Source organism: Leucoraja erinacea, chromosome 11 (assembly GCF_028641065.1).
Source record: "Leucoraja erinacea ecotype New England chromosome 11, Leri_hhj_1, whole genome shotgun sequence".
Classification (NCBI taxonomy): domain Eukaryota; kingdom Metazoa; phylum Chordata; class Chondrichthyes; order Rajiformes; family Rajidae; genus Leucoraja; species Leucoraja erinaceus.
This window is the reverse complement of record NC_073387.1, coordinates 29,666,667-29,810,845: the sequence shown is the minus strand read 5'-3', so window position 1 is coordinate 29,810,845 and position 144,179 is coordinate 29,666,667. Positions and strand designations below refer to the sequence as shown.

At 40.8% G+C, this 144,179-nt stretch overlaps 1 protein-coding gene across 2 annotated transcripts; it reads left to right on the top strand.

Moving 5' to 3' along the window:
- The first annotated feature begins 39,841 nt into the window (after nt 1–39,841).
- cpeb4b (cytoplasmic polyadenylation element binding protein 4b) lies at nt 39,842–119,729 on the top strand. 2 transcript variants are annotated; one of them, XM_055642957.1, is made up of 10 exons: nt 39,842–40,927; nt 70,365–70,455; nt 83,875–83,925; nt 98,098–98,121; nt 106,384–106,557; nt 106,939–107,028; nt 109,143–109,261; nt 110,313–110,427; nt 113,648–113,829; nt 115,720–119,729. In XM_055642957.1, the coding sequence occupies exons 1-10, from the start codon at nt 39,842–39,844 to the stop codon at nt 115,945–115,947; spliced, it is 2,160 nt and encodes a 719-aa protein (XP_055498932.1). In that variant the 3' UTR covers nt 115,948–119,729. The 2 variants fall into 2 exon arrangements, with proteins under 2 accessions (XP_055498932.1, XP_055498933.1); XM_055642958.1 differs by lacking the exon at nt 98,098–98,121.
- The last annotated feature ends 24,450 nt before the right edge of the window (nt 119,730–144,179 follow it).

Sequence of the window (144,179 nt, the reverse complement as noted above, 5' to 3'; positions counted from 1 at the left end):
ATAGCATAATTAAGATTATTTAAAGTATTTAGACAATAGACAATAGGTGCAGGAATAGGCCATTCGGCCCTTTGAGCCAGCACCGCCATTCACTGTGATCATGGCTGATCATCCACAATCAGTACCCCGCTCTTGCCTTCTCCCCATATCCTTGACTCCGCTATCTTTAAGAGCTCTATCTAACTCGCTCTTGAAAGCATCCAGAGAATTGACCTCCACTGCCTTCAGAGGCAGATGATTCCAGATTCACAGCTCTCTGCGTGAAAAAGTTTTTCTCATCTCTGTTCTAAATGGCCTACCCCTTATTCTTAAACTGTGGCCCCTGGTTTTGGACTCCCGCAACATCGGGAACATGTTTCCTGCCTCTAGCGTGTCCAATCCCTTAATAATCTTATGTTTCAATAAGATCCCCTCTCATACTTCTAAATTTCAGTGTAGACAAGCCCAGTCACTCCATTCCATCAACATATGAGAGTCCCGCCATCCCAGGAATTAACCTCGTGAATCTACTCTGCACTCCCTCAATAACAAGAATGTCCTTCCTCAAATTTGGAGACCAAAACTCCCCACGATACTCCAGGTGTGGTCTCACTAGGGCCCTGTTCAACTGCAGAATGATCTCTTTGCTCTTATACTCAACTCCTCTTGTTATGAAGGCCAAGCTTTCTTCACTGCCTGCTGTACTTGCGTGCTTACTTTCAGTAACTGATGAACAAGGCCCCCCAGATCTCGTTGTACTTCCCCTTTTCCCAACTTCACACCATTCAGAAAATAATCTGCCTTCCTGTTTTTGCCACCAAAATAGATAATTCACATTTATCCACATTAAACTGCATCGGCCCACTCACCCAACCTGTCCAAGTTACCCTACATTCTCATAACATCCTCCTCACAGTTCACACTGCCACCCAGCTTTGTGTCATCAGCAAATTTAATAATCTTATCCTCCCACCCCAAAGAACAACATGCAATCGTTGCATTACCAGTCTATGGAAAAATAGTACCTTATAGAAATCTCTCTACCCTAGCACAGACATAGTAAATACATGTTTTTTTCCAGACAAAGGTTTATTGGTTTCAACAAATACATCATAAGGTTCATTATATTCGTACAGCAATTGAAAAGCCTTGATAGACATAAAAAGCTGGAGTATCTCAGCCGGACAGGCAGCATCTCTGGAAAGAAGCTGGCAACGACATTTCATTCAGACCGAAAGGTCTGAATGACAAATAAAGGATTCAATTCAATTCAATTCAAGAAGGAATGGGTAACGTTTTGGGTCGAGACCCTTCTTCAGATACTTGACAATTGAAAAGACTTGGCGTGAAGTTTTTTTTTCATGAAATATAGTCATTGATGATACATTACATCGCCAGTTTAACACAGCCAGAGCACAACTTAGAACTCACTGGAATTGTCCTACAGTCCATAGTAATTTATGAAAATCATTGATACAGCAAACTTTAGGTCACTGCAAATCTCAAAGCCCTGCACCATTTTCCTTCCCTTTCCCATCTACTGGCATTGAAATGAGTATAAAGTATGTTGTCTAAGTAGTACCAGAGTCTGCTAACTGCAGATGTTTTCAGATTTCTAAACTGCAAGAACATAATCGTGTTCCTTGGACTTCTAGATGGATTTGAATCAACATGCTTTTCAATCGGGGTAGATCATTGATCAATGATCAGCAATGCATTGAATAGCAACCTAAATAACTTGCTCAAGTCTATGTACATGAACTCTTGAGGTTTGAAGAATGGACACAATTCATTTTCCATCAAAAATACACTCAAACTTCACGTATTTGCCCATCTATATTTCTGGGTCTGACAAATCTTCTGGAGCTTCCATTTAAAGACATCATCGATTTTCAGAATAGCAACATTTTGGACAATAATTTTACCTACTGCTGAATCGAAGAAAACATTCTTAATCGTGATACAATCTTGCATTGTTACAGTGGGAGGTGTGAGACAGGCTACAATATTAGAACCATTATCTTAACAGCATCGGAAGAAAACTAACAAGTTCAAAAAATTACATAAATATCGATATGTGAGAGAATAAGGAACTAATTGGGGTAATGGGTTTGGTGAAATTTGTCCATGAGCTGGCATAGATTCAACGTGACAAAATACCTCCCTATCTCATAATGTTAAATATAATATGAAATATGTACTTCCTTATTTATGAGTTCAGACTAGACTTAGAAATGTAATTTTTTTTTAATCATCTCTTTTTTTTATCATCTTCATCAGTACTGTAAAGCTAAGATCTTAACAACAGCATAGCACCACAACAAAATGGTGGATAATCTCAAAATTAATGAACGCGGCAATTTGGTACATATTAATTTCTGGGAATATTGAATTTGCATTAAAATTGGTCAATCATGTAGTACGTTTTGAGGATCCTCTCCATTGTGAAATGCCACTATGTTCAAATAAAGCACAAGATAGTTTTTTACAAAATCAGTTATTGTGGGCAATGGCCTCAGACATTCTTGCTTTTGAGGGAGTTCAGCGTAGGTTTACAAGGTTAATTCCCGAGTTGGCGGGACTGTCATATGCTGAGAGAATTGAGCGGCTGGGTTTATATACTCTGGAATTTAGGATGAAAGGGGATCTTATTGAAACATAAAAGATTATTAAGGGTTTGGACACGCTAGAGGCAGGAAACATGTTCCCGCCGTTGGGGGAGACCAGAACCAAGGGCCACAGTTTAAGAATAAGGAGTAAGCCATTGAGAATGGAGATGAGGAAACACTTTTTCACACAGAGAGTTGTGGGTCTGTGGAATTCTCTGCCTCAGAGGGCGGTGGAGGCCGTTTCTCTGGATACTTTCAAGAGAGACCTAGATAGGGCTCTTAAAGATAGTGGAGTCAGGGGATATGGGGAGAAGGCAGGAACAAGGTACTGATTGGGGATAATCAGCCATGATCACATTGAATGGCGGTGCTGGCTCGAAGGGCCGAATAGCCTACTCCTGCACCTATTGTCTATTGACACATATTACAGCTGACCAAGGCCAACTTTAGTCCCTTTGCTTAAATTAGGCAAATGTCAGGCCAGAAAATGTCAGGGTTTTTTTTAGTGTACATGTAGCCGCCACCAAAAAAGCTGAAGAAATTATTTTTAAAATGCTACTATGATGAAAGGAAGAGGTGTGCCTAGAGTAATGATTGACCCCATCCTCAGACTTGGGTTAACATCAGTGTGGTACCAATGTAGCACCAAATACAATCCTTTGAGGGACAAGCTGCATGTCAGATATTGGCGACTTACATAGGTGAAAGATCAGGCTGTACTAAATAATCTGTCTTCAGTTCACATAGAATGCTAAATTCAGGTGAATTTCTTCCAGATCCAACCATCATTTAGAAGGAGGAACCATATTTGAACTGTTTAGTTTCAAATTAGAAATACCAATTGTATGTCGTATGTCTTTAACACAGTAGTGTGAATCTGGACATGCAAAGCCCCTTATCAGTTTCCTTTCACTCTTATTGCTTTCCAAACCTCTGTAAATTTTAACACATTTAAGGCAGCTTGAAGAAGGCACTGTGCATTTGTCTATATATCAAATGCTTTAATAATCCAATGTTTAAATTAACTAGCACAATCTCCATGGGATACAATTAAAAGGGTTAGGCATTAATCCCTCAAATTATAGCTGGCAATCGGCGGTCAGCGTGTTATCTTCAAAAACAGACCAAAGTTAATCATCATACTTTGTGGGGGGTTTTCTGATGCTGTTATGGGGATAAAATATTTTCTGCCTAAATTCTACCAGCATGTGAACATCGCAACCAGGGGAAAGAACACACTAGACCTGGTGTACACAAACATTAAAGATGCATATAAAGCAGCCCCCCTCCCCCATATCGGCAACTCTGACCACCTGGCGGTTATGCTCACACCTGCATACAGACCCAGGGTGAAACGGGACAGGTCCATGGCCAAAGAAGTCAGAATATGGCCACAGGGAGCTACCGCAGCACTGCAAGACTGTTTTGAAACCACACAGCGGGCCATTTTCAGAGAGGCAGCAACAGGTGACAGTGGCATTGACCTCTAAGAATATACAGAATCCGTCATCGGATACATCAATAAATGCATTGATGATGTGATGGTGGTTAAAACCGTCAAGAGGCGTGCCAATCAGAAACCTTGGCTAACTGGGGAAGTTTGTTCTCTACTGAGAGTCAGGAATGCTGCATTTAAATCTGGGGACAACGCAGCAAACAAACTGGCACGGAGTAACCTATCCCGGGAGATCAGGGAAGCGAAGAGGCGGTATGTACAAAAACTTAATAGCCACTTCACAAATGACAAAGACACACGTCGCTTGTGGCAGGGATTTCATACCATCACTGACTACAAGACCCCCCCCCCCGCTGCGGATATGCCAAAACGACCCCTCTCTACCAGATGAACTGAACAAGTTTTACGCACGGAGGTTAAAAATACCACCCAGATACAAGTACTTCTGCCATCACCCAGCAACCACTCACTCAGGCTTTCCACAGCCGGAGTTAAAAAGGCCTTTGCCAGCATCAATCCACGCAAAGCTGCAGGGCCAGATAACATCCTTGGATGCGTTTTAAGGGACTGTGCTGAGCAACTAAAAGATGTCTTTACAGACATTTTTAACATCTCATTCAGCCAGGCAGTAGTGCCCAACTGTCTTAAAAGTGCCACCATCGTTCCTGTCCCGAAGAAACCCAACCCAGCCTGTCTCAATGACTTTCGTCCAGTGGCTCTCACACCCATATTAATGAAGTGTTTTGAGCGGCTGGTTATGCAGCATATTAAAAATTGTCTCCCTGCCGACCTAGACCCACTGCAGTTTGCTTATAGAGCCAACCGGTCCACAGAGGATGCAGTCTCCACAACACTCAACCTCGCACTGTCACATCTCGACCGGAAAAATACCTATGCCAGGATCCTCTTTATAGACTTCAGCTCCGCTTTTAATATAATCATCCCACAGCAGCTGGTGGGGAAGCTGAAGCTGTTAAAGGTGGATACTGGCACTTGCAACTGGGTCCTTAACTTTTTATCACAACGGCAGCAATCAGTCAGGGTGGGCAGTCGGACATCAAGAACCATCGCCGTGAGCACTGGCTCACCCCAAGGCTGTGTCCTAAGCCCCCTGATGTTTAGTCTACTTACACATGACTGTACTGCTAGACTCAGTAACAACTATATTAACAAGTTCGCTGATGACACAACCGTGGTGGGTCTCATCAGCGACAATAATGAGTCGGCGTACAGGATGGAGGTGGAGCTGCTCACAGAATGATGCAGATCCCACAACCTCATTCTTAATGTGGAAAAAACTAAAGAGATGGTGATCGACTTCAGGAGGGTGGGAAAACAACATCACACTCCGCTGTATATTGATGGAGCTGCTGTGGAGAGGGTCAGCAGTGTGAAGTTATAACCATATAACAATTACAGCACGGAAACAGGCGATCTCGGCCCTACAAGTCCGTGCCGAACAATTATTTTCACCTAGTCCCATCTACCTACACTCAGACCATAACCCTCCATTCCTTTCCCATCCATATACCTATCCAATTTATTTTTAAATGATAAAATCGAACCTGCCTCCACCACTTCCACTGGAAGCTCATTCCACACAGCTACCACTCTGAGTAAAGAAGTCCCCCCTCATGTTTCCCTTAAACTTCTGTCCCTTAATTCTGAAGTCATGTCCTCTTGTGTGAATCTTCCCTACTCTCAATGGGAAAAGCCTGTCCACGTCAACTCTGTCTATCGCTCTCATCATTTTAAAGACTATCAAGTCCCCCCTTAACCTTCTGCGCTCCAGAGAATAAAGACTTAACTTATTCAACCTTTCTCTGTAACTTAGTTGCTGAAACCCAGGCAACATTATTGTAAATCTCCTCTGTACTCTCTCTATTTTGTTGACATCCTTCCTATAATTGGGCAACCAAAATTGTACACCATACTCCAGAATTGGTCTCACCAATGCCTTGTACAATTTTAACATTACATCCCAACTTCTATACTCAACGCTTTCACATCCCTACTCTCAACGCCAAAAGCTTTCTTTACCACCCTATCTACATGAGATTCCACCCTCAGGGAACTATGCACAGTTATTCCTAGATCCCTCTGTTCAACTGCATTCCTCAATTTGCTACCATTTACCATGTACGTCCTATTTTGATTTGTCCTGCCAAGATGTAGCACCTCACACTTATCAGCATTAAACTCCATCTGCCATCTTTCAGCCCATTCTTCCAAATGGCTTAAATCTCTCTAGACTTTGGAAATCTACTTCATTATCCACACCACCACCTATTTTAGTATCATCTGCATACTTACTAATCCAATTTACCACACCTTCATCCAGATCATTGATGTACATGACAAACAACAGTGGACCCAACACGGATCCCTGAGGCACCCCACTAGTCACCTGCCTCCAACCTGACAAACAGCCATCCACCATTATTCTCTGGCGTCTCCCATTCAGCCACTGTTGAATCCATCTTGCTACTCCTGCATTTATACCCAACAATTGAACCTTCTTAACCGACCTTCCATGAGGAACCTTGTCAAAGGCCTTACTAAAGTCCATATAGACAACATCCACTGCTTTACCCTCATCAATTTTCCTAGTAACCTCTTCAAAAAAGTTCAAGAAGATTAGTCAAACATGACCTTCCAGGCACAAATCCATGTTGACTGTTCCTAATCAGACCCTGTTTATCCAGATGCTTATATATATTATCTCTAAGTATCTTTTCCATTAATTTGCCCACCACTGAAGTTAAACTAACAGGTCTATAATTGCTAGGTTTACTCTTAGAACCCTTTTTAAACAATGGAACAACATGCGCAGTACGCCAATCCTCGGGCACTATTCCCGTTTATAATGACATTTGAAATAATACTGTCATAGCCCCTGCTATTTCTACACTAACTTCCCTCAATGTCCTAGGGAATATCCTGTCAGGACCTGGAGACTTATCCACTTTTATATTTTTCAAAAAGTGTCAGTACTTCTTTTTCTTTGAATCTCATAGTATCCATAGCTAATCTACTTGTTTCCCTTATCTCACATAATTCAATATCCTTCTCCATGGTGAATACCGAAGAAAAGAAATTGTTCAATATCTCCCCCATCTCTTTTGGCTCTGCAGATAGCTGTCCACTCTGTCTCTCTAATGGACCAATTTTATCCCTCGTTATCCTTTTGCTATTAATATAGCTGTAGAAACCCTTTGGATTTACTTTAATCTTACTTGCCAAAGCAACCTCATATCTTCTTTTAGCTTTTCTAATTTCTTTCTTAAGATTTTTTTTACATTCTTTATAAGTTCCTAGGACTCCACCTGGTGGATGACCTGACCTCTACGACCAACACCACAGCAGTGGTCAAAAGAGCCCAGCAGCGGCTCCACTCTCTCCGGAGACTAAGGAAAGCAGGTTGCCCTACTGCTCATCTAAGAACCTTCTACAGGGGCACAATCGAAAGCATAATGACCTACAGCATCACTTCCTGGTTCGGGAGCTGCAAGTGAAGACCGCCAGCAGGATCATTGGTGCCTCACTCCCTATCCTGTTGGAGATATACAAGAAGCGGAGCATCAGTAGAGCCATCTCCATCATCCAAGACCCCTACCACCCATCACACCACATCTTCTCTATTCTGCCATCTGGGAAGAGGTACAGGAGCATCAGCTGCAAAACCAGCAGGATGCTCCACAGCTTCTTTCCACAGGCAATAAGACTGATAAACGGACTTTGTCCCCTCCCCAAATATCGATCTCCAACCCATTCAACCTCGTCCATACTTTGACAGTTAGGCACCTGTCAAAGTAAAGCCACTGTAAAGCCACTGTCGGTCGGAATGTGTTTTTATTCTATTGTAAATTTTAGACCTACTTTCTGTTTTTAGGCATGGTAATTTTAATTTGTTTTTAAAGCTCTATGTATTTATCCTTTTTATTAACTACACTGAATGGAAACTGATCGAGCAATGGTTTTTCGTGTCCTCTGAGTATGCGAGTACTCAGTGAAAATGATATTAAAGAAATACTGACTGAATACTATTTTTGTGTTCACCGTTGTTAATGCACTGTGTAACATTATATGCCAGTGATATTGTGAAATACAATTACTCATGAATTAATAGACTTTGGTATAGATTTTCTGCATTGGACATAATCAGCAGTTAAAATTGTGCAACTCTTCAAAATGAATCTATGCAAGATTTCACAAACTCATTTAAATATTACTGAACTTAAAATCTTCCAGAAATCTCACAACCTATGTTTTATAGCACCAATTTATTTTCCCATTTAAAATAAGTTCTTAATATTCTTAAGAGACCAAATGTAATATTACTCATTTGGATTAATCACAAAAATATCCGTCTTTCTTAATCAAGACTCATTGACCCGGATTGCCTAAACTACTCATTATGATTACAAGATCTATGTTCCATCTGCAATCTGAGTAAACTTTCTTCAGATCTTCTTTTTGGGTTCATAGTGAATAAAATAAATGTATGCTTTGTTATACTTCAGACCTTTGTTAAGGGACCCTTTGTCTTCGTTTAAAATGAGAATATCTTTACCAAAACAAATTCTGACAACAAATGCTTCTTGTTGGGAATTTTCATGGTAATAATTCAAAATTTCTATAGGATAAATGTTTAAATTGTCTAGGTATTATTCAAACAAATTAATGAGCCACCCTCTGGGGGTCCAAGCCAAAGAGGAAGATATTTGTTCTTCTGTTCAACATTCCTACCTCAGCCATTACCATATATTCAGATTAGTTGGGGTTCAGCCAATCTGTAGTTTTTATAGTGGCAGTTGCAATTGTTACAGGGTCATACAGTGTGGAAACAGACCCTTCAAGTTGCCCACATTGACCAACATGCCCCATCTACACTAATCTCACCTGCCTGCATCTGATCCATATCCTTCTAAACCTATTCTATCCATGAACTTGTCCAAATGTATTTTTATAAATGCTGCGATAGTACCTATCTCAATTACCTCCTCCGGCAGTACATTCCATAAATCCACGACCATGTATGTGAAAAGGTTGCCCCTCAGGTTCCTATTAAATCTTTCCCCTCTCACCTTAAACATATGTCCTTTGGTTCTTGATTGCCCCTCCTCTGGGTTAGAGACTCTGTTAATTTAGGCTACATATTCCCCTCATGATCTTATACACCTCTATAATATCATCCCTCAACCTCCTGCACTTCAAGAAATAAAGCTCTAGCCTGCTCACCCTTTCCCCATAGCTCAGGCCCTCGAATTTTGGCAACATCCTCATAAATCTTCTCTGCCCCTTTCCACCTTAACAACATCTTTCCTGTAACAGGGTGATGTAAACTGAACACAATACACCAAATGTGGCCTCAACAATGTCTTGTGCAACTATAACAACCTCAAATGTTCTATACTCAATAGTCTGATTGATGTAGGCCAATGTGTCGAAAGCCTTCTTGACCACCGTATCTACCTGTGACACCATTTTCAAGGCACAATGTACCTGCACTCCAAGATCCGTCTGCTCTACAACATTCCCCAGAGCCCTGCTATTCAGTGTAGATCCTACCCTGGTTAGACTTTCCAGAATGCTACACCTCTCATTTATCTATATTAAATATTTCTCAGCCCCCCTGCCCAACCGATCAAGATTCTGCTGCAATTTCTGATAAGTCTTCGCCATTGCCCCTCGAAGAGTGGTGTTGTGCGGGGATCGCTGGTCGGTGTGGACTCAGTGGGCAGATGGGCCCTGTTTTCCACACTGTATCTCTAAATTAAACTAAATACCACCCACTTTAGCATCCAAATAACAGAACATTCAATTCAGCATAATTTAATACGTGTGAAGCTTATCGAGACATTACTGAAAATAAGGCAATATGTAAATGTAATTTTTTTAAGCGCACAACATATGACACTGATATCCTGCGGCAAATTCACAATCTTAAAAGTATCTCCGTCTTTCTGTCCTGTCACCTGTCTTCCACTCTTAATTGCAGAAGAAGTCTTCTTCTCCCTGCTTTATATTTCATGCACTACTTATTCTGCTTTTCTTATATCCTTTAGAACTATATCCAAATTCACCAAAAAGGTGCAAGATAATAATTAAATGGTTTTCTATTTGAGATCTATTACTGCTATCCAGGTAATGAGAACTACCAATGCAGTTGCCATTTTGGTGCGACTGTTCAATGCCTGAGCTTTGGTTTAAATGATCAGTCTGCAATCATGCAAATACTGCATCATCTGCACCTAGAGACAACTTAGTAATATTCTTCTGGCAGAACTGTAAAATAGTTCTTCCTCGCATAAAACAGTCAATATCTTTATTAAGTGCTCTCTTTTTGGCATAAACATTTCAATAATTTAAAAGATAAATGTTAGTGCAGCTTGTTATGAACAACTAGGCTGCATTTTCTTGCATGAATAAAAGGGTCTTCACTATAATATTGCTTGTTAGTAGGCATTTTATTACAATAGCTCAAATAGAAACAAATGCCATGCATTACACCTAATATATTTAAATTAAAAAATACATATCATATTTGCAAGTCTCTCTATAATGTTTCGCAGCAATAATACAAGTTAGAAAGCATTGTATTGGTAATGACCTAGTGAAAATTATCAAGCTCTAAAGCTCTATTACCAGACAAAAATAGAACCAGCTTACTTTAATGAGATTTCTGGCTGAAGCCCCAGCTGTTCAGCACAAGCTGCTCTTCTTGCTCTATGACCCACCAATTTGCGGCCTCACTGGTAATGAAATTGTTTCCATTTTCTAAAGTGTAAAAGAAAGACAAACAAGATGCTCATTCCAAAATTGCAACTACATCCATCACTGCAGTAGAACATAACAAAAATGTGCACCAAGGCACAAATATAATTGAAAAGTAAAGCAGCAAATGCTCAGCCAACATTAAAACTGCAGTAGACACTAAACACATTTAAAATGTATGTGAAAGAACATATACTGGTACATTTAAATTGACAGAACAGATTTATATTTAGCTGAGTGACAACATATGACCAAGCAAACATTTTGCTAATTGAAAAGTAAAAAAAAAAACCCTTGGATAGTAATGAATTTCATTTGAATTTTATAATTCAACAATGAAATTAGAGACATTTATCTACACTTGATCATCCCGAATCAACCCATTTTGCTAAATAAGATTGAGCAAAAAAGGCTAACCCAAGTCATACTTAAATTTTAATCCATTTCTAGAGCCATGTCAGTAAGTGTTTGATGACTCACATTTGCTTCCTGTTTCTGGATAACGATCGACATAAAATGACACATTGCTATTCTCCAAGCTATGGCATACATCTACTTTAAAAAAAGAGAACTATTATATTGCTTATAGACATCTGACTTTTATATTAAATCAATTATAAATATCATGTATATGAAATTTCACGGTAAAACAAATGAGTAACATATTTGTCAGATTTTGAATATAACTAAATGGACAGAATCTGCTTTCCATCTACTAACCACCCCATTCCCCCCTCCAAGCCTACAGCAGAGGCCGGCGCGACCGACGTCGCAGCGGCCTCTGCAGTCCGTCTGTCTTTTTTTATTTTATTGTCCTGTTGAGTGTATAGTTTGTGGTGGGTTTTTGACTGTGTATGTGTGGGGGGTGGGGTGGGTGGGGGAAACTTTTAGATCTCTTCCCTGTACGGGGACCCGACCGTTCCCTGTCGGATCTCCGTTGCCGTTGGGGCCTAGCACCGTGGAGCGGCCTCCAACCGGAACGACAGCTCAAGTCACGGAGCCTGCGGAGTTGCGGACCTACCATCGCAGAGCTGGCCAGCTTTGGAGCGTGGAGAGCTGTGGTGGCGCGCTGCTGCGACCCGGCTCCGGTGGATGGTGACATCGGGAGCTCGCGGGTCCCCGGTGGGAGACCGCTTTGCGGGGCACCGGCAACTGCGACTTCTCCCGCTCAAATCGCGGGGTTGAAAGTGATCTGGAGCGGGGCCTTACATCGCCCGGCGCGGCTTTAAATGGCCGCGGACTTGCTAGCGCCCGCCGGGGGCTCCAACATCGGGACCCGGAGCAACGCCTTACATGCCCGGCGTGGCTTTAAGTCGCCGTGGGACTTGCTTGCCCGCCGGGGGCTTTGACTTTGACTTCGGGAGAGGAATGGAGAGCAGGGGAGAGACAAGACTTTGCCTTCCATCACAGTGAGGAGATTCACTGTGACGGATGTTTGTGTAAATTGTGTTGGTGTGTGTCTTGGTTCTTTTCTTGTATGACTGCAGAAACCAAATTTCGTTTGAACTTCATGTGAGGTTCAAATGACAAATAAACGGTATTGTATTGTTTTGTTTTATAATGATCAACACCATCATCCCTTCCAAATTTGTTGCAAAGCTCAATGAACTAGGTCTTTGTAACAAATTTGGAGGTCCCTTTGCAATCGAATCCTCGACTTCCTCATCAACAAATCACAACTGGTAATTAGCAACACCTCCTCCTCGACGACCATCAGCACAGGGGCACCAGAGGTGGGCGGCGCGGCTCTGGCCAGCAGCGGCCTCTGCAGTCTGTCCGCGTTTTATTATTTTCTGTCTGTGTTTTAATGTAGTTTTTGTTATTTTTTGTTGGGGTGTATGTGTGGGGGGATGGGGGTGGGGTGGGAAACTTTTTAAATCTCTCCCTGCACTGGAGACCCGACCTTTTTCTCGTCGGGTTTCCGTTGTCGTTGAGGCCGCAACGAGGAGCGGCCTCCAACAGGAGGAAGCCGGGGACTCAGGTGCTACTCACCGTCGCCGTCGCGGGGCTGGCCGAGTCCGGAGCGGTTGGAGCGGTGGAGGAGCGCTGCTGCTGCTGCTGCTGAGTCGGAGGCTGCTGCTGAGTCGGAGGCTGCTGCTGCGGGTCTGCGGACAGCGGCGCAGGGAGCCCACGGATCCCTGGAGAGAGACCGCTTTTCGGGGTTCCTGCAACGGCGAATTCTCCCGCCCGAGTTGCGGGGTCGAAGAGCTCCTGGAGCGGGGCCTAACACCATTGCCCCGCGCGGCTGGAATGGCCGCGGGACTTTACGAGCGCACACCGGGGGCTCCAACACCAAGACCCGTTGTGCGACCTCGCACCACCCGGCGTGGCTTCAATGGCCGCGGGACAATCGCCATCGCCAGCCGGGGGCTTTGACTTTGACTCTGACATTGGGGGGGGGGAGAGTGCAGTGGAGAGATAAGTTTTTTTTGGCCTTCCATCACAGCTATGTGATGGATGTTTATGTAAAATGTAATTATGTTGTGTCTGGGTCTATTTGTGTGTAATGTATGGCTGCAGAAACGGCATTTCGTTTGGACCTCTAGGGGTCCAAATGACAATTAAATTGACTCTTGACTCTTGTCAAGGCTGTATTCAGTCCCTACTCAGGCTCTACTCACTGTATACCCATGACTGTGTAGCAGTCATGTTCCAACAACATCTTAAAATTTGTTGACAACAGCAAATTATTGGTAATGATGAGTCAGAGCATAGGAGAGCGATCAATTGTCTGATTGAATGATGCCAGAATAACAACATTGCTTTTAACATCAGTAAGACCAAGGAGCTGATTGTTGAAGAAGGAACTGCAGGCACTGGTTTACACCAAAGATAGACACAAAAAGCTGGAGTAACTCAGCAGGTCAGGTAACATCTTTGGAGAAAAGGAAAAGATGACTTTACAGGTCAGGTCTGAAGAAGGGTCACGACCTGAAACGTCAGCTATTCCTTTGCTCCAGAGATGCTGCCTGACACGCTGAGTTACTCCAGCATTTTGTGTCTATCTTCGAACTGATTGTTGACTTTCGAAGAGGAAGGCTGAGGATCCACAAACCCATTTTCATTGACAGGTCAATGGTGGAGTCAACAACTTAAAGTTCCTGGGCAAGCATATCTCTGAGGATCTGTCCTGGGACCAGCACACTGATGCAATCATAAGAAAAGCCCATTAACACCTCTACTTCCTGAGAAGATTTGGTATGTTGACATAGTGCAGTTAGCGTAGTGACTGGTTGCATCACAGCCTGATTTGGCAACTGGAATGCCCAGGAACGAAGAAGAATACAAAAAGTGGTGGACACTATCATGTTGGATACCGACCTGCCCACCATCAAAGGGATCTATGTGAGACTCTGCCTCAAAAAGGTAGCCAGCGTCATCACGGACCTACACAACCCTGGCCACACCCTCATTCACTCCGACCATTGGGAAAAAGGTGTAGGAATCTGAAAACTGTGATGTCTAGGTTCAAGAACAGCTTCTTCCCACAATCTCAGGTTCTTGATGACTACAAACAGCAACTAAACTACAAGCTGTCTGGGCTGCAGTAGGGACTTCAGGCTTTTGTTTTGCACTAATGGTTTTTAAAAAAATTATTGAAGTTCCTTTTGTTTATTATGTTATCTACAAGTACTGTGTTTACAGACTTGTCATGCTGCTGCAAGAATTTCATTGTTCCGCCTTTAGTACACATGACAATGAAACACTCTCGACTGCTGCTTCTTCAATAGCACCATTTACAGGAATTTTAAATTACAGACTATGGCTTGAGCAGAAACATTACGGGAATAAAATTCATTTTGCATATTTGAAGGTCATAAGTGTTATTTTTCTGCTCCAGTAAATGCAGCACAGAGCAAAGAGTTGCAATGTATTCCCAGACTGCTAGGAACTTGTGCCAAAAATAAGGTAGGATGGAAACCAGCAGCAAGGCCTTCCTTCAAGTTTTAATCATCAGCCTATGCAGTTGCAATGCTATTGGAAAGGCTTCGCAAAATAAATATCACTAAGGAAGACACAAACAATCTCCCAGATGTACTAGAGGACAGAGGATCTATGGAGACAGAGGAACTGAAATAAATTTGCATTACGGGAGAAATAGAATTTGGGTAGATTGATGGGACTGAAGGCTGATAAATCCCCAGGGCCTCATGGCCTGCATCCCAGCCTTTGATAAGGTCCAACACAGGAGATTAGTGGGCAAGATTAGAGTACATGGTATTGGGGGTAGGGTTTTAACATGGATAGAGAATTGGTTGGCAGACAGGAAACAAAGAGTAGGAATAAATGGGTCCCTGTCAGAATGGAAGGCAGTGGCAAGTGGAGTGTTGCAAGGCTCGGTGCTGGGGCCACAACTATTTACAATATATATTAATGATTTAGATGATGGAATTAAAAGTAACACTAGCAAATTTGCAGATGACACAAAGCTGGATGGCAGTGTGAACTGCGATGAGGATGCTAGGAGGTTGCAGGGTGACTTGGACAGGTTGAGTGAGTGGGCAGATGCAGTATAATGGAGATAAATGTGAGTATATCAACTTTGGCAGCAAGAACAAGGAGGCAGATAATTATCTCAATGGCGTCAGATTAGGAAAAAGAGAAGTGCGACGAGACGTGGGTGTCCTTGTACACCAGTCACTGAAAGTAAACATGCAGGGTCAGCACGCAGTCAAGAAAGCTAATGGCATGTTGGCCTTGATACCGAGAGGATTTGAGTATAGGTGTAAAGAGGTCCTTCTGCAATACAATACAATACAATACGGTTTATTTGTCACATTGCACATAAGTGCAAGTGAAATGAATATGTCAGCAGCGGTACAATTTATAAAGAACACACACAAAAACTCAATAAAAATTTAACATAAACATCCACCACAACATTCATCTCTGTGGTGGAAGGCACACAATTTGGCCAGTCCTCCCCCATTTTCCCCCGTGGTCGGGACCTCAACCCTCCGCAGCCGTTGCTGCGGGCGTCCAGATGGTAAAAGGACAAGGTACAAGTCCAGGTAAGTCCAGAGTCGGCTCTTCCCCACCGGAGACCGCGGCTTTAAGTTGGTGTAGGCCGCAGGCCGGCGGTCGAAGATTTAAAGTTTAAAGTTCCCGCCGCGCCGCAGCCAGAAGCACCGCAGACCGCAGGGCCGGCGGTCGAAGCCCCCCCTCCAGGGGTGAAGGTAAGTCGCCACCGCGCCCGTGGTAAAAGTAGGCCGCGGGCCGGCAGTGATGGCCTCTTCTTCCCCCGGGTCCCCCACGAGGGATCCCGGGCTGCGGACGCCGCGCCAGCTGGAGCTCTGCAGACTGCCTAGGCTGCCGCGGGCCAGCGAAACGGAGCGCTCCCCTCCAGCGAGGGCTCGCCCGCTCCACGCCGAGAGTCCACGCTGCGCCCGCCGCTGAAGCCCCGGGCGCGTCTCCCGGAAAGGCCGCCCGATCCTTTTTGTTAGGCCAAGGGGGAGGCGACCTGGAAAAAGTCGCCTCTCCATGGAGGAGGCGGCCAAAACGGTTTCCCCCTCACCCCCCCCACACAAAACACACAAAGAACCATTAAAAACATACTTTAAAACATACTAAAAAAAATTTAAAAAGTTGAAAAAACTAACGCGTTGCTGACAGGGCGCCGCCATTGCAGTTGTACAGGGCCCTGGTGAGACCACATCTGGAGTATTGTGTGCAGCTTTGGTCTCTTAATTTGAGGAAGGACATCCTTGCTAATGAGGCAGTGCAGCGTAGGTTCACGAGGTTAATCCCCAGGATGGCAGGGCTATCATGTGAAGAAAGATTGGAAAGACTGGGCTTGTATTCACTGGAATTTAAAAGGATAAGAGGTGATCTCATAGAAACATATGAAATTATAAAAGGACTGGACAAGCTAGATGCAGGAAAATGTTCCCAATGTTGGGGGAGTCCAGAACCGGGGGCCACAGTCTAAGAATAAAGGGGAGACCATTTAAAACTGAGATGAAAAAATATATTTTTCTCCCAGAGAGTTGTGAATTTGTGGAATTATCTGCCACAGAAGGCAGTAGAGGCCAATTCACTGGATGAATTTAAAAGAGAGTTAGATAGAGCTCTAGAGGTCAATGAATATGGGGAGAAGACAGGCACAGGTTACTGATTGTGGATGATCAGCCATGATCACAATGAATGGCTCGAAGGCCAAATGTTTCTATGTCACCATTGTAGATACCTTTTTAAAAAAAATTCAAAACTGCAAAAAGTTAGGAACAGCCTTTACAAAATCTCCAATATCTCTATAGCATAGCCCTGATGTTATTTTGCATTCTATAAATTGTTAACTGTTAACCTATAGCTGCACAAGCATGCAATATTTTATATTCTCATCTCCAGGTATCCATTACTCATACCCAAATCTTGATAATGAAATTATCTTAGTACTTGACCACTGAGCCGAGCCCAAACTCAACTGAAGCCAAGACCAATGCTGAGTCCAAACTTCCCCTCTAACAATGTTTGAATGTAGACACTTTCAACAAAGGCTGCTGGATAGCTATGAGGCATGGGGTACAGCTCTAGTTTATTAATTGAGCCCTGCTGTCAACCCAATCAAGATCAACAAACTTAAAGTAGGCCAAGGATAAGTCTTCAATCCAGCTGAGCTGTGCGCATGAGATACTAATTCTTACTGAGTCATCTCAGGGAAAGCACCAGAATTTTAAATAAAAATATATTCATTTCAATTCTGATATTAAGATGGAATCTTATTACATAGGGTTATACGCCAGAAATTCAATCAAACTATGATATTTATAAGGGACAAAAAATACAGGATGATTTCCTGTCTTTTACTTCCTGTTGGCACAACAGCTTAAACTTGAATCCCAAGAATTGCTAAATAATTCCAATTGCAACCATACTGTTCAGAAAAAGTTAATAAATCCTCTGGGTCTGATAATCTGCATTGCAAAATACCAAAAGGAGAGACCATTGAAATAGTGCATTGATTGATAGAGTCCAAAAACCTGCAGATTATGGTCCTAGCAGTTCAGAGGATGCCAAATGTAACTGCATTATTATTATTATTTTTTTTAAAGAAGGGAAGAGAAATATGCACAGAACTACAGACAATAAACCCAACATCAGTTACATGCTGGAGTCTACCAGGGCACTTGGAAAAATTAACAGGAATAGACAAAGTTAATGTAGCTCAGGAAAGTGATGTTTGACAACCCTATAGGAACTGTTCTTAAGTCTGTACATCCAGGCTTTTAACCCCTATTTTCTCTCAGGAATGAGAAGGAAAAAAAGGGAATAGCCAGGGTTGCAGGCATCCTTGGCGATACTTCCGGGCTGCCTGATGGAACACATTGTGCCGATCGATTGGATGGAAGGAAGCCTGTGATGGAGTGGGCAGCGCTCACCACTCGATACCATGTTCATGTGGTTAAAAGCTGAACAGATGTCATACCAGGCTGAGATGCATTTTATCAGAATACTTTTGATAGAACATTTGTGGAATCTTGCATGAATCTTTGTGAATGGTTAAATCTTCCCAGATATCCAAGAAAGTAAATACACTGATGTGCTTCAGCTTTCTTGATGACCACATTGGTGTGAAAATACTAGATTTTGGGTTGGCAAATGACGATTGAAGGAATACCACAAAGATCAGTGCTTGCCAATAACACAAAATTGGGTGGGGTTGCGAAGTGGCTACAAACAATGCTTAAAGGAGATGTAGACAAGTTGTGTGAATGGGAAAATATGTGGCAAATGTTGCATAACATGGATAAATGTTAAGCTATTCACTCTTGGAGGAGAAATAGAAAGGCAGAGTGTTACAGGCCAGACCATTCAAAAATGGTTGATTTCCTTACCTGAGGGATATAATTAAGTCGGAGAGATACAGCACTGAAACATGCCCTTTAGTCCACAGCGTCAGCACTGACCATGAAGTACCTTGAATCAGAGGGGTGTTTACAACAGTGATAGATTCATGATCTCCATTACAAACACTAGCATTTTGTTCCAGATTTATTTAATTAATTACATTTATATTCCCCAGATGCCATGATGGAACTCAGACTCACGTCATCAGATCAATCATGCAGAACTCTGGATAACAGTCCTAAAAAATAACTATCCTGCTTCCAGATCCCCAAGACACACTGAACATGGTGTTACATTAGCTGAACATTAGTATATCCATGAGCACCAAAAAGGAAATAAACATTTAATGTCCACTACACCGTTCGTCTAGGTTTCTGTCATTCAAGAACGAGCAGAGAGGTTGAGAGTCAAAACTCAGTCGTGAACGTCCTCCGAACCAGTCAAAACTAGGTTTGTGACCAGAATATAAATGTGCATCCCCGTGTTTGAATATCGTCATCTTTTATGTAGAATGGTGGATCACTTTTCAAGGAACCAAAATAAACAGGAAACGCTTATTTCTTCATGTGCAAAACAAATCCATGCATTAATTAAGCCAAGTGCCCCTGTGTTGGCATTGGCACTGTACCAATTTTCTGTTTGTAAACATGGAAGAAGGCTCTGAGACTACACTGTTTCAACGATAATAGTCCCAAAAGACCGTAAGTTTCAAATGTGAAACTTTTGTAAAGTTAATTCTATTTTTAGACAACCTGAAAATGGAAGCCATGATCACTTTGACTTCTTTTGGTTAAATGTGAGCACTATCCAACTGGCAGTCATTAAGCAGGTTACAAATACCGATGCAGAGGCTTTTACAAGTTTAAGAATCCTGTCTTCTATATGTGTCTTTTTACAATACTGCACACAAAAATGTGACAAAGGGGGTCAGATTTCAAATTCCAAAAATGCTGACAAGCTCTTTATTGGGTTCATGACTATCATAGTATCAACAAAAAATATAAGAAAAGATGGCATATTGATGGCAAATTTCCCAAAATGGCATCAGAATAGCACAAATACATTTTGTGTAACAGTTGTCGCGTGGTCTCCACCAGTGACCTGGTTGGCACAGTAAGTGCACGTATTTCTTATTCCTTTCTATGTTTATGAATACCACATAGAATAAAATTGTAAACAGTTTCCACTTCATTCAGATTCAGATTCAACTTTAATTGTCAGTGTACAGTACAGAGACAACGAAATGCATTTAGCATCTCCCTGGAAGAGCGACATAGCATATGATTTGAATAAATATTTACATTAGCATATATACAGACATAGTGTTTTTCCTGTGGGAGGAGTGTCCAGGGGGGGGGGGGGGGGGGGGGGGGGGGTGATTGGCAGTCACCGAGCTACGTTGTTGAGTAGAGTGACAGCCGCCGTGAAGATTCTGTTCCTGGACCTGCTGGTCCGGCAACGGAAAGACCTGTAGCGCCTCCCGGATGGTAGGAGGGTAAACAGTCCATGGTTGGGGTGAGAGCAGTCCTTGGCGATACTGAGCGCCCTCCGCAGACAACGCTTGCTTTGGACAGACTCAATGGAGGGGAGCGAGGAACCGGTGATGCGTTGGGCAATTTTCACCACCCTCTGCAGTGCCTTCCGGTCGGAGACAGAGCAGTTGCCATACCATACTGTGATGCAGTTGGTAAGGATGCTCTCGATGGTGCAGCGGTAGAAGTTCACCAGGATCTGAGGAGATAGATGGACCTTCTTCAGTCTCCTCAGGAAGAAGAGACGCTGATGAGCCTTCTTGATCAGAGTAGAGGTATTGTGGGTCCAAGAGAGGTCATCGGAGATGTTGACTCCCAGGAACCTGAAGCTAGAAACACGTTCCACCTCCGTCCCGTTAATGTGGATGGGGGTGTGCGTGCCGCCTCTGGACTTCCTGAAGTCTACAATGAGCTCCTTGGTCTTCTTGGAGTTAAGGGCCAGGTTGTTGTCAGCGCACCATGCTGCTAAGTGCTGGACCTCCTCCCTGTAGGCCAGCTCATCGTTGTTGCTGATGAGGCCAATCACCGTTGTATCATCTGCATACTTGATGATGGTGTTAGTACCATGTACAGGTGTGCAGTCATAGGTGAAGAGGGAGTAGAGGAGGGGGCTCAGCACACAGCCCTGTGGAACGCCGGTGTTCAGGGTGAGGGTTGAAGAGGTGTGCTTGTCTAACCTAACAGACTGTGGTCTGTTGGTTAGAAAGTCCAGTATCCAGTTGCAGAGGGAGGGATCGATGCCCAGGTTACCGAGTTTGGTGATCAGTTTAGATGGTATAATGGTGTTGAATGCTGAGCTGTAATCGATGAACAGCATTCTTACGCAAGTATCTCTGTTGTCGATGATGTCACCTGATGATGTAGTAGAATATTGCATCAATCTCAGTGGACACCGCAACGTGCGTTACACATCATACACACAGACATACGTTGAGGTGACTCTCAAAGGTTTGGTGTCCCAGAAAACAAACGTTACATTATTAGCGAAAACCAAACATTTTCACCAATGTGATCTAAGCCACACATTACCTTATGGATTTGAGCTATATTGATGGCCGATGAATCGTCAGGTTTGATTTGGGATGATGTATTAGTTAGTAAAATGTCTCCGTAACGGTCGTTGTGGAGCTTCCGGAAGTTGACACGAAGGAATGAAGTTAGCGACTTGATCCGAACGAAAGGTAAACAAGAGACAGTGTGTTGCCAAATTGAAGATTGGCTCAGTTTCTTAGTTTTTACGACCAATTTATGTCCAAATTCTTTTTAAATATTATCTTTTTAAAAATTGATTTTAAAAGTCTGAAAATATATCGTAAACGGCCGTTACATTTTTGACACCACAATGTTTTTGATATATTAAATTGGAAAATAAGAAAAATTAATTAATGCCAAAAATCGCTACTATCATTAGCAATGCTACAAAATTTTGTGATTTTACAAATCAAGTCTGTAATTTATCCCACCAGATAAAGCATAAAAATAAGTTTAATTTGACACCTAATTCACTTTCATATCTTCAGTATTAAAAAGTTGTGGCCATTTTCATACTCGGAAATTAGCATCTTGTTCCCTATTGCTTTTCCATTGACTAAACACAAAAGCTGTGACCGAGGACAGTGAAAAGCCCATAACTTTCTTAAAAATTAAGAGAACTGAAAGAAATTTTCAGTTATTATAGATTGAAGCATTCTGAAACAAATATGAAACAATCTTATTTAGATTACTTGAAATTAAAGCATATAATTAGTTAGTTACCCAATTGTAGCTAATTACAAAATTCAATTACTAGATCTAAACATCTATCAATTTCTTAAGAATAGACTAACGTTTTTAAATAGCCTAAGTGTCCAAATAACATTAACACAAGAATTCACAATATAACATAATTTTTAAATGTCATTGCCATGGATTTATAGGCCAAATGGAAGGAATTTAATGTTTAATACCTGTAAATTATTGGCCATTTAAATCATCTTACAAGTGGGTTTTTCTGGAACGCGATCATTTGGAACGTTGCGGTTGCAGTGAATTTAAACCCCATATCGGCAGGAAAAATACTGCCGGTTCGTATGGGGAAAAAAATCACCGTTTCGCAACGTAAAATGTGAATTAAAGGCATCTTAAGGATAATTTTTACACATAAAATAAACGGCTTTCTTTTACCTGTCCCGTACCTGAAATCCATCCCCGTTGTCGGCGTTGACGGCTTTAGAAGCTGATTTTAAAATTACTCCAGCGCTGAACTTGTGGGGCGATTAAAAAAAAAAAAAAAACACAGAACGGCCGTTGGAACAATTCTTCAGCAAAAGATTGCACTCCAAAGAATCAAATACACAGGACAAGATGTTAAGAAGTCCATTGTGCCAATAGGTGGGGAGCATTTCACGACATTCGTTGATTGTTGAGAGTGGTAGACGCTCAACATCGGTGGGGTGCGGGGGGGGGGAACGTACATCTTGGCCTGGGTAACCTTCAGGACAGTTGGGCACAGGACACATCATCAGTAGTGTACCCTTGCATCACTGGGTGTTTCGGCCTTTTAACACTATACACCCTCCACAAGGGCGGCCCGCTGCAGGATGATCAGCCCTCAGCGCGTGTCCCGTGTCAAACCGTCCCAAAGATTCACCCTGACATACTTGGGGCCCAGCATGGGTCTTTCCGCTTGAGCCAAATCCACCGGCTGCTTCTTTCAGCCGCCTCTGAGAGTGATCTTATGGTCTTCCGCAGAGCCTGACCGTGGATTCCAAGCTCCTTCAGCAGTCTGATGGTAGATGACGCAACAAATCCTCTGCATCCCACTTCAGCTGGGTAGACTTTGGTGTTCCAGCCACGCTGCGTTGCTTCTGCTGCAAGCTCTGAGTAGCGCAGCTTCTTACGCTCAAAGGCCTCCTCAACAGAGTTCTCCCATGGAACTGTGAGCTCTATGATGTAAGCAGTCTTCTGTGAAGGGGACCAGAACACCAAATCTGGCCTGAGGTTGGTGGAAGCAATTTCAGGTGGAAAAATTAGTTGTCGGCCGATGTCCGCCAGCATCCTCCAGTCACGGGCCCTGGATAGGTTTCCTTCTTCTGATCTGGTGGAAGGATGTTTAGATGTTTTCTGTCCTTCTCAGACAAAGGTTGTGACCTTGGGGGGGGGGGGGGGGGGGGGGGGGGGGGGGGGGGGGGGGGGGTTTGCTTGCTCTCGGAGGCAAGGAGTTGGTAGCACACCGCCTGTTCTCAAGGGCTGATACCAGGCTTTTTAGTACCTGATTATGCCGCCACGTGCATCTCCCTTGAGACGCTGGTCTTGCAGCCTACCATGATGTGTTTGAGGGTAGCTGGAGTTGGGCAGAGGGCACAGGTTGGATCCTCGCCGTACCACTGATGGAGGTTCTTTGGTGATGGAAGCACATCATAAGTCGCTCTGATGATGAAGCTGATCTTGCTTGCTTCCATTTCCCATAGTTCTTTCCAGCTGATCTTCCTCCGCTCCACACCTTCCCACTGCACCTGTTTGGCAAGAGAGACCGCCTTTGCACTTCTTGCGGCCTCCTCCTGCCACCGCACCTCCTCGACCACCAATGTCCTCCGCTCTGATGTTGTGGCCTTTCGCCAACAATATATAATCCAGGACAAGGTAGGAAAAAAATGCATTTAAACACCCCCCCCCTCCAAAGGCGCCAAAATCGCGCACACGGCCAGTGGCAGAACTGCAGCGCCGCTGAAGGTAAGTATTGTAACATACCTACTATCATAGGTTACCTCGTTGGGTTTTGAAAAGCATTAGAGGTTTGGAGCCTCCGTGATTTAACTTACGGAGGTACCGACCCCGATAACAGTCGTTGTGACAATGGACACCAAGCATTACGACCGTTATGGGATCTATGCTAGGCGGAATACCAGACATGTTACTGCAATTTTCTCCTGGTATTGATGAAGATATTTCCCTAGATCATTATCAAAACGTAAATATATATATATATATGAGGGGCCATATGAAGTTTATTTATGAATTAAATATTCATGACTAAATGTGACTAAGAGTTTTTAATGTCACATTTTTGGAGTCCAAAATGGTAGTAAAATGATGAAAATTTGTCTGTTTGGAAAAAGGTTTTTGACTTTCGGTCTTGAAGTTATCTAATTTATATCAGTTATTTGTAAGGTTTCACATGATGGGTAGATTTTTGTTAAGAACAGTGTAATGGTGTAAAAACCTGAATAATAATCTTGTTCCTCAAAATCTCTCCAGTATTGTAAAAAGACTCATATCCTATGTGGTAGTTCACACTTCCTGTGAGCTGCTTTTTTTTGCTAAAGCTCCTTCTCCTTTGCAGCTGTCTGCTGTTCTTAAGGTTGATTCTCATTCTGCTCTCACAATAGTCCTACATCAGCACCCATTGAGATGTGGCCACAGAAAGCTGCAACGTAAAATAATCAAGTGGTCACCTCCAATGTTTGCAAATTGAAAAGATCCTAGCATCATTTTTCCAACGTTTCCTTACATATCCTCAGTGAAAGAAGTATTTCAAACGGTCAGTCAAGAAAGCAATTACGAGGTTGACTGCATGTTAGGCTTTTGATTGTTGTCCAATGCCACTATGCTCTAGTTCCAAGAAGTTCAGAATAACTGTGCATATACTCAAATAAAATTCTAAATAATTTTTCACCATTTTCAAGCTGATGTACTTAGGTTAAATGCAAAATCTGGCAGATTGTTGCATTTTCCAAGTGCTTTCAAATAGTTAATTTTGACCCTACATAATCAGGGGAGTTAAAACTCCCACCATGGGTTAGTTTATTAGAGAATGATGATGTATTTGGTTCAATCTCCAGTTTTCCTTCACTCCATTATGAATCTTAGTTTGTCAAACTTTCATCCAGTCTTGGAATATTCAACACCAGGAAATCCAAAACCATTGCGTTGTGTTTCAGTCACACACTTTACCACTACTTCTACTCCAAGCCTTATTGTGTTGGTCTGAACCAAACTGTTGCAATTATTTGAGCATGCTAACCTATAATAGTTTTCTTTCAACCCAACTTTATTAGTGAAACCTTCACCTAGCTTTGTCAACATCTGACTGAATACTCCACTGGTTTCTTGGCTGAACTTTCTTCCACTATCTATAAACAAGTTCAACCAAAGACCAGTATCAAGCCCAATCGTCTAACAAATTTCAACATTTTCTCGTGTGCAAATTTAATCATGGCTGCCAGCTTTATCTCTAACAACTCATGCAATCATACAAGCCTAATAAACTCTGTTCCACCAAACCAGGCCTATTGCGCATTCCCCATCTCCCTGTTATCATTGCTGGTAATTAAATTTATTAATGTTGATAAGATAGTGATTGGTTTTATTACATAATCCTTTCAGTGATGTCGGTTATTGGATTTAAGCAAACTATTGTACTGCTTTATGTCACAATATCGAAACAGTTTATTGGATCCCTGGTTGTTATGCTGGGTCTGCAAGATGAGGTGCTCTCTCAACCGTGCGACCAACAATGCTTTGTTTTGCTGATCCACAGAGCTTACTGTTCGAGTCAGCCATTCAGCTAATTTTCCAAACTTGACCTGATGAATGCTTTTTTCCCCCTTCATACAATGCTAGAATGGAATGTTGTCTGGCCTGAAGTTGCACTCTCATTTACAACATGTCATCTTCCATCTCTATTCTCACATGGCATGTGGAAAATGTTACTCCTTCACAACTCTAAAGCATTTCCTCCTTTAAATATACATTAAAACTGCAGTTGGAATAAGTAATCAGTATCTGTTCTGTTCACAGCATTCTAGAAAATCAGGTCATCACCTCCTGCTAAAGGAATACAATATATTACATAATGTGTGTAACCTTTTACACTGCCATGCTTGCTAAAATAAAAATTACACATAACTGCAGTGTGAGTCACACAGCAAAATTACTGCAGTATGATTCATGTACTGCAGTTGCAGAAACCCACCGGCACTTTGAATTTCCACTGCAGATTTCTTAAACATAGAAGCTACAAGATGTTAAACCAGAATGTTAATAAGGCAGGCTGTAAGCCAGGCAAGAGGCAAACCTCCAAGACACAACCAGAACCAGGCTTGTGTGTGTGTGTTTGTGTACGTGTGTTTACACATACCCAAATTACTTTTTAATAGGTTTAAACAGCTGCCCAATCATTCACAGTAAGTAAAAGACAGTCTGTTCAATTTCGCACAGCAATTTTGGGTGATCTACTAAAGGTCGATTGGAAGTAAAATGCAAGGCCATATTCCTTTCACATTGCTGTTTAAGGAATGAAACAGGAGAATGAATCTCAAGACCACTATACTCTCCTGGAGGCTTTCATGCAGGACTAGGTTCGGAATGAGGCAAATGTTTTCCATAATCCACAGGAAGACTATCCAATAGGCTTCACTCTCAGGGATATCCTTCCAAGGATCTCCATACCAAAAACAAGATTTTGCTTTCATTATTTTCCCATCCTGTTTCTTCTCCAGGTCCTGGCAGATTATTTGCCACACACTGCCAATACATCCTCAGAGGCATTGGCATCCGCTGGTATATTTATCTAGAAGCCCTGTAATGCAAATAAAGAGGTAGATTGTGAAAGGGGTAAATAAATGCTAAATTTTCACTGACAAGCATCGAAATACACTCATAAGTCACCAGGTTATGTAGAATTTGCTCAGGTGAATGAAGGATTACAAATAATAACTACAGTAGGTATCCAGCCTGCCACACCCTTTTAGAAACATAGAAGCATAGAAACATAGAAAATAGGTGCAGGAGTAGGCCATTCGGCCCTTCGAGCCTGCAACGCCATTCAATATGATCATGGCTAATCATCCAACTCAGTATCCTGTACCTGCCTTCTCTCCATACCCCCTGATTCCTTTAGCCACAAGGGCCACATCTAACTCCCTCTTAAATATAGCCAATGAACTGGCCTCAACTATCTTCTGTGGCAGAGAATTCCACATATTCATCACACACTGTGTGAAAAATGTTTTTCTCATCTCGGTCCTGAAAGACTTCCCCCTTATCCTTAAACTGTGACCCCTTGTTCTGGAATTCCCCAACATCGGGAACAATATTTCTGCATCTAGCCTGTCCAACCCCTTAAGAATTTTGTACGTTTCTATAAGATCCCCCCTCAATCTTCTAAATCCTAGTGAGTACAAGTCAAGTCTATCCAGTCTTTCTTCATATGAAAGTCCTGACATCCCAGGAATCAGTCTGGTGAACCTTCTCTGCACTCCCTCTATGGCAATAATGTATTTCCTCCAATTAGGAGGCCAAAACTGTACGCAATACTCCAGGTGTGGTCTCACCAAGACCCTGTACAACTGCAGTAGAATCTCCCAGCTCCTCCACTCAAACCCTTTTGCTATGAATGCTGACATACGATTTCCTTTCTTCACTGCCTGCTGCACCTGCATGCCTACTTTCAATGACTGGTGCACCATGACACCCAGGTCTCGTTGCATCTCCCCTTTTCCTAATCTGCCACCATTCAGATTATAGTCTACTTTCCTGTTTTTGCCACCAAAGTGGATAACCTCACATTTATCCATATTATACTGCATCTGCCATGCATTTGCCCACTCAACCAACCTATCCAAGTCACCTTGCAGCCTCCTAGCATCCTCCTCACAGCTAACACTGCCCCCCAGCTTCGTGTCATCTGCAAACACGGAGATGTTGCATTCAATTCCCTCATCCAGATCATTAATATATATTGTAAATAGCTGGGGTCCCAGCATTGAGCCTTGTGGTACCCCACTAGTCACTGCCTGCCATTCTGAAAAGGACCCGGAGTAAACTTTGTACTCTTTGCTTCCTGTCTGCCAGCCAGTTCTCTATCCACATCAATATTGAACCCCCAATACCGTGTGCTTTAAGTTTGCATACTAATCTCTTATGTGGGACCTTGTCGAAAGCCTTCTGAAAGTCCAGATATAACACATCCACTGGTTCTCCCTTATCCACTCTACTAGTTACATCCTCAAAAAATTCTATAAGATTTGTCAGACACGATTTACCTTTCATAAATCCATGCTGACTTTGTCCAATGATTTCACCACTTTCCAAATGTGCTGCTATCCCATCTTTAATAACATTTTCCCCACTACCGATGTTAGACTAACTGGTCTGCAATTCCCCGTTTTCTCTCTCCCTCCCTTTTTAAAAAATGGGGTTACATTAGCTACCCTCCAATCCTCAGGAACTACTCCAGAATCTAAAGAGTTTTGAAAAATTATTACTAATGCATCCACTATTTCTGGGGCTACTTCCTTAAGTACTCTGGGATGCAGCCTATCTGGCCCTGGGAATTTGTCGACCTTTAATCTATTCAATTTACCTAACACCACTTCCTGGCTAACCTGGATTTCACTCAGTTCCTCCATCTCATTTGACCCTCGGTCCCCTGTTATTACCGGCAGATTATTTATGTCTTCCTTAGTGAAGACAGAACCAAAGTAGTTATTCAATTGGTCTACCATGTCCGTGTTCCCCATGATCAATTCACCTGTTTCTGACTGCAAGGGACCTACATTTGTTTTAACTAATCTTTTTCTCTTCACATATCTATAAAAGCTTTTGCAGTCAGTTTTTATGTTCCCTGCCAGTTTTCTTTCATAATTTATTTTCCCTTTCCTAATTAAGCCCTTTGTCCTCCTCTGATGGATTCTGAATTTCTCTCAGCCCTCTGGTAGGCTGCTTTTTCTGGCTAATTTGTATGCTTCATCTTTTGTTTTAGTTCTATCCCTGATTTCCCTTGTTATCCACGGATGCACTACCTTCCCTGATTTATTCTTTTGCAAACTGGGATGAACAATTGTTGTAGTTCATCCATGCGGTCTTTAAATACCTTCCATTGCGTATCCACCATCAACCCTTTAAGAATCAATCGCCAGTCTATCTTGGCCAATTCACGTCTCATACGCTCAAAGTTACCTTTCCTTAAGTTCAGAACCTTTGTTTCTAAATTAACTATGTCACTCTCCATCCTAATGAAGAACTCAACCATATTATGGTCACTCTTGCTCAAGGGGCCACGCACAACAAGACTGCTAGCTAACCCTTCCTCATTACTCAATACCCAGTCTAGAATAGCCTGCTCTCTCGTTGGTTCCTCTACATGTTGGTTTAGAAAACTATCCCACATACATTCCAAGAAATCCTCTTCCTCAGCACCCCTGCCAATTTGATTCACCCAATCTATATGTAAATTGAAGTCACCCATTATAACTGTTTTACCTGTCTCACCTGGCAGCATGTTTTTAAAATCACCTTCATTGCTTCCAGTAGTGGTTATTGAGTAACATGGTTGAAATCAATGTCAGAAAGAAGCACCGTGACTGCTGGACATTCGACTGGCAATCCATATCCCTGGATCCATATATTAGAAAACTTATATTTTGTGGTTTACAACCTCAAAACTATATATTTTTTTGTTCTGTCAAATTCAATCAATCAATCATATAAAGAGATCTGATGTCTTTATGAGCCTCAGCACAACTTCGACTGTGAAGTATTTAGTTAAACCTAGGAATTAGAAACCCAAATGTTCTCGTACCATACGAAGGACCATGTACATTTTCCTTTCTTTTCAGAAGCTAAACTGAAAACTAGACATGACTTCAAACCAAACATTAAGAACATGAATAAGCAGCCTATTATTTTCAGTGAAACCACTTATATTCCATTCTCCTCAGATATGGAAAATAAAACACACGTGACAAAGTTGTTTGAGGAGCAGAGGCTAGCTTCTCCAACTAATTCAATGTTTGTTAGTTTACAATTTTTGAAATGCCAGAAATTTCCTGTTACTGCCTAGAAGGAAACCCATGATATATGGATTTCTCTCTCTCTCTCTCTCTCTGATCAGTGGTATTGGGGAATGGGGAAAGGATTCGGCTCACAAAGAGGAAAAATACTCTCCTTCTAATACAAGTATAAATATATTAGGTGTCTGGCTTGGCCAAGCTTCCTGCCACTATCCCTGGCAAAGCACAAATTTTATTCTAAAACGGATTAAATTATTTTTTTTAATTTTTATCATCGATCTACACATAATACCCCATAATAAAAAAAAGCAAAAACAAGGAGTTTAGAAATTTTTGCAATTATTAAAAATAACTGAAATATCACATTTACATAAGTATTCAGACCCTTTATTCTGTACTTTGTTGAGGCACCACTGGCAGCGATTACAATCTCAATTCTTGGGTATGATGCTGCAAGCTTGGCACACCTGTAATTGGGTAATTCCTCCCATTCTTCTATGCATATCCTCTCAAGCTCTGTCAGGTTGGATGGGGAGCATCGATGCACAGCTATTTTCAGGTCCCTCCAGAGATATTCGATCAGGTTCAAGTCCGGGCTCTGGCTGGGTCACTCAAGGACATTCACAGACTTGTCACGAACCCACTCCTGCATTGTCTTGGCTGTGTGCTTAGGGTCATTGTTCTGTTGGAAGGTGAACCTCCACCCCACTCCGAGGTCCAGAATGCTCAGGAGCAGGTTTGCATCAAGGATCTCTCTGTAATTTGCTCCGTTTATCTTTTCCTCGATCCTGACTAGTCTCCCAGTTCCTGCCGCTCAAAAACATCCCCACAGCATGATGCTGCCACCACCATGCTTCACCATAGGTATGGTATTGGCCAGGTGATGGTTTCCTCCAGACGTGACGCTCGGCATTCAGGCCAAAGAGTTCAATCCTGGTTTCGTAGACCAGAAAATCTTGTTTCTCATGGTCTGAGAGTCCGTTTGCCTTTTGGCAAACTCCAAGTGGGCTGTCATCTGCCTTTGTCCTGAATGCCAAGCGTCACCTGGAGGAAAGCGGCCACTGCTCATCACCTGGCCAATACCATACCTACGGTGAAACATGGTGGTGGCAGCATCATGCTGTGGGGATGCTCCAGAACATTTAGGACTTCAGACTGGGGCGGATGTTCACCTTCCAACAGGACAACGACCCTAAGCACACAGCCAAGACAACGCAGGAGTGGCTTCGTGACAAGTCTGAGATTAGAGTACTTTGAAGTTCACGATAAAATAGGCCGAAGTCAGCATGTCTTTGGGAGGAGAGGTCTTGCCTGAGAAATTTACTGGAATTCTTTGAAGAAGTAAATAGCAGGACAGACAATGGAAAGTCAGTAGATGTTGTTTACCTAGATTTTCAGAAAGTCTTTGATAAGATGCCACACGGGAGACAGCTGAGGAAGATGAGAGCCTATGGTAGCAAAGGGCATATACTAGCATGGATATCAGGTTGGCTAGATGGCAGAAGGCAAAGAATGGCAATGTAGGACGCTTTTTCTGTTTGGCTGCCAGTGATAAGTGGAGTTCCGCAAGCTCGGTGCTAGGGGCCGCTGCTCTTCACGTTGTAATGATTTGGATGAGGGGATTGAAGGCTTTGTGGCCATGTTTGCAGATTATATGAAAATAGGTGGAGGGGCAGGTAGGGTAGAAAAAGCAGGGACTCTGCAGAAAGACTTGGATAGGTTGGGGGAGTGGGCAGAGAAGTGGCAGTAGGAATATAGTGTTGCAAAATATGGAGTCATGGATTTCAGTACAGGTGCACAACCTTTTATCCGGTGTTCCGGAAACCGAAAAACTCAGAAAACCGGCCATTTTTTTGTGCCAGGCAAATGTCGTCTGCACACCAAAGCTTTCGCGTTTGGCGCCAATAAGTTGACCCGAAAAGTTGACCCACAGAAAGTCAAACCCAGGTCTGTACTACTTATAAAATGCAGCTGCCCCCTCCCCATAATAAAAAAAGACCAAGGGAGACACTTAAACATCTGTAAATCATTGCTTAAATGTTAGTCAGTTAGTTTGGAGGGCTTTTATGTGAAGGGGGCTGAAGGGGTAAACTTTAATTCTTAGTCCTCTACCTGGTCGGCAGAGGCGGATAGCGGTTCAATGCCTTACCGGGTCATTCCGTGCAGTAAGCTCGGCAGCGCTGTGGCTTAGCCAACTCCCCCCAGCTGGGGTCCTGCGGGCGTCCAAGGATCGCGGGCGGCTCCGGTTGTAGCTCCGACCCCGGCAACTCTACCCCTGACAGCGAGGCGCTCCAAATCCACCGCCGCCCGCGGCCGGACGCCCGCAGCCCCAGATCTGCGAATGTTGGGAGTCGCCGACCAGGTAGGGGACTAAGAATTAAAGTTTCCCCCTTCACCCCCCACCACCACCACATAAAATCCCTCCAAACTAACTGACGAACATTTATGCAATGATTTATAATGATTCCCCGGTCTCCGGGGAGGAGGCAGCTGCTCCAGACTTTTCAAGCCGCCCGCGCTACCTACCTAATCTACGCTAAAAATCTTCCATTCGGAAATCCGAAAATGTCCGAAATCTGACAAGTGTCTGGTCCCAAGCTCGGTGCTAGGCTGCTTTCGGATGATTTGGAAAGGTTGTGCACCTGTAGGGGGGCAGGTAGGAATAAAAGGCGGATAGGTTGGGGGAGTGGGCAGAGAAGTGGCAGTAGGAATATAGTGTTGCAAAATATGGAGTCATGGATTTCAGATTTCAGAAACTCCTTGTCTAAAAACATCTGTAAATCATTGGTTAGTCAGTTAGTTTGGATGGCTTTTTATGTGAAGGGGGTTGAAGGGGTAAACCAGAGGCGGGGAGCGGTCAATCAGAGAGCGCTGCAAAAAACTCTACCCCTGACAAAAAATCCACCACCACCCGCGGGCCGGACGCCCGCAGCCCCAGATCTGGAATGTTGGGAGTCAGCGGCGTCGCAGCGCTGGGATACCAGCGGGGAGCGGGCAATCCGTTACCGCGTCGCCTTGCGGTAAGCTTCGGAGCGCTGTGGCCGCCGACTCCCAACATTCGCGGAGCTGGGGCTGCGGGCGTCCGGCCGTGGGCAGCGCTGAATTTGGAGCGCCTCGCAGCCAGGGGTAGAGTTGCCGGGGTCGGAGCTCCAACCGGCGCGGCCCGCGGCCGGACGGAGCCCCCAGCTCCGCGATGTTGGGAGTTGCCGACCAGGTAGGGGACTAAGAATTAAAGTTTCCCCCTTCACCCCCCACCACCACCACATAAAATCCCTCCAAACTAACTGACTAACATTTATGCAATGATTTACAATGATTCCCCGGTCTCCGGGGAGGAGGCAGCTGCTCCAGACTTTTCAAGCCGCCCGTGCTACCTACCTAATCTACGCTAAAAATCTTCCATTCGGAAATCCGAAAATGTCCGAAATCCGACAAGTGTCTGGTCCCAAGGCTTTCGGATAAAAGGTTGTGCACCTGCAGTAGGAATAAGGCGTAGATCCTTTTCTAAATGGGGAGAGTCCAGAAATCAGAGATGCAAAAAAACCCAAAAAACTTGGGAGTGCTGGTGCAGAATTCCCAAAAAGTGAATCTGCAAGTCAAATCTGTAATAAAGCAAGCAAACACAAAGCATTTATTTCAAAAGGGCTTGTATACAAAAACAGGGGTATAATGTTGAGGCTCTATAAGATGCTGGTCGGGCCGCATTTGGAATATTGTGAGCAATTTTGGCACCATATCCGAGACGGTCCAGAGAAGGTTTACAAGAATGATCCCAGGAATGAGTAGGTTAACATGTGATGAGCATTTGACAGCACTGGGCCTATACTCGCTGGAGTTTAGAAGAATGAAGGGGAACCTCATTGAAGCGTACAGAATAGTGAAAGGATTGGTTAGGGTGGATGTGGAGAGGATGTTTCCACTAGTGGGAGAGTTTAGGACTAGAGGTCATAGCCTCAGAATTAAAGGACGTTCTTTTAGGAAGGAGATGAGGAGGAATTTATTTAGTCAGAGGGTGGTGAATCTGTGGAATTATTTGCCACAGAAGGCTGAGGAGGCTAAGTCAGTGGATATATTTAAGGCAGAGATAGTTAGATTCTTGAATCGTGCAGGTATCTGAGATTATGGGGAGAAAGCAGGTGAATGAGAATGATAGAGAGATAGATCAGCCATTATTGGGCTTGATGGGCCAACTGGCCAACTCTGCTCCTATCACATGATCTTGTAGAATCAGTAAAAATTAAAGTCAATTTGATCAACTCATTCTAATTGTTTATATTACATCAAAATATTATACATATACATAAATAATATATAATTAACTTGAATCTTTAGCTAATCCTTCCCAAAAAAAATCATGCTCACAATTGTGTTCCATATTCACACAATCACATCTTTTAAAATAACTGCAATTCAATCGGCAAGTAATAGAACACAGTCTGTGCCCAACATGATGCAAAGATAAAGTCTTATCTGCATGCACATAATCCATATTCTTCCATATCCATGTGCCTGTCCAAGTCTCATAAATGTCACTGTGCTTCTTCTACCACCATCCCGTAATTAAATGCAATTGATGAGATATTTTCTATGTACATGGTATCTTTCCCCCAACAATAAAAATAGCCTTCTTGAGATCCAAATGAAATTTCAGTGGGCTTGTTACGGAGTGAAAATGATCACAGACTCATTTATTCTGGACCATACTGATAATTATAATTTATGTGCGGCTCAGAGATTCTGTTTGCGAAAATTGCTGTTTAAAAATAAGACATGATGCAGAGGATAATTGGAGATTATTCAATAAAACCAAAAATAGCACAAGGCCACTGAGTCTCGAAAAAAAAATGTTAGGAACATTTCACATTGACTTCATGGTAGTACGATAACATAAATATGTCAGGAATGTCGTAGATCAATATTGAGAGAGGCCGTATACTTCTTTATAGCGTAATTCATCTTCCACAGTGAGCAACCTCTATATAATTCACAGCGGAACGTGCAGAGTGAACTGAAGATTATCCTTGCAAAATACATTTTTACTATCATAATTAAAATACCTGGTATCTCATGAACAGCAAGGGAGTAACAACCTGCCAATTAAACAGTGGCAGTTCACTTTATAAAAAATGTAAAGATAGAAACAAAAACATCCATTTAATTTTAAAAAGTGGCCTTAAATATTTACTTTGATCCATTGAAACTTCCTTTCAATGCACAACATATTGCAATTTTACATCAAATACAGCAAGATGGAAAATCTTAAATAATATTCACTTATAGCAGTGCATTTTCCACATGTATGCAAGCAGTAAATATTCTAGAGAAATAAGAAACTGAGGATGCTGGTTCACAAAAAAGGACACAAAGTGCTGGAATAACTCAGCGGATTAGGCAGCATCTCTGGAGAATATAGATAGGTGACGTTTTGGGTCGGTCCAAACACGTCATCTTTCCATGTTCTCCAGTAAATAATCTAGATGGGCTTGGATATTTTAAAAGATGGAGCCTGTAATTGTCATACATTGAATCAAATTAGAAGTAGATAGACACAAAATGCTGGAGTAAAACAGTCTGCAGTCAGACAGCAACTCTGGAGAAAAGGAACAGGCGATGCTTCAGGTCGAGACCCTTCTTCAGTCTTCAGTTTGAAGAAGGATCTCGACCAGAAACGTCCGGAGATGCTGTATGACCCGCTGAGTTACTTTTTGTGTCTATCTTCGGTTTATACCAGCATCTGCAGTTCCTTCCTACACATTCAATTAATAGCTGCTGCAAAGCCAACATACAAGTCCTTACTAGAAACTGAGGCCTTAATTCTTCATACACATTAAATGGGAAGATTCACCTTTTTTATGCAGCTAATTGTAAAAAATAATTACAATTAATATTAATTTTTAATTTGGTCCTTTAGCCAATGTTCTTCATTTCTCTTGCCTTTAATGCAAAGGATATCCTTCGTTTCAGTTTATTCCTCCATGGACCAGGCATACTTCAGTACCTGACCTGTGAGCCAATTTTCCCATGTGAAAATCTAATTGTGCAAGTCATCTATTCATTCAGAGGGCACCAGTTAAGCAAAATCCAGTGCTCAACACTGCACATGCATTTTCACTGGATACTCAACTGCGAAAATTCCAACTTTCCATTATTTTAATAGTTGTAATATTCCTGTTGTAAACCAGTTGAATAGCAGCTTAAATACTCACTTCATAAATTAGCTAACAGATGAACCAATTTATTTATGTAGAGTATGATACCCAGCCAGAAAACTGTAAAACAAATTAGTGGCCATGCTTGCATTTCAAGATTGATTTTGCACACACAATTTTTGTATGAATATCCTTTGTTCACTGCAATTTTTGCCTTTATGTGGAGATTTTACTTTGTTTCTGCAGTTTGTCCTGTTCCATTAAAAATAAAATCTGGAGTTAGGTTTTGCTATTGATTCAAGAGTAGCTTTGGTTAAGATTTATTGTTTCCATGATAGATTGGTACCTTCAAGCTGTTGTTAGATTATTTTATTGTTTTCACTTCTGTTTCGGCAACAGAATGGCTTTGCCCAACAATGCATAAATATCTCGAAATACTTCTGCTAACAATTAATGTTTAATGAATGTAATGTAGGTGGATGAGATGTAAAGCAAAATGCTATTCCTACACTATTAAGCAAAGGTTACAAGGTTCTTTCGACATGCAATGGTCATAAATGCAATTTCAATTTAATTTTGTTATGACCTAGCACATTAGGGTATCCACTATTTACTTTTGGATAGGATTTGACCTTGAGTTTGACTTCCAACATGAAAGCCAGCTTTCATTCTGGTCAATTTCTGTTGATTCATACAAGCAGTCTAGTAGCAAGCTTTTCTTAATAATTATTAAGCATCTTGATTCGTCAGTATACAGCATAAATTCCAAATTTACAAATGATATAATACTTGAAGGCAATGTAAGGATACTACCGGGAGGTAGAGAGGCTGGTGAAATGGCGGCAGATGACATTAAATGCTGAGGAAGGTGAAGTGTTACATTTTTATAGGAATAATGAGAAAAAGCAATGTAACACAGAGGGCATAATTCTAAAATAGTTATAGCATGGAAGGCTTTAGAAGTCTCTACAGTTTCTAATGTCCTATGCCAGATGGCTTTCGAGATATATATGCATAGAGAATAATAAAACAAATGCGGTCATCTGCACTAAAAATCAAGGCACGGAGCATCAATACAAGGAAATGATAATGAACCTTTATCAATACTGATCTTGTCACAACTGGAGTTATGTGGGCAGTGCCAAGCTATAACACAGGAAAGAACTAAAGATTTATGGAGTGGGAGCAGAAAAGATTTATCTAAATTCCTGAATTTTTTTTTTTTTAATGAACCCATGGAGTAATTGGGGTCTTGAGTACACTGTCAGATCTAGAGTATTCCAACTCTAACACTCCAAAGTGAGTTGGATCAGTATCTAATGGAAATACTGCTGGACTGAGGGGTATAGGCAGTGATGTAGAACCAACTGGATGCTCTTGAATAACATTTATATGGATTTGATCAGCTGCTAGGCGACTTTTACTGCCGTAACTATTATATGATCGCTTGGGCGTACCCAATGACTTCATTCCTTTAAACTCCTATTTTTTCATCACAACTATATAATTAAAACATTGAAGCATGAAAATGCTAATCTAGGATACTTTCAATGCAGTTCAGCATCACAATACTGTTAAAATTATGTTTCTCCTAAATCTGTAATAATATCTTAACATCTTAAAATCTACACACAACCCCACCACTCCAAAACTAGGCCCTTAATTATTGAAAACCATCTTATTGATCTGTCCCATACCCTGCGTTTACTTGGCTCTATCAAAACTTTAATTCCTCCTCTTTTAGGAAAAGTCAAATTTTCTAAATATTTAATTTATTTTTTCATACCAGGCAGCAATTTACTGAAACAACAGTGTACCCTCCATTTCCACAACATGATCCATGCAGAATGGAATTCAAAAGTGCATACAGTATTCCAAATGCATTCCCATGAGCAATTTATGGATTCACTGCTATGCCTTATTCATCACTTTCAGCCTATAACACTACTTGCTGCACAATGCCAGTTTGTTATTAAGATTATTTTGCAAACCTGTCTGAGTCTATTGAAAGCATAGGGATTGAAAATCAATTAAAGCAATAAATGAATTGAAAAAAAATTATGAAAAAATGGCCTCATTATAAATGCTACCAGGCCATATTTTTGTAGCTAGGTTAGAGAATTCTGGGCTTATTGCATTGGATTTCTTGTTTTTTTCTCACAAATCTGGTGTTTGAAGGATCAATTGTCATGGTATCCATTTGCAAATGACACCATTGGTTTATAATCAATGAATAAATACAAATTGTATTATAATATAGAATTGGGGGGAATTTAAATAGTAATAAAATAATACATTTTATCTCCCCCCCCCCACATAAAGAACATCTTCACTCAGCATCCTTTTGAATGATATGCATACAGATTTTAATGTAAATTTTGCAAATGAGCTGTACATGTCCTCAGCTGGCAGATCACAGCCTTTCAAGTGCACATACAAATATTACTTACTGTAAATGTGATGAAGGCATTACTCCAACTCTTTTAGGCGGTGAGGTCCTGACTCCTATCATCTACTGAGTGGATTTTTAATCTTATTTCTCCTATTAAACTTACCAATGACTTCCAATTGATATGCATACATGCTTGCCATTACAAAACATTAGAGCAAAAGAGTTAAAATATAAAGTGTTGAAGGAAGATACAAAATGTCGCATAGGTGGATAATTTCCAAATATGTTTCCACCACAGAGACGTCAGTAGATAATTTCCAACCCTAAAACAATCAGCGAGATTGCTAGCAACTTGAATTTGCATTCGAGGAAGACCATACAGTATTGGCATGAGGAGGCGGGTTAACGTTAGGAAATCGGCCTCACGTTGTTTAGAAATGAGCTTTAGACCACAAAAGGACCTGTCATTTTACAAAGCAAATATAATGCAAATACTAACATTTGCCTACGCAAATGCAAAGCAATAGCCGGTCAAATATTTTGCAATCGACCGTATGATATTTTCAGACAAAAGAAAAACTGTGACAAACCTCATATGCAAACAAAAAGCGAGATGCCCTTTCCTATAATCTGTCCTTCCAGGGCGAGTTAACACAAACAGGTCAGTTGGAACTTTCATTTAAAATCCGCGCGTGCCTCCACGTGCGGATTTCCCGTTTGTGACGCGTAATAAATATGCAAACGAGTAGGCCGAGGGCACCTTGAAACTGCCGAACCGGAAGAGAAAGCCGGCATGGGGTTTTTTTTCCTCTCTTTCTCTGTCAGTCCCCTCCTCCCCAGTCTCCTTGTCTGCGTCTCTCACTCTTTCGCGTAATGCGAAGGGCGAATGGGGCGCCAGGAGGGGAGGAGCCTGAAAACCGTCGAACAGGAAGAAGCTCGTGACTCTGTCACTGCGCTCAGTCTGTCGGTCCAGGCGAGCGAGAGTAAGGAGTGTGAGACGGGGGAAGGGGAGGGGGGAAGGAGAAGGAGAAGACGAAGAAGAAGTTTCTATTCGAGGGGAAGGGGAAAGAAAACCCGATCGATCTATATAAAACATATACGTACATATAATGTAAGGACGGGACTCGGTATGCGAGAGAAGCCGATCGGAAAAAAATAGAAAAAAAGGCTGCTGGTTTGGAAACAGTTAATTGGATCTTCTGAGGCAAAAGTGGTGCCGAAAGGGCGGTGACGCGACATTTTTCCCCTTTTTATGATTTTTTAAATATATTTAAGGAGAAAACCAAAAGGGAAAGGGAAGGGGCAGTCGTGCGGCCGTCACGCTCGATGGGGGATTACGGGTTCGGTTTACTAGTTCAGACCAATAATACCAACAGTAAGGTAGCTTTTCCAGTCAGATATCACCAGCCTCACCACCAGCAGCAGGGCGCTGCCGGCTTTTGCAGCGCCGCCGCCTCCGCTTCGGCTTGGCTCTTCCCCGCTTCGGCCACCCAGACCATGCAAGATGACCTGCTGCTGTCAGAGAAACCCAAACCCCAACAACAACAACAACAACAGCAGCAGCTTTCTCCCAGACTGGATCAAGCTGCTCCCGAAGTAGTCATACTCTCTGAGTCGCCGAAATCCGAAGAGGAGGGGCCGGTCGGCGGCGGTACCGGCGGCACCACCGTGCCCAACGGCAAAGAGAAGCTGAGGATGGAGTCGCCGATCCTGCCGGGCTTTGATTACCACGAATCTCCTTCGTCGGGACTAGGAGGAGCAGGCAGCACCGGAACGCCGTCTCTCACTTCGTCAACATCCTCCTTGACCGGTTTCAGCAACTGGTCAGCAGCGATGACTCCTCCTACCATGAGCGAAGATAATTTCTTTCACCAGAGCGTCCCAGCTCCCTCCGCCAACGGTACTATGCTGTTCCAAAATTTCTCTCACCAATTCAGCCCCGGCTTCGGGGGCAGCTTCTCGCCTCAGATGGCTCTTTCTCAGCATCACCACCCGCCGCCGCCACCTCCACATCATCATCACCACCAGCAGCAGAGGAGGTCTCCTGCCAGCCCGCATCCAGCGCCGTTCCCGCACAGAAATGCTTTTAACCAGCTGCCTCATTTAGCCAATAACATCAATAAACCACCTTCCCCCTGGAACAGCTACCAAAGCCCGTCGCCCTCATCATCGTCCTCGTCGTCTTGGAGCTCCGGCGGCGGTGTTGGTGTTTGGGGTGGATCCCAAGGCAGGGATCACCGCCGAGGTATGGCTGGCGGAATGGCAGCCCTCAACTCTATCTCTCCAATGAAGAAGCCTTTCCCCGGCAACCACATACCGGCGCATAAATACTCGAGATCCAGCTCGGCTTTCCCACCGAAGTCTTGGATGGAAGACAGTATGCTAAGGAATGATAATCTTTTACCATTTCAGGTGAGAAACCGCGGAGGCCAAGATTTATTTGAGTTAATTTGCTATTTGCTTTAAAATTATGTTGAAATATAGTCTGCAGTTGGTTACCTTGGCAATGATTAATTTTAAATATAAATAATTGTTTTAAATGTCATAAAACGTTTTCGTATTCTAAACGTTTTGATTTTGAATTATATAAAGTAATATTTTCCCCTCTCCTCAAGCAAGTAATCATGAATTGAGATTCTATTCCTTCTACATTTTGAAAATATAATCGCTGATAAAATGTAAGATTTGGGATCAGAGAGATCACTCATTTTGTGTAGAAAAGAACTGCAGATGCTGGTTTAAATCGAAGGTAGACTCAAAATGCTGGAGTAACTCAGCGGGACAGGCTGCTTCTCTGGTGAAAAGGAATGGGCGACGTTTCAGGTCGTGACCTTTCTTCAGATCACTAATTTTGTTTGACTTTGTTACTTGGATACTGCAGTTCTTCTAAAATTACTTTTCTTAAATTTATGAAGTCCAATTCCAACTAGTTTCTTGAAATCTGATTATTTTTGTGCCAATTTTCTTTGCATTTCTAATATTTATCAGCAAAAGATCATACAAAGTGAGGGTATTATTTCCATTACTTGTTAGATTATTTAGAGAAATTTGTGCATCAATCTGCAAGAAGCTGATATGCTGTATTTCCTCATGACTGATTTCAAGACAACCAAAACATGCTTCTGCGTTTAATACATTTAAACAAAATGTGTTTCTGGTATTCTAATTTTTAGTATTTTTGATATTTGTATTTATGATGCAGCTTGTTTTAGTCCGTCAGAGGCCAATGAATTCAGCAATCTGCAAGAATACAAACAAATTTGATGGGATACTAATTATATTTTGGTTCAATAGACAATGGGTGCAGGAGTAGGCCATTTGGCCCTTCGAGCCAGCACTGCCATTCAATGTGATCATGGGCAATCATCCCCAATCAGTACCCCATTCCTGCCTTCTCCCCGTATCCCCTGACTCTGCTATCTTTAAGAGCCCTATCTAGCTCTCTCTTGAAGGCCTCCATCCCCTCCTGAGACAGAGAATTCCACAGACTCGCAACTCTCTGTGTGGGGAAAAAGTGTTTCCTCATCTCAGTTCTAAATGGCTTACCCCTTATTCTTAAACTGTGGCCCGTGGTTCTGGACTCCCCCAACATCAGGAACACGTTTCCTGCCTCTAGCGTGTCCAAACCCTTTATAATCTCATATGTTTCACTAAGATCCCCTCTCATCTTAAATTCCGAAGTATACAAGCCCAGCCGCTGCATTCTCTCAGCATATGACAGTTCCGCTATCCCGGGAATTAACCTTGTAAACCTACGCTGCACTCCCTTAATAACAAGAATGCCCTTCCTCAAATTAGGGGACCAAAACTGCACACAATACTCCAGGTGTGGTCTCACTAGGGCCCTGTACAACTGCAGAAGGACCTCTTTGCTCCTATACTCAACTCTTCTTGTTATGAAGGCCAACATGCCATTCGCTTTCTTTACTGCCTGTTGTACCTGCATGCTTACTTTCATTGACTGATGAACAAGGACCCCCTGACCATGTTGTACTTCCCCTTTCCCCAACTTTACACCATTTAGATAATAATCTGCCTTCCTGTTTTTGCTACCAAAGTGGATAACCTCACATTTATCCACATTAATCTGCCATGCATCTGCCCACTCACCCAACCTGTCCAAGTCACCCTGCTTTCGCATTTATAATTCAAACAGTATATCTTCAGATTCAGATTCAGATTCAATTTTAATTGTCATTGTCAGTGTACAGTACAGAGACAACAAAATGCATTTAGCATCTCCATTGAAGAGCGACATAGCAAACGATTTGAATAAATAATAATAAGTGTCCAGGGGGGGGGTGGTGATTGGCAGTCACCGAGGTACGTTGTTGAGTAGAGTGACAGCCGCCGGAAAGAAGCTGTTCCTCGACCTGCTGGTTCGGCAACGGAGAGACCTGTAGCGCCTCCCGGATGGTAGGAGGGTAAACAGTCCATGGTTGGGGTGAGAGCAGTCCTTGGCGATGCTGAGCGCCCTCCGCAGACAGCGCTTGCTTTGGACAGACTCAATGGAGGGGAGCGAGGAACCGGTGATGCGTTGGGCAATTTTCACCACCCTCTGCAATGCCTTCCGGTCGGAGACAGAGCAGTTGCCATACCATACTGTGATGCAGTTGGTAAGGATGCTCTCGATGGTGCAGCGGTAGAAGTTCACCAGGATCTGAGGAGACAGATGGACCTTCTTCAGTCTCCTCAGGAAGAAGAGACGCTGATGAGCCTTCTTGATCAGAGTAGAGGTATTGTGGGTCCAAGAGAGGTCATCGGAGATGTTGACTCCCAGGAACCTGAAGCTAGAAACACGTTCCACCTCCGTCCCGTTAATGTGGATGGGGGTGTGCGTGCCGCCTCTGGACTTCCTGAAGTCTACAATGAGCTCCTTGGTCTTCTTGGAGTTAAGGGCCAGGTTGTTGTCAGCGCACCATGCTGCTAAGTGCTGGACCTCCTCCCTGTAGGCCAGCTCATCGTTGTTGCTGATGAGGCCAATCACCGTTGTATCATCTGCACACTTGATGATGGTGTTAGTACCATGTACAGGTGTGCAGTCATAGGTGAAGAGGGAGGGGGCTCAGCACACAGCCCTGTGGAACGCCGGTGTTCAGGATGAGGGTTGAAGAGGTGTGCTTGTCTAACCTCACAGACTGGGGTCTGTTGGTTAGAAAGTCCAGTATCCAGTTGCAGAGGGAGGGGTCGATGCCCAGGTTACCGAGTTTGGTGATCAGTTTTGATGGTATAATGGTGTTGAATGCTGAGCTGTAATCGATGAACAGCATTCTTACGTAAGTATATGTATATATGTATAATGGAATTCATTATACCATTAAAATGGAAAATATTTTTGTCTGCTTTTGGTAATGTGTAAAGATGACAGGATATCTGTACATCACCTTCCTTTTGAATATTTGAGAATGTTTTCTCTGCTTTTTTTTGGTTTACTTGGTAAAACAATGAGCAAAACTTGAGGGGTGTTAGCTTTCAAGAAGAATCATACATTGCTCATCCAGCACAATTGGAGTTTTAAACTTCCAAGCAATTGCGAGCTTGCCTGATTTGGGATCTTAAATGCAGGTTAGCGATATTCTCTGTCATCCATTTGTCAGAGCAAATTTCAATTTCAATTAATTTTCCTGTTGTACTTTCAGTATTTTTTCTGTACCTTTTATAAACAGCTCAGATCTTTTGAGGTATTTTTCTTACTCATTATCAGAACTCTGTTATGGTGAGAATCAACAATTGTTGCATTCTTTTAATGAACAGTTTCCTGGATAATATTTTTTGTACTCTGGGTACCAACTAAATTTCTCTAATTCTTCAGTGTTAGTCATGTATATTTATCTAGCATTTAGTTTTCCTGGTTCTTTTTCCTGGCGTCCACATGGAATCTACTGATAGAAGCAATAAAGGGCTGAATCTCAATTTTACTCTAGGATGCAAAACTGTTCAAAAATGAAAAGTAAAAAATATATGAATTTGCTGTAAATTAAACGTACAAAAAAAGGCTATTTTGTTTCTCGACAAGATTTGATGTCATAGGTAGATGCCGTTCCATGGGCAAATATTTTGTCAAAATGACACTCTACAGGTCAAACTATTTAGTTGTCCAGGGTAGTGCGATTGGGGGGGGGGTGTCTGAAGAAGGGTCTCTACCTGAAACGTCACCCATTCCTTCTCTCCAGAGATGCTGCCTTTTTCTGTCTATCTTCAGAGAATTAAAAAAAACTAAAACCTTGCATCATTAATTTGATGGATTCTGTTTGCTTGCCAATCAATTTAGTTCCTTAGAACTTGCATGTACAGTGTCATGACGAGCATTTATTGTGTGGTGTAGGTTATGGCACGGATATCTGTACTTTAACAACTTGCTCACATTATGGATTCTGTAGTTGGTTTCCCTTAAATGTCAAACAAGACGATGCTGAATGCAGGAAAACAGAAGCATGTGAAAGGAGCAAGATATGGTTCAAGAAATAAACCAAATGGTTGTTCTAAGCCTTTTATTTTAATGCTAGAAAAGTCCAGTTAGAAATGAAGTTGTATATGACAGTTCTTGGTAGATCAAGAGTGCTTTCTTGTTTCCCAGTGCAGGAATGAAAGCAAACATAATTGCTTCAGATAATTTGTCTCGTGCCAATCAATAAGAATATTTCTTGCTTGAGAAAGATATACTGACATTTTCCTGAAGTTGGATTAATGAACAGTTAGAGTTGTAGTAGTCTTTCTCATCGGACTTCTAGTTACAAAAGTTTTTTTGTATAATTGAAGCTGAACACAATATTTTGGAAGGTATAAAGAACAATATTGGCGTTTGTTTGTTTGCTTTAACTGCTCCAGTTGGAATGCAATCCGCAATAGATCAGAAAAGAGCGTGTGCGTGCGTGTGCACATGACATTGACTAATGAATCTGCAGCTTTGAGATAAGTAAAATATGCCTGAAAGGAAACAATAGGAGACTAAGCATTCACTGCAAATAAGATGCATTATAGTCTACAAAGTAAGGAAGATGTTTGTTGGTAACTGAAGATATATGAGAGGTGGAAATGCTTTGAAGGTGTTCAAAAAAAACAGAGAGCCTAGCAATCAGGGCAGCTTGCTTATCAAGTGTCGAGGATGAAATGGGCCATCCATTCATAGATTTAAAAAAAAAATTTTTTTGTTTAGTGACTATGAAATGATGTCTTCCTGATCTGTGGTCACAATTTTTTTTTTTTTTTTTTGAGTAATTTTGTGGATATTGCTTGCTTGGAAGATGTAATGTAGATTCATGGAATGTTCATGTATTTTTTTTATTGGAACATGGTATTTTTTTTAGGCTCTACACGAGAATGTTATTTTCTGATTCCCTTGATACATTAACTATTCTTCATTAAACTGTTTCCACTTTATCATTAAACTGATAAGAACTTGATCTCAGAACATGGAGTACTTGCTGATGACACTAAACCTGTGACAAATGTTAAAGATTAAAAGCTTTCAGAATTATAGACCACTTAAATGGATTGGGAATAAATGGATGTAAATGTACATTTAAGTATGTATTGCAAAAAGAAATGCATACACAATGGAAAAAGACTAATATATTGGAAGCAAATGATGGACTAAATAGCTCATGTAATATAATATCTAATTCTGCTAACTGGGTAAAAATAAGTGAGGGCCTACATTTATTCAAGAGCAAGAAGCATGCACTGTTAAATTCTACTAAGATAGTAAAATGTGTTATTTATTGTTCCTTAATATTTGATTTATGGTATATTTAATTAATTTTGGCAATCCCATCCTACAGTAGGTTTTTTAATTTAAAAATGGGATTCTGTAAATGTAATTCTAACAATTGTAGTTCTGGGTATACCATAACCATGACATACAAAATCATAACAATAAACTACTTTCTCTTGTCATTTAAAAGATAACTGCATTCATGTTTTTAAAATTTTGTGCACTATTTGGATTGAACTTATTTTGGTTTCTAACGTAGTGCACCAAATCAAGTCATTTTAAAGCCATTTAGGATGATGAGAAGGGAAAATCTTAAAAGATAAGTGGGAAGGTGGTGACCGATGTGAAGAAGAGTCTTGCACACAAAGGCATTGGGCGAGGGGGAAAAAAACAAAGTTAAATGCAGAAAAAAGAGAATGATAAAGTAGCCATTAGAAATTTGGCTACAACCTGGACATGATTGAATCAAATGTTCTTGACTTTAGTAGGATCATCACAATAGAAAAATTGATTGTAGCAATATTTATTTATGTTTTAAAATATATATGTTAATTATAAAAAATAATTGTATTCGGCAGAATTCTTCTGGAATAATGTATCTTTCCTAGGGTTCATTCCATTTCAATTTTAATAAGTTGGGATGTTTTAGAATGTGAGTGTAGCAAAGCATTATGGAAATGATGTGTAATAATGAAATCTGATATTGGGTTTCAGGGGAGAAATTGCAAATCAGTATTGTTAAATGAAGCTTTTAAGGGATGAAGAATTAATTGACTGCATTTGAATACAATGAACTTTTCATGTGTAAATCTACAAGCAATGTGAATTTTTTGAAGACTGATTTGTTTCAGCACCATAGTAGTTAATATAAAGATTTCACTTCTGTCAAGAAAAATGGTCAATATGAGGAAAGAGAGGAGCAGCATCAAGCTAAAAGAAACGCAACGTATGTAACATGAATCATGCCTAAAAATCAAATAAGGATACAACAGAGGAACAATAAAGAAAATGTTTCTTCTAAATGTATTGAGAATTGTTAAAGCATAAATATAACTGAGGATGAATGCAGCAATATGTGCCAAAATTTGTTTGGTATCGTATGTCATAATGTTACAGAATGTTGAGCAGCATAAGGATCCAGCTAGTAGAATTGCAATCCTGCAGGTTCAGTCCTGACCTCGAGTGCTATCTGTGAGTAGTTTGTAGCTTCTGTCTGCAACCGCCCGTTTCCTCCCACATTCTAAAGATGTGCAGGTTGGTAGGCTAATTGCCCACCATAAGTTGCTTCAAATGTAATGGCCCTGTCTCACGGTGCGAGTCCACCCACGAGTGATCCCGAGTGAAAGGAAAAATCACACTCGTGGTTGTCTACGAGATTCCATGTTTATGTTCACGAGTTTAAACGAGTTCCCACGTGTATGTCTAAGTTAGTCGTTTACTTCTCATTTCTGTGATGTACCAAGTTCCTCTCCCAGTTGCCAACTTCCTCTCCCGAGTTACTCTTGAGCCAACCGTGAATGAAGGCCTGTTTTAAGTATCAAATAGAGGAGCTGGACAGAATCTCATACAGTAAGTATATTCTGATTCAGTATTAAAAGATATTCAATTTCAGAACTTAAAAAAACTAGGCAAGATCTCGGCCCCGCACTCGCTGCCATTGTGCAGCAAGGAGGCGGCGACGGCGAAGCAACAGTGTTATGCCCCTGTCCCACTTGGGAAACCCGAACAGAAATCTCTGGAGACTTTGCGCCCCACCCAAAGTTTCCGTGCGGTTCCCGGAGGTTTTTGTCAGTCTCCCAAATGGTCAAAAGTGGTTTCCGCTTCTTCTATGTTCTGGCAATAATTTCAAAAAATTAAAAACTGGCCGCGACTAAAAATAGGTTGCCGTTTTTAAAAATCGGTAATTTTTTAGTCTAAGCCGGTTGCGATGCTAGTTGAAGGTGGTTGCCGGAGGTTGCAGGTAGTGGAAGGTAAGACCTCCCTGGTGGAATAAAACTGGGTGGAAAAAAAGGTCTTACCTTCCACTTCCCGGCCATGTGTGTGACCCCTTCCCTCCCCTCTCCAGCTCCCCGCCCACTGCACCGAGCTTCGCACCGTCTTCATGTCGGCGACGCCCGCAGGTCAGTGCCAGTCGCCCCGGGGCAGGTGCTCGGGGGCACTCTCCCAGCGTGGCCCCGGACTGGGGGAACAGGGATGGGAGTCAGCGGGCATGCCGGCTCTGCCACACCATGGGCCGCCGCCAACCAAGCCACCGTCCACACGCTCTGTAGAACAGGAGCTGAGCTGGGAACTGTACCGCCCTTGCCCCCTTCCTCTGCAACTGCAAACAACCCCACTCTCCTGCTCACCTAACCCGCCTGTCCCTTCTCTCTGGGTATTGAAGGCACTTCTGGTCTGCAGTGTGCAATAGTCACCAAAATACACTGCATCTTTAGAAAGGAAAAATACAAAATATGTCAATCCCACTGGATAGGCCTTAGTCATGGTGCTGTACAACACGGAAACAGGTCCTTTGGCCCAGCTTGGCCGTGCCGTTCAAGTTGGCGTCTTGGGGTAGTCCTATTTGCCTGCATTTGGCCCATAGCACTCTAAACCCTTCCCATCCATTTATCTGTCATTACTAACCTCAAGAAAATCCCTGCATCAGTTTCCTGGGTCCAACTCAGAGAGAAGTCTCCCCCTTTCCAGGGTTAATCACTCCACTGTTTATAATGCTCTCTGCATTATGAAGTCCTCGACAGTGAACCCCATGGGCAATCACTACCAAAGTATCTGCCCACACAGTCAGTACACCTCTCCTACACTTGTCTCCTGTACTAAGGCACCCCCCCCCAACTACTACCTTCCTCCTTCCCCCCCCCCCCCCCCCCCCCCCCCCCTTTCACTCCCAACTCTAGTCCCGTACTGACCACCTGGGAAACTGAAGGGAGCAACAATCAACTGCCACGGATGCAAATAACGTCATATACAAGAAAGGGCATATGCTGGTTGACAAAAAGTGAACACACAGTGCTGGAGTAACACAAAGACATAGCAGAATTTTGGAAAGGTCATCCCGTCACCCATTCCTTCTCTCCAGAGATGCTGTCCCGCTGAATTAAAGAGTGCCCACGGTAGACTCACGAATCACTACGGTAAACTCACGGGCTACTACGTTCTTACAACGAGTTTAAATGTTTCAAATTTTAACTTCAAGAGTAAATTTGACTTGTGGAAATCTGGAATCATTTTGAAAGTTTTTCAAGAGTTAACATGTTTCTTGGGTACCTGGTGTTAGCGCCACGAGTCGCAAAGTTGCGTCCACGAGTTCCGACGTTCCAGCTACGTTAATTGTACGTGAATACCACGAGTTTAATTTGTTTTAAACTCGGGGTCACTCGTGGGTCGACTTGCACTGTGAGATAGGGGTTTATGTATGTAGTAAGCCAACAACGACTAGGGATGGGAGGTGGTGGTAGCAGGGGTTATAGATTGACAATGTGGAGAATGGGGCTAACAAGGTCAGACAAAGTCAATGTATGGGGCATGTATAGACATGTGGTATGATTTGGGAGCAAAAAGCTTGAAATAGAAAACATAAAAAATGGAAATGGAAGTTGAAATTATCAAGGATAAGAAGATACTTGTGTAAAGGCCGAGGGAAAAGCATTGTGGAAAAAAAACCTAAACGGTTTGTTGTTTTGGGGGCTGTTGAAAATGATCATTGAAAATCAAGATACCTATGAAATGAAGGAATTTTGAAGTCTAGGAAAAATGAAATGCGAGTCTAGGGTAGGACATAATTGAACTATGGAGACCATTAAAGCCTCTTCTCATAGACTTCATTGCAGTAGTCCCCAACACAGGGCTTTGGATTGGAAGCAATATGTCAAAGTGAGTGTAATTTGGTTTGTTTTCTGTAAATGTAATTATATTGACAACTGTTTCCAGCACTGTACATTGCAACAGTGAGATTCTCTATACCCATTTTTGACTAGGTTAGATAGATCCAAAATGAGCCCAAGGATTAATTATTTTTGTTGTTTGACCTTAGCACCACATTTAGGTGCCATTGGGCTCTGGTTAGTAAGGCCAGAGGTAATTAATTCCTGCTCATCACTGAATGGTTTTGTGGAATTTTCTGCATAGATCCTTACTGTGTTTAGGTTGACTTGACCTCTAAAATATTCAGAGACAAAAACACAAATGGGCCATTTTTTCACTACTATATCCATGTAATATACCTATCTACACTAATCTTCTTTTTCATCACATAGTCATTCATGCCATGGTATTTCAAATGCCCTTCTGAATAGTTCAGAAATGCCAATGAGAGTACCTGCCTTCACCCCTTTTTTTGAATTCAACCACCATTGGAGTGAAAAAACTTAAATCGGTTAAACTTACCATAAGTCTATAACCGGTATTATTCATTTCAGCTGAGGGAAAACATCTCCCAGAATCTAGGGTTTAGGTTTATTATTGTCACATGTATCAAGTTACAGTGGAAAAACTTCCTTTGTATGCTATCCAGTCAGGTCAGATAATACTATACATAAATGCAATCAAATCAAATGCAAGTACAATAGGTAGAGAAATGAGGAACATACAAAGGGCACAACATCGTCCTCAGCATTGTAGCGTATCAGTTCCATCGACAAGGTCTTATGTCCTCAATGGGGAGAAGTGAATTGAGTAGTATTCTATCTTATGGAAGGATTGTTTTTGAATCCAGTGGTGCGCACATTCAAGGTGGGAGCAGGAAAAAGAAGGAATGACTGGGGTAGAATCCGTCTTTGATTATGTTGGCTGCGTTCCTGAGGCAATGTGAAATGTAGATAGAGTCAATGGTAGGGAGTCTAGTCTGTGTGATGGACTAGGTCATATCTGCAATTTCTTGCAGTCTTGGGCAGAGCTGTTCCCAAACCAAGCTGTGATGCAGCCCGACAGTATGCTTTCTGTGGTGTAGAAGTTTGTAAGAGTCATCGGAAACAAGCTGAATTTCCTTTGTCCTCGGGAAGTATAGGTGTCGATCGGTGTGCCATATTGTAAGTCACTTCAATGTGGTTGGTCTGACAGATCTTTGGTAATATTAATGGCAGTAAACGTGAAACTCTCAACCATTTCCACCAGCACCATTGGGACATGAGGATGATGCGGTGTTGTCTTGACACCATGTCACTAAGTGTAGAGATACAGCATGGAAACTGCTCCTTTGGCCCACCGAATCCCCGCAGCCCAATGACTACCCGCACACTACGTCTATCCTACACGTGAGGGACAATATACAAACACCAATTAACCTACAAACCTGCATTCTTTGGAATGTGGTTGGGGGGGGGGGGGGGGGCCGGAGCACCCGGAGAAAACCCACATGGTCATGGGGAGAATGTACAAATTCAATAGAGACAGCACCTGTAGTCGGGATCGAACTACTGGTGCTGCAAGACAGCAACTTTACCACTGTAGTTCTCGATCTCCTTCCTCTACTCCATCTTGTCATTGCTCGTGATCCAACCCGCCACAATGGTGTCATCTGCATACTTGCAGATGATGTTAAAGCCAAATGTGGCTGCAAAATCATGAGTGTATAGCGAGTATAGTAGGGGACTGAGAAGGCATACTTGTGGGACACTGGTGTTAGGAATTATTGCAGAGGAGATGTCACTTATCCTCACTGATTGTGGTATGTGGCTCAGATAGTCAAGAATCCAGTGGCAGGGGGGGGTGCTGATTCCTTGGTGCAGGAGTTTGGGGACAAGTTTGAATGAGATTATGGTGTTGAGAGCAGAGCTATTGTCTATTAAATACCCATCTCCCAGAATCTTTTTTGTACCCATAAGTCAGTAATGGAATGATATCCTTGTATCTTGTTAAGTGAAGCCCAACAGCACTTGAAGCTCAACATGAAAATAAATCCATCCCTTTATTTGGTATGCCATTGACAACCTTGAGAACTTTTCTTTCCAGTGAAAAAAACAATGTGACTATCATTTGAAAATTACATGGAAAAAAATACTCCATGATCCATTACTGGAAGCTAATAAATCTTCATGGATTATAAGATTCAAGATTCAATAGTTTATTATGATGTGTCCCAGATAGGACAATGAAATTCTTGCTTTGCTTCAGCACAACAGAATATAGTAGGCATGAATACAGAACAGATCAGTGTGTCCATATACCATTGTATAAATATATACACACATGAATAAATAAACGGATAAAGTGCAAATATACAGATAATGGTCTATTAATGTTCAGAGTTTTGTTTCAGTTGAGTTTAATAGCCTGATGGCTGTGGGGAAGCAGCTATTCCTGAACCTGGATGTTGCAGTCCTCAGGCTCATGTACCTTCTACCTGAAGGTAACAGGGAGATGAGTGTGTGGCCAGGATGGTGTGGGTCATTGATGATGCTGCCAGCCTTTTTGAGGCAGCGACTACCATAGATCCCATCGATGGTAGGGAGGTCATAGCCGATGATGGACTGGGCAGTGTTTACTACTTTTTGTAGTCTTTTACACTCCTGGGCACTCAAGTTACCGAACCAAGCCACGATGCAACTGGTCAGCATGCTCTCTACTGTGCACCTGTCGAAGTTTGAGAGAGTCCTCCTTGACAAACCGACTCTTCGTAATCTTCTCAGGAAGTAGATGCGCTGATGCGCTTTTTTAATAATTGCATCAGTGTTCTCGGACCAGGAAAGATCTTCAAAGATGTGCACGCTCAGGAATTTGAAGCTCTTGACCCTTTCAACCATCGACCCGTTGATATAAACGGGACTGTGGGGTCCCCATCCTACTCCTTCCAATGTCTACAATCAATTCCCTGGTGTTGAGGGCCAGTTTATTGTGCTGGCACCATATGGCCAGTCGCTCGATCTCTCTTCTATACTCTGACTCATCCCCATCAGTGATACGTCCCACAACAGTGGAGTTCGCACTATGACCGGCTACACAGTCATGAGTATAGAGTGAGTACAGCAGGGTGCTGAGCATGCAGCCTTGAGGTGCTCCCGTGCTGATTGTAATTGAGGCTGACACATTTCCACCAATACGAACAAACTGGTATGTGAATGAGGAAGTAGAGGATCCAATTGCAGAGGGATGCGCAGAGACCCAGTTCTGCGAGTTTGGTAACCAGCTTGGAGAGGATGATTGTATTAAATGCCGTGTTGTAATCAATGAATAACAGCCTGACATATGAATTTTTGTTGTCCGTGGTCCAGAGCAGAGTGGAGAGCCAGCGAGATCGCATCGACCGTTGATCTGTTGTGGCGGTAAGCGAACTGCAGTGGGTCCAGGTTTCTGTCGAGGTAGGAGTTGATTTGCGCTATAATCAACCTCTCAAAGCACTTCATCACCACAGACGTTAGTGCCACTGGTCGCTAGTCATTGAGGCACGTCACCTTGCTCTTCTTGGGCACTGGTATAATTGATGCCATTTTAAAGCAGGTGGGAACCTCAGACCTCAGAAGTGAGAGGTTGAAAATGTCCATTAAAAACTCCAGCCAGCTGGTCCGCACAGTTTTTAGAACACGACCGGGTATACCATCAGGTCCAGGCGCTTTTCGAGGGTTCACCCCTCCGAAGGATTTCCTGACGTGGCGTATTCGTTCAAGTCCGTTGCTGAGTCCTTGAACATTGCCCAGTCTGCAGACTCCAAACCATATGGGTATGTCACAAATATTCCATTGAATCGCTACAGGTGCACTGTAAAGAGCATATTGACTGGTTGTCGACATGGGGAATAAAAGAGACTACCGAGTATAGTAGGCGCTGCCTGGTCCACCACAAGTACTGACCTTCCCACTATCAAAAAGATTTATAGGAGGTGCTACCTCAAAAGGGAAGCCAGTATGATCAAAGATCCACATCACCCTGGCCATGCTGTCATTTCACTAATACCATCAGAAAGGCCACAAAACTGACCACCAGGTTCAAGAATGGCTTCTTACCAACAACCATCTTCTAAGGTGTGTCTGGGTCACTTCAGACTTTGTTTTTTATGACAGTACAATGGCTAACCTAGTTTAATTTGTTGCTGATTATATATAATATCTGTGTTACTGCATTTACGGGCCTGTTCAACTGCAGCAATTAAGAATTTCATTGTTTTGTGACGGTACACATGACAATTGAAGTCTTGACTCAATGTTTTCAAAAAGGAAAGAACTACTGATGCAGGAAATCTGAAGTGAAAACAGAAAATGCTAAACTGTCAAGGAAATAAGTGTTTTCATTCTTAATTGGAAAGGTTTGGAATAAAACTTATTTCAAACTGCAAGGAAGAGTAGGAATGGGCATGGAATGGCTGTGTCTGAGCAGACTCCCTGAAATGATGAGCAGACTGAATCACTGAAGAACAGATTCAGATCAAAAATGATGGTGCTGGGTGATGAAGGCTTGTTAATTGCATTTGTCTACAGGGGATAATAAAAGAAAATATAGAAATAGCAGGGGTATTGGCCCTTTGGAGGCTGCATTAAATGCAATCATGGCTCCTCGTCTACTTCCATGACCTATCGTTACTTGAAGGTAGACAAAATGTTGAAGTAACTCAACGGGACAAGCAGCATCTCTGCAGAGAAGGAAAGGGTGACATTTCGGGTCGAGACCCTTGTCAAGTCATATTTATTTCTATAGCACATTTAAAAATGACTCGTTGAACAAAGTGCTTTACATTAGTGCAGGAACTAATGTGCTACAAAATATTGGTACATAGATCAACAATACATAGAAACATAGAAAATAGGTGCAGGAGTAGGCCATTCGGCCCTTCGAACCTGCACCGCCACTCGATATGATCATGGTTGATCATCCAACTCGGTATCCCATCCCTGCCTTCTCTCCATACCCCCTGATCCCTTTAGCCACAAGGGCCACAGCTAACTCCCTCTTAAATATAGCCAATGAACTGGCCTCAACTACCTTCTATGGCAGAGAATTCCACAGATTCACCACTCTCTGTGTAAAGAATGATTTTCTCATCTCGGTCCTAAAAGACTTCCCTCTTATCCTTAAACTGTGACCCCTAGTTCTGGACTTCCCCAACATCGGGAATAATCTTCCTGCATCTAGCCTGTCCAACCCCTTAAGAATTTTGTAAGTTAGATACATACATAAATACATACATACATACTGCACTCCCTCAGAGGACCTCAAGAAAGGCTTGAGAGTAGAAGTAAGTTTTAAGTCTAGACTTAAAAGAGTTGATGGAGGGGGTAGTTCTGATGGGAAGAGGGATGCTGTTCCATAGTCTAGGTGCTGCAACCGCAAAAGCGCGGTCGCCCCTGAGCTTATGCCTAGGATGGTCAGTAACCCCAAGTCGGCTGATCTGAGGGACCTGGAGGTGGTATGGTGGTAACCAGATTTTTGATGTAGGTGGGAGCAGGCCTGTTAAGGGCTTTGTAAACATAAAGAAGGAGCTTGAAATTGATTCGGAACCGCACAGGGAGCCAGTGGAGAGAGGCCAGAATCGGGGTGATGTGGTCCCTTTTTCGGCTGCCCGTCAGGAGTCTCGCTGTGGCGTTTTGGACCAATTGCAGGCGGGCAAGGATGATTGGCTGATGCCAGTGTAAAGGGCATTGCAGTAATCAAGGCGGGAGGAGATAAATGAGTGGATGGTCTTTTCGAGGTCGTCAAATTGGAGGAATTATTTTATTTTAGCTATCGTCCGAAGCTGGAAGAAGCTAGCTTTTACCATGGCATTGACTTGTTTGTCAAATTTCAACAAGGAGTCAAATATCACGCCAAGGTTTTTGACGTGAGGTTTGAGTAATGGGGTAAGGCTTCCAAGGCTGCCTGCTATCATTTTGATGGAGTCCGAGGGGCCGAGTAGGATGACCTCAGATTTACTCTCGTTTAGTTGGAGGAAGTTCTGGGCCATCCAACACTTTATATCCTCGAGGCAGTGGATAAGGCTGAGTAGATTTGATCGGTTGTTGGGTTTCAGGTGGAGATAGAGTTGTGTATCGTCTGCATAGCAGTGGAAGGAAATGCCGTGCCTTTGAATTACTTGGCCTAAGGGGAGCATATACAGGGAGAAGAGAATGGGGCCTAGGATGGAGCCTTGTGGAACCCCGCAGCAAAGGCTAGCTGGGAAAGAGAAAGAGTTGCCTATGTTTGTAGAGAAACTCCTATCTTTGAGGTAGGAAAGGAACCAGCTCAGGGCAGTGCCATCAATACCAACCCCGTACCGGAGACGGCCAATTAGGATGGTGTGGTCGACTCAAATGCTACGCTGAGGTCGAGAAGGAGCAGGATTGCACAGTCGCCGGAGTCACTGGTGAGAAGTAGGTCGTTATGTACCTTCAACAAGGCAGACTCTGTGCTGTGGTGGGCCCTGAAACCTGATTGGAAAGTTTCCAGATGGTATTTTGGTGTAGGTAAGGCATAAGTTGATTTAAAATTATCTTTTCAATTACTTTTGAAAGGAAAGGCAGTTTGGAAATAGGTTTGTAGCTGCTATGCAGGGTGGGGTAGTGGTTAGATTTTTTTCAAAAGGGGCTGGACCACCGCGACTTGAGGCAGGTAGGAACAGTGCCAGTGGCAGAGTTGATGATAGCGAGGATGCTGGGACCGGCTATTGCAATATCATTACTTGATCTCCATATCCCTTAATGCCTTTGTAAGTTTAGAAATCTACCTTTCCTTGTTAAATGTATTCAGAGTATTGTCCTTCACACCCTTCACTGGTAGAGTATCTAAGTCTCCGAGTAAAGACATTTTACCTTTCAGTCTTAAATGCATTGGACATATCATGAGACAGTGGCACTTAGTTCTAAGACTTCCTAGCCAGGGAAATAGTCTCCCAGCATTTAGCTTAGTTTAGAGTTTAGTTTAGAGATACAGCGCGTAAACAGGCCCTTTCGACCCACCAGGTCAGCGCCGACCAGCGATCCCCGCACATTAACATTATTCTATCCGCACTAGGGACAAATTTTACCTTTACCAAGCCAATTAACCTACATACCTGTACGTCTTTGGACTGTGGGTGGAAACCGAAGATCTTGGAGAAAACCCACGTAAGTCACGGGGAAAACGTGTACAGACAGTATCTGTAGTCTGGATCGAACCTAAGGCAGCAACTCTACCGTTGTGCCGTCGAGAGCTGGTGCTCTTAAACGTCTAAACTCTTGAGAATACATAGATTCTCATGAATTCGGGCATACTCAATCCAGTTTCTCATCATCTCAGGAATTAAATGGGCTTGAATCTTTTCTGTTAGCCAGGTAATCTTTCTGAAGATTAGATTAGCATCCATTTCTGGAGTATGGTGTTTGGCATGTAACCAACATAGCTTGCCCGAATAGCTACAATTAGGACCTCAAAGGTAGCTATCTGGTTGGTAATGTAAAGTTGTAAAATTAATGCTGGCTTCAAGGTTTTTATTGAAAAAGTGGAAGAAAAAGAGGATTATAACTGTATTTTAGGAAGGAAGTACAGGCTGTTGAGAAAATGCAAAGTGATTTTTGGGAGACCACAGGAACTAGAAACAGATAATTCAATGGAGATGCTCAATCACAAAAGATTTTGTTTATGTTCTCTGCAGCAGATGTGTTTAGTAATTAGAAGATCCAGCTTTGAGGTGATTGACAAAAGGATCGGAGGTAATAAAGTTAACCATGGTTGGATTTGTGATCTGAAATGTACTAGTTTGGAAAGTGGTGGTAGCTGCTTCAATCCGAATAGACAAGAACCAGTAATTGGAAAAAAAAATGTGTGTGTCAGTGTCACATTGCTGCATGGCTTTGCAACTCTCCATGCAAGAAAGCCATTTGACTAACCCATTTCATTCTAATAGTTGTAGACCATTTTAGTCACTCTAATAATAGATTCATTGAAATCTATATAACTGAAGGAGGCCTTTTGATTCATACTGGCTAAAATTGAGCTATTTGTGTTCGTCCTAATTCTCAGCTCAAATTGCTTATTCGTTACAAATGTTATTGATAACTTCTGTTTCCCTTTCTCTGAGTTCTTTAGGATCATTGTTTTATGCATGTAAATTAAAACTCCCTTCACTCTCCTCTGCAAAGAAAACCATCTTGGCCAACTAAGTCACTCCTTGCAATTGCCCAGATCTGGTAACATCCTTTTAATTTCTCTTGGCACACTCTAGTGCTGTTGACATTCTTCCAGCAGTACTGTCAACATTGCTTTATGCATGGAGGATGCTATTTCTTGAATTTGAGTATTTTGAAGTAACTGATGGTTGCAGAGCAATAGACATAGCCCAAAAGCTTCAAGATTTTGCATGGTGTGTTGCTCTGGAAGGTTAGATTGCATGGGACACAGGGAGAGGTAGCTAATTGGATATCTAATTGGCTTGATGGTAGGAAATAAATAAGCTTTTCCCACTGAGAGTAGGGAAGATTCAAACAAGGGGACATGACTTGAGAATTAAGGGACAGAAGTTTAGGGGTAACATGAGGGGGAACTTCTTTACTCGGAGAGTGGTGGCTGTGTGGAATGAGCTTCCAGTGAAGGTGGTGGAGGCAGGTTCGTTTTTATCATTTAAAAATAAATTGGATAGTTATATGGAGGGGAAAGGAATTGAGGGTTATGGTCTGAGCGCAGGTATACGGGACTAGGGGAGAATACGTGTTCGGCACGACTAGAAGGGTCGAGATGGCCTGTTTCCGTGCTGTAATTGTTATATGGTTATATGGTATAAAGGGTGATGGTGAAAGATTGTTTCTCGGGCTGAAGGCCTATGACTAGAGGTGTACCTCAATTTAGTACAATGCCCATTGGTGATTGAAATCAAATTCAACAATTTGGATAAGAATGTGCAAGGCATGGTTAGTAAGTTTGCAGATGACACTAAAGTTGATGGTATCATAGGAAGCTATCAAGAATTGCAGCAGGATCCTGTTCAGCTGGGTAAGTGGCATTTAATTTGGATAAGTGTGAGATGTTACATTTTAGGACCTCAAACCAGGGGTAAGAGTCACCAGTAAATGGTAGAGCCCTGGGGAATATGATCTAGGATATATACAGGACCATTATTCCCTGAATGTGGCGTTGCAGGTGGACACGATGGTGAAGAGGGCTTTTGGTACCATATGGGCATTGAGTATAAAAGCTGGGATGTTATATTGCAGTTGTACAAGACATTGGTGAGGCTAAACTTGGAGTGTGCAGTTTTGGCTACCCTGCTGTAAGAAAGATATTAAGCTGGAAGGAGATTAGAAATATACTGAGGATCTTGCCAGGATTTGAGGGACTGAGTTATAGGAAGTGGATGTGCAGTCTAGGATTTTATTCCTTGGAGTGTAGGAAAATTAAAGGCGGGTACCATGACATTTAAGGGACATTTGAACAGATACATGGTCAGGAAAAGTTTTGAGGGATATGATTCAAACACTGATAAATGGAACTAATGTAGCTGAGCATCTTGATTAGCATGGACGAGTTGCACGGTAAGGCCGGTTACCGTGTTCTCACTCTATGGTGAGTAGAACTGCACACCGGGTTGTCGCTCTTTTGTAAATTCTAGAATGTCACCCCTAAATTTTATTTTGTCTCTGCCAAGAAAGCACAGCTTCTCATCACCTCATTAATCACCTTGCCCATTTGATACTTTTGGAAACTCTGGATGTGCCCTGTAAGACCTTTCTGCCCCTCTATACGTAATGTCATGAAAATTATTCTGTACTTGTAACTAAATTTGCTTTCCCCGAAGTGCAGTACCTGGTACTTTTTATGGATAATATTCCAGTCGCAACTTTTGAATACTAATAACAAGTCCAATATCTCCCTTGGATCTAGAATTTTATTCCTCCCAATTGTTCACTACACACAGTTCTCCCAACTCCTTATTTTGCTGATCAATGAGATAGCTTCATTCTGTGGCTGTGTCGATCAAATTACTGTAGGTACAATCTGTCATTTATCCTCCAATAGCTGTTTAACAAACAAAGGCATTAATATTGATTTTAAATTTTAACAATTGGAGCTGTCATTAATTATGATTAGCAGAGAAAAGTTTTAAGGATTTTATTGTTCAGAAATACACTTCTGAAAGATCTGGTTTTAATTTTTGGAGAATGATGCCTACTAAATTTCTGGACCAACAATATCACAATTCAAAATCATGAGCTGTCATGAATTTTTGGGGCCTATGGTACTTAAGATGAAATTACTCAATTAATGGTCTCGTTAAAATGAAAAGGAAAAGTGGGAAGAAATTAATATGGACATTTTTTTGGAAGGTATTTAAACACCTAATAAAGGGAGATGAATATTGCTTTCTTTTTTGTCTTTAGTCTAATCAAAGTGGTGTGTGGATGACCCAAATACATACAAAGTCAACCAAATATTTAAATTGTTGCCATTCGGTGGGCATTCATTCTTGCCAGAATTAATTCGCTAAATGTGGGACTTTTTTAGATGACCAGCACTTAAAAACGCTCTTCTGCATGCCTTTAGTTCTGTACACTTTTAGGCGTAACCCTGACTAGCAGTAATTAGTGTAGATCATTTGGAATAGCTAAAGAAGTAGGAAAGTAGTATCAAAGCCTTAAATGTCTAGAATACACACAACCAGGATATTGCCATGTTATTGCAGTACACATTTAAAGCTATGTGTGCAGCCTAGTTGCAGTATGTATGATACACATCACCTGAGGATGAAAATACCCGATGGCTGTTATTTCTGTTAATGGTGGCATAGAAGTGTGTACTTTGAATAATATTTATCAGAAAATTGTTGAGACCTATAATAGAATAGTTTCTTTATTGTCATTGTAACATGGACCATGTACAACGAAATTTAAAATGTCAGCCAGTCAGTGCAGCATTCAAACATTTCTAAAAGCATTTCTTAATGCATTTAATAGATATTGTATGCCCATAGATGGCAGAATCTCAGGGTGAAAATATGAAGTATTAGCCAATGTTTTGTGTTTGGGTTTTGAACTGAGATTCCAAATTTGAATATCATAAGAATCCAAAATTTAATATCCTGAAAATGTACTCAGCTGGGTAGCACTGTGGTGCAAGTGGTAGAGCCGCTGCTTTAAGGGCCTGTCCCACTTAGGCGACTTTTTAGGCGAGTGCAGGAGACTCTGCGCTCGCCACATGTTGGCTGGTGGTCTCTGGTGAGTCTCTTTCATGGTCACGAGGAGTTCCCACATTCTGGGCCTCAGTATGGTCGCCGCAAATTTTTCAACATGTTGAAAATTTTTCTGCGACCAAAAATTGGTCACCATGGAGAAAATCAATAATCCTGTAGTCGTAGGTGCAGTTGTAGTGGGGTCGCCATGTAGTTATGGGTGGTCGAGGTAGTTGTAAGTAGTTTTAGTTAATCGCCTTTGCTGACCGGGCATTTTCATTGGCTCATTGGGGAAAAAAACGTAAGCACGAGTTTGCAGAACCAAGGATAACCGACCGGTAATGTTAAATGCATGCCAAACTTCACAACTGTGTATCTCTGGCTTATTAAAAGTTGTCTGGCTTCTTAAAGTGTGTCTCCACTCCTTCTCCTCTTCCCCCCCCCCCCCCCCCCCCCCCCCCCCCCCCCCCCCCCCCCCCTCCCCCTTTTTTTAAGGACTTACCGTACACCGTGCTAGCCATCTTAACCTTCCTGTTCATTGCGGTGTGCGTCTGTTTCACCTTTGCTTTGCACCGTGTGAATTTCAGACCGCGCTTTCCCTGGCCCCCGCCTTTGCGATGTGTGTGTGTGTTCCACTCTGATAGTTCCCGGTTTTCCAGGCGACTGCCAGGAACTTCACAGTCGCCAGCAGTCTGCTGAAAAATCGCCCTTTACTGCTCGGGTAAATTGGGTTTGATCATGTCTGCTGCTGTTTCTCCCAGTAACTGCATGGGTTTCCCCTGATACTCTAGTTTTCTCCATGGCAATAAGACAAGAGTTGATAGTCTATGTGATAGCTATAAATTTCCCTAATTTGCAACTGAATAGTATTGGGGAGATGATGGGAATGTGGGAAAATTAAAATTGAAACTTTAATGAGTGCTTAATGGTCAGCATTTGGTGTCCGTGTTGTGCAGCCTGTTTTTGATGCTGTATGACTAATTTTAACTAAAGTATGGACCTTTTAGGCTGTATTTGCTTCCTAGTTAGTGCAGGGAACACAAACGGAATAAACTAAATTAACAAAGCAATGACTGGAAAAGTCTTGTGTAAAGAAAAACCCTTCAGTGGCTGCTTTGATTTAAAAGCTGCTATTTTTGGAGTCCACGGGTAGTTTTCTTGATTCCAGAGAAACCAGCTGATGTGATGCTACTATAAAATAGCTTTAATCCTATGAGGTGCATCAAGACGTTAGTTTGACCTGCCAGCATATTGTATTGTAAACGCATGGACCTGAACTGCTGCGAACGCATTACAGAATTTAAAATCAATCCTTGCATATTTTCAGGGCTCGAAATTAGCGGTTGCCAATGGCAACCTACAGTCCCGCCAGGCAACCTAAAAGCCATGCCATTTTACCCAGTTTGGCAATCACCCGGGACACCTATCGTTTAATTCTGAGCGGGCCCCCTCTCTATCTTTCTGTCACTATCCGTGTCCATGTGTTGGGTCTCCACCCGCTGTCCATGTCTCTGGTCTCCGCCCGCTGTCCATGCCTCGGGTCTCTGCCCGCTCCTCGTCCGCAGGCACGGCCGGCCGCCTTACACATGCGCACAACCACGGTCAGCACCAAAGATCCTATAGGGAGGATCTTTAGCCAGCACATCATCGGCCGTGGTTGTGCGCATGTGCCGCCCTGCACGTGCGCACTGCTACTGCAACTAGTCGGCGTTGGCCACTTTCTCCCTCCCTTTGCATGGTGGGAGACCTGGCTGCCATTGCTGTCGACTCGCCATGACCGCAGAAAACCAACGCAGAATCACTCGCTGGAGCTGGAGTAATTCTTGCTTCTTGGTTTCCTGGTCCTCCAAAAATATTTGAAATGGAATTTAAACAGAATTTAAACACCACCACCAAACTCTGAAATATAACGGCCTATTTCATTTTATCTGTTTATTTATTTTGTGTGTGTGTGTGTGTGTGTGTACTCTCTTAACTCTTGACTTAGACTTGGGTTCTTGGGGAAAATAAGGGCTACCTTAAATTTAATTGCTTCTGGTTCAGTACCTGTTTATAGTAGGGTGAAGACTATTCCATGCTTTAATTGTGTGGCGGAACTCCATGGAGCAGCCAGCATCTCTGGATAGAAGAAATTGGGTGACGTTTCTTTAGAAATCTTTACATCATATCTGGTTTTATTGTTTTAATTTAATTTAAACATACTGCGTGGAAACAGGCCCTTCGGCCCACTGAAGACCCTTGTTCAGACTGATGTCGGGGGAGTTCGGGGAAAAAGAAAGGAAGAGGCGGAGACAGTAGGCTATGGGAGAGCTGGGAATGGGAGGGGAAGGAGTGAGAAAGCAAGGACTACCTGAAATTGGAGAAGCCAATGTTCATACCGCTGGGGTGTAAACTATCCAAGCAAAATATGAGGCCCAGGACAGAAAGGTTGGATTCGGAATGGGAGGGGGAGTTGAAGTGCTGAGCCACCGGGAGATCAGGTTGGTTATTGCGAACTGAATGTTGGTGTTGTGTGAAGCGACCGCCAAGCCTGCACTTGGTCTCACTGAGGTTGATCATATGCTGAATAATCTAACCAGAATTTTGTTTGGAAGTGGTAAGAAATAATAGAAATTGCATTCATTGCAACGTGTAAAAAGAGTTGAGATACTATATTATAATTTTGCTGCATGTCATTGTGGTATATATGTTCAAGAAAAGTCTGCAGATGCTGGAGAATCGAAGGTAGATAAAATTGCTGGAGAAACTCAGCGGGTGCGGCAGCATGTATGGAGCGAAGGAAATAGGCAACGTTTCGGACCGAAACCCGAAGTCTGACGAAGGGTTTCGGGTCGAAACCCGAAGTCTGAAGAAGGGTTTCGGACCGAATCGTTGCCTATTTCCTTCGCTCCGTAGATGCTGCCGCATCCGCTGAGTTTCTCCAGCAATCTTGTCTACCATTGTGGTATATATCATGTCGACTTTATTTGAAGCAGAAATAATACATGAATGCTTCATTGACCATAATTCTGACTGGTAACTACGCACTTCGTCCGAGCACATTATCATGTCATGCAAGCCATCTTATATGACCACCTAAACTGTCATTTGGCAACCTAGGTTGCCCGGCTGGCAACAGGGAAAAAAAGTTAAGCGAGAGCCCTGATTTTAATGTTTAAATAATTAATTGTGGCTGTTCTCAATTGGTTTGTGTTAGTTTAGAGATAGGGCATGGAAACGGGCCCTTTGAGCCCGTGCCAATCATTGATCATCCACTCACACCAGTTCTGTGTCATCCCACTTTCTCATCCACACCCTACGCACAAGGGACAAGTTACAGCAGCCTATTAACCTACAAAATTGCATGTCGTTGGGATGTGGAAGGGAAACCAGAGCACCCGGAAAGAACCCACATGCTCACATGTAAAGTCCGTACAGATCATGACTAATTAAAGAAATGGCAGATGAACTGAATTTTTTTAACGTCAGTCTTCACATTGGAAGAGACCATCAGTGTGCCAGAAATTCAAGGGAGTCAGGGGGCGGGAATGGGTAAGTTCAATATTACTGAGGAGAAGGTGCTTGGGAAGCTGAAAGGTCTGAAGGTGGATAGGTCACCTGGATCAGATGGATTACACCCCAGGGATCTGAAAGACACAGCTGTTGAGATTGTGGAGGCATTGGTAGTGATCCTTCAAGAATCACTATAGAATCAGGAATGGTTCCAGAGAATTGGAAAATTACAAACATAACTCTACTGTTTAAGAACGAAGTAAAGCAAAAAAAGAGGAAATTATTGGCCAGTTGGCCTGGCTTCTGTGGTTGGTAAAATTCTAGAGTTGTTTATGAAGGATGAAGTTTCAGAATACTTGGAAGCATGATAAAATAGGCCAAAGTCACTGTCATTTTTTTAAGGGGTGATCTTGCCTGTCAAATTTTAAGGAGGTAAGAAGCAGGATGGATAAAGGTGAGTCAGTGGATATTGTTTATTTGGATTTTCAGAAGGCCTTTGATAAAGTGCCCCATGTGAGGCTGCTGAACAAGATAGGAGCCCATGGTATTAGAAGATTGGCTGACTGGTAGAAGGCAGAGTGGGAATAAATGGGGCCTTTTCTGGTTGGCTGTTGGGGACTAGTGTCTGTGGTGGGTCCGCTACATTTCACGTTATATGTTAACGATCTGAAGGATGGAATTGATGGCTTTGTGGCTGTGTTTGCGGACGATGTGAAGATAAGTGGTGGGACAGGTATTGTTGATGAAGTAGTGAGTCTGCAGAACGACTTGGACAGGTTGAGAAAGTGGGCAAAGAAGTGGCAAATGGAATACAGCATGGATAATCACATTGGTAGAAGGAATAAAGGCGTAGACTATTTTCTAAAGTGGGAGAGGATTCAAAAATTGGAAATGCAAAGGGGTGCAGGATTCCCAAAAGGCGAATCCCTCCTGGGCTGGTATCTCTCCCACTTGAGAATGTCTGCACCTTGATCCAAGATGGGACTGACCAAGGTACCAGGGATAATATACCATTCTAGAACTAACTCTTAGCCACAGATCGTCTTGTCTGTCTGCCACTGCGACTCCCCTAGATTTTCTATCCCCTGCAGTACATTGATGCAAACTGTGGTACCAGAAACTTGGCTGTTGCCGGTTTCTTCAGAGCCCTTTCCTCCTCCCACCCCACCCACCCCCCAACAAAACGAGTATTAGACATAGTTGTTTGAGAGGGGAATGACCATTGGATAGATATTCCTATAGCTGCCTATATTTGCTTCTCTTCCTGCTAATCACTCGACTTTCTTTCTGAAAATGTGGTGTGCCGAGCTTTCTAAGCTTGCTATCCACAATATTATTTGCCTCCAAAATGCTCCAGCGAGTGTCCAGCTGCAATTCTATTATGTGGTCTGAAAGGAGACCCCACATATTGCAGGAAGAGCATACGACTGCTCTAACTTGCATATCTTTTTATTTCTATCCTTATACTCAGAAAGAGAAGAAAAATAGAAACTAATCTGATTATTATGTGCAGTCTTCGCTGAAGTCTGACACACCAAAACGTGTACTTGGACATTAACAACAGATAATGGAGAATCAGCAGATGTGATGCACTTGTGTCTTCACAAGATCATTTGGACAAGTTGAGCAAAATAAATAGCAGATGCTGTATAACATGAATGGCTAAAATATTGGGCATAGATAAAACAAAAATGTTTGTGCATAAAAGGATCTATGTGGCTTTATCAGTCACTGAAAGCAAATAAGCAGGTGAAGTAAGTGGTTAAGAAGTCAAATGGTGTGTTAGCCTTTATTGAGGTTTGTGTATGCTCCAGTGCCCTCCATAATGTTTGGGACAAAGACCCATTGTTTATTTATTTGCCTCTGTACTCCACAATTTGAGATGTGTAATAGGAAAATTTCCCATGTGGTTAAAGTGCACATTGTTGGATTTTAATAAAGTCCATTTTTATACATTTTGGTTTCACCATGTAGAAATTTCAGCAGTGTCTATACCCCCCTCCCCCTTTTCAGGGCTCCATAATGTTTGGGACACAGCAATGTCATGTAGATGAAAGTAGTCATGTTTTGTATTTTGTTGCACATCCTTTGCATGCAATGAATACTTGAAGTCTACGATTCATGGACATCACCAGTTGCTGGGTGTCTTCTCTGATGAGGCCTGATTTGCAGCCATCTTTAACTTATGCTTGTTTTGGGGGGCTAGTCCCGTTCACTTTTCTCTTCAGCATATAAAAGGCATGCTCAATTGGGTTCAGATCGGGTGATTGACTTGGCCACTCAAGAATAGACCATTTTTTAACTTTGGAAAACTCCTTTGTCGCTTTAGAAGTATGTTTGGGATCATTGTCTTGCTGTAGAATGAACCGCCAGCCAATGAGTTTTGAGGCATTTGTTTGAACTTGAGCAGATAGGATGTGTCTGTACACTTCAGAATTCATTATGCTACTACCAGCAGCAGTTGTATCATCAATGACAATAAGTGAGCCAATACCTTCAGCAGCCATACGTGCCCAGGCCATAACACCCCCACCACCGTGTTTCACAGATGAGGTGGTATGCTTTGGATCTTGGGCAGTTCCTTCCTTCCTCCATGCTTTACTCTTGACATCATTCTGATATAAGTTAATCTTCGTCTTATCTGTCCACAAGACCTTTTCACAGAACTGTGGATGCTCTTTTAAGTACTTCTTGGCAAACTGTAACCTGGCCACCCTATTTTTGCAGCTAACCAGTGGTTTGCATCTTGCAGTGTAGCCTCTGAATTTCTGTTCATGAAGTCTTCTGCGGACAGTGGTCATTGAGAAATCCACACCTGACTCCTGAAGAGCGTTTCTAACCTGTCGAACAGGTGTTTTGGCTTTTTCTTTATTATAGAGAGAATTCTTCTGTCGTCAGCTGTGGAGTTCTTCCTTGGCCTGCCAGTCCCTTTGCGATTAGTAAGCTCACCAGTGCTCTCTTTCTTCTTAATGATGTTGCAAACAGTTGATTTTGGTAAGCCTGTTTGGCTGATGTCTCTAACAGTTTTATTCTTGTTTCTCAGTCTCATAATGGCTTCTTTGACTTTCATTGGCACAACTTTGGTGTCCTCATGTTGATAAACAGCAATACAAGTTTCCAAAGCTGATGGAAAGGCTAGGTGCTGAGAGCTCTCTTATACCTGCATTAAGGAGGCATTTAAACACACCTGAGCAATTACAAACACCTGTGAAGCCATTGGTCTCGTTATTGTAAATAAAGGCCTAGTTGACATAGGTCCAAGAAGGTTCATCTTTTTCGATAGTGGGTCATCTAGACTTGTTTACTGGAGTTTAAAAGAAATGAGAACTCTAGTTGAAGCCTAAAATATTCTAACAGCTTTCCCCTGACAAATACTTTCCCTGACTGGGGGTCAAGTTGGTTGTAGTCTCTCGATAGGAGCAGGACACAAAGGACAAATATGAAAAGATTTTTTTATTCAGAACCTGTGGAATTCTGTGCTGCATAAATTAATGCATGCTACAGTGCAATTTGATGGTGCTACATGGGCCATTTCCCCAGGAGAAGTGGGGTGGAAAAAAGCTGCATCCTAGCTCTGACTATTTGGCATATTCCTATCTGCCCTTCTGTCATTTGCTTTCCCACCAGACATGGAGTGTATCTTTACACCAGAAGCAATGGGAAGCTGACGTGACAATGATGCGAAATGTGCTTATAAGGGAACTCGTCGCCCCAACAGGAGGAGTTTGGGTTTGATGGGCAGACTATCTCATGCTTGCAATGAATACCGACTGATGATCAGCGTTACGAAGGCAGCGCTGTTGTCATGGGTCAGGACACCCCATACTCCCTAAATCACCCTAAACATCTCTTGGCTTGGAACTCTCAACAAATTCACCTACCCAAGATCTATGGTGACTGACAGCCCCTCTCTGGATCAGGAAATCAATTCATGTATAGGAAAGCCTGCAACCTTTGGGAGGCTAACCAAATGGGCAGAGAAGAACAAGAAACTCGCAATCAAGACAAAGATAACTGTCTACAAAGTGTACATATTGAGCACGTTACTGGACAGCAATGAATCTTGGATGACTTATCACCAATACATCTTTCCACTCCCTGACCAACTTGCATAGTATCTCTGCAATCCGCAACAGAAGCTTTTCTGCTAGCTTGGATGTACACAGGATGGAAAATGGTCAAATCTCTAAAGATGTGCTATACAGCGAGGTCGCCACTGCAAGGAGGTCCATTGGAAGACAAAGCTTCGCTACAAGAATGCAATTAAAAGATGGATAACAAATTTTAACATTGACACTAACAATTTGGAAGTGGCTGCTGAGGACTGAGTGAGGTGGTGAAAGGACCTCCAGGTGGACATGAAACATCACAACAGCATGTGGTTCAAGACCCCGGAGGCCAGGCTCCTACGTCACAAAGTGGTCAAGGGCAACAGCAAAACACTCCCCAATCCAACAGTCAGTGACAACTTCAGATGTGGGAGGGTCTAGGGTCTGCCTGTCAAGGATAGACCTGGTCAGCCACAGCAGGAAATGCAGCCACAGATGAAACATAGGCATCTCCAAGCAGGACAACGTCAAAGCTGCACCATTTCTCGCAGATGAACGGATTCCAACAAAAGAAGGCTAGGGAAATCAAATTGCTGAATATTTACGGAGTGGATGGATTGGAGTGGATGAATCGTATTAAGATTGAAGATCAAGCATGATAATAAGGAATTGGTCCCAAATGGCCCACTTTTTCTACTCTGGCGAAAACATTATAAAATTAAGTCAGTGTATTCAAAACAACTAATTGATTCCATTAATGTGTTCTTTCTTTGGGTTCAGCTGTTCTCAGATTTCATCCCTCATTACATTTTTAAACTTAGAAAATGTATTGGTATTTATCTTTGGTAGACAACAGTGCTGGAGAAACTCAGCGGGTGTGGCAGCATCTATGGAGCAAAGGAAGTGGGCAACGTTTCGGGCCGAAAACTTTCTTCAGACTTATCCTTAATCCTTATTTATCCTTAATCTTTTCCAGGAATTTTTAAATTTTCAAGAATGCTTTCGCATGTTCTTTCCAGATGTCTTCCTGTTTTTTTTCCTGCTAAGTCATTCTTTTGGTCCCAATTTGATTTTGTATATTATCTTAGAAAATCTGATTTATGCAGATCGATAAGGAATGGTCAGTATTTTGTGTAATTTTGTAATATTCAATAATATTGACATTGAGTAATGTTTCAGACTTTTAAAAGTAATCTGTTGGCAAATGTCTCAAACTATTCACCAATGTATAATCTTAAACTTTGTTGTCGTGCCACTTTGTAAGGAGAATTTGCTTTTCTATCTCTTAATTGTAGCTGAATTGTTTATCCAGCAGTTTTGGATAACATTGATTTTTAGTTGCACATTTTCACAAAGGCTCACTGACATACAATTTAATGTCTACATTTTCAGTCTTTAAAAATGTAGAATTGTTTGAATATTCAATGATTGTAAATCTAGTAACACATTTGTTAAAATTAAAACCGAGTTTGTAACTTTTAACCAAAATATTTATCTTTGCTATAAGGTGACTTCAGTATTGCAAACCAAGATAATTTCTATTGCTTTCTCTAGGATCGAACTAGATTATATGACACTTTAAATATGCATTCATTGGAGAGTTCATTGATTGACATCATGAGAGCTGAACAGGACCCACTAAAAGGTAAACACAAGCCTCAAAAGTTTAATAGGACTGTTATCGGATATTCAGCTTTAAATTAAGGGTTTGAAAAGAATAAAAACAATATGTTTGTGGTTACAGAATGCCTATCTTTTCTCATAAATATTAAGTGAAACAAGAAATATTATGGATTTGAGTTAATTCAAACAATGGTGTTTTCACTTTTAAAATAGTTAATCATCTGTCATAATTTCCAACCTGAAAGAATGGGGTATTTGTAGTATAGGGGTCTACTGCTGTGCAATTGCCTTAGATATATGGAATAAAACTTTACTCCTTTATATCCATGCCTAGCCCCTTTGTTTGGGATGAGGGATTGTATTTATTAATAATGGTATAGTTGTTTTCTTTTAATGCTTTGTAACTATATAAACTATAATAATGTCTATGGTTTGGGGGATGAGGTTTACCAGCATGCTGCCTGGATTAGGCATGGCTATAAGGTGAGGTTGGACAAAATTGCTTTTTTATTCCTCTGTCAAACCCTGAGGGACAGAAGTTTCATCAATTATGCAAAGCATAGATAGGGTACATATTCAGAAAATGTTCTCCAGTGTGGAAATGCCAAAGACTAGAGAACATAGCTTTAAGCTGAGAGGAAAAAAGGTTAAAGATGAAATTTGGGGTGAGTTTTGTTTTCAGTGGTAGGTGCCTGAAAGCCCTGCCAGGGCTGGTGATGGACGCAGAAGCAATAGTGGCATACAAGAGGCTTTTGGGTAGGCGTATGCATGTTCAAGGTATGGAGGGATATAGTGTTTGTGTGCCAGAAGGGAATAGTTTGAGTAGGTATCATGTTTGCACAGATATCATGGACTGAAAAACCTGTTCCTGTGCTGTAACTTTATGTTCTTATAATCCTGTATCTTTAAGTTAAATACAATTTAAATTTCCGCTCAAAACATTTGGAAAACTAATGTTTTGGTTAATTTGAATTAATGGATCAGTTGAATGATTATATTATAAAAAGCATTCAAAAATGTGTATATGGAATGAGTGGAAATATTCCTGAAGGTAAATAATATAGGTGTGGCACAGTGACACAACTAATAAAAATGCTGTCTTGCAACACCAGACCTGGGTTGAACCCTGTCCTCTGGTGCTGTCTGTGTGGAATTTGCATCTTCTTCCTGTGACCGCGCAAGTTTCCTTCAGGTGCTCTGGTCAATTGGCTGCCGTAAATTGCCTATAGTGTTTAGTTGTAGATGACTGGTAGAATCTGGGTGAGGTAATGAAATGTGGGAAGAATAATCAATGAGAATAATGTAGGGTGAGTGCAAATGCAGGTTGATGGTTTGTGTGGACTTGAAGAGTTGAACGGCCTCTTTTCATGCAGTATCTCTGTATTGGCAAACTCCCATGAAAAAGAGGCAGAACAGAGAAAAGTGATGATGCATGTGAAGTGGGCTAGCAATATTGCTGGTGATGGGGATAGATACTCTACTTTAGAGATACAGCACTGAAGCAGGCCCTTCGGCCCACTGAGACCACGCCGACCAGTGATTGCCCTGTACACGAATACTAACCTTCACATGGGAGTCAATTTACAATTTTACTGAAGCCAATGAACCTACAAACCTGTACGTCTTTGGAATGTGGGAGGAAACCGGAGCACCCAGAGAAAACCCACGTTTCACAGGGAGAACGTACAAACTATGTATAGACAGCCTCTTAGATCAGGATCAAGCCCCAACCTCTAGCAATGTTACAACATTTTGAGATTTTAAAAATCAAGTCTGCAATTTATCCCATCAGATAAAGCATAAAAATAAGTTTAATTTGACACCTAATTCACTTTCATATCTCAAGTATTAAAAAAAGTTATGGCCATTTTCATACTCGGAAATTAGCATCTTGTGCCCTATTGATTTTCTATGGACATAACAAAAAAGCTGTGATCGTGGACAGTCAAAAGCCCATAACTTTCTTAAAAATTAAGAGAACTGAATGAAATTTTCAGTTTTGGCATGGACTAGAAGGGTCGAGATGGCCTGTTTCCGTGCTGTAATTGTTATATAGTTATCATAGATTGAAGCATTCTGAAACAAATATAAAACAATCTTACTTGGATGACCTGAAATTAAAGCATATAATTAGTTGGTTACCCAATTGTAGCTAATTCCAAACTTCAATTACTAGATCTAAACATCTATTAATTTCTTAAGAAAAGATTAACATTTTTAAATAGCCTAAGTGCCCAAATGACATTCACAAAGAATTCACAATAAAACATGATTTTTAAATCTCATTTACATTAATTTATAGGCCAAATGGAAGGAATTTAGTGTTCAATTGCTGTAAATTAATGGCCATTTAAATCCGCTTGCAAGTGGGATCCTGTGGAATACGCTGGTTTAGAACGTTCAAATTGCGGTAGATTTGTGCCCCAAATGCCCAGAAAAATACGGCGGGATTTAATGGGGCCCCAAATTAGCTACTCGCAACATAAAACTTTGAATAAAAGGATCTTAAGAAGCCCTTTTTAATGTAAAAATAAACAACCTACCTTCCGTTGTCCCCTGTATAAGATCCGTCCCGTTGTCGGCGGTCGCGGGTTTAGAGGTTAATTTTTAACTTACTATAATAATACATAAACCCTTTAAAAGTAAAAATAGCTCCAGCGAAAGAATCTCCCAGCGATTTTTCGTCACCAACTAACTAGGCTGAACAAGCTCGATTTGAACAGCCATGGGGAAATCACGTTTTAAACCCGCCCCCCTCTGAACGGTGCCAAAATCGCACACACGGGCTGGGACAGATCTGCAGGGACGCTTAAGGTAGGTTTTGCAACATACCTACAATCTCTGGAGGTGTAAGGCAGCAGCTCTACCGTTGCACCACTGTTCCGCCCACTTTTAAAAATAGTCTTACAAAACTTTAAGTCTTAACACCATGAATAGAAATCTTAGGTGTTTTAATTCCCTCAATGTAATTTGAGGGTATAATTTTGGAACATACAACTAAAATCCAAAGGAAAAGATGGGCAAAAATATGCAAATTAACACTTTTTATTTGATTGAGTATTGTATGGATTACCTTGGGAGAAAATTGAGGGTAAGCTATTTAATATGGAGGACATCATTAGAGGAGACCTAATATAAAGGGCCTGTCCCACTTGGGCGTCATTTACGCAACATCATTTACGCGTCACATCCCACGGCAAATGACGCTCAAGTGGGACAGGCCCTTTATAGACACAAAGGCCATTTAAGAATGTGAGGCAGTTTTGTTTAGTATAAAAAGTTCTGGAATGTGAACTCTGGATAAATGAGAAAGTAAATGGCTATATCCTTTTGTCAGCAGTGATGTGGTTGCACAAATTTCTGGAAATTCTTGGATCCATAGATCTGGGAAAGCATGGTGCATGAAGGTGGACCTCACAGAGTGAGATGGGTTTTAAATCTGGCGACAACAGCCTGAAAGAAAGAAAGTCTGCAGAATTTTAGTGATTGGAAGTTTATGGTTATGATAAACAAATAACAAGTGTGGATGCTTATCGATACTGTTGTAGGTCACTTGATAATGGATTGAGAGATGGATGGACATTTATTCTGTGCAAATCAATTGGTAAGCTACTATGCTGCAGGAGTAAATTATGATAATGGCCATGCAAATTCTCAAGTAAAGGTCCAGCACAAGGACATGACGAGAACACTGCCAATGATTGCAGCTGATTATATAAAACAAGCAACACTGATGTGAGTGAACCTGCTCTGGGCACAGTTATAATTGATGACCATCCATGGTGTTGGCACAGCATCTTCAGGCTTGCAGAAACTTGTGCCACAATACCAGTATCTCCACCAATTCGCCAGGTGAAAAAGAAGCAATGTAAATTGAACAAAAATGGCTCAATGCAGCACGTAGGCAACACCATCGGTGATCAAGAGATCATAAAGTGGTGATTAGCCAAATAATCGTTGAACAGTATATTTTCCCTGCCACCCTGCCCTCATGTTTTTGTAGATTGATAGTCTCTCCAGCATTTGAATGCAAAGTAAGTCACCTGACAGTTAATGTGTGCGATATTATTAATGCCTACACCAAAGCCATTTGGCGTTGTCACACCTTCGCAGTGCTGCAAGAGATCCTGGGGTATCAAAATAATAACACAAGGAAAAGGAGCAAGATTATAAAATTTGGCTTTTTGACATGTATTTATGCAATCTGAAGCTATTTTCTCGAGCATTTGAAATGGAAAAGAAAGGTCTGACACCTGAATTGGAAAATGTGGTGCCAGCCTTGGATGTAAAATAATTGTACAGGTACTAATCTTTCATACTATATCCCTTGTGTTATCACTTTGGCCACCACATTGATGTTAGAGTAGGAAAATATCTGGCTCTGTAGCTCTTAACCCCAGAAGAAATTTTATTTTAAATTGAGCAGAACTTGTAGTGAAACTTTCCTTGTCCAATGGTATGGCTTGTTTTTTTAAGTCATTATCATGCAATACCTTTTAGTTGTAGGATGGGTAACAGAATTGGGGCATGACCATTCCATGTTTTCTGCATCCTATCTTTCATTAAGAAAAACTATGCGCTGATTGAAAGAAGGTCAAACCATCATTTTGGGAATTTCTTTGTTGGCGTTTGTTTCACTCTGGCACAGACCATAAGTCGGAAGATGCATTTTTTATTTTATTTTTTTAACTGAAGATATCTGTTCTAATAATGGTGATTGCAATGTTTCACTTAGATTATTGACAACTGTACATGGACATAAAATGATGCAGCAAATTATTTGCCACAGTTGCCTTTTTTTTTTAAACTTCAATGATTAATTCAGACTGTATGTAAGGTTAGATCACATGAAATTCAAGGTGAGGTAGCCAATTAGATTTAAAATTGGTTTGGAGGAAGGAGTCAAAGGATAGTTGTGGAGGGTTTTGTTTTCATTGGAGGCTCATGACCAGTGCTATGCTGAACAGTCTGTTCTGGGTTCCAGGTTTCTTATACTCATTAACAATGTGGATGACAATGAAGTTGTTAGTAAATTTGCAGATTACACCAAAATTGGTGATAGACAGGTGAGGAAGGATATCTAAATTTATAACAAGATCCAAAGAGTTGAGGAGGTGGGCCAAGGAATGACAAATGGAATGTGACTCTGACAAGTGTGAGGTATTGAACTTTGGTATGCCAATCAATGGCAGGACTTGCGCATTAAATGGTCGAGCTCTGGAGAGAGCTTCAGAACAAAGAGATTTGGGAGTACAGGTATACGGTTTACCAAAAGATGGTGAGTCAGATGAAATTGTATCCTGGTACATCATCAAAACCATCCAGACGGTTGGATGTTTGAAGGCAGAGGTCCAACTGGGTGATAAGCACACTATGGCTGAATTTGTAGTTATTGAAGAGAAAGGAGCCCCACTCATAAGTAGAGCAACTGCCCAAGCTTTACGTTGCTACACGTTGGGATGAATGTGAACTCACTGAAGTCGTAAACTGCCTTGAAGGAGAAGGTCAAGCCAGTATTTGGTCGTTGAGGGCACGGCTAGCCGGCAGCCCGGCTAGCAGCATGTTAGTTTTTTCAATTAAAAAAAAATGTTTTAGTGTGTTTTAATGTATGTTTTTAATGTTTCTTTATGTGTCTTGTGTGGGCGGTGGTGTGGGAGGGGGTAAGGGGGAAACCGTTTTGGTTGCCTCCTCCACAGAGAGGCGACTTTTTCCATGTCGCCTCCCCCGTGGCCTAACATCGAGGATCGTTGCGGCATTTCCCAGAGACGGGCCCGAGGCTTCAGCCACGGGTGCAGCGAGGACTCTCGTCGCGGAGCGAGCGAGCCCTCGCCGGGGGCGAGCGCTCCATTCGCTGGCCTGCGGCAGCCTGAAGTCAGGGTATGCAGAGCTCCAGCTGGTGCGGCATCTGCAGCCTGCAATCCCTCATTAGGAACCCGGGAGGAGAAGAAGCTCCGACCGTCGGCCAGCGGCCAACTTCTACCGCGGGTGCGGCGTGGACTTGCCATCGGTAGCGGGGACCCTCGCCGGGGACCCCTGGAGAGGAGCACTGACCGTTGCCGTTTGCGGTGCTTCTGGCTGCTGCGCGGCGGAAACTTTAAATCTTCGGCCGCCGGCCTGTGGCCTCCACCAACCTGAGGCCGCAAGCGCGGTTTCCAGTGGGGAAGCAATGATTCAGGACTTACCTGGATTTTATCTGGACTTTACCTTGTCTGTACACCTGGACGCCCACAGCGGCACCTGCGGAGGATTGAGATCCCGACCACGGGGGAAAATGGAGGAGGACTGGCCAAATTTTGTGCCTTCCACCACAGTGATGAATGCTGTGGTGGATGTTTGTGTTAAATTTTTATTGTGTTTTTCATTGTACCGCTGCTGGCAAATTCATTTCACTTGCACTTTATGTGCAAATGACGAATAAAACTGATATTGATATTGATATTTAAAGGCATTGGAAATTGCGTAATTGGGGTGTGGGGGGGGGGGGGGTGTGGTGGGGGGAAACCTTTTTACATTTTTATCTCTTTCCTCGACGGAGATGCGACTTTTTCATCATATCTCTGTCTGCACTGTGGCTTTAACATCGTGGAGCTGACTGCCCCGACTGTGGGAGCTTCGATTGCCCCGATCGCGGGAGGAAAGAAGGTATAAGTCATTTGACTTCCATCGCAGTGGGGAATGTGAGGTCGCCGAAAAAACAAGATGGACGTGAGGGAGTGATCTCGGTGTTTTGTGGGAACATGGCTCCTTGAGGACATCCCAGAGTCTAGTGCGAGTGTGGACGGCTTTCTGACTGTTTGGGCCAGGAAGCGAGCAGGCAAGATCACCTCTGACCCCTCTCACCCTGGCCACAAACTCTTTGAATCGCTTCCCTCTGGAAGGCGACTCCGGACTGTCAAAGCTTCCCCAGCCAGACATAAAAAACAGTTTTTATCCATGAGTAGTTGATCTACTCAACAGCTAAAAATCTGTAACCTCCCTTTGATCTGGTATTTTGTTGGTTCACATGCTTGATCAATGGTGTTTTATCATTAATATTTTATTATTAATGTTTAGTGTTTTCTGAGTCATTCGTAACTATCACTGTTTGTCATGTTGTTACTTGTGGGCAGAGCACCAAGGCAAATTCCCTGTATGTGAATACTTGGCCAATAAACTTACTTACTTACTTAATTACAATACAAGAGGTTGTTATTCAGAGTCAATCCAACACCAGAAAAATTCACAAGGTAATTCAAGGGATTCCTGGAAATGCAACACCTCAGATGATATCATCATTCATGATAACACACGCGAGGAACATGATGAGAGATTCAGGCAAACATTAACTTGGTTGAAGGCTGCTGGATTGACAGTGAATGGGGACAAATGTTTGCTTGGTGTCTTAGAATTGGTGTTCATGGGCTACAAGGTGACCAGTAATGGCATCAATCGAGCTGTGAGCAAGATTGAAGCAAAAGTTTGAGAACAAAGAGATTCAACTGAAGTAAGGAGTTTCTTTTGTTGTCTTGTTTGTAGGGGGGAATATTTCATCAGTGCTGCATTTCTTTCTGTGGTTGACTAGGCCTATCCTTGACAGGCAGACCCTCTCACAGCTTCCAGTTGGACAGTCTAGATGCAGGAAGATTGTTCCCGATGTTGGGGAAGTCCAGGACAAGGGGTCACAGTTTAAGGATAAAGGGGAAATCCTTTAGGACTGAGATGAGAAAAACATTTTTCACACAGAGAGTGGTGAATTTCTGGAACTCTCTGCCACAGAAGGTAGTTGAGGCCAGTTCATTGGCTATATTTAAGAGGGAATTAGATGTGGCTAAAGGGATCAGGGGGTATGGAGAGAAGGCAGGTACAGGATACTGAGTTGGATGATCAGCCATGATCATATTGAATGGCGGTGCAGGCTCGAAGGGACGAATGGCCTACTCCTGCAACTATTTTCTATGTTTCTATGTTTCCACAGCTGTAGTTGGCTCTGGCTGTTGGATTGGGGAGTGTGTTGCTACTGTAGTTGACCATTTTGTGGTGTTTGCACCTGGCTTCCAGGGTTTTGAACCATCTGATGTTGAAGTGTTTCATACCCACTTGGAGTTCCTTTCTCTACCTCCCATTTTCTTACAAGTCATCTCCATAGTGGTCACTGAACCTACCAAACTGATTATTGGGATGTGGGAGGAAACAAGAGAACAATCTTAGGTAAAATCCATACGAACAGCGTCAAGAGTCAGACTTGAAACTGGGTCCCTGCCACTGAAATAGTGTGTCTTCTTGCTGAAACACTGTGTATACTAGCCTATTGAGGATCGTGTTGTGGGGATTTGGAGGATCTCAAGTGAGTGTTTTTCACCCAGAGTGATGAGTATCTGTATTGCAATGCAGAGAGAAGGGTGGAAGCAGAGTCACTGAGAGAACACTTGAATCGCCTAGGCATGGGCCAAGTACTGGAAGTTGGGATTAACATGGATGGGTGCCCACTGGTGGTGTGGATATGGTGAACTGGATGATCATGCTGTGTAGCTCTATGGTACCTTGGTCCCTCTGCTCCTCAAATCTCTAAACTACCACCATTTTGATAATGTGCTATTTTAATTTTTGCCATCAGCATATTTCCCATATTTAAAAACTACACTTCAGTTGACTTCATTCCAACCATTCATGTAAATTTCAAAGTTGAGATCCCAGACCAATTATTGTTAGTACATCACTTGTTACATCCAGACTTAAATGGCGTCAGTTTATCACTTCTGATATGTATCACTCTACTCCCAGCAAATTTAAGCAGTAGTCAATGATGGAAATGTGACAGGCCAGCATGGTAATCCAGTGAGTAATACCACAAGGGAAGCCTTTGATAGTGTCCAAATTAGCACTGGTAATAATGCATCAAGGAACAATACTAGTCTAAAAGGCACAAAGCAATAATGAAAAAAATGACTGACTGATTACAGGGCAAGAGACTGATTTAATGTAAAAGATATTTAATGTAATAGCTATACAAGTTACGGTTGTATATTGACCAGGTTCGTGATGTTTACATGAAAATATAGAATTTTAGAAATGTAGAATTATGCAGACATTTTCACACGTCTGATTAATAGTTGACATGTTTTAAAATGAACCCAATAGTTCACTTGCAAAGCTATCTATCTATCATCTATCTATTATCTATCATCCATCTATAATCTATCCATCTAAAACTAATCTTGTTTGTTTGTATATGTGTGAACCTAAAGCTATGCCGAAACAGTACACAATAGTGCTACAATTTTTGGCCCACCTTTCTCATCATTTTCCTGTGGTGTGCTGTATCAAGTTTCGTTCAGATTGGTGGTACATTTTACAAGTTATTCACATTTAAACTTTACAAAAACTGCTTTGACAAAGATCACTTCCATCTGCATCTCTCCACTCCCTCCCTCCCCCTCCCTCTCCTCCCCCCCCCCCCCTCCCCCCCCCCCCCCCTCCTCCCCCCCCTCTCTCCCCCCTCTCTCTCCCCCCTCCCCCCCCCCCCCCCCCCCAATGGGTCTGCACTTGGTCTAGTATATACATAAATCTTGCGTCGTGTGTGTGGTTATTTTTTGTATCTTCATCAAAACGCTACGTGGTAGCGATTAAAATTTTCCACATTCTTACTCACATTTTTCCCATCCACGCCCTAATCAGGTTCCGTTCAGATTTGATGCTTTATTTCACGTTATTGATCATTAAAGTTTTTTAAAAAGCAAGATTTGAACAAAACCAACTGCTTCTGACACTCCTCTAGCAGTTTCCACTGATGATGTCATAATGCCATCTCACAGTCCACCAATCACAATGGGAGAATTTACATAAGCTGCAGAGTCATTGTTGCCAACGGTAACAGTGGGTAACAGAAGAGAACAAGAGACGCAACAAGAAATAACGGAACATGTCAAAGATCAACGAGAAAGAACACAAAACAGAGGGGAGCAAGAGACGCAACAAAGAACTGAACGTCGACGATCAACGACAAAGAAGGCAGACCAGAAACTGGCAGGTAAAAAACAATCATTTGTATTGAGATTTATTATATTTCTAACAAATAAATCGACATTTTGATCTAATGCTTCAGAGTTCATTAATAGATAGAATTGTATTTAGAAGTTTATAAATATTTACATCCTGATGAATATCTATCTACCTCTGTCTTACATCATGCTAAGAGGAGGGAGCAAACGAGTTGCAGCATGGTCAAGGAAAGATGCAAAGACACATCAAGAGGAAATGAAGAGCAGAAGAGAACAAGAAACGCAACAAGAATTAACTGAACATGTCGAGGAACAACGAGAAAAAACACAAAATGGGAGCAAGAGACACAACAAGAAAGAACTGAATAAATCATTTTTTAACGTTTTAACTGTTATTTTAATAGTTATTCACATTTTAAGCTTCAATAAATCCCTTTTCCACTTGTCGTGCCAGTCAGGTGGTATAGAGGAGATGTTTCGTTTACAATTTTTTTTAAATCCTAAACTTTCTTTGTGGGGGGTGTGTGATGGGGGGGGGAGGGTGATTACTCCCCCCCCCCCCCCCCCCCCCCCCCCCCCCCCCGGATTGATTTCCTCCGATAATGCCAGAATGTTCCATGGGGGTGATTGCCTCGGGGGGGGGCGCCTGTCTCCGGGGTGAGCTCTGTTGCCGCCCCCATAACCCCCCCCGCCCCCCCAACGTGGGAACAACTGATTGCCTCCATAAATTCCAGGATTTTACTTGTGAGGGTAATTGGTCCCAAGGGTGCATGTCTCCGAGGTGTGTGGGGACACTGCGTTCGGGGACCAGCCTTCCCGTGTGACGCTGCGCCTCCCCTCGTGGTGGGGGACAGGGCTCAATGGGTCCCACTTGGTCTAATATCTTTCTAAAACTTTCATCTCGTTTGTATGTGTGAACGCTTGTGATCCTAAAACTATGCCAAAACGGTACATGATAGCGCTACAATGTTTTGCCCATCTTACTCACCATTGTCCTGGGGTGTGCTGTGGCAAGTTGAGGATTGAGGATATATTTTACAAATTATTCACATTTTAAACGTTATAAAAACCACTTTGACAAAAATCACTTCCACTTGCATTGCCTTTTAGCAGCGTATCCTGAATCTCATTTACAGTGGCTTGCAAAAGTATTCATACCCCTTGAACCTTTCCACATTTTGTCACGTTGCAACCACAAATGTAAATGTATTTTATTGGAATTTTATGTGATAGACCAACACAAAGTGGCACATAATTGTGAAGTGGAAGTAAAATGATACATGGTTTTCAAATTTTTTTACAAATAAAAAACTGAAAAGTGTGGCGTGCAAAAGTATTCAGCCCCCTTTACTCTGATACTGCTACATAAAATCCAGTGCAACCAATTGCCTTCAGAAGTCACCTAATTAGTAAATGGAGTCCACTTGTGTGTAATCTAATCTCAGTATAAATACAGCTGTTCTGTGAAGGCCTCAGAGGTTTGTTAGAGAACATTAGTGAACAAACAGCATCATGAAGCCCAAGAAACACACCAGACAGGTCAGGGATAAAGTTGTGGAGAAGTTTAAAGCGGGATTAGGTTATAAAAAAAATATCCCAAGCTTTGAACATCTCACGGAGCACTGTTCAATCCATCATCTGAAAATGGAAAGAGTATGGCACAACTGCAAACCTACCAAGACATGGTCGTCCACCTAAACTGACAGGCCGGGCAAGGAGAGCATTGATCAGAGAAGCAGCCAAGAAGGCCCATGGTAACTCTGGAGGAACTGCAGAGATCCACAGCTCGGGTGGGAGAATCTGGCCACAGGACAACTATTAGTCGTGCACTCCACAAATCGGGCCTTTATGGAAGAGTGGCAAGAAGAAAGCCATAAGAAGTCCCGTATGCAGTTTGCCACAAGCCATGTGGGGGACACAGCAAACATGTGGAGGAAGGTCAGATGAGACCAAAATTGAAATTTTTGGCCTAAATGCAAAACGCTATGTGTGGCGGAAAACTAACACTGCACATCACCCTGAACACACCATCCCCACTGTGAAACATGGTGGTGGCAGAATCATGCTGTGGGGATGCTTTTCTTCAGCAGGGACGGGGAAGCTGGTCAGAGTTGATGGGAAGATGGATGGTGCCAAATACAGGGCAATCTTGGAAGAAAACCTGTTAGAGTCTGCAAAAGACTTGAGACTGGGGCGGAGGTTCACCTTCCAGCAGGACAACAACCCTAAACATACAGCCAGAGCTACAATGGAATGGTTTGGATCAAAGCATATTCATGTGTTAGAATGGCCCAGTCAAAGTCCAGACCTAAATCCAATTGAGAATCTCTGGCAAGACTTGATAATTGGGCAAGACTTGAAAATTGCTGTTCACAGACGCTCTCCATCCAATCTGACTGAGCTTGAGCTATTTTGCAAAGAAGAATGGGCAAAAATGTCAGTCTCTAGATGTGCAAAGCTGATAGAGACATACCCCAAAAGACTTGCAGCAGTAATTGCAGCGAAAGGTGGTTCTACAAAGTATTGATTCCGGGGGGGGTGTGTATATCATTGTCCTTCCACTTCACAATTATGCACCACTTTGTGTTGGTCTATCACATAAAATCCCAATAAAAATACATTTACGTTTGTGGTTGTAATGTGACAAAATGTGGAAAAGTTCAAAGGGTATGAAAACTTTTGCAAGCCACTGTATATAAAATATTGCTAATTTTAAAAAAAAGAGTTTTATTCAAATTCTTTCATTTTCATTCACAATGACGCAACTCATTTACATTAAAAAACGTGATTTTCAAAAGAACTCGGTTTTAATCAAATTCTTGGGGGGAGGTTTTGTTTACAAAAAAATCTCAATTTTCATTGTAGTGTGGCGGGAGAGGTTTCATTTACAAAATAAACATCGTGATTTTCATTTTGGGTGGGTGGGATAAGGGTGAGGTGGGGAGGAGGATGGGGTGGAGGAAGGGGAGAAAGTGGGGGGGTGAGGAGGGACGGGAGAGGTTTCATTTACAAAATAAACCTGGGGCTGGGGATGAGGGGGAATGGTGAAGGATAGGGATAGGAAGAGGGATGGCGAGGTGTAGTTGGTGGAGGGTTGCCGTGAATCGCGTCACAACTGGGATCTCTGGCGTCACAATGGGAGGGAACCCCTCAACCTCGCCTGCGCACTTGGGGGCTATGGGTCAGTAGTGGTATATTGCCTTGGGGGACAGGGCCCAACGGGTCCCACTTGGTCTAGTAACTATTTAAAAATAAGAACAACACCATGTTCATATGTGTCAGGTTTTTAACAATTTATATCAGTTTTTACAATCATATTTGATTTTGGCCTCTATGGTAGAAGTAATAATAGCTACACAAAGAATAGTTACAATCCTTGTTGCTTTTACATGGTTATTTCCTGAAAGGGTAACTAACTGTTTCAGTTTGTAACTGCTTATAACGTTCTGTTCCATCTTTGATAGGTCGTTTAAACTATGCGCTTCCTGGGTCAGAGAATGTTCTTCCTATTAATGGTAAGTATTTGTTAAAATATAGAAAGAGTAATCTAATGAATATACAAGGGAGTTGACCTTTCGAAGAATTGCAGGCACAGCCGGCACTGTTACTATGGTGCACAACATCAGATATTCAATATGCTGTTCTTCCCAGTAGTAGATGCTTTGGTCCTGCGGGTTCTATTCTGAAGAAAATTGCAAGTGCAAGCCTTTATTGTCAACAAGTCTTAATTTAGAATCTATTCTCAAAACCTTTTTATCCTTGCTGTATATGAACAACTAGTGATCTTAAACATATTTTTTGTTTCATTACAAAATGAAAAATATGCTAATGTCTCTATTTAATGCTTTTAAGTTGGTACCAAATAGCCAATAATAGAACTATAAATATAAAATTTGTATATACATCAACAAGCATATCAGAAGGGAGGTCCATTTCATCAGTATACCGTCACAAGGGAAGAGTAGAATTAGGCCATTCAAGTCTACTCTGCCATTCAATCATGGCTGATCTTTATCGCCCCCCCCAACCCTGTTCTCCTGCTTTCTCACCATAACCTCTGACACCCGTACTAATCAAGAATCAATCTATCTCTGTCTTAAAAAAATATCCACTGACAGCCTCCACTGCCTTCTGTGGCAAATAATTCCACAATCACCAATCTCTGACAAAAGAAACCCTAATGGATTTTTAAAACTTTCCTTATTCCAGAATGTATTTCTTGGTACCCAAACAAGAATAAGCAAAAACTTCAGTGTAGTGTTTTGATTTGCTGGTTAAAGCCAAAAATCTATTATAGTAATTGCAAAGCACTCTAGGTTTCTTTGTGATTTTATAAAATGCACTTAAAAAAAAAGATATATGTATATATAATATGTGTGTGTGTGTATATATATGTGTGTGTGTGTGCATATGTATATGTGTGCATATATGTACATGTATATACACCCTCCATAATGATTGGGACAAAGGCCCATCATTTATTTATTTGCCTCTAATCCACAATTTGAGATTTATAATATAAAAAATCACATGTGGTTAAAGTGCCCATTATCAGATTTTAATAAAGGCCATTTTTACACATTTTGGTTTCACCATGTTGAAATTTCAACAGTGTTTCAGGGCACCATAATGTTTGAGACACAGCAATGCCATGTAAATTAAAGTAGGCATATTTAGTATTTTGTTGCATATCCTTTGCATGCAATGACTGCTTGAAGTCTGGACATCATTGTTGCTGGGTGTCTTCTCTGGTGATGCTCTGCCAGGCGTGTATTGCAGCCATCTGTAGCTTATGCTTGTTTTGGGGGTTAGTCCCCTTCAGTTTTCTCTTCAGAATATAAAAGGCATGCTCAATTGGGTTTTAAAAAATAAAAAAAAATTATATTTTATTTTTATTAGGTCCAGTAAATTACAGTAATACACATCACATGTATCTTATTACATTTGTTGTACCACTTTGTTTTTCGAGCTTTAAAACAAGGTAGAAATAAAAGAAGTAAGGAAAGTGAGCAAGAATCGTGAAGGTGCAGGAAAGTGTTGGGAGAAGAAAGCCCCTTAGGGAAGAAGTTAGAGAAACATAGAAATTAGGTGCAGGAGTAGGCCATTCGGCCCTTCGAGCCTGCACCGCCATTCAATATGATCATGGTTGATCATCCAACTCAGTATCCCGTACCTGCCTTCTCGCCATACCCTCTGATCCCCTTAGCCACAAGGGCCACATCTAACGCTCTCTTAAATATAGCCAATGAACTGGCCTCAACTACCCTCTGTGGCAGAGCGTTCCAGACTTTGTCCTGGACTTCCCCAACATCGGGAGCAATCTTCCTGCATCTAGCCTGTCCAACCCCTTAAGAATTTTGTAAGTTTCTATAAGATCCCCTCTCAATCTCCTAAATTCTAGAGAGTATAAACCAAGTCTGTCTAGTCTTTCTTCATAAGACAGTCCTGACATCCCAGGAATCAGTCTGGCGAACCTTCTCTGCACTCCCTCTATGGCAATAATGTCCTTCCTCAGATTTGGAGACCAAAACTGTACCCAATACTCCAGGTGTGGTCTCACCAAGACCCTGTACAACTGCAGTAGAACCTCCCTGCTCCTATACTCAAACCCTTTTTCTATGAAAGCCAACATACCATTCGCTTTCTTTACTGCCTGCTGCACCTGCATGCCTACCTTCAATGACTCGTGTACCATGACACCCAGGTCTCGCTGCATCTCCCCCTTTCCCAATCGGCCACCATTTAGATAATAGTCTGCTTTCCCATTTTTGCCACCAAAATGGATAACCTCGCATTTACCCACATTATACTGCATCTGCCAAACATTTGCCCACTCACCCAGCCTATCCAAGTCACCTTGCAGTCTCCTAGCATCCTCCTCACAGCTAACACTGCCCCCCAGCTTAGTGTCATCCGCAAACTTGGAGATATTGCCTTCAATTCCCTCATCCAGATCATTAATATATATTGTAAATAGCTGGGGTCCCAGCACTGAGCCTTGCGGTACCCCATTAGTCACTGCCTCCCATTGTGAAAAGGACCCGTTTACTCCTACTCTTTGCTTCCTGTTTGCCAGCCAGTTCTCTATCCACATCAATACTGAACCCCCAATGCCGTGTGCTTTAAGTTTGTATACTAATCTCTTATGTGGGACATTGTCGAAAGCCTTCTGGAAGTCCAGATACACCACATCCACTGGTTCTCCCCTATCCACGCAACTAGTTACATCCTCGAAAAATTCTATAAGATTCGTCAGACATGATTTGCCTTTCGTAAATCCATGCTGACTTTGTCCAATGATTTCACCACTTTCCAAATGTGCTGCTATCCCATCTTTAATAACTGACTCTAGCAGTTTTCCCACTACCGATGTTAGACTAACTGGTCTGTAATTCCCCGTTTTCTCTCTCCCTCCCTTCTTAAAAAGTGGGGTTATGTTTGCTACCCGCCAATCTTCAGGAACTACTCCAAAATCTAAAGAGTTTTGAAAGATTATCACTAATGCATCCACTATTTCTTCCGATATTCCAAAAAATGCTCCACTATTTCTTCCGATATTCCAAAAATGCTCCATTCTGCTTTTGGTACAAGTTTTATTTTAATTAATTTTGTGAAGATTTCAAATATTTTGTTCCAGAATTTTGGGATTTTTATACAAAAAACGAAAGAGTGCGCTATGGTAGCTTCTTGTGACTGACATTTATCACAAATGGGTGAGACATTGGGAAAAAGTTTATTTATTTTAGTTTTTGAATAATATAGTCTATGTAATGTTTTAAATTGAATTAGAGTATGTCGTACGTCGATCGAGCATTTATGCACATATAGTAAGTGTTTATCCCAGCTCTCTTTTGAAATTTTTATAGCTAGTTCTTGTTCCCAGTCTCTTCTAATACCATCGGTATTGGGTTCTGATCGGGTGATTGACTTGGCACAAGAACTGACCATTTTTTAGCTTTCAAAAACTATTTTCTTGCTTTAGCAGTATGTTTGGGATCATTGTCTTGCTGTAGAATAAACTGCTGGCCAATGAGTCTTGAGGCAGTTATTTGAAATTGAGCAGATAGGATGTGTCTATTCACTTCAGATTTCATTATGCTACTACCATCAGCAGTTGTATCATCAATGAAGATAAATGAGCCAGTACCTTCAGCAGCCATACATGCCCAGGCCATAACACCCCCACCATTGTGTTTCACAGATAAGGTTGTATGCTTTGGTTCTTGGGCTGTTCCTTCTCTTCTCCATACTTTGCTCTTCCCATCACTGTGATATGTTAATCTTCATTTTATCTGTCCACAAGACCTTTTTCCAGAACTGTGGGTGCTCTTTTAGTACTTCTTGGCAAACTAACCTGGCCATCCTATTTTTACGGCTGGTTTGCATCTTGCAGTGTAGCCTCTGTATTTCTGTCCATGAAGTCTTCTGTGGACAGTGGTCAAAAACAAATCCACACCTAACTCCTGAAGAGTGTTTCTGATTTGTCAGATGCGTGTTTGGGGATTTTTCCTTATTATAGAGAGAATTCTTCTGTCGTCAGCTGTGGAGTTCTTCCTTGGCCTGCCAGTCCCTTTGCGATTAGTGAGTTCACTGATGCTCTCTTTCTTCTTAATGATGTTGCAAACAGATTATTTTGGAAGCCTAATGTTTGGCTGATGTCTCACAGTTTTATTCATGTTTCTCAGTCTCATAATGGCTTCTTTGACTTTCATTGACACAACTTTGGTCCTCGTTGATAAATAGCAATAAACTTTTCCAAAGGTGATGGAAAGACTAGGTGCTGAGAGCTCTCTTATTCCTGCATTATGGAGGCATTTAAACACACCTGAGCAATTACAAACACCTGTGATGGCATGCGTCCCAAACATTATGGTGCCCTGAAATGGGGGGACTATGTATAAACACAGCTGTGATTTCTACATGGTGAAACCAAAATGTATAAAAATGGCTTTTATTAAAATCTGTCAATGTGCACTTTAACCACATGTGATTTTTTTCTATTACAAATCTCAAATTGTGGAGTACAGAGGCAAGTAAATAATTGATGGGTCTTTGTCCCAAACATTATGGAGGGCACTGTAACTCTATCACTTACCCCAAATATACAAGATTCATTGTAGATAATAGAACACATATTTTTTGTGGTCTTGTGTATTTTTGTGGTCTTGGTCATTATAACTGAATTAACTGTATAACTTTCTGAATTTGAAGTATTGCTGAAAGCTATTTTCATGTTTAGGTTGATTATTGTCACATGTGCAGAGGTACAGTGACCAGCTTTGTTTTGCATGCTATCCAAGTAAATCGGGTAATGCTATAATTAAATGCAATCAAGCCAATTTAAGTATAAATAGGTCGAAGAGGAAAAAATATACAGTGCAGAATATAGTTCTCAGCATTGCAGAAATTGGATTGGTGCTCTACAATGGGGTAGAGGTGAATTGGACCAGAACCTACATATTATGTGTATAATGACACAATTTACTTTCAAATTTATTTCAGAGGGCTGTATAGTAAATTTAATAATTAACAAAGCACTTTGTGAATGAATGCAGTTGAGTTTTAATTTCTGTTATATTGAAAATCTTTCAAGATCTCGAATCCTGGCAATGTAGATATGATCCACTTGTGTCCAGTTCTTAATTGTGTATTCCAGCCGATAGTTAATGCCGCCTTTCCCTGAATAATTGTTAACATGACATGCTGGTAATTTATATGTCATTCATACATTCTTATTTTGCTAATGTATTTGTTGGTAACTCTAAACATTAGAAGTTATGTTTTCTTTTACACTCAATAAATACTAAAGCAGGAAGATAGCCTGGACATGTGATAGAAAAGTGAAACCAAATAAAAGTGGGAAACATGATGACCAGAGCAAAAATAGCATGCAAAAGGTACTTGGAGTCGCATTCAATACAGCACAGAAAATGGCCCTTTGGCCCAATTTGTTCCATGCCAATCAAGATGCGATTTGCCCACGTTTGTCCTATATAATTTTAAAGTTTTCCAATCTGTGTACCTGTCCAAATGTCTTTAAATGTCATTTTTTATCTACCTCAATGACTTACAAATGTTCAAATGCCTTTTAAATATCATTGTATCTGTCTCAACTATTTCCTCAGGCAGCTCGTTCCACTTGCATAAGTCCATGAGTCATAGGAGCAGAAGTAGGTCATTTGGGCCATTGCGTCTACTCTGCCATTCAGTCATGTCTGATCTATCTTTCCCTCATCCCCATATCCTGCCTTCTCTGCCTAACCTTTGATCCCCTAAATAACCAAGAACCTGTCACTTTCCGCTTTAAAAATACCCAATGACGACCTCCTCAGCTGTTTGCTGCAACCAATTTCACAGATTCACCACCCTTTGGCTAAAGAAATTCCTCCATCTCATTTCTGAAAGTACGCCCTTATATTCTGAGACTATCTCCCCTAGTCCTAGACTCTCTCACAAGTGGAGGCCTTTCATTATTTGTTAAGTTCCAATTAGATCCAGCCCCTCATCCATCTGGTACAGCAAGTACAGACCCAAAGCCATCAAATGCTCCTTGTACATTAACCCAATCATCCCTTGGACAATTCTCATAAACCTCTTCTGGACGTTCCCCAACGCAGCACGTCCCTCCCTCCTCAGATATAGGGCCTAAAACTGCTTACAATACTTCTAATGCAGTCTGACCTGTATTTATATAAAGCCTCAGTATTACATTCCTGCTTTTATTATATTCTAATCCTCTCAAAATGAATGCCAACATTACATTTGCCTTCCTTATTACCGATTCAACCTGCAAATTAACCTTTTGGTATGCCAACACCAGCACTCGAGCCCTTTTGGGCCTCCGATTTTGGAATCCTCTCCCCATTTAGATAATGGTCTCCACCTTTATTCCGACTACCAAAATGCATGACCGCACACTTTTCCACACTATTCCATCTGTCACTTTTTTTCCCCACGCTACCAACCTGTCCAAGTCCTTCTGCAGACTCCATGCTTCCACTACACAACCTGGCCCTCCACCTATCTTCGTATCATTCGCAAACCTGGCCACAAAGCCATCAATTCCAACATCCAAATCAATAATATACAATGTGAAAAGTAGCGGACCCACCATCAACCCCTGCGGAACACCACTAATCACCGGCAGCCAACCTGGAAAAGCCCCCTTTATTCCCACTTTTTGCTTTCTGCCATTCAGCCAACCTTTTTTCCATGTAAGTATCTTCTCTCTATTAACAGGAGTTCATCTTAGATGAATAGCCTTGCATGTGGCATCTTAGCAATGGCCTTTTTATTCTGTTATTTACTTCCTCAAAAGATTTGAGGAAGTAAATTTTTCAGGCCTCTGTGTAGATTAACCTTCGGTTCCTATTAATTCTTTCCCCTCTCACCTTAAACCTCGTTCTTGATTCACCTACCGTGTGAAAAAGACTTTGTGCATTCACCCTATCCAATTACCCTAGTGATTTTATACACCTCTCAAAGATCACCCCAGAGCCTCCTGCACTCCATGGAATAAAGTCCTAAACAGTCCAACCCCTCCCTATAGTTCAGCCCCTTGAGTGCAGGTAACAACCTCATACATCTCAGATATGAGATTTCTCCGCACATCCGCGGATTTTGAAATCTGGTAAGGCATCGCCCCCGCTGCGAAGGTCCACCGCCGCCTTGGCCCCATCATCGCGAGGCTTCACCGCTGCCGAGGCCTCACCCCTGTCGACGCCCCACTTCATGCCTCCATGGTGCCAACCCGGGCCCCAGCCGCGGACGCCGTCGGCCGCTTCATCCGATCAGGGCTTCTACCCCTGAAGTCCCGGCCGGGGTTCTAAGCGGCGATGCGGGAGGCATCTAGACCGCGGCGCCTTGATAAAGGCCTCTGACCGCGTTCCCAGTCCACAGCCATGACCTGTCGGGATGCCTTCTGGCTGCTCGGGCCATCCGGAAGCCTTCTGGCCGCGCAATACAATGTATTGTTGCATTTCCAACTTGGACTCGCCATTGAGTCAGCAATTAGCATTCCTAAATAGTCACTGACTTTGCAAATTCTGGAAATCAGAAAATGTCCAGAATCAAAAGAAGATAAAAGATTATTCTCTTATTCTTTTTTTTTTTTAATAATTTGATTTAGAGAAATTAAATCTTCAATTTAAAATTTTCGGATGTTTTATTTTCAAATAATGTCTTAAATTCCAGGTTGATATTTTGTCCACTTTACTTAATTTGACTGAGTAGCTATGTAGCACGATATGATCATCTTTGAAGTAGATGGATCACCATTTTCATCCTAACTGTTAAGAGTTGGATTTGTAATTCATTTGGCGTTTAAATACAAAGGTAAAGGATACTTCCCTCTAATTAGAGTAACCAAGCAAGGAACAGGTACCATGTTACAAGTAGGTGTAGGTGTAATATAAAATATTTTCAATATATTAAGTGTAAACAGGCAAGGAGTTTGTGTCATTTTAAGGTATGATTATCACAAATTTTCTGTGTAAATTAAGAAGTGACAAGCAAGTAAAATGTGTTATTTTAAGGTACTATTAAAAAAATTACAGTATAAATTGAGGGTAAACAGGCAAGAAAACGGTGTCATTTCAAGGTACATTTATCAAAAAAAACATAATACCCAAAGTGCAGCCTCCCCAGCGTTTAGTACAACTGTAACTTAATGTCCCAACTTCTATGCTCAATTCCCTGACTAACGACCAGCGAGCTAAATGCCAACTTCACCCTATGTACCTGTGATGCCACTTTCAGAGAAGTATGTACTTGTACTCTGAGATCCCTCTGCTCTACAACACTCCCCAGTGTCCTACAATTCTCTGTGAAGCTCCTGCCCTAAATACTTCCCAAAATACACCTCACACCCGTTTGAATTAAACTTACTAGCTATTCCTTTGCCCACTTGCCCAGCTGATCAAGGTCCTGATGTAATTCTTGATAACCATCTCCAGTATCTCGGCTACTCCTATTTTGCATCTGCAAACTTACTAATTATACCTTCACATCAAATTCGTTGATGCAGATTACAAACCGCGATGACTCCAGCACAGATCTCTGCGGCATATCTCTAGTCACAGGCTTCCATTATGAAAAACATCCTCTGTCACCACCCACTGCATCTACCAATTAAGCCAATTCTGTATCCAGTTAGCCAGCTCCCCCTGGATCCCATGCAATCTAACCTTTCAGAGTTGCCTGCCATATGGTACCTTTCAAAGGCTTTGCTGATGTCCATTAAGGCTACGTCTATTGCCCTGCCCTCATCAACCTTCTTGAGACACAATCTCTCAGCAGAAAACCATGCAGACAATCCCTAACAGGCCCAGGAGATTTACCTACCTTGTACTTCTTGGGACATTCAGCACATCATTGACTGTAATATGGACTGTCAAGATATCACCATTAATTATTTCAAGTTCCCTCATCCTTATGTCTTTCTCCATGGTAAAAACAAAGGAGAAATATTTATTGAGGATCTTCCTTGGTATGCTCCTTAATGTCCTACGTTCCTCAGATACATATGATCCTTGTTGCCTGTTTCTGACTCGTGCCTCTTTTTGCCTGCCCAAGCCTCAATTTCTCTCGTCATCCAGGGTTTGTTACACTTACTACTCACTCAGTCAGGAACATGCTTACCTTAAACACTCAAACTTCTTAAAACAAAATGAAACCAGAAACAAACTAAAACAAATTTATGTTAATTATTTGGGAATTGACTGCAATAGCGATTCTTCCTCATGGCTGTATTGCAAAATTTGAACTAAGCAGTGGCTCTTTGTCAGATGAAGGCTAGTCTTCATAGTTTATAGGGATGCAAAAAAATTGGTTCCATTCCTTATGCTGCTAAATGTACGAGGGAGAAATATTTCTTTAACCAAAATTTTATTTTCTCTAAACATTTTCTGCTCCAAGATTTTCAGAACATTTCTATTAATAATCAATAACTTAAGTCAAACACATTGTTACTTTATTGTTTTTTGTTCATCATAGAAATAGAATATTCACACGAATCTTTGCCTGTGGTCACCTTGTTGAAATGCATTTCAACTTTTAAATTGCAGATTAATGATCTTAAACAATATCCCCCCAAAAAATCTGCTTTTGATGGATGCTTCCACAGTAGAACATATTATTTTGGTGTTTTTTTTATAATTTCATGTTGCCCAACATGAGCCTCATCCCGATTTGGTTTGGCTGCAAAATTATTAGCTTGCTCATTTTGTAATTAATTGATATTTAATTTTTCAAAGTAGCTAAACATTTTAGTATTTCCTAGACATATTTTGGCATTCTTCACTTATGTAATTGATTTAAACACGACTGACCTATATTGATGGAATCTCAAATTTTAGTCAATCTATAAATTTGTCTGAAACTTAAATTGAATCTTGCGTCAGTGCCTCCAATTTCCAGATATCAAGATGTTATTTACTCTTAGCCTTTTGGTTTTGAACATTGGAAAGTAGGCTTGACTTGTAATGTAAATCACAGTTATCTGAATGGTAATTCCTTATAAGTAACCTTGTGACATAATTCATCATTTCCTGGTTGTTTATTCAAACGCAAGGTTTTAAACATGGTTAAAATGGCAATTTTATAATTTCTGAGTCTACAATCTACTTAGAATGTTTAGAACAATTTAGTTTTTGAATCACATTTATACATTTGAGCAGAAACATATAATTTTTGGCCTCAATGAGTTGTGTGAGGAGAGAAAGTAGGTAGGAAGTGTTTGAGCCTGGTAAATGTTGAAATAGAAATAGACTATAAATAAAATAAAAAATTAGGGATATGACATGACAGCCTCTTCCCTTACACCTATCCCTACGCTAACATTTAGAAAGATAGTGACTAATTTGATTTCAACCAACTCTACTTTCCTGCCTTTCATCCACATCTATTTCTGCCTTACCAATAGACTTTGCTTTGCCGCACTCAAGACTGAGAGAAAATATTTTTCATCATCCTGTCAAATAGACCTGGAGTTGTGGTATCTTACTGTATGGAAATGGTGTAAGATTCTACGACTCCAGGTCTATTTCTCCATGCCAAATAGTAGTAATTATTAATTCTATCTCCCAGCACTTGGTCCATAGCTTTCTATGCCTTCAAGGCAATTCAAGTGCTCATATAGACTCTATTTAAATGGTGTCAGCAACTTGGTTTCAAACACCCTCTCAGGCAGTGCATTCTAGGCTGAAGGTCGCCTACATATTCCATCTAAATCTCCGCCTTGCCTGAAATCTGTCTTCCAGTTTTATCCATCTCTGATGTGGGGAAAGGTTTCCTGCAGTCTTTCCTATTCAATCCACTTAAAATCCTGGTGAATCCCTCTGCACCTTCTCCAGCACTATTACACCATTCGCATGGCATGGTGACCAGAACTGCACACAGTCCTCTACCAAGGTGTTATAAAGTTGGAGCATAACCTCCGTATTTCTGCCTTTAGTGCCCAGTCAAATGAAGCCCAGTAATCCTTCCTAACTGCATTACCTGTGTTGGCACTTTCAAGGATCTGTGGGCTTGTAATCCAAGATTCCTTTCAATACTCTCCAAGATTCAACATTCATGATGTACATGCTAGCATTTGAGTACTCCCATAATGCCTCATCTTGCATTTCTCTGGATTAAACTCCATCTGCCAAAGTCTCGACTACTAAGGCAAACATCCAGGTGTGGTCTCGCTAATGCCTCTTTAAAGTCTCCCTGCTTTGTGTTCAATTGCCCGAGTAATAAACTAACATTCTGTTAACTTGCCTAATTATCTGCTGCAGATGCCTGTTAGCCTTAGAATTATGTACTGGTTCATCCAGATCCTTCTGCATCACAGAACTCTGCAATCTCTCATCTTTTTAAAAACTAATAATTTTCCTCCATATGGGACAATTTCACACTTTGTCCACGGTACTCCCATTTGTCACATCTTTGCCCTTCACTTAACCTGTCTTTATTGCGATATTTAAAACGTACACAAAGTCTAGGAATCTCGGCGGGCCACGCAGCATCTCTGGAGAATATGGAGACATGACATTTTGGGTCTGGACCCTTCTTCAGACCGATTGTAAAGTATCCTTTATTGTCATTCAGACATTTCAGTCTGAATTAAATTATAGGGGTGGGTTGGGTAGAAACCTGGGAGACAGGTGAGGGAAGAATCCACCTATCAATTGCCAAGCTTTATCCTGCCACCACCTCTTCCAGTTTTCTCTCCATCACCCACCACCACCACCAGAATCAGCCTGAGGAAAGGATCTTACCCAAAACGTCACCTATCCTATGTTCTCCATAAATGCTTTCTGACCTGCTGTTACTCCAGCACTTTGTCTTTTTTTGTGAACCAGCATTTGCAGTTCCTGGTTTCCTTTATTGCTTTGTACCCTTACTTGCCTGTCCAGTCTGCAAATATGTGCAATAGCACCTTTTTTAAAGAAGTGTAATTTGTAATGTGAATGAACACACTAAATTTAGCTTCTCAAATGAGTCCATAAGTGCCAGAAAGTGAATACAGCCATAAGGACCAATGGATCTGAAAAACATTTGAAATGATGCATGCCAGAGCATGTACCTAAGATTGTGCGCAGTTCAAGAATGGCCGAGTAGGTTTATCAGAATGTTTTTCATGGCTGTGACCATAATTGTAATGAAAGACTTAATCCTGTGACTTATTTTAAATTGCAGGAACAAAGCTGACCATAAAAACTATTTAAACATACCCATTCCTGTTTGCAAATACCATAAAACTATTTAAACATACGCTATTCCTGTTTGCAAGTGAGATGCTTCATCTTTCTCACAGGATAACATCAAAGATGCACATTGTTGTGGAATAGGAACATTTAAGTATTTGTTGTCATTGCTGAATAGCATTGGCTATATCAAATCAATGAACCAAGGTCAAGAATATCCTAAACTCTTTATACCAGAACCACTTAAAAGTTGCTTTAGAAATTGATATGTGGGGGTTCCATGTAACCTCACCTCAGTATTCAGATACTATTTTCTCTTGAGAACACAACCGCTACTTTAACTCTGGATCGCGTCGAGATTGATAAGCGGTTGCTTCTATTGATATGTGCAATGATACTCTATGAAACAATTTAACAAACAACCTTTGGTATTTTTAGCACAGTAACAAAAATAAATGATCTTGTAAAGACCTTTGCATTTAAAAATCCTGCGAGAAAAATAACTTGTGGCGAGTCTGAAACGCTCTACTCCTATAAACCCCCATTGACACTATTGTTTTTATAATGATATTTTCTATAACACCAAGTTTCTTCAGAGCGCAACTATCATGTTATACCAGAACTACTTGCACGTTGCATGCCGTGCAGTGTTTACACTTGGGGCAAGAATGCTGTCAAGAGACTGAGCTAGCAGTTTCAGAATTTTTCAAGACTTTTTAAGATATATTAACGCTGGTGTGAATAGTCTATGTTATTTACAGTTTTGGGGTCCAATTATGCTCACTTTTTAATGTTAATAAAAATGTTATGGGTAACAAATTAGGTCATGGCCAAGAGTACCCCACTGTAGACACAATGTTGGAGCAACTCAGCGGGGCAGGCAGCATCTCATGAGAGAAGGAATGGGTGATGTTTCGAGTCGAGACCCCTCTTCAGACTTTAGGATCGAGTCCCTTCTTCAGACAGACCCTTAATCAGTCTGCAGAAGGGTCTCGACCTGAAACATAACCCATTCATTCTCTCCAGAGATACTGCCTGTCCCAGCTGAGTTACTCCAGCATTTTGTGTCTACCTTTGATTTAAACCAGCATCTGTAGTTCTTTCCTACACATTTTGTCCAGTAGTCCACTGAAGGCTCAATTCCAAAAGTTTTTTCACCCCAAAAAATGTTGTAACGTGACTGAATACTCTACATTTCACTTGCCCAAAATAGCATTTGTATGAAATCACTTGCGATTTAAGGCTTTCCAAGAAATCAGTTTGATCGGGATCCAATCTTCTGACTTAAATATCCACTCTGTCCTTCACATTACTGCAGCTGCAGACAAACTATGTAATGTGTTTCAGTAATTCACCACAACATCTCTTGCAGCAAGTCCCAAACTCTCAACCCTGGATGTAAAATGGCAGCAGATGGTATGGAAACAGTTTCACTTCTATTCTTATTCACCCAAGTTGCACACAGTATTAATGTGGACTTGTTTTACTTTTTTCATCACGTGAAAAGCTCAGTGGCCCAATTTATTAAGTGTGGGAGCACCAACCATCACATAAGTTGCAACAAATCATAAAGGTGGTGTACATAGCTTGCTCTGAGCAGTTAAATGCATCCCTCTGGTAGAAACATTTTCAAATAAAATATGTTTATTAAATGTCTAACTACATGCTTTCTATACTGTCAATTTAGTGGATTATTTATGAGTATTCACATTTTTGAAACTGCTGGTTTCATAGCAAGTCAAGAACTCACCAAGAGGAATTTGTTTAATTGTTCAATAATCATTTTTTATTTCTTCATCAATGCATTCTCTTCGGCCTTTGTCCCTTTGTCACAATTAACTTGACTGGCATTGCATCCCAATTATTACTGTAATGATGGTTTTGCTGGCATTTCAACATCTGATATTTTCTGTCCTTTATCATTTGAAGATTAAAAAATGACCAACCATTCCATTCTCTCATATTATTGAAAAGTATTTTCTTTCTCTTTACATGCAGCAAGGACATATGGGCGAAGGAGAGGTAAAAATTTGTATAATGTATTCATGGCATTGCATCTCAAAACAATCAACTTTTATTTGGATCATTTTTTTTACCCAGCACTTCAAATATTTAAGTCTTGTAAGAGAACGTCGATTTTTTCATTACATTAAATTAAAATTCATATCATGTTTTCGGAATATGTCTGTAATTATAGAACTGAGCTCTTTTTTGAGATTCACTAAGCTTGTTTCCATTTTTATTTCATGAGTATATTGACTTCAGATATAAAAATAAATGCTTGAATTATTCAACTTTCACAAAGTATTGGAAAAGAGGTTATATCAGATTTGCTCAAGGTAAAAATAATTAACTCACTACCACGTTCCAAAAAAAAAATCATCTCCATTCCTTCCACATATCGTGTCTGACCTCCTGAGTTCTTCCAGCACCTTGTGTTTTACCCCTGGTTTTAGTTTGGTTTCTCAAGATTTTTGAGTCGTGGAGGAAAAATGCCCTTTTTAAAAAGAAATAATTGGTATGTACTTCAATTAATAAAGCTTTAAATATAAGATTCCAATTACAACTATTTAGCCAAGTAAAAGTGGTGTTTTAATCTTCTGATAAATTGCCACACAAGTTGAAGGCTGTTCAGTTTTTAAAGAATATTACAATGCATTTGAAAATAGTACAGAAATGAAACTAGAAAATATAAACCTTTAAATATTCAGCAGGACAATGATAAGTTGGTAAGTTAATGTTTCAGTTTACTGACCTTTCTTCAGAGCTGGCAAATTTTGATTGCAAATGGAAAAGCTGTTTTTTTGGACATGGTTGAATTGGTGCTGAATCCTGAACCTACAAATGTATTCTATCAGAAGATAAGATGTTATTCCAGAAGTTTGCACTCTTCAAATGAAGGCCAGTGTGAGATGACAAAAACTGAAGGGTCAGTATGATGGAGGATTTAAGTGGTAGCTGTAAATTCTGCGGCATCCATACAGATGGATTGAAGGTGTTCTGGAGAAAGGTTAGCTTGTGTGTCTGTAGTTATTCTGATGTGGAGGAGGTTACCTTGTGAGCACCAAATGCAGTGCACTAAATTGCAAGTGAAATGTTTGGGTCCCTGTATGGTGTAAAATTAGGAGATAAATGGACAGATGTTGTAAGGGAAATTGCTATAAGAGTTAGTATTTTCAGAGATGGAAGAATAAACAAAGAAATCATGGATGGAAAGGTTCCTCCTGTAGGCTGAAAAGAGCCTGATGGTGGAAACTTGTTGAAGTTTTGGGAAATTAGAATAATCTGTTTCAAGTCTGATGGGGTGGAAGGTGATAACAAAGAGAATCTGAGAAGGAATGGGAACAGAAGTGGGGAAGTGAAACAGTTGCAGTTGAGAATCCTGTTGATTACCATGACAGGGAAGCCACAGGTGAGAAAAGTGTCAAGGATGCGCAGATGTGGCAAATGTCATTGGAGCAATAGATACAATGGAACAGGAGAAATTGGGAGAATGGGGTGGCTTCCTTGCAGGAAGGAGAGCGAGAGAATGTGCAGTCAAAATACGAGTGCATTTCCACCCCACTCACTATGATAAACATCTATGCTCCTAACTTTGATAACCCTCAATTCTTTAATAAAATTCTGCATACAATTTCAGAGTTTAATTATCAAAACATGACAATAGGGGGAGATTTTAACTGTGTTCTAGATCCATATCTAGACAAATCTGCAAATCAAAAGAGGACTAATATAAAATCTAAAACTAGTGAACTCTTAAATGCATATATAAGAAATACAAACATAACGGACGTATGGAGGATTGCTAATCCAGTGGGTAGGGAATACTCCTTTTATTCAACGGTACATAAAACTTATTCACGTTTCAACTATTTTTTAGTGGATACGAAATTAATTCCGTACATAACTAACTCTAAATATCATAATAGCATTATTTCTGATCACTCCCCGTTAACCTTTTTCTTAAAACTAGATGGAATGTCTGATAAAAAAAGTGTTTTGGAGGTTTAACCCACAAGTCTTAAACAACCCACAAGGCTGTACATATTTAAAACAGCAGATAATTTTTTTTTTTGAGACTAACGAGACACCAGGTATCTCACCCTCTCTATTATGGGAAGCTTTTAAAGCATTCATTAGAGGAGTTATAATTTCATACCAAGCTTTCCAAAATAAAAAGAACAACACTGAACAATTGCAGCTAGAACAACAAATTAGATAATGAGATTTAGATAATGCCAAAGACCCAACCATAGACAAACATAATAAGATAACTATATTGAAATTTAAGCTAAATAAAATATTATCGGCAAGAGTAATAAGACTATTTCAAATCACAAAACAGGAAAACTTTGAATTCGGCGATAAACCACATAAACATTTAGCACGACAACTGGAAAAAACGGGAAAAGGAAAATACAGTTATCAAAATTAAATCAGATAAAGGTGAATTATTAACACTACCTAAAGACATTATCAAAAGATTTGCACAATTTAATCAACATTTATATACATCTAAAACCTCAGCAGATAACACTAAAATCATAAATTTCTTAGATAATTGTAATCTTCCCAAACTCAATCTGATGGAACAAGAGGAATTAGGAGCCCAGATCACAGTTGAAGTATGGTAATGAATTCTATGAACGATTTTACGAGATGATTTCTCCACGTTTACTAAATTTATACACACACTCTTTTAAAGAAAACATACTACCAGAAACATTAGCCAAATCAACCATTATACTTATACCTAAAAAAGACAAAGATCTAGAAGAACCAGGTTCATATAGAGCCATAGCACTGTTAAACACAGATCAGAAAATAGTAGCAAAGACCCTAGCGAGAAGACTGAGTAAACTAATAAACCCGGATCAAACGGGGTTTATACCTAAAAGATACTCATCCAACAATTTGAGACATTTGTTTAATATAATGTATTCACATAAAACTGAAGAAGTAGATTTATCAATTATTTCATTGGACGCAGAAAAAGCATTTGACCAAGTAGAATGGCAATATCTGTTTAAAGTATTGCAAAAATTTAATTTGGAAGAGAACTTTATTTCATGGGTAAAATTATTATATGACAAGCCGTCTGCTAGAATACTGACCAACAGCATGTTATCTTCGAAATTTCATCTATCAAGGGGCAATAGACAGTAGTGTGCACTTTTGCCCCTGTTATCTTGTGATAGAGCCCCTAGCAGAAAGTATAAGAAGTCATCCGAATATTCACGTTTATAATACCAAACACTCAAATAATAAAATCTCATTATACGCAGACAATGTATTATTATACATTACAAATTCGCAAATTAGTATGCCTAATATATTAAATTTAATAGGAGAATTTGGTTTCTTTTCAGGATATAGAATAAATTGGAATAAAAGCGAAATCATGACGATAAAACCTCAAGAGCAGACACATCTGTTAAAATTCCCCTTTAAAATTGCAACAGAGAAATTTGGGTATCCAAATTACTAGAAAATATAAATCACTATTTAATGCAAATTATAAGCCTTTACTAACTAAATTGAATGCATTGATTAAATTCTGGAAAACACTGCCGATGTCTTTATTAGGCAGAATAAACGCCATAAAAATGATCTTTCTACCACAAATTCTATATTTATTTCAAACAAATCCAATATATTTACCAAAAAAATTATTTAAAAAACTAGACTGTGACATTACAAATTTCATATGGGACTATAATCACATAGAATCCAAAGACAACACATGTGTAAACCCAAAGAATTTGGGGGACTGACACTCCCCAACTTTCTGTACTACTATTGGGCAGTGATAATCAAAAATACAATTCATTGGTTGGACAGCTCTGCCCAACAAATAGATTGGATAAGAATGGAGAAAAAGGATTGCTCCCCTTTTAATTTAGGAGCGATCCTTCTCTCCCCGATAAAATTGAACAATATAATATATAAGAAGAACCCAATTATTCACAGCACAATACGGATTTGGAAACAAGTAAAACTAACTTTAAAATTAAGGAATTTATCGCTTCTTTCTCCAATAGTTAATAATCCCTCATTCAAACCATCTATTATTGATAACTCGTTTACCCACTGGGAAAGAGTAGAAATTAAAACGTTTGGAGATATGTATGAAATGGGAAACCTATCATTTCACAAATTACAATTAAAATACAACCTGAAATGTAATCAATATTTCAAATACCTTAAAGTTCGTGATTACTTGAAAAAACACATACAAGGATATCAATCTCTAACTTCAGATTTATTAGATGAAGGAATGAATAGAAAGGCAGACTCAAGTAATATAATATCATATTTATATAATATTATTTTAAATATAGAAATACCTTCAACAGAGGCAATTAGAATGGATTGGGAACAAGAATTACTGATAAAAATTCCGAAAGACAGATGGGAAAAACACTTGCTATATGTACACAAATGTTCGATTAATGTAAGACATAATTTAATTCAATTTAAGATTTTACATAGATTATATTACTCGAAAACTAGACTGAATACATTTTTTCCAAATGTCTCTCCCATCTGTGACAAATGTGCATCTCAAAACACCATTATAACACACTCTTTTGTCTCCTGTACAAAACTTCATAAATTCTGGAATTAAATTTTTGGAACTTTTACAAAACTAACACAAAACTGAACCCCAATATAGAACTGATTATCTTCGGATCAATGGAAGACGGATGTAAACTAACTACGTCTCAAAAATCTCTTCTTAACTTTGGCTTAATAACGGCACAAAAACTCATACTTAAATTTTGGAAAAATCCAGCCACACCAACGCTCAAAATGTGGATAACAAATATGTCTGAAATGTTACATCTTGAAGAAATGAGACTCCTCCTGTTAGGCAAAACAGACCAATTCTTAATGATTTGGTCTTCTATCGACTTTTTACAAGCATATGGTGCAACACAACCGTAGAAATTAAACGTTTCGGAACCGGGTAAAGGGTGGATAAAGATATTAAATAGGTATATCCCAATCTCTTTATTTTTATTTCCTTTCTGTTTATGTCTTTTTCTTCTCTTTTTTCTACTCTATCCCTTTCTACCTTTTCTTTGGGCTTTCTTTACTATCTCACGAACTAACACTACGGCTTATGATATTCTTTTCTCCTCTATCCTGACTTTTCTCATTTTCTGTTCTATTCTGCTAAATTTGAAAATAGAAGTTGTACATGAACTGTATCTCATTATGTATTAGATACATATGTACTACATTATTGTACTTGCTTCCAATAAAAATTAAAAAATAAATAAATAAAAATACGAGTGCATGTGGGGCTGTATTCCAGACTGTTTATTGTATTCCATCTGCTTTCTATAATGTGTCTAATTGTGAACAATAAGAAAACATTCCTTTGTGCAATCTTTGTTTCCTGAATGGAAATATTATCAACCTCCTAAGAAAAAAACTCTATTCTTGGGAGCTAGTTTTAATTTGCAACCTTTAGAATGATAGTCTCCTGATGTTTCATTCCATCAAGTAAAGTGTTCTTATTACTGTGTTCTTTTCCCATTGCTGCATGAATAAATAGTCAATATTAGTCCTTCGCAAATATTGTTTAAATCTCATATTAAACACAATGAATGTAATTTTCAATTCTATTGGCAAAATTTAAAGAAAAATTGAGACCAAATGGCACAGCCAATTTAATTTTGTAACTGTATTACACTAATATTTACAAATGTGTGTGATGATTCCCCCCCCCCCCCCCCCCCCCCCCCCCCCCCCCTCCTTTTAATTCACTATTCAAGCTTGTCAGCTTCCTTTATGCATACTTTTTTTTAAAGGAGAGGTACTAGCCACCAGCACTATCATTGCCATTCAAAGCATTTTTCATAGCTTGGTCTTGAAAGTAAATACAATGTTGCTGGTAGTAAAATAGCTTCCATGCCATTGAATCAACAGCAGATTGCATTCAAAAGTTCCAATTGCACACAATACTCATAAATTGTGATTTCTACGTTTTGTGTTAGAACTGTACAGTGAATCAACTGTACAGTGAATCAACTGAGTTTTCTGGAGAAATTTAGAGGTCACACAGTGACATCAAGAATGCCTAATGCCTAATATTTCCTCCACTGTAGCAACATCTAGTAAAAAGTAGTAAATCCAATCTCAATTATGTTATTGTAAACAATGGAACTGACAAATCAAGGGTATAAAATTAATTTGCACCATCTTGTAATTCTGTAAATATTTGTAATGGAATAATCAGTCATAAACTGTAATTTATCAAACCTGTATAATGTTGAAATAAGTTGCATTTTGTATATAGTTTCAATTTCTGTACAGTAAGAATAAAAATGAACCGCAAGTAGAGTTTGATTTTAAACCCACATCAAAAGGTGTTTGTAGGACTATAGCCAGATTACTGTCACTATATTAGGATTGTATAATCTTGATTTCTCTGCCCCTTCATGTTTTTTTTGTGTGCATGTGTCTCCTCACTTAAAATCGGTTTGTAATTTTGTCCATTTCTAGAATGTTATGACTGTGATGAATGGATTGCAATGGGTTGCTGTTTGTAATCAACAAATCATACAAGATTATACAAGGCATGATTAATAAATTTGAAGATTACATTAAAATATGTAGTATCATCGACAGTGAAGATGGTTATCAAGAATTACAGCTGGATCTTGATCAGCAACTGGAGCATTGTGTCCATTTCTTATCACCATACCACTGGGAAGATTCATGTTAAACAGTACAGAAAAGATTTTGCAAAAATGGCTCCAAAGGGGGGAGATTGCAGCTTTCAGTTAGAATGGTGAAGCTCGTGTGGATTTGCTCAGGTTGACAGTAGATTTGCTTGAAATATACATGATCATGACTAGTGAAAAAGAGATAAAAAGAGAGAAGCTGTTCCTATTAGATTTTGGGCAAAATGTGCAGAGTTGTAAGGATAAACCATTTTTATTTGGGAGTTGTTAAGATGTGGAATTGATTTCCTTTAAAGGTAATACAAACTGATTGGATACCAGACAGAATTGGCTAAGCATCTGAAAGCAAATAATTTGCAGAAATATGGTAAAATAGCAGAGAGGTGACACTGAAGGAGTTGCACTCCTGTGCCAAACTAATTGCATGCTTTTATGTAACGGGTAAATTAAATTACTAGTCTATCATGCCATTTATCTGCTGTTTATACCGTGTGAAAGACGTGACTGGAGAACTAGGGATAGTTAATGGAGTTGTCTTGAGGACAGTCTGTACTACAGTCAAGCAGGTGCTGGATATCTCAAGATGTATGAAGGTAGATTAATCTCCTGGGCATGATCAGTTATATCTAAGGATATTGTGGGAAGCTAGAGAAGGGGAGGGTGAAGGTGGACCAGACTGCAGGATGGTGATAGGAAATAACACTATTTTCCTTCTTGGAAGTAGTCTTTAAATTTGCAAGTTAATTTTATTCTCCGAGGCCAACATAACCATTGATTTCATTCTTGTATATCCTGAGGCGTACATTTTTTTTTTGTGTTTAAAATGCCTTAAATTTAATAAGTGTCTTGCAAAACATTTTCTCGCCTAATGTCATGTGCAAGAGGACAACCAGTGCTAATGGTAGCTGTACTAATTATTTTGGTTGTCTTGTAAGGCGTGAATCTGATCATGAAAGGGGAAATATTTTATTATTAAGCAGTATGTTTTGCAATGCCAATATTTAATTATTAATCAAACACTTTAGTTGATAAGTAATCTTGGGAGAATTTTGACGAGTACAATCATTACATTCATTTTAAGCAGTTATGATTGTATTGGTTTTATAATTGCCAAGAGGATGTAAACTGTATACACAAAATTATCACGTAATACATTTAAATTGTCATGTTATTAATCATCTCTGGATCTAAATCATTACTGTTGAATTCAATAACTTTGAGCAGAAAGGTTATTGTGCTTTTTTAAAACCGTAACATTTCCTATTTTATAATTGTGAAATGTGATTTTTGTTTTTAATATTTGAAGCCTCAGAATGCTGTATAAAAATAATTTGCCTTTACAACTAATAACATAGGATGACCTCCCAACATGCATTACAGCAGTGCAAGTTAAATAGACTTTTTTAAACCTACATGAACTGTTTGACTGAAGGAGAGGAAAGACTGTCTGAACAAGGGGTTTCTTTAGAACAGTGGACAATATTGTATAGTTTAATACAATCCAACAAATATAGAACAGCAGGCCTAAAAATGTAGCTGAGTCGTTCTATGTTGATATTGATATCATTTAATATTTTGTTTCATCCAGGTCATTCATCCCTCTTCCCAGTTGAAGATGGTTTCCTTGATGATGGGCGTGGGGATCAAACTCTTCATAGTGGCTTAAGTTCTCCACATTGTTTTCCTCATCAAAATGGTGAACGAGTGGAACGATATTCCCGCAAAGTATTTGTTGGTGGTCTGCCGCCTGATATCGATGAAGGTAGGGTTACGATTTTAGAATTGGATTGTGGGTGGAAATTATGAAATTAAATTGTTCAAAAATATTGAATTGATCGGTTTGACTGAATGCCCCTCTGCAACATTATGATCTAAAGTTAAGAAAGGCTTCCTTTTTTTGGTTATAAACACCAGTTAAAGTTATTTTACTTGAAATCATCTACAATGCAATGCACGTTTACCTAAACTTTTATATTGTGTAAAATAATGTGCACGTTATGTACATCAAGTCAGCGATTTCTGGCCGAAAAACTCGGTGTGATTTTATTGTATGTTGTCTTCCATGCTCATAAATGTAAAGTATATTGGATTTGAGCTCAGAAACTATCACCAGTAAGATAGTGAATGCACTTTATTCAAACAGATGAAATCACAGCTAGTTTTCGTCGTTTTGGCTCCCTGGTTGTTGACTGGCCTCACAAGGCAGAGAGCAAGTCATATTTTCCACCAAAAGGTAAGCCAAATTATATCCACTTTCACTTCAAATTAATATTAATACATGGTATACCTGAGAAAAATACAAACTTGCCCAAAATCTATTTCTATACTTATAAAACTCTGATCTTGGATGTGTATTTATTATGACTCTATTTGTGTTTTGTGTAATCATATCTTCGCGGAAAAACGACGCGGTAATGGTAAAATTTGTACATATTCCGATAGACATTTTTCCCCTGGAGTCCAAAATCTGCTTATCTGAAAATGTCATGCTTTATTTCTTGAGTTATTAATAAAAATGTTCAAAAATCTGACTAAACTTTGAATTTAAAAACAACAGTCTTTTCCTGATGACATCATAATGGGTCTGCATGCCCTCTTCCTCGCGCTGTGAGTGACGTCATCCCTCCCACCTCCCCCCCCCCATTACTCAAAAGACACAGCCGGAGATGAAATGGGGCCGTCGACTGAAAACCAAAGATCATAGCTGAAGACTGTGGCAGCCCAACTCGCAGTCCTTTGGTCGATGCTCGCTCGCTGCATCGCCCGCCGCATGGTGGGGAGGTTGCTGCCGCTCTCTGCCTCTGTCCTCTGCCCTCTGCCTCTACCCACTACCTCTGCCCCCTGCCCTTTGCCCCTGCCCCTTTTCCCTCTGCCCTCTGCCCCTGCCTTCTGCCCCCAGCCCTCAGGCCTATGCTCCCAGCCCTCAGGCCTCTGCCCCCAGCCCTCAGACCTCTGCCCCCAGCCCTCAGACCTCTGCCCCCAGCCCTCAGCCCTCTGCCCCCAGCCCTCAGCCCTCTGGCCGCTGCCGCCAGGCCTCTGCCCCCAGTCTTCTCGACTTATTACTGCAAATGTTTAAAAATATCAAAATACTTTGAATTTTAAACGACGAGCATTCACTGATGATGTCACAATGGCTCTGCTAGGCTCCATCTCACACACAGAATCTTCCATGCGCTTCGAGTGACGTCACCCCCCGACGCCCCCTCAAGGGTTATTCACACCCACCCCCGGGTTATTCAAAAGACACCGCAGGTGGAAGAAAGGATGAGCCCGGAGATGAAGTCAGGCGCTGGACTGGAGACTGCGGCAGCCGAACTCGCGATCCTCGGGTCCATGCACGCCCGCTGCCTCGCTCGGGTCCACGCCCGTCCGCCACCTGGTGGGGAGGTTGCTGCCGCGGGCCGAGCCTGGCGCTCTCTCTGCCTTGCTCTCTCTGCCTCTCTTTCTCTCTCTCTTTCTCTTTCTCTCTCTCTCTCTCTCTCTCTCTCTCTCTCTCTCTCTTTCTCTCTTGCCTCTCTCTCTCTCTCTCTCACTCTCTCTCTCTCTCTCTCTCTCAATTCAATTCAATTTTCAATTTTAAAACTTTATTGGCATGATAAAAAAAACATTGTTATATTGCCAAAGTATAAAACATGACATACATGTTTAAAATGCATAAGTATAAATACAAGTATACAGTGCATGGATAGATATGTCCTTGTAAATAAACTCGCAATAGGCCTATTGCCCTTTATAGATTGCTGCACGTTCTTGTAGCTGTAAGCAGTACAAAACAATAGCAAGTTTAGCAATTCAATATTAATTTCTTAGTGTTAGTTAATGTCAATTAGTGTGTGCGTACATATGTGCATGTTGGTCATTCACCGTCTCTCAGGTTATGGCATGCTGTTACGTATTGTGCACCAAGATATGCCGTATTTCCTTCGCCAAGGATTATTCTTAGTTTTGATGTATCATCTAGTTCTTTAAAATCAGGGGTTGCCACACTGAGTTTGTCAAAGTATGCTTTCCTTGTTTTGCAATTTTTTTGCATTTTAGGTGGAAGTGCACCTCTGTTTCAACCTCATCTGTCAAACAGTGGCCGCATCTATCTCTTGGTTGCTCTCTCTGTCTCTCTTTCCCCCTCCCTCTGTCTCTCTCTCTCTCTCTCTCTCTGCCTCTCTCTCTCTCTCTCTTGCTTTTAATGATTTTTATTCTCCTAACGTGAAGCTGGTATGTCACATGATGAAAAGAATAATTGCTTGCAATAATAATCTGTGCTCTTCCAATCTTTATTCCAATATACCAGGTGGCAAAGCAACCACATTAGTTGAGATGCATCAGCTTATTCTTTGTCTTATTTTGCAGGCTATGCATTTCTGCTCTTTCAGGAGGAAGGTTCTGTACAAGCTTTAATTGATGCTTGCATTGAAGAAGAGGGAAAGCTGTATCTTTGTGTGTCGAGTCCAACCATCAAAGATAAACCAGTAAGCAAATGCATAATTACTAACATAAATAATCAAAGATCAATGTAGTTAAATAGTTAGGAAGAGACAACTTGGTTTCTGGTTTACTTGAGCATCCTTGGGTAGGTGCTCTTGTCTTTACTGCTCTCCAAATGCAGGTGTGAGTCTTTTTTTATGTACATAATTGAGTTTTCAGGAACTTTCCTTTGCCCGGGAAACTAATATCTATTTTTAACATTATAAATGCTCTAATTTCATATTTAATCTAATATATTAATATTCAGATGTATAACAAACAAAAACTGTCAAGAACCAGAATGCTGATACAAAAATCATCTCCTTTAAAATAAAATCTTAATTTCAATTTGTAGTCCAATACGACAACTGATGTACTTGTTTAATTTCCAATGCTTTATTAGACGATTTGGGTTTACCAAGAGAGCAACAGCCATGATCACTGTATTGAAGTATAGGTAATTCAGTTATAACAAATGTTTCCATAACTCCAATTTGATATAATGCAATTTGTGAATTAGGAAACAATATTTGCATTACGCATGCCAAATTTGTTAAATACACAATTGGGAACTAGAGAACTAAAGTTACTTTGAAAATTGACAAGCAAATTTTAAAAAAGCTGTCTTAGATTTAAACAGTGTAGGGAGGAAATTATAAACCTGTTTCAGCGCAGTAATCATTGTCTCTTAACAACATGGTTGCAACTTTAACTGCAGGCGATCCTTGAAAATGAAAAGTGTTGTTTCAATTGATACTCTGTTAAGCAATGTAACATACAGACTTAAGTATTTTTAGCTTGCGTTAACAAAAATAGGCTATTGAAAAGACCTTCATCTTTCTAAATCTTGCTGGCAAAATAATTCTTATTGCAAAACCTGAAACCTTCGAGTCCCTAATCCCATTGACACAATTGTTTTTATAATGCTTTCCTAAACATGAGATTTCTTAGAACACAGCTGTCACATTATAGCAAAGCTATCATATCCTCAAATCAATTAATGAATTGCTATATTCTGTCAACTTGTGTTTTAAATATGCATAATTTTAAATGCAGGTTCAGATTCGCCCATGGAATCTCAATGATAGTGACTTTGTAATGGATGGTTCTCAGCCACTTGATCCACGGAAGACGATTTTTGTAGGTGGTGTTCCTAGACCTCTTAGAGCTGGTAAGCCAAAATATCAATGAAATGTTCTCATTATATCAAAGTCGGTCAAAGTAGCCTTTATTGTCATTCAGACCTTGCGGTCTGAACAAAATTTTGTTGCCTTGCAGTCCTACATATAGTACAAAATGACAAAAACACACAATAAACACAAATTAACATCCACTTCAGTGAGTTCACTAGGCACCTCCTCACTGTGATGGAAGGCAAAAGTCTTAAGTCTTGTCTCATCCCTTCTTATTCTCCCTCTGCGCCGAGGCGATCCAGGTTTCAGATGTTGTGACCCCGCCGGGCGATGGTAAGTAATGTCAACCTCGCGGCTGAATCCGAGCTCCGCGAACGGGCCGGTTCAACTCCGCGGCCCGGGGTGGTCGAAGCTGCCGAAGCTGCGGCCCTCCAGTCCAGCGGACGCAGCTGTTGTTGCGGGAGTTCCGGAGAACAGGTCAACAACCAGTGACCTGCAAGCTCCCGACACTGGGCCCGCGGTCGGGTCGGGTGGCTGCTGCCGCTGGTACACAGCCCCAGCTCCGAGGCCGGGTCGCCGCTGCCCCAGCTCCGAGGCCGTATGGCCGCTGCCCCAGCTCTGTGGCCGGGTGGCCGCTGCCCCAGCTCTGTGGCCGGGTGGCCGCTGCCGCTGCCCTAGCTCCGAGGCCGGGTGGCCGCTGCCCCAGCTCCGAGGCCGGATCGCCGCTGCTGTCGGAACACCACAGCTCCGGAGTCGGACCACTGCCGCTGGAACGCTGCCCAGCTCCACGGCCGCCAGCTATTAGGCCTCGGCGGAGACGGAGGATACGACAAGAAAAGTCGCATTCCCCCCCGAAGGAAGAGACCAAAAACATGTTTCTCCCCCCCCCCCCCCCCCCCCCCCCCCCCACACACATACACAACCTAATAAACCAAAGATTAATTAAAACAGGACAAAAGAACAAAAAAAAAAAACAGACGGACTGCAGGCGAGCCGCAGCTGCTAAGGCAGCGCCGCCATCTTGGACTATGAAGCTGTTTGTATTATTATTTGGAACTAGTGACACTCATAAATGATTCAATGTATGGAACTGAAACATAGAAACAAGGTGTAGGAGTAGGCCATTCGGCCTTTCGAGCCAGTACCGCCATTAAATATGATCATGGCTGATCATCCAGAATCAGTACCCTGTTTCTGCATTCTCCCCATATCCCTTGATTCTGTTAGCCCTAAGAGCTATATCTAACTCTCTTAAAAGAGATTTGGAATGTAGATGGGTGTAATTAGACCAAATATTTAATTCCCACTTTAAACATGATTGAGATACCATCCTAAAGAACACTTTATATGCTGTTCAGTGAAACTAATACATTCTAAAGTATTGAAATGTGAAAATGTATCATTCATAACATTGTTGTAGAATCCAGGTGGAAAATTAGGTAGTGTTCTATTTGTGTTGAACCTTTGTAGTTTTCACTAGCTGTACCAGGATTCACTATTAGATATATCTTCCTTTCCCGACCTCTTTCCGCCATCCACAAGGACCACTTAATTTATGACTCCCTGATCGTCATAGAGTTATACAGCGTGAAAACATGCCCTTGAACCCAACTTGTCCATGATGCCCCATCTAAGCTAATCCCATTTGCCCACATTTGGGTAATATCCCTCTTAATCTTTTCCTATCCATGTACCTGTCCAAATGTCTTCTTAAATCTTAGAAACATAGAAAATAGGTGCAGGAGTAGGCCATTCGGCCCTTCGAGCCTGCACCGCCATTCAATATGATCATGACTGATCATCCAACTCAGTATCCTTTAGCCACAAGGGCCACATCTAACTCCCTCTTAAATATAGCCAATTAACTGGCCTCAACTACCTTCTGTGGCAGAGAGTTCCAGAGATTCACCACTCTGTGTGAAAAATGTTTTTCTCATCTCGGTCCTAAACGATTTCCCCTCTATCCTTAAGCTGTGACCCCTTGTCCTGGACTTCCCCAACATCGGGAACAATCTTCCTGCATCTAGCCTGTCCAACCCCTTAAGAATTTTGTAAGTTTCTATAAGATCCCCCCTCAATCTCCTAAATTCTAGCAAGTACAAGCCGAGCCTATCCACTCTTTCTTCATATGAAAGTCCTGACATCCCAGGAATCAGTCTGGTGAACCTTCTCTGCACTCCCTCTATGGCAATAATGTCCGTCCTCAGATTTGGAGACCAAAACTGACCAAAGACATTTTTCTGTACACATTTTTAATAAAATCCTTCCTCCCCCCCCACTCACTCATTTTTTCGCCTCCTGCTGGCCAGCCACCATAACGGCTGCTACCGCCCGCCTCTCCTCCAAAAACGCCGACATTTTTCACATTTCGCTAGCGATTTTCCCTGCTGCCGCCTGATTCTCCTCCACTCGTTACTCCGCCAAAACCACACACAAAAATGCCGAGATTTTTACCACTTCGCTAGCGATTTTACTTTTACATTCGCTCATCCACTTATTAAATTTAGTACATTTTTCTGTACACATTTTAAATAAAATCCTTCCCCCCCACTCACTCATTTTTTCGCCTCACGTCCATCCTTCTCTACTGTTAGTGTACAGATTTCCAGCATCTGCAATGTTTTATTGCAATATGTAGATTACAAATTTAGGAATGTGGATTTCAACAGTAGATGGCTGAGCATTCTGGACTTCCTCAACTATCATGTGTTCAGCAATGTATGCTTACACTCTGTATTTCCCTAAACCATTCTTTCCTCTCCATCACCAGAAAATTCTAGCCTTTTGGACATTTGACAGACTGAATTTCCAGATTGTCATTTTCGAACAGACAGGATGGGATACCTTTTACATTCCCATTTGCCTTGACAGAAAATTTGCTAGAATTAGTGTATGAAACAGTGTATGGAGAGGGAATTGTTGTGTCTCTTTGGTGCCAGGTGGCTATATAAATTGTGTGTTAAGGGAGAATGAAACAAAGCTGAAGTGTGTTGACATGGCTTAAAATCCTGTCAATATTCGTTATCTAGAATGCAACATGAAGAATGTCAAGCTTTCAAAGCAAGGTCTTACTAAACTGATACTTTAGCAGTTTTGAGATAGATGGTAACTATTGTAAAAGTGGCAGCTTCCGTAAGTTTAGAAAATTAGTTTGTGTAATTTTTGTTTATATATTTAATTGACGTGCTTTTGTATTAATAATGGTTGGCACTCTGCTGCTTGTAACCGTCCTGCTTTTCTTGGCTTCTTGTGCTGCAGTGGAGCTGGCAATGATCATGGACAGGCTGTATGGTGGAGTATGCTATGCTGGTATTGACACGGACCCAGAGTTAAAATATCCAAAAGGTGCAGGCCGTGTGGCTTTCTCAAATCAACAAAGCTATATTGCTGCTATCAGCGCTCGCTTTGTCCAGTTACAGCATGGAGACATTGATAAACGGGTAAGTGCAAATCTCTCTCCATATTAAAAAAATCTTATAGCAGAGGTCTTGTCTCTCAAATTTCCCACCTGGCAGCCTGGCCCGTAACATTAATTCACATGGAATCCAAGCGAATTGGTAAATTAGCTCCAAATTTGTTGTGATGCAAGATTATTTTTCTCACAGAAATTCTGTGACCAATTGTATGCTGCACAGATCAATGCTGAGGCCTTTTGTTTATAATAGATATTAATTGGATGAAAATGTAGGTAATTTGATCAGCAGGTTTGGTGGTGGAGTTGTGTTTAGCAAGGACGGTTGTCAATGATATAGCAGAATATAGATGGTGTTGAATCCAGACAAGTGTAAAGTGATGAAGAAATAAGGAACAATGCTCGTTTTCAAAACAATGTATGTTGAGACATCACGTGCAAGTTACATTGCACGGGTATAAAACTGGTTAGACCATATTTGGAGCATTGTGTGCTGTTCTTGCTGCCATATTGTCAGAAAGATGTGATAGAATGCAGAGGAGATTCACTGCAAGCACTTCAGTTATGAGATGTGAGGAGAGATTGGGTCATGTGGGGTCATATAAAATTAGGGGCTATAAGTTAAGGAAGAAAGATGTGGAGACTGTGAAGAGGGTGCAGACGAGGTTCACCAGAATGTCGCATAAACTGCAGCATTAGCTATAAGGAGAAGTTGGACTTCTTGGATTGTTTTCTCTGGAGTATCTCAGGCTGAGGTGCTTCCTGATCGTAGGTGTATAAAATTATGATAAATGTAGATAGGGTAGATTGTCTCCCTCCTCCTCTCCCAGGTGGAAATGTTAAATACAACATGGCATGAGTTTAAAATAAGATTTATACACAGGGTGGTAGGTGCCTGGAATGTACTGCCAGGCAGAAGCAGTTATAATCATGTTTGAGATGCATCCGAAGAGACATGAGCAGCAGTGAAAAGACATATACAGGCACATGATTCGTTTTGATTGATGCTATGTTTATTTTTGTAGATATAATAAAATAAATATGTAGATATAAAGAAAATAAAAAATAGGCAGAGAGGTAAAATTAGCTGTCTAACTGCAAAGTCAGATATACCCAGTGTTTTATTTTGAAAAATAATTTTGGTTTCAGCTTTAATTTTTTTTCCTTTATAAGTAAACGTTGGTCTAGTGTTTCCTGTGCCAAGATTTGTCAAGTGGAAAAGTGATCGTTTTTGGTCCTGATACTTTGATTTTCAAAATTCTTCTTTGGGAAAAAATATGTTGCTTTGGTTTCATTTTCCATTTAATTTAATCCAACAACAAATACTCAGAAATAAGTAGTGCCAACCTAACAGCTGTGATATAATTTACCTTGTTCAGCTTCTACTTTCAATTCTACATGCTGGCTAATATTATTTTAGTTCTTGAAACAATTTTAAAGCCCATTTTAAGTAAGCATAATTAAATGTAAGTATTTTCATCCAAACTGCAATCTTGCAGATAAATGCTTGTTTTTTAAACAGAACCTTAGTTTGGGACTTCTCTGCCTGTTAAGGTGGATGCAGAAGAAAAATGAGGCTTATTGTTGACTTAACCACATTTCACCTTCAGTGAGGATTTGGTCAAGTATTTTCTGTTTGGATTTGCTCTGAATATTGGTTGTCTGGGCAACAGTGACCACACTTCAAAACGAATTGTTATTTAGCAGACCCTGTCCATGTGATTATGCAAACAAAGGTCTTCCTTTTAATTTTTCATCTTGAATAAATTAATCAAAATAACTGGATGAAATATATCCCTATATTATGCTTGAGCTTGCAAATCCAGATCTCAGGAACCAATTTCAGGAAATATGTAAGCTTTTATTTGCTTGTTTAATTTATCTCTGCATCTATTAATGAAAACTTTATTAATTTTAGGTGGAAGTGAAGCCATATGTCCTTGATGATCAACTGTGTGATGAATGCCAGGGTACCCGCTGTGGTGGGAAATTTGCTCCATTTTTCTGTGCCAATGTCACATGTCTGCAGTATTACTGTGAATACTGCTGGGCTGCCATACATTCTCGTGCTGGGAGAGAGTTCCACAAGCCACTCGTAAAAGAAGGAGGAGACCGTCCACGCCAGGTTCCCTTCCGTTGGAGCTAAAAGAAATATTTAAATATTATTCTAGTGGCAAGATAAGTGTGTTCTAGGGCTGCAGACACCAGAGTAGCTAGGAATAATAAATAAGTGCATTCTTCTACTGCCTCATCCCATATTTCAAAACGCATGTCTCTAAATTCACTTAAAATTGTTAAATTAATCTCTAGTTTTAATGTTTTCCATATGCATTGACTGACTTGTGATAACACTGGATATGTGATCCTTATCTTAATGAAATAATATAGATTCAGTCAAAGTGCATCATTGGTATTTCTGGAAAACACACTTGCACAGCTTGCTGCTGTACTTGAGGAAAATGTTATATAAAGGAAATAGACAACAGAGAACCAGTTTTCAGCGCCATTTATAGTTGTATAGACAGAATCTAGAATTAATGTGAAGTTATACTGCAGCCCCTTCTGTGTTTTTGTTTCCAATTAAATTGTATCTAAAGTAAAGGAAGAGCACGCAAGAAAAATTAGCCCCAAAACAATATGAATCCCAATGTTCTTTTTAAAGCATAAACCTGTCAGTGTGGTTTTTTTAAAAATGTTGCTTCTGACACACTACAAGATTTACTAACAAATGTATGGGGTAAATGCTTTTGGTGCTTTTCCCATGTCTTCTTCACCTCCCTAAAATAAACAATTTCAGATAAAGGGGGTTTAGATTGCTGCTATGGTTGAAGTGTGCACTTATTTCAGAAAAAGTAAACCACAATTTGAAGATCTGCTGCCCCTAAAAGTTTACCAAAGTTGTTGAGATTGACATAAATCTAATTGTAGAGAGGCATTTTCGTTGCTGGAAGAGATTTTATACCTTTATTTTTTTGATGTTGCTATTTACAAAGTCCACTTGATCTACTAATATATTGTCATGTGTCAGCTTTTGCTCTCCATTTTGACACACAAAAGTAATACCTCAAATGTAGCCTTGATTTATATTTTTTTATTTTTAGTGATGCTATTTAATTGCAAGAGACAATAAGAGCCTTGCTGCTGTTTAAATGGTAATGTAAGATACCATTTTTTTCCAGTAAAAATGGGAATTGGAAAATAACAAAGAGAAAGGCTACATTACAACACAACTGCGTGTAGCACAGGCTATGGCTTCATCTGCCTAAGATTTTTTTATTTTATTTTGTGGAATAGTATGAATGATTGAATGTTTACTTGTACACCTATTTTGCATGCACTATATATTCATACATTTTCCCTCTATCCACATACTTATATTCTGCCTGAAAGTTTGGTTTAGAAAATTACATTTTGAAAATGTAAATGGCATAGAGAAAAGGAAACACTGAAATTCATTTGAGAGTGCCAATGTGCATGTTTCTGTGTTATTATAGGTTAGCATGTGGTGTCACAACACTATAAATGTAAGCTATGCAGGTTGGCTTTGAGTGGTACTGCCTTGCAGTGGCGAAGTAGGTGCTGGACTGCATTGAAGGAATTAATTCCTTTTGATTATTGCGTGATTCAGCCAAAGGTGGTTATGCTCCCGTTTGTAATTTAAAAAAAAATATATGTGAAAAATTCTTGCTCCTTACTCTAGCTTTTTCTTTTCTGATACAGTACATAGCATTCTTCAAACTCCTGCAAACCAAAGACTGGATTATTCCGTGCTAACTTGTGACCCACAAGTAACACATTGATAATGGCAGTGTAATTATTCCTTTGAAGTAATAGGCTTTAAAGAATTAAAACTGGTCAAAATGGAGACATTTGCTGTTAAATGATCAAATTTACAGTTTAAATTTGATCTATATTCTGCCACAATTGTGACAAACTAACAGCAGCAGAGAGTTATGAGGGTGCTTAACTTAGCTCGTCAGGGATTTAATGTTAAAGTTAAAAAAAAATTCTTAGTGGCAATTTTTAAGGTATAGAAAGTGTTGGTTATCATCCTTTCTTGGTGAACTGGTGTGCTTTTGTGCCATTCATGCCCAATTTTAATGTTTGTCGGTGTAGTGAATTAACATTTTTGAAATTTGACACTGAAAAATAACTTTTTTACTTGTAGTTAAATCCCTTTTTACTTAATCTGCCTTTGTACCTTTTGGTACAGTATTTCTCTAACAGGCTTTTTGTTTGTTATTCTTTTCCTTTTATATACACATACCAACATTTGTTATGCACTACTTTTATATATCTTGATTTTTCCAACAGTTAATATTTTTAAGCTCACTTTTTCACTGATGACATCTCTTTTTGCAATACCTCGATTTTTCATAATCTAAAGAGATGAATAGTTTTTCTATGTTTATTATTCAAAGATTTGCACATATAGTTAATTAATTGTGCAACAAAAATAAGTTGAAGCAATCAGTTTTATTTTCACTTTTTTTTCCTTTAACATTTGAAGGCAAAGTGAAATTTAAATATCATGAATGTTAGGGATCAGCATTGCTATTGATAAAACTGCAGATTCAGACAAAAACAAGATGTAGAATATATAACGCTCCTAACCCCAACGAAAATACTGCTAATTTCTAAAATAGTGATACAATACATATTTGGGCCAAGCTGCAACCTCGGCCCACCCCCTGATGTCCAAACGTGGATTCCAGTTTCTTCCAATATTACATTATATTTTTCAGCTAATATTGAATGAAAATATTCATATAGACTTTCTTTCAGCTCCTGCATTTGTGGTATAGTAGCTGACCTGGCACAATTCACAATACAAAATGCACACTGAAGAATTAGCAGTAAACTTGGACATATGGATTCTTAGGTGTTTGGTGGTTTTAAAAAATGGATTTACCCATTTTTGATGGGAAAAAGCTGGTTTGAAATGCCATCAAGTTACCTCAGTTCTGGATGGTGTGCAAGGTTGAAATGATTAAAATAAAAGCATGCATGTGAACAAAAAATATGTAAACTTCAAAACTTACTTGTTTATTGTGTGTTGTAAAGTTGTTTACAAAGGTTAAATTTCATTTCTCACTTGCCCATAGCATGGCAAATATATCCTCATAAACAGACCTCTGCAGAATGCATGATTTTAAATCTGATCTTGTGGTTCAAGAACGAAAGGATTTTATGAATGCCATTGGAAGGACTTGATAATTTATTCTTTGTGTCTGGATTTTAAGAATTTCTTACAAAGTTACAGAGACTTGAATGTGGTAAATTGTGAAAAGTTAATGTCATATTGTTATGTGCAATACTTTTTTTCTAACTTCTGAAAAACTTTACAGTGTAAACCTTTAATGCGATTTTTTTTAATTGCAAACATTCAGATTAATATGTTGTCCACAATGTCATTTTCTACTGTTATTATATTCCCTTTTATCTTACTGATATTTGTAAATTCAGAATATGATCTTTGTACTAATATAAATAATTGAAGTTATTTTTAGATATGGACTAAAGAAAAATGTGCTTGTTTGCTTATTTTTGTTACCTTACTTTAAAAAGTAGCAAAGACTACTTTTTTCAGCAGCATTATAATAATTGGGTCAATATCCTGTCCAGCGTTTTATTTTTGGTATCTTAAATTGAAATGTATAATTAGTTTTTTATCATTTTGACCATTCAGATTTTTTATGTTGTAATATTTTTTGAATGTGCAGCTTTTTTAATATTTTAAAGTGTCTAGTTTTTATTGAAAGCTTATGTATTCAACACTGTATGGCAAATATTCATAAAGAAAGAATAGTTATTGTGGAAGTCAGCCATCAGTGGTGACTCTGTGGCTGAAATCCTTGTGCTTTTCACTGTGTTTGGGGAGGTTGTAGTGATTAACAATTTTAAATAAAAGAAACTCATTTTTATTAATATTGGTTCACCTTTTTTGAATTAATTTTATGTACCCCTCTCAAATTGGTACAAAAATGTCCCTTTTTACAGCTTGTTTGTTGAAGTGGTAGTAAAACATAATGTTGTTAAGTTTTATGCCAACTATTTATAACGCTCAGTAATTTTTAAATATTTGTAATGTGAAATGTTGAATGATTAAAGTGTTTCAATGTACTGTAAATGTCTGAGCTTTATACTAACACTGGTCTGCGATTTATTTTTCATTAATTTATTTGCTTTGGTTAGCTAGCTAACCACTACTGATGCTGCTACTCTGTATTACATCTTGAAATGTACCCAATACAGTATTCTTGTTTTTATTAGAGGTCATTTTAGTGTGGCTGCCTGTCTCTCTCAAATCCCATAGGTTTGATTCAAGAGGAAATATTTTAGATGAATTAACATAGAATATGGAACTTGTTTGTTTGAAATCTTGCATTTTGACACACATTTAAAATAACTAAGTACTTAGCCTCCATACAAAGCTTGAAACACAAATCAGTTGCAAGAGATTACAACCCCGATTTTGCTGGTAAATGCTCAGAACCGTTGACATTTGCCTGTTTGCATATTACCAAATCAGGGTCTTTCGTGTATGCATAGATAAACATAAACATTTGTAACGTCCTTAATTATACTGGTAGAGGTCCGTCTTCTGGATTGCCTGGTTGTGAAGAGAGGCAAGAAGGTAAGTTTCTTTAATTGTTTATATTTTTTAGATATTGAATTGATTTGATTTTCATTTTTTAATCATGTAATCATTTTTACATTTTCAATGCTTCATTTTGAATTGCTAACCAGCAAAGTTAAGACACTGCTTGGTCAGCAGTCAAATTTCTCTATACAATGTTTTCCACATTTACGAGAATGTACAAGATAATCATTTTTTTAAGTAAATAAAGGATTAATTCCGCTTTAGATGTACTTATTCCATGAAGAAATAGTGGCAGAGACCCAAATTCTAACCACTCCCTTTTTAAAAAAAATCTACAGGGTCTATACAAATTATAACCATATAATAACCATATAACAATTACAGCACGGAAACAGGCCATCTCGACCCTTCTAGTCCGTGCCAAACACATAATCTCCCCTAGTCCCATATACCTGCGCTCAGACCATAACCCTCAATCCAAAATAATAATAATTATTTTGATTATTTTAAATGAAATGATGCATATTGTTTAGACTAATGAAATTGCTGATTTTAAAGGTTTAAGTAATTTGAAGGACGCTTGTTATCCACATGTAAGAACATATTCATTTTATTTATAAACCTAGTAGACATACAATTCCTTAAAAGTAATTTGACCTCTTCCCTGCCTCGTAGTAGTGGAATTTCAAGTTTATCTTGACTGCAGTTTGAGTTCTTAATGATCGTTGTATTATTAATGGAACCTTCTGCAGAATACTGGATAATCATGTTCCCAAAAGATTTTATTGTTCCATTTCTTGTCAACATTAAATGTTCAAATCTGCAGCACAAGGTAACACAAGAAATCATTAACTGAAATAAATGCGTATTGTAGTATAAATCTATTTACCTAATACTTTAGAGATATACACAGTGGAATCAGGCCCTTTGACCCACTGAGTCTGCGCCAACCAGCTATCACCCCCATACACTAGCACTATCCTACGCACTAGGAACAATTTACAATTTTTGCCAAAGCCAATTAGCCTACAAACCTGTACACCTTTGAAGTGTGGGAGGAAACCGGAGCACCCGGGGAAAACCCACAGAACAAACAAACTCTACAGACGGTCAGGATCAAACCCGTGTCTCTGGCGCTGTAAAACAGCAACTCAACCACTGTGCCACTCTAATTTGACTTTGTTTTTAAATGGCAATTCTTGTATATGATGAGTAAATTGGGTAGAATTTGAATATTGCATTTAGTTACTGGTCGTGCCGATGTCACTGGGGTAATTGAAAATATCTGTTCAAATATTGATCACAACTTTCTCTTTCAAAGAAACTGGATATGTGAACAAATTTGTAATTCCCAAAAATAACTCATCCTGAAACAATGAATAGGCTTTGCTGTACTAAATCGGTCTCCTGATTGTTTTTTATACAATGATTTTGGGTGCATTTGCTCACTAAATGGGTGTCCCGTCCTGCCTTGCGAGTGCATTGTGACGTCACTCGGAGGGGTCCAAAATGGGTGAGTTTTCGGGCTGTTTTTAAAACTTTAAACGATTTAAAAAGTTCTGAAATATAGGTGGGAATGCGACGGGAAGATGTTTATCACCTCAACGGTAAAAATGGGAAGGTTGTGGCCTAGCATTTGGCAGAAAATAGGAAAATTAACCAGATTGACACACACACACAGCCACAAACAAGACAAAGTGTTTCAGTATTATATAGATTATCTATACAGCTATGAGCCCTATTTTTCACTAGCAAATGAACAAATTAAGGCAATAAAAGACAATAGAAAAATGAAAGTAGACAAAAAATGCTGGAGAAACTCAGCAGGTGAGGCAGCATCTATGGAGAAAAGGAGTAGGCGACGTTTCGGGTCAAGACCCTTCTTCAGACAGGTGTGGGGGTTGGGGGGTAGAAAAATGATGTCGAGAAATGAAATCATGTTAACGGATAATTTGTAGGTAATACTATATAAAATATATAGTCTACATGTTTACTAAATCCAGATTATTATTCAAGGTAAAATGTTTCCCACATTTGTATTGATTAAACTGAAGGGGATGGGATATATCAGTGAGCTAGTTGATGTGTTTGTGTGCAGAATGCTTCTGTTCAGTTCATTCAAATCAAAAATATAAAAATAATTCATCTATTCATGGTATGGTACGGTACTTTATTTTTTACATGTACTGAGGTTCATTGAAATTCATTAGTTTTTGTATACAGTTCAGTACAAGTATCACTGTAATTAAACACTTAGATACATCTCAGGTACAGTACAAATGATTAGCAGTAGTTTTCTGAGACAGTATGCAGAGTGGCCAGTTTAGCGCCATTTTCAAGTCCCCGTTGTAAGGGCAGGTTTCTTGACCTGACCATGCAGGCTCGTTGTTCTGGCGGCGTTGCAGAGTCGGCCTGGCAAGGGCAGCCATGGTAACCTTGGCCACTGCTCCACCGCTGTATGCCGTGTACAGTTCACATGCTCGTCCTCTTGGAGCGGCGCCCGGTCCAGCCAATCGCCAGGCTGCTTGCAGGACCGCCAATGGCCCACTCCATCATCGAGGCAGTGCACTGCCTCCCACAGCCGGTCTGCTTACCGGCCCTCCATCTAACTCCTTCCACTCTAGGCGGGTGAGCCGGGCCTTCCAGGTGTCCACAGATGGATTTCCGGGAACATTGGGCACCACGTGGGGTGGGAGTCATCTTAGATGGGGATTGTAACATAGTTATAAACTCTTATTTGGTATATTTTTTAGGCTTGTATTATGGTGGTGGGTTTTGTTTTATTTTGTACTGTAAATGATTAAATAATTTTTGGTTTAAAAAAAAAAATTATTCCCCGTCCACTGCGCAGATCTCAATCCTCGACAGGCGGATTCAGATCTGTGCTCAATGATTCATTACCAATTTATACCGTTCATTTCACAATTATCATAAACCAAATATCTTTGACCAAGATACTCGTAGATTTTCAATCTATCCAAACATAAAATTGAAAGAAAGATTGGGGTGTGTGTTAATGATGGTTGCTATTTCCTAATCCATCTTTATCTAGTGAATGCTATTTCATTGCAAGTAGCAGCCTGCTTCAGAATAACATTAACTGCTGGCTAAGGCCTGGGACAAAGAAATGAATAAATTATTTATTTCAGGGATTCTAAGCGAAATACTTGGAATGTAAAATTGAGGACATTCTTAATATCAAAATAACAACCAAACCAAATTTAAAAAAAAAAAAAACAAATTGCTCCATTGTTGGTTTGAATTCTCTGAGGTTTGCACCCTAAATGTTGAGTCCAAAGGTATGGCTGCTCCACTTGCACTTTTACCGGCCACCATTTTGGATATAACTCTGTCCTGTTTGAAATGAATGATTTGACCATTTTTGGCACCTGATTTCAAATTAGTTTGGTTTCATATCCACCGGGGTGCAATTAATTTCCTTGTCCATGTGAGGCTTGAAGATAAGGGGCTGGAAAGCTGTGCTTTAATTAATTTATTTATTGCCAGTGCTAATGTTGAGTTATTGGCTTAAAACACTATTATTCTAAAATGGAGGGCAAGGAAAATTACTGAAAGGTTGTTTAGAGACTACAGTGTGTTGTGACAGCATATGTAAGAAAGGCCTATGACAGTGTCAAAAATATTATACACCTTTCAGGGCTCCCACTTTTTCTCTGTTGTCAGCTGGGCAACCTTGGCAGCTTTTTAAGGTGCCAAATGACAGTTTAGGTGGTCATTTAAAACGGCGTGTATTGACGCGTGCGATAATGTGCTCGGACGAAGTGCATAGTTACCAGTCGAAATTATGCTCAATGAAGCATTTACCTATTATTTCTGGTTCAAATAAAGTCACAAACTAAACATATTCACCAATCAAGACGTGATGTATACCACAATGACATGCAGCAAAATTATAATACAGTACCTCAACTCTTTTTACACCTTGCAATGAATGCAATTTCTATTATTTCTTCCACTTCCAAACAAAAATATGGTTGGATTATTCAGTGTATGATCAACCTCGGTGAGACCAAGCGCAGGCTTGGCGATCGCTTTACACAACACCACTCAGTTCACAATAACCAACCTGATCTCCCAGTGGCTCAGCACTTCAACTACCCCTCCCCAAATCCGACCTTTCAGTCCTGGGCCTCTTCCAATCCAGAGTGAGGCCCACCGTAAATTGGAGGAGCAGCACCTCATTATTTTGCTTGGGTAGTTTACACCCCAGCGGCATGAACATTGACTTCTTCAATTTCAGGTAGTCCCTGCTTTCTCCTCCCCTTCCCAGCTCTCCCTCAGCCCACTCTCCGCCTCTTCCTTTCTTCTTCCCGTCCTCCCCACCCTCAAATCAGTTTGAAGAAGGGTCTCGACCCGAAATGTCGCTTATTTCCTTCACTCCATAGGTGCAGCCTCACCCGCTGAGTTTCTCCAGCATTTTTGTCCACCCATTCACACAAGCTCTGTTATCCCACTTTCCTCACCCACTCCCTTACACATTAGAGACAAGTTAACCTACAAAGCCAATGCGTCTTTGGGATGTGGGAGGAAACCCACACGCTTGCAGAGAGAATGTGCAAATTCAACACAGACAGTGCCTTAGGACAGGATCGAACACAGATCTCTGGCGTGTGAGGCAGCAAGTCTACCAGCTGTGCCACTATATTCTGTTTTCCAACACACAAAATTATACGTTGATAAAATATCAATTTTCAGTCTTAAATCTCCAAGTGTCCCCCTTTACAGCTACTGTATGTTTTAATTCAGTTCAAGACTATGGGGCAGTACATTGACCATAAAGCTACTGCCGAAAAGTGGCAGAGACCCGGAATTGATCCTGATTAGGGGTTCTGTCTGTATGTAGTTTGCTCCTTTTCCCTTTGATCGCATGGGTTTTCTCCGGGTACTCTTGTCTCCTTCCACATTCCAAAGGTGTGCAGGAACTTATTCCAGACCTAACCCAAAACGTAATATTTTCCTTTTGTCCAGAGATTCTGTGACCTGTTGAGTTACTCCAGCTTTTTGTGTCTATCTTCAGTTTAAACCAGCATCTGCAGTTCCTACACACACGATACTATACGATAGAACTTTATTAATCCCAGGAGGGAAATGGTGTTTGTGTATATATATTATACACACACACACACACATACATATAGTTATATATTCATATATAAATATACACCATTTTGTTTTCTCGTTTATAACATTGTTTACAGAGTACTATACATATTCTGTTGTGCTGCTGCAAGCAAGGATTTCATTGTTCTAACTGGGAAGTGAGAGAATAAAACACTCTTGACTTACTCCACTAATTTGTGGGATAGAACTAGTGTATGGGTGATCGGTGGTCGGCGTGGACTCGGTGGGCCAAAGGGCCTGTTTCCGCACTGTATCTTTAAATTAAAGTAAAAACACTAAAACCAGAGGGAGTCTAAAGAATGGTCTCTACCTGAAACGTCACCCAATTTCTTCTATCCAGAGTTGCTGGCATTTTCCATCAAATTCCCCTGCACAATTAAAGCATGGAATAGTCTTCACCCTACCATAGTTACCCAACCAGTGCAACTAAATTTAAGGTGGCTCTTTGTTTCCCCAAGAACCCTTTTTTTTTTTTTTTTTTTTTTTTGCTTGTCCAAGTCAAGAGAGTTTTATTGTCATGTGTCCCAGATAGGACAATTAAATTCTTGTTTGCTGTAGCACAACTGATTATGTAAACATAATACAGAACTGGAGATAGAAGTTCAGTCTGTTTATAAACCATAGACCGTATATATACACAATAAATAAACAGATACAATGCAATAGGCTGTTATTGTTCAGCCCTCTACCACCAGTTTAAATTCCATTTAAAATATTTTTGGAGGGAGTTGCTCCAGGGTCAGGGAGTGATTCTGCATTGGTTTTCAGTGGTCGCGGTGATGCAGCGACCGGACAGCAATGGCGGCCAGATCTCCAACAATTCAAAGCGAGGGAGAAAGTGCTCAGCGCCGACCAGTTTCCGTGGCAGTGCGCATGCGCTGGGTGACTGATGATGTGCTGCCCTGGTTGTGCGCGTATAGGGTGATTTCACCAAATGTCAAATGAGCGTAGATCCCCCCTCACGTGACCGAAAATTTTAACTGGAGGACATATCTCACTTCGGTACATGTTAGTGAATGGGGAAACACGCACTTTCACACCCGTTAAAAACATGGAAAACGGCCGATTTGTGAGCTGATATTTTCTGTGCTAGTCGGGGTGACCGTGAAGCACAGCGACCTAAATTTTCAGGCAAAAAAAAAGATAGAAAGTAAGGTAATTACAAGAGGGAACTGAAGGTGGAACACAGCGGAAGTGAACAGCAGACATTTGCCGTGGAGATTTAAAGATCCAAAATATCGGGAATTATCGCGTTTGCTCGCTGAATTTCATCAAAAGTAAGTTAATAATGCCTTACTTTTGATGAAATTCAGCGAGTCTTGCGTGTTTCCCCATTCACTAACATGTACCGAAGTGAGATATGTCCTCCAGTTAAAATTTTCGGTCACGTGAGGGGGGATCTACGCTCATTTGACATTTGGTGAAATCACCCTATGCAGGGGGAGGATGTGCTGGCTGTAGCAGTGCGCATGTGCAAGGCGGCCTGCCATGCCGGCAGATGAGTGAGCGGAGCCCGGCGGCCCGGACACGGATACAGGTGGCAGACGGAGAGTGACAGAGAGAGAGATAGAGAAGGGGGCCCGCCCAGAGTTGAACGGCAGGTACCCTGCCTTGGCCGGAGGCCCCCTAGATTTCGAGGCCCTAGGCTTCAGCCTATGAAGCCTAGTGGTAAATCCAGCTCTGCGAGGCCCCCCTAGATCTCGAGGCCCTAGCCTTAAGCTTATGAAGCCTATAAATAAATCCGGCCCTGGGTTTATTATTGTCACATGTACCAAGATAAAGTGAAAAACGTTGTCTTGCATGTTATCCAGGCAAATCATACCATATAGGTTCAATTTGTTGGTGACATTTACTCCTTGGGAACTAAAGTTCTCGATCATCCTCACTTCAGTAGCGTTGAGGCAAACTGGGACGTGTACTACACTCTGCTTCCTGAAATCAATGACTAGCTCTTTCGTTTTCCTGACTCTGAGGGGGAGGTTGTTGGCTTGACATCATGCCACTAAGATATTTATCTCCTCTCTGTGTTCTGTCTTATTGTTCGAGATCTAGCCACCACCGTGGTGTCATCTATAAACTTACAAATGGAGTTCGAGCAAAATTTGGCCACATGGTATAGGGATATAGTGAGGGCTGAGGATGCAGCCATGTGAGGCATCAGTGTTGAGATAAATCGATCGTTACACCGAAGCTGAATGGTGCAAGAAAGTAGTTGAAAATCAGTAGTGCAAAAGAATATGAAAATACAATAATGGACTAACCGAATAAGGTAGAGTTAAGAGTAAGAGTGCATAGCTGCGTCTCTGGGAATGAGGTGTGAAAGTGGTGATTGATTCAGAAACTGGATAATAGTGGGGAAGAAGACATTAAGTCTGGATGTTAGAGCTTTCAAGCTGTTGCATCTTCTCATAAGGTAAAAGAGAGAAAATGGATGGCCAAAGTGATGAGTGTCCTTGCTTCCAGCAATCCCGGTGCAATGCACCATGTAGTTGGACTGGATGGAAGGCAGTGACAAGCCTGTGGGACTGGGTTGTGTGCTCCACTCTGCAGATTCAAGCAGTCAAGAGCAGAGCTGGCTGAGATGCATTCCGTCAGAATCTTCGAAGTTCAAGAAAATATTCCTAGACATGCCAAAGCTTCTCAAAAGACTACAAGACTAAAAATATTGATGTGCATTCTTGATCACTGCATCAGTTTAGGTTGTTGGTGATATGGATGCCTCAGAACTTGAAATTGTTGACCATCTTGAGCAGCTCTGTTGTGAGGATAGTAGGATAGGAATAGAAACAATAGAACATAGAACAAAGAAATTAGGTGCAGGAGTAGGCCATTCGGCCCTTCGAGCCTGCACCGCCATTCAATATGATCATGGCTGATCATCCAACTCAGTATCCCCTACCTGCCTTCTCTCCATACCACCTAATCCCCTTAGCCACAAGGGCCACATCTAACTCCCTCTTAAATATAGCCAATGAACTGGCCTCAACTACCCTCTCTGGCAGAGAGTTCCAGAGATTCACCACTCTCTGTGTGAAAAAAGTTCTTCTCATCTCGGTTTTAAAGGATTTCCCCCTTATCCTTAAGCTGAGACCCCTTGTCCTGGACTTCCCTAACATCGGGAACAATCTTCCTGCATCTAGCCTGTCCAACCCCTTAAGAATTTTATAAGTTTCTATAAGATCCCCTCTCAATCTCCTAAATTCTAGAGAGTATAAACCAAGTCTATCCAGTCTTTCTTCATAAGACAGTCCTGACATCCCAGGAATCAGTCTGGTGAACCGTCTCTGCACCCCCTCTATGGCAATAATGTCTTTCCTCAGATTTGGAGACCAAAACTGTATGCAATACTCCAGGTGTGGTCTCACCAAGACCCTGTACAACTGCAGTAGAACCTCCCTGCTCCTATACTTAAATCCTTTTGCAATGAAAGCTAACATACCATTCGCTTTCTTTACTGCCTGCTGCACCTGCATGCCTACCTTCAATGACTGGTGTACCATGACACCCAGGTCTCGCTGCATCTCCCCCTTTCCCAATCGGCCACCATTTAGATAATAGTCTGCTTTCCCGTTTTTGCCACCAAAATGGATAACCTCACATTTATCCACATTATACTGCATCTGCCAAACATTTGCCCACTCACCCAGCCTACCCAAGTCACCTTGCAGTCTCCTAGCATCCTCCTCACAGCTAACACTGCCCCCCAGCTTAGTGTCATCCGCAAACCTGGAGATATTGCCTTCAATTCCCTCATCCAGATCATTAATATATATTGTAAATAGCTGGGGTCCCAGCACTGAGACTTGCGGCACCCCACTAGTCACTGCCTGCCATTGTGAAAAGGACCCGTTTACTCCTACTCTTTGCTTCCTGTTTGCCAGCCAGTTCTCTATCCACATCAATACTGAACCCCCAATGCCGTGTGCTTTAAGTTTGTATACTAATCTCTTATGTGGAACCTTGTCGAAAGCCTTCTGGAAGTCCAGATACACCACATCCACTGGTTCTCCCCTATCCACGCTACTAGTTACATCCTCGAAAAATTCTATAAGATTCGTCAGACATGATTTACCTTTCGTAAATCCATGCTGACTTTGTCCAATGATTTCACCACTTTCCAAATGTGCTGCTATCCCATCTTTAATAACTGACTCTACCAGTTTCTGGGATGCAGCCTATCTGGCCCTGGGGATTTATCGGCCTTTAATCCATTCAATTTACCCAACACCACTTCCCGGCTAACCTGGATTTCACTCAATTCCTCCAACTCCTTTGGCCCGCGGTCCCCTGCTATTTCCGGCAAATTATTTATGTCTTCCTTAGTGAAGACGGAACCAAAGTAGTTATTCAATTGGTCCGCCATATCCTTGTTCCCCATGATCAACTCGCCTGTTTCTGACTGCAAGGGACCTACATTTGTTTTAACTAATCTCTTTCTTTTCACATATCTATAAAAACTTTTGCAGTCAGTTTTTATGTTCCCTGCCAGTTTTCTTTCATAATCTATTTTCCCTTTCCTAATTAAGCCCTTTGTCCTCCTCTGCTGGTCTTTGAATTTCTCCCAGTCCTCCGGTATGCTGCTTTTTCTGGCTAATTTGTACGCATCATCCTTCGCTTTGATACTATCCCTGATTTCCCTTGTTATCCATGGATGTACTACCTTCCCTGATTTATTCTTTTGCCAAACTGGGATGAACATTTTTTGTAGTTCATCCATGCAGTCTTTAAATGTCTTCCATTGCAAATGTCTTCCATTGCATATCCACCGTCAACCCTTTTAGAATTAATTGCCAGTCAATCTTGGCCAATTCACGTCTCATACGCTCAAAGTTACCTTTCTTTAAGTTCAGAACCATTGTTTCTGAATTAACAATGTCACTCTCCATCCTAATGAAGAACTCAACCATATTATGGTCACTCTTGCCCAAGGGGGCACGTACAACAAGATTGCTAACTAACCCTTCCTCATTACTCAATACCCAGTCTAAAGTAGCCTGCTCTCTCGTTGGTTCCTCTACATGTTGATTTAGATAACTATCCCGCATACATTCCAAGAAATCCTCTTCCTCAGCACCCATGCCAATTTGATTCACCCAATCTATATGTAGATTGAAGTCACCCATTATAACTGTTTTGCCTTTGTCGCACGCATTTCTAATTTCCTGTTTGATACCATCTCCAACTTCACTACTACTGTTAGGTGGCCTGTACACAACACCCACCAGCGTTTTCTGCCCCTTAGTGTTTTGCAGCTCTACCCATACCGATTCCACATCCTCCAAACTAATGTCCTTCCTTTCCATTGCATTAATCCCCTCTCTAATCAGTAACGCTACCCCACCTCCTTTTCCTTTCTGTCTATCCCTCCTGAATATTGAATATCCCTGGATGTTCAGCTCCCAGCCTTGGTCACCCTGGAGCCATGTCTCCGTGATCCCCACTATATCATAGTCATTAATAGCTATCTGCACATTCAACTCATCCACCTTATTACGAATGCTCCTTGCATTGAGACACAAAGCTTTCAGGCTTGTTTTTACAACACTCTTACCCCTTATACAATTATGTTGAAAAGTGGCCCTTTTTGATTTTTGCCCTGGTTTTGTCTGCCTGCCACTTTTACTTTTCACCTTGCTACCTATTTCTTCTACCCTCATTTTACACCCCTCGGTCTCTACGCTCACACATTTAAGAAACCCTCTCCCTTTATCTCCATCCTCCACTATCCCATTCGACACCCCACCCCCCTTATTCAGTTTAAAGCCACCCGTGTAGCAGTGGCAAACCTGCCTGCCAGAATGCTGGTCCCACACCTGTTAAGATGCAATCCGTCCCTTTTGTACAGTTCCCCCTTACCCCAAAACAGATCCCAGTGATCTAAGAATCTAAATCCCTGCCCCGTGCACCAGTTCCTCAGCCACACGTTCAGGTCCCGTATCTCCCTGTTCCTGCTCTCACCAGCACGGGGAACTGGAAGCAAACCAGAGATAACAACCCTGGAGGTCCTGCTTTTCAACATTTTTCCGAGCTCTCTAAAGTCACGCTGCAGAATATTCATCCCCTTTTTTCCGACATCGTTTGTGCCGACATGCACTACCACTTCCGGATGTTCACCTTCGCCCTTGAGGATTTTCTGCACTCTGTCCGTGACATCCTGGATCCTGGCATCGGGAAGGCAGCACACCATCCTCGCATCCCGTCTGTTGCCGCAGAAACCCCTGTCCGTACCTCTCACGATGGATTCTCCCACTACAATGGCCTTGCCTGCCTTAGGCCTTTTTGGTTTTGGCTCAACAGCCCTATTCGCATCACAAGCCAGTCCGCCGCTCACGTCTTCTGTCCCAACAGCTTCTAAGCGGATGAACCTGTTTACAAGAGGTACACCACCCGGGGACGTTGGCATTCCATGCTTCCCTCCCTTTCTCACTGTCTCCCACCTTCTCTCTTCCAGTACCTTAGGTGTAACAATCGTACTGTAGGACTTGTCGAGGAACGACTCCGTTTCTCGTACGAACCGGAGGTCATCCACTTGCTTCTCCAGTTCCCCAACACGGCCCTTCAGGAGCTCTACCTGGATGCATTTTTCGCATTTGTAGCAGCCAGAGGCACCAGCGGTGTCCTTGACCTCCCACATACTGCAAGCATCACACTGAATCAGCTTGCCTGACATCTCCTTCTTTGGTCTCTACCTCTCAAGCGTATTGCGTGGTCTCCTCTCCTCAGCCTCCTCGCCGAAGACTCTCGAGCCAAAGACTCGAGCCAAAGACTCACACTTTTCTCACAGGGCACTTCGCTCACTCACTCACTGCCGCTCGCAAAGAGCTGTCCTGCTTAAATTGACTGATAAATTGCCTGATTTACCAATTTACAAAGCAAATTCCTCAGTTTTCAACTGTTTTCACCCCTCTCCTCCCACTTGGGCTAGAGCCAATCAGTCGTATCTCTTGCTAATCTGTTGCTGCTGTTGTTCCTCCCAAATCTACAGCAGAATAGGAATACTTTATTGTCACATGTGACCAGGCACAGTGAGATTCTTTGCATGCATACCCAATGTATACAAATAACAGCCACCTACGGCGCTGACAAACTTACAAAGCACATCGGTTCCTCCTTTTGTCCGCTCCAACCCCAACAGTTCCCCCCACGCCGGGTCACCTTTGTCCCCGTTCCCCCCCCCCCCCCCCCATTGTCCATTGTCCTTCCCCCCCCCCACCTCCCTCACGGCTGGGTCCTCCACTGTTCTTCACCCCCCTTTACCCCCTTACGGTGGTCCTCCACGCTCTCATCCACTAATTTATTACAATCGATCATTTTAAGTAACTTTTGTTCAGGCTCCATTCATATATACTGAAAGACTATGATCAGGCATTCCTGAACAACGCATTGTTCCTTTATATTTAACTGTGAAAATCCATCAGACTACAATGTTTATTCTTTGTGCCTTGAAGAATACACAGAATATTCTAATCCATTGTAAACTTTGAAAGCAATAGAGAGAATCCGATATGATTTGTTATAGATGTAATACTTAATCCCTGACGAGATTGCTTAATCATTTGCTTTTATAAATATGAGTAGATTATCAGCAGATGTATGGAAATTGCAGGAGAAATGTCTAGGGATGTAATATCCTTTATCTAATTCAACTGTGAGAACAGTCCATGGGAACTTGCTATATAAACAATTCTATGTAAATGTAAATTGTGGATTTATATCAACTCCAAGGACACAGTTATAAAAATTGCAATTCACCTCACTTCAGATATCAAGCAGTGACAAAATTTTGACAATTTTATTTAGGCCATGATTGATTTTTGGAAAATATGGTATAATTGATTATCTTTCCAAAAGAGATGTTCCATATTATTGTTGAACAAGCATCACAAACACAAGATTTTCAGGCTTTAAGGACAGAAGATTTGTCTGTTGAAAATGCACGACCATAGAATTATCATTTCGTGTCTGGGAAGGTAATTGTTTGGCAGTGCAATGGAATGATGATGCTTTTCAGTGTTATATCTGTCACTTGAGTGACCTATTTCACTGGGCACGTTAATTTATCGTATTAGCTTAAGTATTCCCTTGAGCTTTAAACTATCTTTGGAAACTAGCTCAATGACAAATCTATTTTCTTAAAGTCTATCGAACAACTTGAAGTACCTACATAAAGTTTAGGAATGAGTTATCTCTTCCCAACTAAACCACCCCCTCCCCAGCTACTTTCCCCTGCAACTGAAGGAGATGCAAAACTTGTCCCTATACTTCCTCCCTCGACTCCATCCAAGGACTCCGATAGTCCTTTCACATTGGGCAGAGGTTCACTTGCACCTTCTCCAACCTCATCTACTGTATCCGCAGTTCCAAGTGTGGACTTGTATCTATCGGCGAGACCAAGTGCAGACTGGGCAATCATTTTGCTTTGTTTTGCATGCTATCCAGACAAATTGGATATATATAAATACAATCAAGTGAAATTCAAGTGCAATACGTAGAGGAAAGGGGAAGATACAGAGTGCAGAATATAGTTTTCAGCATTGTAACACATCAGCTCCATAGGCAAAGTTCCATGTCTGCAATAGGGTACAGGTGAATCCTTCAGTATCCTACCTTGTGAAACATCCACAGAGGTGGGAAATGGCTCCAAGTTCCATCCCAGTTCTCTAAACTGCTTCATTCTGAGATCCCTATCATGGAAGGCAGTCTTCAGCCAATTAGATTCACTCCAAATCATGATGAAAAGGAAGAGAATAAAGGCCAGGAACCCAGATACTCCTGGCTATAATGTTGAGGATTTATGCACCTGAACAAGTATAATTACAATACTGATAATTACACGTATAGTTACAACACTCAAATCTACCTGACAGCATGAAAAGCAGAACAGAAAGAGATATTTGTGCCACAAAAGTGCCAGACAATGATTGTCTTGAAAAAAAAAGAAAGTCAATGGCAGTACCATCAACTAGTCCCCACCAAAATACATTCTGGGAGTCACCATTAAACAGAAACTTAATTGGATTCTCAGCATAAATACTATGTTGCAAAAGTGAGTCAGGAGACTGGTTATCCTGTGGTGAGTGATTGGCCTGACAGCCCAAAGACTTTCCATCACTTCCAAGACACAGATCAGAAGTGTGAGGGGATAAACTCCACTTGACTGAAAAATGCAACTTCAACTATAAACAAGGTCAACAACTTTCAGAACAATGCAACCCACTTGATTAATAATCCTTTGCTGATTTTCCTTTTCTCACCCTCAGTGCACAGTGGCTGCAATGTATAACATCTACATAATGGTCTGCGGTTACTAACTGCTTCTCAGTGCATGGAAGGACTATTTCTACATTTTAACTCGCCAGCCATAGTGACTGAGAAACATCCCCGATTCTTCAATATCACTTGTTTTAAATCCAGCAACGTGGAAGTAACTTTACCAAAAGACTGCAGTAGTTCAAGGAAGATGGCTCACCACCAATTTCTCACGATCATCTAGGAATGGCCAAGAAATGCTGGACTTGCAAGTGACACTCTGATCCTCTACTGCCCCCGCCTTCAAAATCTGGGCAGTCAGATCTCACAAAGCAGCTGAACAATACAACGAGCAGGCAAAAGCTTCCCACTGGCTTTGTCTGCTGTCAAACCTGTCACATGTTTTGAATGAACATTCAAACGTTATCAATATATCAAATTAGTTAAAACATTTTCAATATCTTTAATAAGATAAAAAATTAGCTATAAGAAAACAAAGTGCCTTCAAAATATTGTAAATTGGCTTGTTGGAAATGATTGGAATTGCTGCCTCTGTACAGAGCCGACAACGCTAAGTATTATCAATGTAACTGCTGAGAAATTGTAGTCAGATTGCATCCTGCTGCTGAACTCTTTGAGGATTCAAATATCAGCTCAATCAGAAAACCCCTAGCAACGAGCAGCCAACAAGATGCATGTGGAGGTAAATAGAGTCAGGGAGTTGTACAGCGTGGAAATAGCCCCTTCAGCCCACATCAACCAACATGTCCCATCTACACTAATCCCACCTGCCTGCGTTTGGACAATATCTTTCCAAACCTCTCCGATCCATGTACCTGTATAATTGTTTCTTAAATGTTGCAATACTATAGTCCCTGCCGCATCGACTTCCTCTAGCAACTTGTTTCATACACCCACCAGTCTTTGTGTGAAAAGTTTACCTCTCAGATTCTTATTCGTGATTCACCTACTCTGGGCAAGATACTCTATGCGTCTACCCGATCTATTACTTTGATATCACACTGCTAATTATAAGCAGTTTTTAGCCCATTGTTCAGTAATGTAGATTTGAGGGATAAATTTTGAAAAGAACACCAAGGAAATTCAGCTTTTCTTCAAATTAGGAGTTGTACCCTCCACACACATCCGCGAAAGAACTAGGGCCTAAGTTTAAGGACTTACAGAGAGATGGTATCTCCAAGAGTGCAGGCTGTTCATCCCTGTTCATCCAACATGTACTTGTAAATTACACGCTGATGTTTTCTGAATGGCACAAACTCAAAAGATGGTTTAGCAAATCATCTTTCTTGGGTGTATGCATTATGATAACATGACTGAATTTTATCATTTGAGCATGACTCTGCAGTAATTGAAAGGGCACATTACTGCTCAGACTCCCTAATTAAAAATAATAAGCTTTGCCAAAAGCTTTTTCTTGTAGTTGGTGCCCCTGAACATTTCCTACAGGCCGTGATGTACGGTATCTCTTGGGCAATGAAAAACCACCGGAGGCCTCCCATCCCAAGCAGGAAATTAAAGTCAAATAACAATCTCTAGAAGGATAGACGAGAAAACACACATCATCGTTCTCTCCATTGCTGATTACATGGATTAACTGGTGCTTTTGGCAGATGGAATATTATTACAATTTACACGTAGGTATTTCACAGAGACTTCCAAAAAGTGAGGATAGTGATTGACAAGTTCTTTGCATTCATGTTTTTCAAAAAGAATATCAGAGAAAAGGCAAGTATTGAAATGAATAAAAAGAGATGAAAAATATTATAATAAATAAAAGTTAAAAATGTTTCTAACCAAGTTCTGTGATCTAATAAAATATGTCCATACATGCTGAGGGAATTGGGATAGGAACCATTGGAAGCACAGCAAATTATGGTTCGGTATAATTCAGAGAGGACATATCCCTCAGAACCCTTCCTATCCATATATCTGTCCAAATAGCTTTTGAAAATCATAATTGTGTACACTGTAGCTTCCTCTGTGGCAGCACATTCCTGATACAGACACACTCTCTGAGTGGAAATGTTGCCCTTGAGGTCCTTCTTAAAACTCTCCCCTTTGATCTTAACTGCCCGCTAGTTTAGCAGTCCTCTACCCTGGGTAGAAAGACAGTGAGGGTTCACTTTATTCATGTTCTAAATGACTTTATATACTTCAATCAGGTCACCCATCAGTCTCCTATTTTCCAAAGAAAATGTCCCAGCCTATCCCTACAATCAACCCTGGTTGCAGGTAACATCCTGGTAAATCTATTTTGCCATATTTCCAATTTTCGGTTTAGTTGTGTTAGTTACACTCAGCTTTACCTTACAATATCTCTCATGATTTAACCTCTGATTTCAAATTGGCCTGCTTCAAGGCCTTAAATGAGTAAAGAATCTCCAATGAAATACTGGAAATCAGTTTCCCTCAGTCCCCACCACAAACTCTGGACTTAAGCCCCATCCCCATCCCTGACAGATGGCTTAAAACTGAGCCAGGCTGTTTGCAAATGCTATCATCTTTGGCCAAGAGCTGAAGTGCAGACCTCATAACTGTGTCTTTTCAAGACCTCCTCCTTAACACTAGTTAACACCAGGCAAGCCTCATCTCATTTGTTACTGAAGCACTCATCCACACCATTGATTCCTACAGTCAGGATTATTCTGCCTCCTTCATCCAAGTATTATAAATTTGAAGTAATTAATGCCAAATTATGCCAAATCCTCGTGCACACAAAGCTCTGCTCCTCTTCAACCTGGTGATCTACACTGGGTTGCAGTTAATTCAAAAAATCTCATCCTTGTTATTGAATTCCTCTATCCTTGCCCTTCCTTTTCCCTTTAATCTTTTCCAGCAATGGAAAATTGAAAAAAATCTAAATTCATCCAATTCTGAACTCTTGCACACCCTTGAATACAATCATACAATATTGGCAGCTTTGCCTTCAGCTGCCAAGTATTATAGCTCGTGAATTTCCTTTTAGATGCTTTCTTATACAAAGAGTTTAATCATCTGCCGAGAAATCTCCTTATGTGACTCAATGTAAACTTTTTTGAGGATTTGAATTCTCCCTATCATTATCTAATTCGCTTAAGAATTTTTATTATATTAAAAGTGTTCTTAATTGCAAGCGGCTGTTGCTAATTGCTAATACAAATTTTCCAGCCCAGAGTTAGAAAGAAATCCATAAAACAGTTAGAATTAAAAACGGAATAAAAGATCAATTATACAAGTTAATATTCAGTGTAGGACCATCTGTGTCTGTATCCCCACCCACACACCCAAAACCATCAGCCTATCTCTCTCTTCCAGCTGGAGACCAAATTCTGTGTATTTTCATCATTTTCATATTTCAAGTCAGATCATTTAACCTGTAGCATGAGGATGGATGATCTCTGCCGAAGAAGATAATGGGCCTGTCCCATTTAGGCGATTTTTTGGGCGACTACAGGCGACTGCCACTAAATTTTCAACATGTTATAAAAATTTAGGCGACAGTGGCGACAATATTTGCTGTCGTAGTTTGTTGTAGGTTGATGTAGGTTGTCGCCAGGTGTCCTAGGTGAATTCCATTAAAATTAGTCCCTGGCCTAAATGGGACAGCCCCTTTAGACTTACTTTCAGAATATGTTATAAACAGGAGCACACAACACAGTACACAAGGAATGAAACTTGTGTGGTGGTCTACAAATGATTCAGTTATCTCTACTTATGATTTGTTGTCACAGAATATTTGTGACATTATTACTGATTTTGTACATTTTTAACATTATGTGAATAGGTGCTTAGCTCCTTGCATTGTGAGGAAGCTTGAAGAGAGTAAATATACCTGTGGTTGGTGGCTTAAATCAGGCAACTGAACCATCCTATCAACAACTAGAGAGTGGTCCTGAACTACTATCTAACTCTGTCGGACTTTACTTTACTATACTGGACTTGCACTAAACGTTATTCCCATTATCATATATTTGTACACCGTAGATGGCTCGATTGTAATCATGTGTAGTCTTTCCACTGACTGGTTAGCATGTAACAAAAAGCTTTTCACTGTACCTCAGTTCACATGACAATAAACTAAACTAAACTAAAGGGAAGATTTGACTTTATATTGCCCCTTTCACTACTTCAGAACTTCACAAATGTTAAAGTCAATTAACTACCTTTTAAAGTAATGTAAATGTTCTAATGTAGTAAGATATGGCACCCATTTTGCAGACATGTAAACAAATATCAGCAAGATCAGTTATTTTGATTATGTTGGTTGAGAGTTAACTATTGGTTAGGAAATCACCATTTCATCTTGAAATAGGGCCCTTGTCATTCACCAGAGAGAGACTCAGTAAAATGTTTCATCTGAATAATTGATCTTAGTGCGGCACTGGAAGATTGATGTAGATGTTATGCTCAAACCTCTGCAAATGGTCAGCAAAGGTCTCAAACACGTAATTGTTTGGACTCAGAGAAGAGAGTATAACCACTGAACTCTGACATCTCAATAAATCAAACTTGGGAACTAGAATTTTAATATTGTAACTTAAAACTACAATTGGCGCCATCCTCACTTTTCTATTATAATACAATTCATTGAAATGTCAAAGAGTTCAAGGATATTGTTGCCCACTAGACAATGTGTTTTGTGCAAGATTTGAGTTGATATAAATCTTGTCCAGATGCCTTGATCTTCAAAACCCTCTTTCCTTCGGTTAGCCAAAGGCCATACTGGCACACTGAAGGCGATAGTGAATATCATCAAAAAAGTTTGTTTTCCCCAAGTGATAATGGGAAATGGTCCACATTTCAGTGTCTTGCTCTGACCCTTTATTGTTGGTGGGCAGTGTTGTACAATAGGAAGAGGATGCTAGATGACCTTTACCGTACAATTGAGTGCAAAGCCCATCATCTTGTATGCTTCAGTAAAGGAGATGATGATAAGATGATGCTTGGCCTTTAAACATGCACAAATACAGGTGTCATCTTGGTTCTGGAGTGTAGAATGGTGCGGTTGAACAAATTCCCAGTTATTCTGTAGATTAACTTCACAACAAAGGGAAGCTTGTTGGAGATGAGGTGGAACAGTGCAATGGGAAAGATCAGAAAAGGTGCAGCCTTGAACAACCCCAGTTTTCACGGGTTGGTTCGGCTGGGCATCCATCAGTTAAGACAACAGACATCTCAAGGCAATGGAAAGATAGCATCAATGTTGCCTCTGCAAAATCATTCTAATACACCGTCAGAGTCCTCTCCCTAGACAGCATCTTCAACAGTGGTATCATTCCATTCAGTGGTATCCCAACATCAGCCTACTGAATCAGACACTTTATTCTGAAGTCTACTATGGGAACAGATTACCAAGCAGGAAGATGATTCAAGTATATTCTCAAACCTTCCATAAAGAAATATCTCAACCAACTCCTGGACATCTCTGGTCCATGACTGTGAATACTGGAGAAGGAATATTTAAGCACTGGGAACACACTAGGTGAAACCCTGTGCAAGTGGCAGAAGAAGAACACACACTCTCTCACAAAATAATCACTCAGGCACCTCCTGCCCCATTTGTGGAAAGGTCTGTAATTCCCGCTATAGCCGCATCAGTCATCTCACAGCCAACAGAACAAGAGTGAAACCAGGTCTTCCTCGTTTCCAAAGGACTTCTTAAAACTGTAAAACACATAGTTTATTAAACTGCTGCAGTTTTATTTTGGTACCAGGTTACATCCACTTTGTGATACATCAACTCAAATAACTTACTTGTGATGGTGTTAGAATTGCATATATTTCCAGGCATCTGCTTCCAATAAAGGACTGCAAGGCATGGTAGAAAGGGTATCACAGAAAAGCTGTGCAGAGATAAATATCTTTGTGTCACCACATAATCTGTATTTATATTCATACAGAGGGAAGGAGCTGCGCGATAGGAAGCTAATTATTATCTGGTTGAAAGAACATATACCTAGCACCTTGTATATGCCATTAGAAGCCTCAACAAAATGCAGCTGATCATTGGGAAGTGCTGTAAATCTACATTCAACAACACCATCACTTATATAGAGACAACCAGCTGCATCATTTAACATTCAAACAGACAGCTTTAGCTTCACATTCTGATCCAAGATGTTCACTGTCATTGACATGTATGGACTGCTCCAGGATCCATGCCATGACCCTGCTGATACAGTTGTCATAGCTGAGAACAAAGGAGCATCAAAATGCTTTAAAGGAGAGGACATCTAATTTTGTTTTCTTGGTAAAGCATTATATAAAAGCTGAAAATGCTGGAAATACTCAGGTCTGTGCTAAGAGAAATAGAATTAAGGTTTCAGGTCAAAGATCTATGGCTATCGTGTTTAAGAACCCCCCTCTGGTAAAATCCAGGTTGCTCTGAGAAGCTCAGACCCTAATGTGATCCTTTCCCATGCTCACAGTTAAATAGCTTGCTAGAGCTGAATGCCCAGCTGCTCAATAAGCAATGATCCTTTGGGCAAAGTGCTGAACGTGCCTCGTGCTTCTGCCATTGATGTTCCACAAGTTTTCAAAAAGGGTCAGAGTTGGAGGAGGGTGTTGATTGTTTCGCTCAAAAGCTTGTTTCAGCCATGAGCATTTGGAAGCTATGATGTTCTCCAAATTAATAAATGCTTGCTCCTGAAGATTACAGAACCATCTATTAGTAAGGAGAATGAAGATGGATACCTGCAAAACTGAAGAATGTTAAGACTAATAATCTTACAACTTTGGGTCAAAACTTCTAAAGATCAATTTAAGAATTAGTTATACATCAAACATCAGTCAGCTTTGTACATTCATGGCTAAATTGCTTTGTTTTATTCTGTATATTTTGCAGACATCACCAGCTTGGTTCAACTTATGTGTGTTGTGACCTAATTTTGATGTATTGTTTGCCAGTTGAATCGATGTTACAATGGTCCATCAAACACAATGAAATGTCATTGTGGCAAAAGCAGTTGCAAAACAGCAGAGTATAAGGTGAAGAAGTGAAGATAACTGAGCCCTCCCTCTAGGTTATCAAAATGCCTGACAGCAGCAAAAGAGAAAAGATGTAAAGAGTTTATTGTGATGGAAGCTATAAAATGAAAGTGTTTCAACAGGAAATAAACACACAAACATACAGTTATAATCTTGGAAAAGCATAGCTACTAAACAAAATTTGCACAGGTAAATAACTGTTCAGCATGGCATAGAACTAGTAGTTCATCATGTACTGTCATATAAAAAATAAAGAAGATCTCTCCATCTGTTACAAAGGCTCGAATTTGGCCGGTTTTGCCAGATATTCCAGTAATTCTCTATTAATGCCAACAAGCTTGGGTAGCAGAGCTCAAAGTAATTGGGCAAGGCCAATCGGTGATTTTCTGGCGATGCTCTAGCACTGGACCTTGCATGGTGTCTAACAATGGAACAAAAGCTTGCGAAAAGTTAGAGCAAGAGAGGGATAATTCAAATTAGTTTATTTTTAATTACCTGTATTTGAATTATATTAAAAGCATTTTAATCTCTTCGTGTTTTAATTTTTTTGTTTAATTGAATGTTTTTTTAAAACAATTTTTAAGTTTTTCGAAATATACGGGGTGTTCAGAATACTGAACATCTTCCAAAGCTGGGTTCCTGTATAAGGTTTTCAGAGGAGTTTTATGCCATCAACAACACCAGGTTATGTTGTTCAAGGTGCCGCACCAGGCCTCATCATCTAGCTAAAAAAACAGCAAAATCAGACCAATGGATCCAGCCCTGGTGAGCTTGTGGTTTTGTGAACAACACAAGTGATGAACTAGGCAGTGGATACCTCTTGGTAAAGTCAAAGCGTGTGATTCATTCTAACTGTAAAAATGGAATCGTCAATTTTTCTTTTGGTCTGATAAGAAATTAGATCTTACGAACAATATACAGGCCATTCCTGGGTTATGAACACCTGATGCATGGGCACCTCACATACGAGCAAGTTCTCATAATAGTATTATATTCAAAGGTTTAATGTACAATGGTACGTTCATTTCCATAAAAGGCAGAACTAGTTTCCTCTCTCTCCACTTTTGTTAACCCGTTTCTTATCATTCTTATCAAGTGCCTTTGATTAATTAAATTCATTAAATTTACTGTGGAGATATGGTTAACATATCGTGTGATTTTTGACTTACTGACAAAATCAACTCACGGGCATCTGTAAAAATAGAACGTGTCCATTAACTAGGAACAGCCAGTATTGAGAGTCGGATAGATCTTCGAAACGTGGTGACAACTAAGACACAAAAGAAACTAATCCATATGAACATATAACCATGCATTTTGGGAACTGACAAGGGTTTATACGGAGAAGACAAATGATGACAAATATTTAAGGACAGGGAAGAAAGCAGAATGGAGGTAAAAGCCTGAATTAATGCGAAGGGAAGTGAACATGATGGTCAAGGGTGGGGGTGGGGTGAGTGGGAGGGTACAAAAGGTCAGGTCAAGTCTCAAAGTTTTCACTGATGTTGTTAAGCAGCTTCTATTTTTGCCAGCTGCTTTTCCAGTCATGCACTAATTAATTCCGTTTTTGAATTAATTAGTAATATTTGCTTTCATTTGAATTTGATTGAGCTTTTCTATCTACTCGCATTTAATTTTACACAATCTTTTTATCAGCTCTATTTTCTAATGAATTCCTTTTTAACACAATCTGCACTGTTGTTTGGTTGTTTCATTTTTTTGCCAAGACTCTTTAAACAAACAAGCCCCCTCTCAGGCGGCTGAATCTTTTCCAGGTGACTTGTGCCATGGATAGTCATTTTCCCTCCAGGAGCTGGACTGCGAGATGTTGCCCCCTGCCCTGACCCATTGCTGTGCACAATGTGTGAGCATGTGCCTGACCACTTTTATAAAGAGAGCTGATTACAGATTATGGCACTGCTCACATCCCATCTGACTGCTGATCTTCCTCTAGCCTGCCTTCCACATCCATTTTAATTATTACTCTTTGACAGGTCAACAATAATATCACAAAATGACATTATTTTGCACAGGATGCACAATGAGCTCCTCTGCTGTGAAGCTTTAACAGTAAAATCTCAGCTTCTAAACGCCAATGGTGTTTTCAGTAATTGGGATCCATAAAAATATTGTGCCTCGTTTAGCTATGTGTCACTGAAACCAGCCTCTTGTACCTGTCAACCATGAAATAAAACAAAGACTAAAACAGCTAATGTCAGATGAAGGTCAATCTTATACCCTTCCATGCTTATTTCTGCAACAGGTGAGTGCAAATGAGTTCCAGCTGCTGCAAGTAATATAAGACACTGCACTGCAAGTAATATAAGACATCGCATTGATATTCTGAACAGTCTGCGTCAATTCACCATCAACACTCAAAACAGTACATAACTGTA

Excerpts from the sequence above, each read along its gene's own strand:
- cpeb4b (XM_055642957.1), top strand. The coding sequence starts at position 39,842 with ATGGGGGATTACGGGTTCGGTTTACTAGTTCAGACCAATAATACCAAC. Across the intron at positions 83,926-98,097 it reads GAATGTTCTTCCTATTAATG|CAAGGACATATGGGCGAAGG; the intron begins GTAAGTATTTGT and ends CTTTACATGCAG. Across the intron at positions 107,029-109,142 it reads GTCATATTTTCCACCAAAAG|GCTATGCATTTCTGCTCTTT; the intron begins GTAAGCCAAATT and ends CTTATTTTGCAG.